This window comes from Peromyscus eremicus, chromosome 1, assembly GCF_949786415.1.
Source record: "Peromyscus eremicus chromosome 1, PerEre_H2_v1, whole genome shotgun sequence".
Lineage (NCBI taxonomy): Eukaryota > Metazoa > Chordata > Mammalia > Rodentia > Cricetidae > Peromyscus > Peromyscus eremicus.
In genome coordinates this window covers 51,040,527-51,162,422 of record NC_081416.1, presented here as the reverse complement: position 1 = coordinate 51,162,422, position 121,896 = coordinate 51,040,527, and the positions used below count along the sequence as shown (strand labels likewise).

At 51.5% G+C, this 121,896-nt stretch overlaps 1 pseudogene; it reads right to left on the bottom strand.

The window, feature by feature from the left end:
• Nucleotides 1-12,144: 12,144 nt before the first annotated feature.
• On the bottom strand, nt 12,145-88,385 carry LOC131900564 (large ribosomal subunit protein uL16-like; annotated as a pseudogene).
• Between the last annotated feature and the right edge of the window lie 33,511 nt (nt 88,386-121,896).

Below are 121,896 nucleotides of genomic sequence, written 5' to 3'. Positions count from 1 at the left end.
CTCAGGCAGGCGAAATTTCAAGGGGTAATTTGGTGAGAAAATTATTTTTAAAAAAATGCCTAGAAGTAAGTACTAGGAATAGCAGAAGCCCTCCGTGGGCCTCAGAGACAAGGACAACCTTGAGGACAGTGTCAACAACCTTATGGAGATCCTTGAAAGCCTCTAGATTACACTCTGGCCTGGTGCCACCCTGCTGGGACCCACCATCTCAAAGTCGCAAGGGAAAGAGACTCCAGGCCCTGTGCAGGCTCTCCACCTGCCTCCTGCCCCTTCCTCATGCCCATCTTCTGGAGACCAAACCCACAGAGCTTGTGGCTTCTGCTTCCCCTCCATATTCCATCAAGTTTCACATCTTCACTTAGCTTCTCAGGGAAGCCACTACTTTGCTCCAGCTTTCTGCTCTGAGTCTTCTATGTTCTCGTCCATCAGTAGCCCTGGTACCTGTTCCACATGCCTCTTCCAGGGTGGTGGCCCCAGGCCCCAGATCCTTACTCAGGACATTTCTATGTTTTACATAGATGCCACCTGCCCCTGGGGTGCTGAGGACGAAATGAACTAAGGAACAGAGGATGCTTAGCCTGGTGCTGGCATCTCTGCTCAGCAAATGTTACATCACTAGTTCCTCACTCCTCAGGAGGCAAGGGTAGGCAAAGGGAGCCATGTACATTCTCAGGGCTGTCTAGATAGAGTGCAGTTCAGTGGAGCGTGGAGAAAGGCTTCCTGGGTCTACCTTTGTGGTCCTGGGGACCTAGCTCCTCCCTACATTTCCAATCACGGCTTTCATTGCTTCTAGTTGCTTCTGGCTTGTGCCCCATGCTGGCCTTCCCAGCCCCATCCACGACTGTGGTCTATCCTCCCACTGGTCCTAAGGGCCTGGGTTAAGAGCCAAGGCCATTCAAATCTCTTTTAATCACAGCATTCCAATTACTTCCCCTCATTTAACCTCCTGAAGCACCACTTCTGGAAATTCAAACCCCTTGAGGGCAGAATTGACACCTTCCTCTCTAGTGTGCCCAACTTGTCTTCATGACCCTCTTTGACCCCAACCCACAGCCGGTTCTTGAGAAGTAACTAGCACTGTACCCAACAGAGGCATCCCTAGAGGTGATGTTACTAAGAGGCTCCTCCAGGGCATGATGGCCCTGCCGTCTCCTTATCAAGTATTGGAAGCTGCAGTCCCTCCCTGGTTCTAATCTATTCAGATCAGGATGTCACACTTTTTGGTGGGATAGATTCCAACTAGAGAGCAAAAATCCTGACTGTGTGAAAGCTCCACGGCTCCTGTCTTGCTCTCTGCTCCACGGGCATTAGAGGGTGAAATTCTTACAGCTCTGCTCAGTGAGAGGTTCGCTGGCCCTATCTTACAGATAAGGAAACTGAGGTGTGGAAAAGTACCAGTACCGAAATCTAGATCTAGCCGTACTCGGCATCTAGAGTCACAGTATCCTCAGGCTATGATACTATCTGGACTGTCCCCATTGGACTTCTAGGTACTGGAGGAAGAGGTGGGAGGCAGGGGTGAATCACCCCCCTATCCCGAAATTCCCAGGTCACGTGAACATAGGACTTTGAGAGCAAGGCTCTTTCTAAAGAATATTGAGAAAACAGAAGAGCTCCTCAGCAAACAACATCACAGGAAGCATGAAGACCACCCCCCTACCCCGAGACTGCCCGATCTAGAAGGCTTTCCCCGTCGGGTCCCACTGCTCCTTCCTGCTGCAAAGCTCCACTCCACACACCCACTGACACCAGGCCAGCCAGACACCAGAGCCCACAAATTCCCACGCCACCAGCCGCTCACACCCCCTCAGCCCTCACTTCCCACAGACACACTTGCAGGCACACGTGGCTCCACACATGTGTACTCTCTGAGCAGCTCTGTGGTGGGAACAGCCCTGCCCTGCTTTCCTCAACCACAACCTGCGAACCACCTCATGAAAACCACACCTTCACCCTTAGCTACACTGGTCCCCAACACATCATCTCTCCTGGGCTCCTGAGCAGCCAAGTGCTCCCCACCAAGAGTCAGCTCCCTGTCTTGGAAAGCGATGCACACGCAGACATGTCCCCATTCAACCCAGTTTCAAAGAGGTATCAGTAAGGAAAAAGAGAATCAAGATAAACATTTCTCAGCCCTGCCCGCTGGTAACCACATCCTCAGATGTCCTGGACTCCGCGGTTCTGAAAGATTTATCTTCCCCTGACCACACACTCATTGATACTTCCCCAAGTGCTAGTTGCCCAGTCTGCTGGAGTGTAATGTTAAGACATTCTGGTGAGAAATTGAACTCAGATGGAGTGCTGGCCCAACAGGTGATGAACGCAGACGTTCCCCGCTCTATACTGGACAGAGGGAGAAGACCAGGGGCAGAGTGGCTTGCAGAAGCAGGCCACACTGTTAGCTGCCGCAGGCTCACCTGGGAATCCTTCCTCTGGTCGATAACCTCTGGTCAGTAATGCCGGTTTCCCTGGCACCCCTCAAGCAGAGCAGCTGGGCATTGTGACTTACGGAGCAGCCAGGGAAGGAAAGGATGCCAGGAGCTGAGTAAAGCAACTTTTAGAGAAACACGAACAAAGAAAATGGGAGTAAGACTGAAGACTAGAGCTGAAAACCTCAGCTCCAAAGGGCGGCTTGCCCTCAATGTCTACTTCTGTTACTAGACCCCTGCCTCTGCTGAATGGGTCAAAATCACCTTGTCTGCACAATGACCAAGCTGGTGACCTGGCGAAGCTCCCTACTATTCTCAAACCCTGGGGACAGCACGGACAGCTCAGCTCTGCTTGGGGGGAACAGAGGCCAGCTCCTCCTCTCAGCATCTTCTGATCCACCCCACCTGCTGCCCAGTTCCACTGTGCAGAGTCCCAGGGTCCCAAGCAGATGGTAAGGGGTGGCTGCAAAGGACCCTGGGGCCCCAAACCATAAGGCTGAGCCACAGATCAGAACACACCGGCAGAAGTGTGGAGGGTGAGCTGAGGGGACCTAAGGGTTGAGTATTCACAGCAGAGAGGCCGAAGGCTTCCTCCTTAATGGATCTGTTCTACAGGGCGCTTTCCAGGCAGGAGGTGAAGTGCCAAGCACTTCCTCCTGGGAGGTAGAAAGGCACTGCAGGGAGCATGCGGATAGCCTGGACGCCCCTCATGCCAACCTGGGAACTGCCAAGAAAACACTCACCACACCAGGCTATGTCTAAGTGGCAGCTACTGAGGCAGGGTGAATCCCTCAGCATGGAAAAGTCAGCTCACCACACCTTTTATTTATGGCTCAACACCGCAGCCTGGACATGAGGCAAAAAAACTTTTGTGTCTCAGGGATCAAGCTTTTCCAATGAATTGTTGGCCATGGCAGACACTCTCAGGGATGCTAGAGAAAAAGGTAAAAAACAAAGCAATTTACAGCTTCCCTCACCTTCCCCATCTGGAAGGGGTGTTTAGCCAGAAGTGGACTCATATCAGGACAGATGTCTTGGGACTTCTCACCATATTTATCCAGCCTTGGAGTACCCCTTAAGGATGCTCATGGGCTCTTTTCCTCCTCCATGTGTCTAGGGCATCATTCACCGTATCCCATCCCCCGCCATACAGTCTCAACTTCCCCCACAGGACCACCTGCCCTGAGCCCACTTAGTAGACACCCTGACCCAGTTCACTTTCTTTAGGCCATGGCCTCCAGAATGCTGACATAACGCTCCCCACTCCCATTCTCAGAAACAAGGGAAATTCTCAAGAGAAAATACACTTTGAGTCTCCCTCCCACACAGGTACCCTAGATCTGTCAGCCACAGCACCTCCCAGACCTTCCCAGATAATGAGGTGTGTCTGCAGCCCAAGCAAAGGGCTTCCTCCCGTTTGGGCCACTCCTGCAGAACTCCGAAAACTGTCACGGCCACGTCCAGAACCGTCCTCAGGAGACCTGGGGCCTGGTTCCAGCTCAGCAGCTGACTCACAGTGTCAACAGACCCCACATCCCCCCACCAGGAGCATGTATACTCTGGCCTCTAATTCCCTATGACAAGCTCTTGGCCTTTGGTTCTCTTCCTTCACAAACACATTCCATGCCTCCATTTCTGACCACCCTTGTCTCTTGCCCTGGTCTCTTTACCTGATGAGAATCCCTGACCTTTGTATAGCCTTTCACTGCTTATTATAGAAGCCTCCATGTGCAACATCTCCTTTCATTCTCTGGGACCACTGGGACCACAGTGTAAAGTGGCTCTTAGAGGTAACAACACCTGCTCAAGGTCACACAGCCAAGACTGGAATTTGAGTCATCTGGCTCTAAATACAATGACTGATACTCCAGCTTTAGGGAACTCAGCTCAGTTCCCGCAGATGAGGCAGGCTTCTCCAATCACCCATGTTGGCGAAGAAACACCCTCCCCACGAAAAGCTCAGCCTTTTGCTTCTACCTCCATGCCTTCCCCCAAGAAACCCATAACATCCTGAAGTCTTCTCCAACATCCCAAGATTTCTCTAGGGGTCTGCAAACTCTGTGAAGTAGCATATAGCACTGGAAGGAGGGGAGGGAGGGAGGGAGGGAAGGAAGGAGAGAGAGAGAGAGAGAGAGAGAGAGAGAGAGAGAGAGAGAGAGAGAGAGAGAGAGAGAGGGTTTTCACCCCAAAGCTTCTCAGAAGACTGGTGAGGACAGATGCCATCCCGAAAAACTCCCAGTAGCCACAGAATCATCTTCCACACTGTCCTCAAAAGGTCCTCTGGACTACAAGGAGACAATTCCCAGAAACCCAGTAGCAGCCCCATCAACTCAATGAAAAGAAAGGGCCCAGCGATGACAGATAGATGGTGAGCCACATGGCCCCCTGACCTACAGACATGAACCCCTTCTCTGCACCCTGCTGATTCTCATACAGTCAGAAACAAGGACCACCAGTGAGAACGGCCTATTTCCCCATCTTCCCCAAAGTGAGAAGTTATCATGAGCCAGGTACAGGTTCATAACAAGGCAGAGCTCTACCTGGGGCAGCAATCAAGAATCTCATGGTAGACGAATCCCATGGTGTCTCTCTTTCTTGTCCATTATAAAGAACATCAACCTTCTTCCAGCCTTCTGCCCCCAGGCCAGCATACCCAACAGGCATTAAAGCTGAGCCCCATAACAGAGGCATTGCGCCTCCTGATCTCCCTGTAAAGGTGGGTATTTACCCTCCTATTTACCAGGGTCTGAGGGTCACCAAGTCTCCCCTCACAGTGCTAGTCATTCCAGGGCACCGCGCTAAGCCAAGGCCTTTTCTCACAGCTGGGCCAGAGCTACTAGTCATGCCCAGGACACTGATTCTTCAAGCCCCCAGGATCATCATTCCAAACCATGTCAAGCCCAAGGCCAGAACCATCCCAATATCCAAGCAATGGCAGCACTTCCTCATACCCATGCCCACCGCACCACCATGGCCCAGCACCAGCTGGCCACCCACCCCGCACCAGCTGCGTGCATTACCCTCCTGTACAGAGGGTGCACCCTCCTCACACCTGGGCGGCCACCGCCACACCAAGGCGGGGGTGAGTCTTCTGATACCCTCGCCGGGAAAAATCACGCTGCCCGTGCTGGATCCACGTTGCCCACGCCCGTGCCACGCGTGTCATCATCCCCACGCCGGTGGCCCAGGGCTCCACAGACCTCACACCTGCCACAGGCGCGCGTGGCAGCCGCACCTCCGCCCGCGGACCCGTCGAACCGGCCACCACGCGCAGTGGACATTGCCCAGCCCGCCACGCCGCTCGCACCGCGCCCGCGCCCGGGGCTTGGCCCGGGCCCCCTTACCTCCCGCCCGCCGCAGGGCTCGGCCCGCCGCGGCCGCTGCGACCGCCACCTCCATCCTGGGCTCCCCAAGGCCCCTATTCACTAACGCTGCTTCCGCAGGGCGCCGGCGCCGGCGCGAAGGCCGCCTCCGCCCCCCGGGGGACGCTGCGTCCTTTACGTAAACCCCACTCCGCCGCCAGCGGTGACCATGGCGACGGTCGTGGGGTGGCAGCGCCCCCTAGCGCCAGGGAGGGGAGCGGCCCGCAGGCTGGAGCTGGCGGAGCCTTTGCGGGAGCCCGGCTCCCCGCGCGTGGGGGCGGTGGGCGCGGGGCTGAGGCCTTCACGGGGGCTCCGTGGGCAGACGAGAGGGGTTGGACCGCGGGCACTGCACAGGGGCACGGGGGCTGCTTGGGTTCCCCCTCCTTCAGGCCCCGCGTGACAGGGTTTAGCGTGGGAGAGGAAAAATAGCAAGTAGGATCACCGGAGAACTGGTTCGTTCGGGGGGAGGAAAGGAGAGAGATGGGTTCCACCTCCTTCAAGGGACCTAGCAGCATCTTCAAGAGTTGGGACACATCTTTATCTATGTCCTCCCTTCTACCCATACTCCCACCCTCCTCAAAGCCCAGCGTCGTGCCTGACAGCCAAAGAGGAGTTTGATCAATTTGGATTTTCTGGTAAATCAAGAAAATCGCCCCTCCTGTTCTCCTTCACACACGCCCATTCATTCACGCTGCAAGTCGCTCAACACGCCTTTCTGAAAGCTGCTTTTTAGCAGGGGCACAGCTATGGTGTGCTGGGTTGAGTCTGAGGAGTGGGTGGGTGCCGGCCTGGGCCTGCCCTTAAGGATCTCGGGTAGCTGCGGGAGGCAGATGAGAGAATCGACGTTCCACGTGGGGACTAAGCTGACGGCTACGGCCGCACAGAGGGTCATGGGTATGAGTGGATCTAGAGGTCATGATGATGCAACCAGTCAGGTCTCAGAGGTCCAGCAGAAAGTCATGAGAGGTCAAAAGGGGAATAACAGAAAAGTCTCTGAAATGTTTCCTGGGCCCAGTCGTCATCTGGAGAAATCAGGGCGATTGACTTCTGTTCCGTAGGCGTTGAGGCCGCAGGTGGACATCTGGCTGAAAGTGAAACCCTGCATCCAGGACAGACTTCCCTTTGTTGCAGCGGTTCAGCACCTCCCCGGGTGATTCAGTATTATCTATGGTCATTTCAAAGACAAGCTCTGGCTTAGGTAAAGAAAATGGGAAGTGGGAACAAACACGAGGCACCTCAAAGAATTCAAGAAGAGGAGAGCTCCTGATGTCTCAGAAAATACAGGAATTGGGGGAGGCCTTGGTTGCAGGTCAAGGACCTTGTCTCTAGATTGTCATGAGTCATTCAAATCACACAGTCAGAGATAATATCTCTTGTTTCAAAGTTCCAGGCCCCTGGAAGAAAGAATTATATTGATCCTGTGGACCGTGGTGAATCACCTATGGCCAGGCAGAAAGTCCTTTGCATACCCTCCTCCTTACTCACAAGTTCCCGATGGAGAAAGCATGGCTGTGGGGCCACCCCAAGACGGTATACTACAGTCCACCCTTTAGCTGTCCAGCACACACGAATCCACACAAGTTCATTGCACACACACTCAAATACACATCATCCTTCCCATTCATGCAACTCTTGCCAAACCGGTTCTGAGAGCCTATAATGTGGGAGGCTAATATTACTGGGGATCCTCAAGGTGATGTCCTGTTCACTGAATGGCTGCTTCAGTGGTTCCCATGTAGGGCATCCCATTGCAGGATCAAAGGGTGCATCTACTGCTGCTAACGTAGCCTTTGAATCTATAGCCTCGGTGGTAGGTGACGTGGACCCCTCCATAGGGAAGCTTACTAGAAGTTCTGACCCTCAGACCCAAGATCTCAGCCTGACTACAAAACCCTCAAGGGATCTGTGTGCATGTGAAAGTTTGAGAAACTGTTATTGTGCAACTGGGGGAAAGAGGAAAGGGAAAGGTAAGAAAAGAAATGTTTTTAATTGTGATCATCCCCTTTAAAAAGAGTCTGGGAATGTTCTGTGCTTAGCGTACATGAGGTCCTGGGTGCAATTGCCAACCCCCAAACAGACAAAAGGTATTGGTTAATTATTTAGGATTCAACAATGTGAGTCAGAAACAAGGAAAAATAGGTAGAGGCTGCAGGCATTATTTTTGCAACTGGTTTTGAACTCCTGGAAGGAATTTATGACTTCCTTCCTCTGACTCCTTACCCCTCCTTGCCTCTTATCCATGTCTCATTGGGCTGACAGGCTGACCTAAGTCTTTATCCTTGAAGGGCTTCGGTGGTCCGCCACGGGGTCTCTGGAGTTTCCGTGTGTGTGTGTGTGTGTGTGTGTGTGTGTGTGTGTGTGTGTGTGTGTGTGCAGGCCGTAGGTTGATGTCCACCTTATCTATCTTATTCTTTGAGACAGTGTCTCTCACTGGTCCAGGAACGCTCAAACTCACTGATTGGCTAGACTGGCTGGCCCGTGAGTACCAGGAATCCTCCTGTCTCTGTCTCCCTGACACTGGAATTACAGGCCCCCCACCCCACCCCCACCCTGCCCACATGATCTCTCTATTTAGCCCTGGCTGTCTTGGAACTCACTATGTAGACCAAGTTGGCATCAAACTCACAGAGATCCTCCTGCCTCTACTTCCTGAGTGCTAAGATTAAAGGCATGCACCACCATGCCTGGCTTATCTCAGCTTTTTACTTGAGGGCTAGGAATCTAAACTCAGGCCCACATGCTTGTAAGAAGCACCTTGCCAAGTGTGCCATGCCCCCAGCCCTTCTACCCCTGCTCCTGAGATCCTTGACAAAGAACAGCCATGGAGGATGGCTAGCTCTGAACACATACTTTCTGGGGTTTGTCCTGGCATTGCTTCAATGCCATGCTTGGCTTTTCCTCAAAGTACCTTCCGGCCTGGTTCAGCCAGGTGTCACTGGAGACAGTCTGCAGGGTTGGGAATGGACGAGCTAAGGAGAACAAAATGAGGCCACCAGAACCAATGACAAGTTGTAGACTGGTCCTGGTCCAGCTGCCTAGCTGAGCTCCTTGAGCTCTGTGCCAAATCCTCATTCTGGCCTCAGTTTCCCTCTGGGTCCCAGTGGAGATAATAACATGGCTCCTCCTCCCAGGGGGCTGTGTGGATTAACTAATTAATGAGTGTGACATCGCCTGTTTCCACAAAGGGGCTGATTAAATGCTGGGTGTTGTTATTAGAAGCGATGGAGGGTGTGTGACAGGCAAAGTCGGCTGGAGACAGATCTGCTCCCCTTTGTGTGCTCCCCACCCCCTTCCTCCGTCTGCCCCACATTCCGCAAGCCGAACATCTTGCAAGACAAAACCAAGATGATTTTTTTGGCACCCCCCCGAAGACGGCGTATAACTTTTGCACATTTCCCCTGTGCTGGAATGTGACTCACGGCTGAGTTTCATAGTATAATTTGTCTCCAACAGCTGGCACAACTGTACCCTGCCCCAGACTCTCACAGCAGCTGTAGACAGGGATGGTTCAGCCAGTGACTGCAAAATTCCTGAGCTGGACACCACCCTTATGGTTTTGGTTTTTGTTTTTTTAACCATATTGCCCCTTGGAGGCCTAGACTGAGTGATCTCACCCACTACACACACACACACACACACACACACACACACACACACACACACACACACAGCCTAAGGGAGAAAGTGCCGCTAAGACACTCTTGACTTCTGCAAAGGGTTGGAAGAATTCAAAACACACAGGGTTTAGAAGTATAAAGTGTCTGTTCATGGCTGGGGGCAGAGGGAAATACCATGACTACATCTTAGCTTGGATGTAAGATATTGAGTTACTGGATGAAATCATAGGTCTGGGGCATGGTGACTTTGTGGTACCCAGTCCTGGAACCTTGTAGCTGGTGTGAGAACTTTTTTTTAAATTTTTTTTTATTTTATGTATGAGTGCTCTATGTGTATACCTGCATGCCAGAAGAGGACAACAGGTCCTGTTAAGGTGGTTGTGAGCCACCATGTGGTTGCTGGGTGAACTCAGGACCTCTGGAAGAGCAGTCAATGCTCTTAACCACTGAGCCATCTCTCCAGTCCTGGTGTGAGAACTTTGACCACCCTCAGAGGCTAGGTCTTCCTCCCTTGAGTATTACAAGGTACCAGCTCCTGCTCTGTATCCTGGCATCTCAGATGGGGGTAGGTGGGAAGGAACTACTTGGTTGCCACCAGGTAAATAAGTCTGTTGCTGGCATCCCAAGAGGGGAATGTTGTTTATCCAAATAGCACAGACTCAGCCAGCCTGGGGAGGCGAGAATAAAGCTCTGGAGGCTGAGCTGTCAGACTCCCACAGGGAGAGAGATTAGCCAGTTGCAAAGTCTAGGAAATGCATGTGAATTGGAGTTTGGGGCACCTGGAGCAAGCACCCTCTCTGGATCATCTTAGGCATCTCCAGTCAGGATTTCAGAACTTCCTGCCTCTGCAAACAGTTGCTGTCCCTGCAGTGCCAAACCTTTGCCCTCTCTGTCTTCCCTTGGCCTGCTGCTATGAAGTATCCCAGGGGCTAACTGGAAGTGGTGGGGCCTGGGCCACATGACTTCGCTGGCATCCAAAGGGCTGGAAGGTCAGCCATCATCAAAATGTGCTGAAGTCCTATGTAAGGGGTGGGTTCTTCTCTCCACCAGGAAGGAGCCACAAGCCCACATCTTTGACCTAAACTAACTTAGTTTACCAATAACAGCTCAACCTCTGTATGAGAGTGTCTTAGCAAGGGTGGCAACGGAAGAGACTATCCTGGTGGTAGTTTGCTTCTGGGAATAATAGAGGGGACCAAGCAACCTTAAGCCTCCCAGGGGAAGGACTAGGAAGTTTCTCCACTCTAGCCTCATCCCTGTTCATTTGGGCATCACCAGAACCTTCCCCCAAATGTCCAGAGGATTGGGAGATCCTCTCATCTCATTAAGACAGCCTATTTGTAAGTGTCTACTCCTTGGTGGGCATTGTAGTAACTAGGTTTTCTCTTTGGGGCACTGGGGAATGACAGGAGTGTAAACACAGATGTCTCAGGGGAAAGTCAGTGTGCTCACTGATAGTATGAGTCATCTGTACTCTCTGGACACCAAAAGCCAGAGTAGAGAGCTGGGAGACTTAAGGGTACCCTTCCATCTACCTGTTCACCCACTCATAATCTCACTCACCTACACATCTATTCATTTGCTCTCCACCCAATGTGTCACCCCACCCTCCCACCAATTCACCCATCCATAAACCCATCCATCTTCTTTGCATCCACAAGCCCCCCCATTTTTCCATCTATAATTTCTTCCTTCTTTCCTTCCACAAACCTATCCATTTATCCATCTACTCATCCATCTATTATCTGTTCTTCCTTCCATCCACCCATACATCCACCTTTCCATCTATTTTTCCTTCCATCCGTTAATTCTCACATTTATCCATCTATTTACCTCTTAAATATCATCTCTTCTTTATTTTTTTCTTCCAATGTTTTTTCTTTCTTTTGTGCGTGTGTGTGTGTGTGTGTGTGTGTGTGTGTGTGTGTGTGTGTGTACATGGTCATGCATACACCCTGCAGTGCAGATGTGGAGATCAGAGGACACTTTGTGCTCATTGGTTCTAACCTTCCACCATGTGAGTTCCAAAAATTGAACTCAAGCCATCAGGCCTGGCAGCAAGCACCCTTCCCCACCAAGCCATCTCTCTAGCCCCCTTCTAAATATCCTTGAAAAAGGCATTTCTGCCCATTTTTATCAGTTTCTCCCAACAGGGTGCCTTTGGCTGTCTTAAGAGCAGCTGTAGTGGCCCTCACCTCTCATCCATTTTCCAGCCAGCTGAGTGACCTTTTACAAATGGACATCAAATTACGTCAAGTCACTGTTTAAACCCCAGCTGTGGTTTCCCATTGCTCTTAAAATATAGACTCCATTTTTTTTCTTGGATATGACTCAAACACAGTAAACTCTGTACTTGGACCAATTTCTGTATATGTACTTAACCTACTACCACAACCAAGTGAAGATTCAGAACATTTCCAGTTCCTTATGTCCTTCACAGTCTGAATCTGCCTCCCTACAAGTACCCATTATTTGAACTTTTGTCCTGTAGACAAGTTTTGTCTGTCAGTTAACTTCCTACTAATACAATCACGTAGTAGGTATTTGTGATGGCTATTCTTGGTTGTCAACTTGACTACATCTGAAATTAACTAAAACCCACATGACTGGGCACACCTAGGAGGGATGTTTTTCTTTTTTCATTTTGGTCTTTTCTTTCTTTTTTTTTTTCAGACTAGATGTGAGATTTATTACTGAACCTGATTCGGTAGGGTACAGGAGAACATGTGTAAACCCTCAGGAATGCAGGGCCTGCCACTTGTCCAGGGGACTTCGATTTGGGAGATACTTGACCCCACAGCCATCAGGGATGAGATGCTTCTCAGCAACCATGTCTTCAAACTCATCTGCACTGAGCTCGGTGAAGCCCACATCTTTGAGGTGTGGATCCTCTGGTGGCCAGGGAACTAGAGCCTCAATCATCTTCCTAATTCTGCAGCATGGTGCGGATGGACAAGATGACCTGGCCAATGTGAACCCTGGCCATTGTGCCCTGAGGCTTCTCAAGACGGCACACATACCTGTCTGGAGCCTGTCAGCTCCAGCACAGGACAGCATCTTGTTGATTTGGATGACAAGAAAAGGGTGGAGCCTCACTCAAAATTGAAAGCCATCCTTGCCACAACTCTACCATGCATTTGTTGGCACAAATACCGGCAGCCTCCAGGCTTTGGAAGAGAGTTGCCCATATTCACCTGACAGCACAAAGTGGAATTCACCAACTTTTGCCTTCTTCTGCCCCAAATCAAAGATGCAGATCTTGGCATCAGGGACGTCTCAGCAGAAGCAAGATTTTCAGTACAGCTTGTTCTCACATTATTGGTAACACCAGGTAGAGGCTCGTTCTCACATTGTTGGTAATACCAGGTGGAGTGGTAGCCCACGATGACAATAGGATCTTTAGTGGCATGCCAGAAGAAGAGTCTTTTTTGGTTTTATGAGATAAGGATTCTCTGTGTAGCCCTGGCTATCTCGGAACTTGTTATGTAGACTAGGCTGGCCTCGAACTCAGAGATCCACCTGCCTCTGCCTCCCAAATGCTGGGATTAAAATGGGATTAAAGGTATGCACCATCACTGCCCGGGTTTTGTTTTGTTTTGAAGAATTTTTCTCTTTCTTTCCCTCTCCCTCCCCCCTCCCTCCCCCTCCCTCCCTCTCCCTCCCCCCTCCCTCCCCCTCCCTCCCTCTCCCTCCATCCCTCTCCTTTCCTATTTCCCCACCTCTCTTTCTTTCATTTGTTTGTTTGTTTTTCAAGACAGGGTTTCTCTGTGTAGCCTTGGCCATCCTGGGACTTGCTCTGTAGACCAGGCTAGCCTCGAACTCACAGAGATCTGCCTGCCTTTGCCTTTCGAGTGATGGGATTAGAGGCACGAGCCACCACCACTGGCAAGAGATTTTTTTCTTTCTTTTTTTTTTTTTTAAAGATTTATTTATTTATTATGTATACAGCATGTATCCCTGCAGGCCAGAAGAGGGCACCAGATCTCATTACAGATGGTTGTGAGCCACCATGTGGTTGCTGGGAATTGAACTCAGGACCTCTGGAAGAGCAGTCAGTGCTCTTAACCTCTGAGCCATCTCTCCAGCCCGAGATTTTTTTTCTTAATTAAATCATTTGAAGTGAAAGATCCACTTCTGTTCTAGATCTTCTGAGGTGGGAAGATACAATTTAATCAGGACCACACCTACTCACAGCCTATAAGTACATAGAAGAAGGAAGCTTGCTCCCTTTTCCTGCTTGTCTTGTTCTTGCTAGCAAGTTCATTCCTACACTGGCATTAGAGCCTACTCCTTCAGGATTCTTTGTATACTGAAGACCAACGGAGACACCTAGCCTCATGGACTGAACAACTACTGGATTCTTGTACCTTCCATTGTAGACAGCCATTGTTAGACTGTAGAAATAGTTTGTTCTCTTTCATTGCTATCCAGTTTTCATTAGATGTATATATATATATACATCCATATACATATATATATATACACATCTATCTATCTATATCTATCTATCTATCTATCTATCTATCTATCTATCTATCTATCTATATATAACTTGCTAGTGTGGTCTGCCGCTGATACATAATAAGGGTTTTTTCCACTTCAGAACTTTTATAAATAAATAGATCTTCTGTGCTTTAAATATTTGCATTCCACCAAAATTCCTTTGTTGGACTTTAACCCCCGAGATGATGGTATTAAGATGTGGGGCCTGAGAGACACAGTGGCGACAGGTATGAGAGATGGCTGCTGCAGACAATGGAGGATGCTGTTGCCAAGTAAGGCCAGCCTTGGGCCATCACCAGCCTACCTGGCCCTCTAGCCCTCAAGCAGCATGGAGGCACTCCCCCGTGGGGGGCATGAGAGCTCAACCACGCTGTCCCTGGGCTGCAAACATAATGGTCATGCCTGGGGTACCAGTGGGGTGCCCAGCACCAAGGGCAGGGGGAGTACAGCAACCTGAAGCTCTCAAGGGTCCTGTCCCAGACACTGCTGTCCAGCCGCATGATTACCCTGACTCTGAGCAACAAGATGTCTGAGATGAATGTCTTCTGGATTGGGTCTCCTCCAAGTGGCTCGTGCTGCCATTGGAGGCCATGTTGATGCCCATGATCTAGCGTAGATCATACTGAAGCTAGTGATCCACGCTGCTGCCAGAGACCATGTGGATGTCCATGATCCATGTGGCCTGCTTCTGGCTCCTATGGGCAAGGAAACTTTATTGATGACTGTGGACTGATAACTGAGGATAAGAGACATTGAAGGCTTCTGTGGGGCCATTCTCATTTGAACCATCACATTCCACTCCCTGGTTCTCATAGGCTTGTAGCCATATCATAATGAAAATACACTTATGCCAAGTGGTGGTGGCGCACGCCTTTAATCCCAGCACTCAGGAGGCAGAGGCAGGTGGATCTCTGTGAGTTCGAGGCCAGCCTGGTCTACAAATGAGTCCCAGGACAGGCTACAAAGCTACACAGGGAAAACCTATCTCAATTAAAAAAAAAAAAAAGAAAGAAAAAAGAAAATACTCTTAGTCCAACTTCAAAAGTCCCCATAGGCTTTCACAGTCTCAACACAGTATAAAAGTCCAAAGTTTCCTCTGAGACTCAAGGCATAATCTCTTAATATGTCATAATAATCTCTTAATTATGACAACCTGGAAAATTTTTTAAAAATTGCATACTTCTAACATACAATGGCACAGACTATACATTACTATTCCAAAAGGGAGGAATAGGGGCATAGTGAGGAAAAACTGGACCAAAGCCAGACCAAATCCCAGCAGAACAAGCTCCTAATCCTGTCGCTCTATGTCTGATGTCAAAGGGCTTAGAGGGCTCTGGCTTTCCCTAACTGCAGAGGAAGATTCCACAGTCCCTTTCCTCCTGTGTCCTTCATGACTCTTAAGCCAGAACCACAGGGCCAAAACAGCCAAGTTTTGCAGTCTGCTTGGCTGGAACCTGGCTACCTCCTTGATTTACATTTGCATAAAATTTCCTTTGCAGTTGCTTTTTAGACAGAGGGAAATTTCACAAGTTTCAGGATTAGCCGAGTGGGGTCTTGACATGAAGGCACCACTCCATTTATTCCATTTTTTTTTCTTGTTTCTTTGAGCACAAACCAAGGCTCCAACATTAAATTTCCTTGTGCTCTTTTTCTCTTCAAACTGTACATTTTGTATTTCTTTTTGCCCTGCTTGCTCTTTTTCACTGTAGATCAGCATTAAGAGTGATCCCTAATTACCACACGACCCAGTCAGTATTAGACTGTCTTAGAGTCACCCCTGCAGATGAAATTAGTCTAAACATCTTCAATTTAGCCTCAGGCAGACTCTTAGGCAAGGTCAAAAAACAGCCGTATTCTTTCCAAAAATATCACAAGAATGATCTCTTACCCAGCCGCTAAGCTTGCTCCCCTCGGTAAAGTCTTGAACTAGGCATCCGTAGTCCACACTGCTCACAGCACTCTCTTCTAAGCCCCTACTAGGATGGCCCATCAGGCCCCACTCACAGTGCTCAACCACTCCTCTAGTTCAAAGTCCCAAAGTCTCTGCATTCCTCCTAAACATGCACAGACAGGTGGGCCACAGCAATATGTCCCAGTCCCTGGTGTTAGGATCCTGCCCTCACTCCTCGGGGTCTTGTGTCTTACATCATCAGTGGGCACTGACAATCATGTACCCAACACACGGTCACGCAATCTGCGCCTTAAAAAGCCAGAGGTGGACCCCCACCCTCTCTCTCTGCTCTCTCTGTTTTCTCTCTGCTCCCACCATCTCTCCCTCCCCCCAGGCCTATCTCCCTTCTCTCTCCCCCTCTTTCCCTTCTAATAAAGCTCTCTGTAACTCTAGTAATCGTGGCTGTGGCTCGTGACTTTTCTTCCGGTAACCAGCACCACCAACCAGCACTGTTTATCTTTCGCCTGGTACTAACTAACTTCTGTCTTAGTTACATGTCTACTGTTGCGACAAAGCACCACAACCAAGGTAATTTATAAAAAAAAAAAAAAAAAAAAAAAAAAAAAAAAAAAAGCATTTAATTGGGGCCTCACAATTCCAGTGTGTAGTAGAGTCCATGACCACGATGGCAGGAAGTATGGCAATAGGCAGGCAGGTATGGGGATGGAGCTTTATGGAGCATGTAGCTGAGAGTTTACGTATGGAGATAACAACCATGAGGCAGAAAGCTAACTAGGAATGGTGTGGGCTTTTGAAAGCTCAAAGCCCACCCCCAGTAGCATGCCTCCTCCAACAAGGCCACACTTCCTAACCCTTCCCAGACAGTTCCACTAACTGGGGACAAAGACTTCAAACGTATGAGCCTACAGGAACCATTCCCACTCAAACCACCACAGTGAGCTAAAACCAGATTTCGTCTCTCTCTGCTTCCTGACAGTGGATGCAATGTGACTATGTGCCTCACGTTCCCATTGCCTTACAACCATAATGGACCATAATGGCTCCCCTGAAGCCAGGAGCCAAAATAAACCCTTTCTTCACTGACTTGCTTTTGTAATGTACTTTGTCACAAAAATGAGAAAGATGACTAATAGGCACCGTTTTAAAATGCAAGGCCAGCCTTTACCAGACTCTGAATCTATTGGCCCTTGATCTTACGCTTTCCTGAGTTTGGAACTATGAGAAACAAAGTTCAATTACATTATTAGAAACAAGTATTCTCAGTGCTGTACAAAGAAATACCCAAACAAAGTGAAAGTAATTTGGCAAGGCAATTTCTTTTCATAAAAAGTGTGAGCTACAACACAAATCGGACTAGCAAGCGCATCCTGGGAGCCATCATGGTCCAGGGTCTGGCCTCAGATTTCCTTTTCCTTTCCATCACCCAGGGTTAAGAAGCCTTTTAAAAACCATGCACAGGGCTGGAGAGATGGCTCAGAGGTTAAGAGCACTGGCTGTTCTTCCAGAGGTCCTGAGTTCAATTCCCAGCAACCACATGGTAGCTTACAACCATCTGTAATGAGATCTGGTGCCCTCTTCTGGCCTGCAGGGATACATGCAGGCAGAACATTGTATACACAATAAATAAATCTGAAAGGCACAAAGCTACACAGAGAAACCCTGTCTCGAAAAACCAAAAAAAACAAAAACAAAAACAAAACAAAACAAAAAAAACCATCCACATGGGCTGGTGAAATGGCTCAGAAGGGTGAAGGCACTTCCCACCAAGCCTGAGTTTCACTGCTGTGATCTACATGATGGAAGGAAAGAACGGATTTTTCTTTCTTTCTTTTTGTACATTGGTGTTTTGCCTGCACGTATGAGGGTGTCAGGTTCCCTGGAACTGGAGTTGCAGACAGTTGTGAGCTGTCATGTGGGTGCTGGGAATTGAACCCAGGGCCTCTGGAAGAGCAGCCAGTGCTTCTAACCTCTGAGCCATCTCTCCAGCCCAAGAACTGATTCTTGAAAGTTGTCCTTTGACATTCACTTGAGGGTGTGCATGCCCATGCATAGATACACATACACACACACACACACACACACACACACACACACACACAGAGAGAGAGAGAGAGAGAGAGAGAGAGAGAGAGGAGAGAGAGAGAGAGAGAGAGAGAGAGAGAGAGAGAGAGAGAGAGAGAGAGAGAAACACCCCATCCATCCATCCATGTATTCAACTCAGGATGAAATGGTGATCTTTTTTATGAGAGAAACCAGTGTTCTTATACAGACTCTGTGGCTCTTGTTCACTGACTTACAAACAATCACTCAATACCTAAGGAGGAGGATATTGTAAGAAAGTGGGTCAGTGAGTTGGTAAGGCCAACCTGTTGGAATTAGAGCTGGGATTCAAACCTGGGACTCTTGTTTATGAACTCAGTGTGTATTTGAGGTGGTCAGGGTAGCCAGTTTAGCCACTGCAAAAACAGGGCAGTGATGCAAGTCTGTAATTCCAGAATTGGAAAGCAGAGGCAAGAAAACCGGGCGCTCAAGGCCATCCACCACTACATAAAAAATTCAAGCCAGCTGAGCGGTGGCACACACCTTTAATTCCAGCACTAGGGAGACAGAGGCAGGCGGATCTCTGTGAGTTCAAGGCCAGCCTGTCTACATAGAGAATTTCAGGATAGCTGGTACTATACAGTGAAATCCTGTCTTGAGGAGAAAAAAAAGTTCAAACCAAGTCAAGGCTGGGCTACCTAAGATTCTGTCTCTTAAATAAAAAAAGTAAAAAAAGAGATTCAATTTGAATCTTAGCTCAACAGCAAACAATTGTTTAAAATATTAGCATGGTCCAAAGATTGCCAAGATATATTTATGCCAAAATATTATTTGTGGTCCAGATGAGGTTCCTCCCTTTTTTTATTACAAAAATTTTTTCATTCATTTTACACACCAATCAAAGATACCCCTCTTCCCTCCTCCCTGGCCCCCAGCCTCCCCCTGAAGTTCCCCTTTAACCCAGTTGGCTTTATTTCATCTGGGGGTTGGTGTAGAGCTTGACATGTAAGCTGGGGTTGACTTCTGCCCTGCTACCTTTCCAGGGCCCCACACTGTCCAGAATCCAGCCCGCTTGGCCCTGGACAGAGCAAGCCACCTCTGACCTGTTTGGCCTCCTTCCTCCTTGGCCTGTGCACAGATTCTAGCCTCTGTCTAGGTCGCCTGTTCGCAAATTTATCCACAGTGTCATCTGCGCTCCCGGCCAGATTTCAAGAAGGACACTTTATGTCTTTCCTCAGGTTCATCAGGAAATGGGAGTGAGAGCGCACCCCTAAAAACTGAAGCTTCCTGGTGTGCTGACCTTAGGCAGGGCCTGGCGTATTGAAGGGACAGGAGCATGCTTGAGGGCTCCAGGGTAATGCCCAAGTGAGAGCAAGCTTGTTCTTTGTCCTTTGAGCCAAACTCAGACTGGCTAGGGTCTGTGGGCTGGGGGGGCAACTTCTCCCCCATAGCAGTCTTCATGGCCTCAGCTCCACTCCAGGAGCAAGGGCCAGGCCTGACTTGTACTCTGTCCCCAGTGTTTGGTTGGTGACTGAAGTAGGGAATCAGTTAATACTTGTGTACTCTGTGGATGAGCCCTTATAAGAGTCATGAGCATCAATTCCTGAGTTGTATCGGCAAGGGAACAGAGGCACAGAGAGAGAAAGACACCTTAGGTTGCACAGCATGGTGGAGGCTGGCCGATGACCAAAACCAAAAGCCGGCTCCCACTACCGGGTTCCTTTCACTCAGTGCATCAGGTGTGCCCCTTCCCACAATGCCCTGCTCCGACCCATTCAAGATGAGCTCCCTCCACCAGGACCCCATTCCTGTTTCTCATCTCAGAGTTTCTTTTCCGGGAAAGGGTTGGCTCACAAAGAGGGAAGAGATGCAGGAAGTTACTCCAGCAGTTATCAGCCTCCTCTACCAAGCTGACTTCTGGGTAATGAGCCCTTGCCATGTTTGGTGTGGGAGCAAACGGCCATACCAATAATCACAGACTTTGCCCCTCTTTTCTGTCTCCCCATATATCTAAGAAAAGGATTAGCCCAGGCAGGCAGGTCTCCAACAGCAATTCAGAGCCAAGAGAATCCAGTTCTGAAGTCTTCTCCTGCTTCATTGTTGGGGACCCCCTTAGAAGCCCATTTCTCAATCTGGAAAGTGGGTTTACCAATACCAGCCTTTAGTGTCAGTGTGGTGTTTAGGTGTGGTCTTTGGTGCATGACAAGTACTCCATCATAGGCCTTGCCCTGAGTTTGGAAGCTCTCAACTGAACACGAGGATCGAACTTCCTGAACCATCATCCATCCCCTCTGAAATGGCAGCCGGAGGTGGCTTTTCATGTAACATAAAGGATGATGACTTTGGAATGGGTCCCAATGGGCCTGAAGCCTTTCACAAAGCTTTCCTGCCTTTGGGGATCAGAGTTAATAAGGGAAGCAAGCACACTTTTGAACCCCAGGACACAGGAGGCAGGTGTCCAGTGGGCCCCTCAGAATAGTCTATGGCTCCAGGAGACCTTGGGTTTAGCCTCAGATCTCTGACACCTGTTCCTTGGGAGAGCAGCTCCTCAGTGTCCATGGATGATGAGCTCCAAGACCATAGACCAAAATATCCAAAAATAATAACCTCACCAATGCTCAAGTGTCTGATACTGAACAGCTACTTTGCTCAGGGAGAAAGGGTGCTGGACAGTCAAGGGCCGCCAAAGCCACCCCAGCCAGTGGCTCTCGAGATCATTGTCTCATGCCAGAGAAAATTAAGGAAACATAGAGATGAAGTGAACAGAGTGAACATGGTTTTGTGAAGGAAAGTGAGAAACATCTTCAGAGAGTGGGCGGGGCCCCGAGGGAGGAACCATCATGTTGCACAGCCTGGCAGGATTTTATACATCTTCTGGGGGAAAGTGGGTGAGACTGAGATCATCTTTATTGAGATGGGTCTTTCTTTCTTTTTTCATCTTTCTTCTTTCTTTTTTAGCAAATCTCAGACTGAGCCAGCAAGAAAGCCACATGCGCTATGCATGTGCCCTTGGCCCAACCCCAACCCAAGAGTTATTTGTCCATTGGGGGAAGAGGCACCTGTACAACATGTTCTAGCTCATGGCCCATCATGCCTTGCCCTTACTGACTAAGGGAAGCGGGCTTCTATCTCAAGATGGTCTCTTTCTCTCTCCTCCTCCTCCCTCTCCTCCTCTCTCCCCTCTTCCTGCTTCCCATTTCCCCCCTCCTCCTCTGCTTCTTCCTTTTCCTCCTCCTCTTCCTCCTTTCTTTCCTCCTCTCCCTCCCCCTTCCCCCTCTTCCCTTCTTCTCCCTCTTCCTCCTCCTCCTCCTCTTTCCCCCCTCCTCTCCCTTTTGCTTCCTCCCTTCCCCCCTTCCCTCCTCCTCTTCTTCCTCTGCTTCTTTTTCTTCAGATACACATCCATTTTTGTTAAGTATATTCTCAGGGGTAGATGTTTGGGGTGTGTTGTGATCCATGTTCTCTGCTTTCCAAGGTGGTTTTCTCATTTTACTCCCACCAATTATGTAAGACAATCCTGGTCACTTCATATACTTGCCAGAAATCTTTTCAGTCTTAGCCAAACTTCCAGGCACCTTTTGGGGGATATGGCCCCAGCCTGCTCATTTTTCCATCCACTGAAACTGGTCACAGCTGATTGTCCTGGCCTGGCTTCCAACATGAAGGCACTTCTCTATGAGTGGAACAGTTCACTCCTCCTAAGGATGATCCCTGCCCATAAAGCCTGTGGAATGGCTTGCTAATGAGTGGCACCGAGTCCACTCATGTTAGTCTGTTTCTATTGTAAGTCACACAGAGCTGTAGACTGGAGGAGTTATAAAGAAAGGTGGCTTATGGGCTAGAGGGATGACATAGTAATTAAGAGCACTTCCTGCTCCTGCAGAAGATCCAGGTTCAGTTCCCAACACTCACGTGGCAGCTCACAACAGTCAGTAATTCCAGTTCCAGGGGATCGAATACAGACTTCTGGCCTCCTTGGGCACTACATGTACACGGTGCTCATGCTATATGCAGGCAAAATACTCAGACACAGAGAATTTTAAAAAAGAAAGAAAGGCAGGCAGGCAGGCAGACAGACAGACTTTGACTCACAGTTCTGAAAGTCTGTTCAAGGGCAAGTGTCTGCAACTGGCAATGGCCTTCTTGCTGGAGGCATCCTTAAGCAACACAGAATCTCACATGGTGAGACAAGAGGGAGGGAGGGAGGAGAGAGAGAGAGAGAGAGAGAGAGAGAGAGAGAGAGAGAGAGAGAGAGAGAGAGCATTCCTCTCTCTTTCTTCTTGTAAAGCTAGTAGGATTCAATCATGGGTCATCACCTAATGACCTCATCTAACTCTAATCTCCCAGGGGCCACATCTTTGGACACATGGTCAGACTTCAGACCCTGAAATCACAGGGGACACATTCAAATCATATCCGAACTGCAGCATTATTCAGTCAAAGCTTCTCTCCAGATCCTGCACCATCAAGGAGTTAGCGGCATAGATCAGGACTGCGGCGGGGACCCAGATTCTCCTCAGTGGGATAACCTGGAACCTGGGGCAATTGTGAGGCTGAAGTGTCAGTTGCTCCTCCTTTTCCTGCTTCCCACCTGTGTGCCTCATAGGCAGCCTCACTCAAAAGCATTTGGCTTCTACAACACAAAGGCTCTCAAGTGTATGCATATGCCCTGGTGATTAATACCATCTATTCCCTGAAAAGCATTCCAGAATTTGCAGTCATCATTTGTGCTGATTTCTAAGCCAACGAATATATCAAAATTCTGCCACTGGGCTGGTGAGACGGATCAGTGGGTAAGGGTGCTTGCCACCAGGGCTGATGACCCAAGTTCAATTCTGGGACCTCCAGAGTAAGAGAGAACATCAGCACTAACCTGGACACCAGTGCCAGGCCCTCTCTGCCCTCCCTTCTAAGATCCACGGGGTCCCAGGGATGCCCTCTGCAGAGAAATGACTTAGCCGTCTGTGGTAGGAGCTTCTGGGCACGGCTGGCCCTGTCTCTGTGCAAAGCGTCTACTGATCTGTCCAACAGCAGCCTACGGTATTCGCACTGAGCCAGAGACTGGGCAGTTTCATAGATGAATGGACAGGCTCAAGGATGGGAACATCCGAAGTCCACTTGGCCTGGATATGAAGTCACAGAGGTAGGGAAATACCTTACCCTCTGCCTCCCAGTTGGTTCAGTCTTGGATGGGAAGAGGATCTTCCCTGGAACCTCTCAAATGCAACATCTGGCTCCTCCTCCCCAGCAGCCGCTTTTCTCTGGCCAGTTCCAGACCTGGGTGGGAACAATTTTCTAGAAGTGTCTTACAGAGGGCTGGGCGGTGGTGGCGCACGCTTTTAATCCCAGCACTAGGGAGACAGAGGCAGGCGGATCTCTGTGAGTTCAAGGCCAGCCTGGTCTACAGAGGGAGTTCCAGGACAGGCTCCAAAGCTACACAGCAAAACCCTGTCTTGAAAAACAAAACAAAGCAAAACAAAACAAACAAACAAAGAAGTGTCTTACAGAGGCCAGAACAGAATTGGAAGTTATGGGTACAGCCATGTGGAGGTGAAGGTGGTGGGAGCTGGAGGAGGGGATGGCAACTGGGCATTCCAGACAGAAGAGGCTTCCGAACCAAGGCAAGGATGCTGGGTGGCAGTATAGAAGGAGACGGGCTGGCCAAGCCAAGCATGTGCTTTTTCCAGACTTCCCTGAGTGACAGGAGGGTACAAGGAGACCAGTCACAGAGTTGCAAATCCTCAGAGGAGAAGGGGAAGCTCCATTTAACAGATGGGCAATGGGGGACAGACAGACAACAGACTCCACACCCCACAGGCAAGTGAGCGGCTGACCACTTCATCTCAGCAAATTTCTCCCGGCTGATGGCTGATGCCGAGGCCAGTTCAGAAACGGGTCTCTTGAATTATACAAATGTGGGCCCTTGAGTGATGGTTTGCAGGCCGGTCATGCCTGGCTCCTATGTGGATGACAAATATTTCCTAATGCCCTCTTCACTGAGTGGAAATGAAATTCATAAATAATCTAACCTGTGTGCACATACGCTCTTAAACAAGTGAAAAAAAAAATCAATGTACTGTCTTAACTATACTGTGAAGGAAAAATGAAAAGCAATCCATAATAAAATAATACAGATTTCAGGATGCAGGGTGCAAACTGACTATAGCAGGGATTTCATGGCCCCACATTTGCTCCTAGAGATGTGACCGTGAGGGCCACAGCAGCCACAAAGGCAGTGGACACAGGTGGCTATGAGGCTGACTCAGACACCACGAGCCGCCCTGTTGCCAGTGACATGAATTAGGCACCAAGTCCTGGAAAGATGCCAAACAAAACAAAGGACAATCTTCTCTCCCATACACAATAGTCTCGTTCCCAGAAAATTCTGTGTATATAAGAAGCATGAAAGATTGCTCTGTGTTTATATATAAACAGGTCACACTCATGCACACACAGATGCACACAGCTATTGTGACCAAAAAGATGTCCTTGCAGATCTCCCAGAGTCCTCTGAGGAGCCGCCCGGCACTCATTCGGCACCATTGTTCTTCAAGCCACGTGTGTGATGACAGCGTAGCAGCCAACCTCGGGCGGCCAAGAAGGGGGTCAGAAGAACAGGTGAATGGGTCCCGGGGAATGGCGTCAGACCAGAGCTGACTGGAGGTTTGGGGCTGCGGAGACCTTCCCTGAGATGTGGTCAGCAAAACATGCTGAACAGGACAAGTACATGCTCTGGGATGGGTTTGAAAGCTGGGCCCTAATCCCCTTCCCCATCTTCATACCATCCACAAGTCAGTTATATGAATGCTGAATGGTCAATAAAAATGACGTTCATAACTCTTAGTCTCCAAGCACTGGGACCCGCAATTAAGGACTCATCAAAGGGCCTTCAACAAGACCTGGGAGTCAGGACCTGCATTCAACATCATTTATAATGGGGACATTAACAGACTGGGGATGTAGCTTTCTTTTTTTCTTTCTTAATTTTTTTTTGTTTGTTTTTTTTTGTTTTTTTGAGACAGGGTTTCTCTGTGTGGCTTTGCGCCTCTCCTGGAACTCACTTGGTAACCCAGGCTGGCCTCGAACTCACAGAGATCCGCCTGGCTCTGCCTCCCGAGTGCTGGGATTAAAGGCGTGTGCCACCACCGCCCAGCCTCTTAATTTTTTAAGACAGGCTTTCTTATGTAGCCTTGGTTGTCCTGGAACTCACTCTGTAGACCAGGTTGGCCTCGAACTCACAGATCTGCCTGCTTGTGTCTCCCGAGTGCTGGGATTAAAGGTGTGTGCCACCACAGCCAGGCAGAGGTAGAACTCTTGCTTAGAAAGTCCAAAGCCCTGTGTTCCATTACCACCACCACCACCACCACCAAGAGCAACAACATGGGGTGCCAGGTTAATTGAAGTCTAGAAAAATAATTCCATGCCTGAGGCCAAGCAGTTTATACTGGCAGAGCTGAGGATCAAACCCAGGGCTTTGAGTATACTAGGTGAGCTCTCTTACCAGTCAAGCTATATCCCCAACTGATAAATAAAATAATTTTTAAAGGGCTAGGGCTGTAGCTCAGTGGCACAGCACTTGCCTCGAATATAAAAGACCATGGGTTCCATCTCCTTCAACAAAAAATAAAATAAAATAAAGGACCTGGCATAGTAACAAAGCCTGTAGTCTTAGCTATCCAGCAGGCCAAGGCAGAAGGATTGTTTGAGTCTAAGTATTTGAGATCTTGTTTCAAAATACAATTAACAAACTTTTGTTATCCTGGAAATTAAACATGCAGATGAGCAAAAAAATACGGAAACAAAGCTGTCATTCGGCGCCCCTGGAGAGTCTTACTGTAAACATCTTATTGTCTGGCCTCCTTTTTATGAATGTGAATGTTTTAATCAACATGAGGGCCTACTGTCTGCTGTCAATAACAGCTCCAGCCTCTTCCTGCCAACCTAATGACTGTAACATGAATCTTAAAAGGTCTTATTAATAAGATCAAACCTGAAGCCAGGTATTGGGGTGAATGTTGGAAGATCAGAGAAGCAGAACAAGCCACAGCTAATCTGACCTGGCCAATTCCTCAGCTGATCCTGTTTCCTCAGACTGGAAGCCTCTGAGTCCTCATCCAATTGGATCTCAGCTGAACTGCTGCTAAAAGCCTAAAAGCTTAACCAGGCTCTAGTTTCTGGTCCTCACCCCTTATATACCTTTCTGCTTCCTGCCATCACTTCTTGGGATTAAAGGTGTTTGTCACCATGCCTGGCTGTTTCTAGTGTGGCTTTGCACTCACAGAGATCTGGGTGGATCTCTGCCTCCAGAAGGCTAGGATTAAAGGTGTATGTGCCACCATTTTCTGGCCTCTATATCTAGCAGCTGTTCTGTTCTCTGATCCCAGATAAGTTTATTAGGGTGCACAATATATTGGGGGACACAATATATCACCACAACATAACTACATCTTTCTTCTTTAAAAAAAAGTATCTATTGAGTGGTGGTGGCGCACACCTTTAATCCCAGCACATGGGAGGCAGAGGCAGGCGGATCTCAGTGAGTTCGAGGCCAGCCTGTCCTGCAAAGTGAGTTCCAGGACAGCTAAGACTGTTACACAGAAAAACCCTGTCTCCAAAAAAAAAAAAAAAAAAAAAAAAAAAAAAAAAAGGACTTATTTGATTAAAAAATTTTTATGTGTTTGTGTGTTTATTTCTCCATGTATGTGAGCCACATCTGCTCAGGTGCCATGGAGACCAGACAGATCCCTGGAGGCCAGACCGATCCCCTGGAGGCTACATGGAGCCCCTGAATCTGGAGTTGCCGACAGTTGGGAGACACCTGATGTGGGTGCTGGGAACTTTAACCCTGGTCTTCAGGCTTTGGGCTTGCTAAGAAAGCTCTCTTAAGAGCCAAGCCACGCCGGGCGGTGGTGGCGCTCGCCTTTAATCCCAGCACTTGGGAGGCAGAGCCAGGCGGATCTCTGTGAGTTCGAGGCCAGCCTGGGCTACCAAGTGAGTTCCAAGAAAGGCGCAAAGCTACACAGAGAAACCCTGTCTCGAAAAACCAAAAAAAAAAAAAAAAAAAAAAAAAAAAAAAAAAAGAGCCAAGCCACTTCCCTAACCCTCATCTGCGTCTTTCCACTCCACAGTCCACACTCAAGTTCTCTCATTGTCCCCAGTATCCCTCATGCTGATTGTTGGGAGTATGGGTCCTCTTGACACCACCAGGCCTCCAGCTAGGTGACCTCAAGTCTCAGCCTCACCAGCGTCTGTGTTATGAAGATCTGGAAGGACTAAGCTAGCTGTGTCATAGACTCTAGAATCACCTGGAAAATGGGCGTCTGGGCTTGCCTGTGAGGGATTATTGTGATTTTGTTAACTGATATGGAAAGAACCGGTTTGCAGTGGGCAGGACCATTCCCAGGCTGGGAACCTGGACTGCACGAATCAGGGGACTGAGCAATAGCATGCTCTCATCTCCATCTCTTACTGTGGACGTGACCAGCTGCTTCAAATTCTTCCTGCCTTGATTTCTCCGTCATGGAGGACTGTGAGCCAACTTGGAACTGTGAGCCAAGATCAACCTTTTCTCACGTAAGTTGCTTTTGTTAAGAGTATTTTACTGCCGGGCGGTGGTGGCGCACACCTTTAATCCCAGCACTCGGGAGGCAGAGCCAGGCGGATCTCTGTGAGTTCGAGGCCAGCCTGGGCTACCAAGTGAATTCCAGGAGAGGCGCAAAGCTACACAGAGAAACCCTGTCTCGAAAAACCAAACCAAAAAAAAAAGAGTATTTTAATCGAGGCTGGAGAGATGGCTCAGAGGTTAAGAGCACTGGCTGTTCTTCCAGAGGTCTTGAGTTCAATTCCCAGCAACCACATGGTGGCTCACAACCATCTACAATGAGATCTGGTGCCCTCTTCTGGCCTTCAGACAGAACACTCACTGTATACTAAATAAATAATTTTTTTTTTTTAAAAAAGAGTATTTTAATCAGTGACAGGAAATGAAACTAAGACCACCTCCCTTTGGGACTGACTTATCCTGGTGGCATCCTGTCATTTTGTTCCTTTCATTCCTTGTCTTCCTTGTCTTCTATATTTCCAGGCTCAAGCCAGGGCATCAGTCACTATGACAACGTATCTGACACAATTTAAGGGAGGAACAGTTGGTTTGGGCTCACGGTTCTGGAGGGTCCAGTTTATTGTGAGACAAAGCAGGTTCGTGGCATCTGGAGTGCGTGATGGTGACTGTTGACATGGGACAGACCAGGAAAGAGAGAGCCCGCCCCTAGTGGCTCACTTCTGTCAGCCAGGCCTCACCTCCTGAGGACTCCACAGCCTTCAAATAGAGCCACAAGCAGGGGCCTGACCGACCATTCAAAACGTAAGCCTGTAAGGAAACATTTTAGTTTCAGATACAGGCATAGGGCTGTTATTCCGGCTACTTGGGAGGCTGAGCAAGAGGAGCATGGGTTCAAGACCAGCCCGAGCAGCTTAACAAGCCCCTGACTCTAAATAAAATAGAAAATAGAGGTCTGTGAATGCAGCTCAGTGATAGAGTACAAGGGCCAGCTTCTATCCCCAGTACTGGGGAAAAATAACCCCACAAACTAAACACATATATACATAGCAATAGGATTGGTGGTTTCTCCCACCCACGTGTCACATTCCTGGGAGAGGCTGAGTTAGAGAGACAGTGTCATGCAGGACTGTGAGGCATGTCCCAGATGGGAGGCTCTTCAAACTTCTTGCTTGGGTTTTACAGTACAGGAACTGAGGACCCAAGAGCAGCCTCTGGGTCCTTCAATCCTTACCATTTAGCAAGAGTCTTTTTTCTCCATCCCAACCCCCACAGGGGACATCTGTACAGGTCCAAGATACATGAGAATATGAGTCTCATTTCAAGGAAACGGACTCCCAGAGCAAAGTGACCAGAGTTGGGACATTCTCTCTGTTTCCCCTGAGCCTCTCTCAGGGCTCTGCTAACCTTCTCCATCAGCAGAGCCCCCCCCCCACCTCTACCCCCGGCATACGGCTTTGGGGCTCTCTGGGCCTAGCCTAGAGGTCAGGCCCTGGGCACACTGCTCTCCAGAGAAAGCCCTGCGTCTATCCTTGCCTTTTAGAGACCAGCTTTGCACTGGCATGGGGTTGTGGACACAGATGTCAGGGTCCCCAGGGTCTGCCAGTTCAGCAGGGCTCAGGCTCCCCTTGGGAAGGAGGGGCCTTGCTACAGGCAGCAAGAGGACCCTGGACAGGAGGCTCTGGCCCACTTCCCAGCAGCATCTCCCTTTCACTTTGGAGTAAACTGAGTCTCAGAGTCTGGAAGGTAATTCCAGGACACACACATCAACCCAGGGAACTTGCTCCTCCTCTGCCCAGCCAATCTCAGGGAGGTCCCCATGGACCAACCAGTCCTCAGCCCAGTTCAAAGCTGCCTAACACAAAGGGGGCACTAGCTAAGGAGCTCGGCTCGCAATTTAGTCTGCTTCTGCCCTGTCATGCTATTCCTACACTCAGCTACTCCAAGGTTGCCAGATGTGAGCCAAGCATGGAGAAATGGTTCAGCCAGTAAAGTGTAAACTTAAGTCCCAGAACTTACTTAAAAAAGGCCAGACATGACAGTGCTTTCTTATAATCCCAACACTGGGGAGGTGGAGACAGGAAGGTCTCTGGGGCTGGATGGCCAGTCAGACAACCTGCTTGGTAAGTTCTGGGCCAGTGTCTCAAAGAAAAAAAAATGACAGCTGGTACCTGAGGAACAACACCTGAGGTTGTCCTCTGACCTCTACACGCAGGTTGCATGTGCGCTCTCTCTCTCGCTCTCTCTCTCTCTCTCTCTCTCTCTCTCTCTCTCTCTCTCACACACACACACACACACACACACACACACACACACACACACTAATAAAAGTGAGTAGTTATATCAGTTACTTTTCTGTTGCTGTGATAAAACAACTTGCTAAGTCAACGTATGAAAGAGTTTATTTGGATTATGGTTCCAGAGGAGTCCAAGTCCATGATAGCAAAGCAGAAGCACAGCAACAGAGTGCAGACATGGTGGCAGGAACAGAAAGCTGAGAGTTCAGACAGAACTGAAAACACAGAGAGAGCAAACTGTAAGTGTCGATAGGGTTTTCACTCGCAAGGCATCCCCGGTGATGCTGTGGTCCCTGCAACAAGGCTGCACCTCCTCTACCTCCCAAACAGTGCCACCAACTGGAGTATCCAAATGCCCAAGACCATGAAGGACCTTTCTCATTCAATCCACCACAGCAGTGGAGGCAGAATATTGGTCAGTAGATCTCTCTTTACTTCATCTCCTAAGAATGATAAGACCTGGGGCTGAAGAGATGGCTCAGAGGTTAAGAGCATTGGCTGTTCTTCCGGAGGTCCTGAGTTCAATCCCCAGCAACCACAGGGTGGCTCACAACCATCTGTAATGAGATCTGATGCCCTCTTCTGGCATAAAGGTGTACATCCATATAGAGCACTCATACATACATAAATATGTCTTCTAAAAAATGATAAGACCCTGGCTAGTTATTGAGAGAACTGTGGGGACGGAGTGCCTCTGGCTTCTCCGATGGTTACTGTGGACCACATCCTCTCTGTGCATCTTGTACAGAGATTTTTTTAATCTGCATAGCACAAGCATCTATTGTTATTATTGTCCCCTTCTACAGATAAAGAAACTGAGGCCCAGGGAAGTTTAGAGGCCTATCCAAGGCCACATAGAAGATGAGATGGAGTTAAGTTGTTTAATTTTGAAATATTGGGGTGCAGAATCTCTATACTTAGATTAAGACTTAGCCAGGGGCTAGAGAGATGGCTCAATGGTTAAGAGCACTGGCTGCTTTTCCAGAGGACCCGGGTTCAATTCCCAGCACCCACATGGCAGCTCACAACTGTCTGTAAGTTCAGATCTCCAGGATCTGACACCTTCACACTAACGTACACAAAATAAAGTTAAAATAATTTAGCCTGGGCGGTGGTAGCGCACACCTTTAATCCCAGCACTCGGGAGGCAGAGCCAGGCGGATCTCTGTGAGTTCGAGGCCAGCCTGGGCTACCAAGTGAGTTCCAGGAAAGGCGCAAAGCTACATAGAGAAACCCTGTCTTGGAAAAACAAAATCAAAAACTTGGCTGAGTATCTACCTCCAACCTACTCTAAGAATGTGTATTAGGTAGCTAATGCTGCAATGGTGCTGTGTAACCAACATCTCAAAGTTGAGTGCTTCAAAACAATGATCCAGTATTCTCGCCCTCTACAGCACAGTCTCGCTTGACTTTGTGACTCTGCTCCAGGAAGAGTGTGTCGGTCAATTTTTCATTTCTGTGAAAAATGCCTGAGAGATAGGTTTCAGGACAGAAGTTTCTTTGGCTCGTGGTCTCAGAGTTTGGCCCATGGTTGGCCGGATTTACTGCTTTGGGATCACAGTGAGAAAGAACAATATGGCCATAGGAGAGTGAGGAAGAAGCCACTGTTCACCTCTAGGAGACAGGAAGAGGCCACCAGAGGCAGGGCATCCCCCTTAGTTAGCCCACTCTGAAATGCCCTTCCAGATGCATCCAGAAGTGAGCTGGCTAATCTCCTCAGAGCTTCTCAGGTCACCACGGCATCCGGCACAGCACAGGATCCCGTCCCTTCCAGTGGTCCTGTGTCAGCCAATAGTGTGCACATGTACATGCACAAGCTTATTGGGGAGATTGACTCACATGACTCTGGAGGCCAGAGTCCCACTGTGTGGCCCCTGCAAGCTGCTGCCCCAGAGAAGCTGCTGGTGTGCTTTAGCCTGTGAGCAAAGGAACAAGAATCAGGAGTGTGGATATCCAAGAGGAGGACAAAATGTCAGCCTGGCTGAGGAGAGAGCTCCCCCTCCCCCGCCTTTCCTTCAGTCCAGGCCCTTGGAGTACTGGCTGTTGTCCACCCCCACGGGGAGAGTGGCATGATGGTCAATCTTGATTATCAATTGACTTAGAGTCACCATGGAGACAAGCCTCTGAGCGTGTCTGTGAGGGAGTTTCCAGATTAGGTTCATTGAGGTTGGAAGACACACCCTGAATGTGGACAGCATCATCCACCGGCTGGTGGCCTGGGCTGAATAGAAAGAGAACATGAGCTGAGCACCAGTGTCCATCTCCCTCTGTTTCCTGACTCTGGAGGCAATGTGACCAGCCCCTTCACACTCCTTCCTCCATGATTTCCCCACCACGGTGGTCTGTACCCTCAAACTGTGAGCCAGAATAAACTCTTCCTTTCTTTTTTTTTATGTGTGTGTGTGTGTGTGTGTGTGTGTGTGTGCTCTATCTGCATGTACCCCTTTATTCTAGAAGAGGGCATCAGATCTCTCTACAGATAGATGTGGGTAGATACAGATCTACCCACAGATAGATGGTTGTGAGCCACCTTATGGTTGCTGGGAATTGAACTTAGGCCTTCTGGAAGAGCAGCTAGTGCTCTTAATGGCTGAGCCGTCTCTCCAGCCCCAAACCCTTCCCTTCTGAAGTTGCTTTTGTTGGATATTTTGTCAAAGAAACAAGGAAAGTAACTACTATGGGTGGTCACCTAGAGAGTCCGATGCTAGTCTCTTCCAGAGGCACCCTTCCAGACACACCCATCAATTGTGTCTATCAGTTATCTGGGTATCCCTTAGCTCAGTCCAGTGCATACATACCATACAATGAACCATCCCAGGCACAGACTGATGGGTAGCAGCCATATGGGACCTGTTTAGCCTCTTTCCACCTCTCAGCTCACTGCTCGGTACAAATTGCACAATAAGGTCATAGCCAAGGGGTTGAGGGAACATCCAACCACTACAAAGCCTTGGCCAAGGGACTAGGTGTAATGGCACTCTAGGGCTGTGGAGAAATGGGATCAAGTCTGACAACTTCCACAGTAGGGATGTGTTTAGGGCTGTACAGCTCAGCCTGTGGCTGAACATCAGGCATGGAATCTCTAGAAGCTGAAGGAGTCTCGGGCCCCTTCGTGTGTGTGTGTGTGTGTGTGTGTGTGTGTGTGTGTGTGTGTGTGTGTTTAGGACAACCTCAGACATCATTCCTCAAGCACTATCTACCTTGGTTTATGGCAGTGTCTCTCAGTGTCCTGGAACTCACCGAGTAGGCTAGGCTACCTGGCCAGTGAGCCCCAGTGATCCACCTGTCTCTGCCTCACAAACTCTGACAGCACAGGTTTGTTCCACGCCTGCCTTTTAAAAAAAATGTGGGTTCTGGGGGTGAAACTCAGGCCCTCATGCTCACAAGGCAAGTGCTTTGTTGACTGAGCCGCATTCCCTGCTCCTGGACACCTTATAATGGGAGAAGCTCCCCGGATATTAAAAATCAAGGCATGCTAACGCCGTTTACAATAATTGCGGCATAGATTTAGATGTTTACATTTAGCAAATTAATGCTCTTAGCACACACGCAAATTGCCAAGCAATATAATTATGCTATTCACAAGAAAATTACAGGATTTTAAAAATTATTAATTACTGGTACACACTGGGCACTGGGGTCTAGCAACGGGTCATGGGTATGATGTTTTCTGATGAATGTCTTCATTTGTTCTGGCTGGGGTCCTCATCCCGGGGTGATGACCTCCTTTGGAAATGGTGTCCAAATTCTAACCCCAAAGCTTTCCTTATGTGCTAGACATTCTTGGGATGCTTTCTTAAAACCTTGGTGCCTGGGGTCACCCCCAGAGTCCTAACTTAATAGGGAGATTGTCCTTAACATAGTTCTCAGTGTCAATACTTTTTATTTTCTCCAAAACTCACAGGGTGATTTTGATGTTCCGTCAGTCAGAGTGGAGGACCCCTGGATCAGCAGATGGGTAGGTGTAAGCCAATCTGGGATAACAAAATGTAAGTCAAGACTCATTTATGGTTTCGGGGTGAACATCCTCCTCATTGTTGAAAGATAATCTTGGAAAGCAGCATCTCTCATTTGCGGGGACAGAATAAGGAAGCATTTTGCCTGGCTGCCCCTGGTGGCCACCTCACAGTCACCAAGGAAGCCATGGGATGTAAGGAAAGCAGAGAGACAGGGGAGCCTTGACCACATCACACCTGAAGTCTACCAACCTTCCGTATGTGAACCGACAAACTCTCCTCTTCCTGTACCTGTCAGTCTCTAATAAGGCACTTCCTGTACCTGCTGTTGTGAGGGTCAGGTGAGAGATTCCACGTGAAATGCTCAACATGGCACTTTATGGTGACAGATGTAAGCTCTGAGGACCGGGTAGGAAGGACAGGTGACTGAGGCTTCATTGTGCTAAAGAAGCCCCAGGGGTGTGCTGCATTGCCGAGCTTGGGCCTTTGGCCTGTGTATAGCAGGCACTTGATAATATCTGCCCAGTGGGATGGGTGCTTTATGCTTTCATTTCCCTTTGCCTAATGCTCTGATCTCTGCCAGATGCCAAGAAGGGGAATAATCTGATTATCTGATTAAAGTAATATGGCCCTCTCACTAGCCGCTCCAAGCTTAAGCCACCAGGGCAGATCTGTGTGGGTTAAGAGGCTTACCATCCAAGGAGTGAAGTAAGCAGGCAGGGAGAGCAATTCACTAAGCAAGTGCCTCCCAAGTGCTTACTCTGTGTCTGGGGACCTAAGTTCAATCCCTAGAACCCACATAAATATGGAAGGAGAGAACTGACTCTACAAAGTCCTCTGAGCTTCACATGCACACTGTAGCATGTTCTCTCTCTCTCTGTCTCTCTGTCTCTCTGTCTCTCTCTCTCTGTCTCTCTCTCTCTCTCTCTCTCTCTCACACACACACACACACACACACGCATGATTTTTTAAAAATTATTTTAATGTATATATAGTCTATGTGAATATATGCCACATGTGTGTGCTGGTGCCCAAAGAAGCCAGAAGAGGGCGTCTGATCTCCTGAAGCTGGAGTTACAGGCAGGAGCCAGCTGCCTGACATTAGTGCTGGGAACTGAACTTGGGTCCTTTGCAGTGCAAAGTGCTCCTAACCACTGAGTCATCTCTTCAGCCCCAGAAATGCAATTTTAAAAAGGGCACATCTTTTATGATTCCACAAGTCCATAGACACAGGAAGCAGATTTGAGTTGTAGGGCTAGGGATGGGTGGGAAGTGAGGAATGCCTGCTAATGGGTACAGGGTTTCTTGCGGGGTTGGGGGGGGGAAGAACATTTGTTCATCTGCTGGTAGTGTTTGCAAAACCTTGAAGTTTTGCTGAGCTGTGTCCACTTGTACATGTTACAGGCATGATTTCATCTATAAGGTAGTTGAGAAGACCTGGGTGGAGGCCACAAAGGCTTTGGAAGGGTAGTTTTTGAGACAAGTTCTCATATAGCCAAGGCTGGTCTTGAACTATGGCTCTTCCTGCTTCTGCTTCCTGAGTACTGGGATTGCAGACATACACCACTTTTTCCAGCTCCACAGGCTTCCCACTGAGCAGACCAGTGTTGTTTTCATTCTGGGCTCTGATCCTCATTAGAACAATCTAGGAAGCTTTTTGAAAGCCCAGACACAGAGAACCCAGGTAATAAGTCCAAAGTCCAGCCTGGCCTGGGAACCAGCACCCTCAGGGGCCTCTGAAACAGTCACCAAACAAGAAACCAACAGGACAATGTGGCTTGGCCAAGGAGGACTCTGAGACCCAGAGTTACGAGTAAGGTGCTTTGTGAGGCCCTGTTAGGCGGGTATTGATTCATGAACAAGAGCTTGGGCTCTGGAGCCCAGTGGTCCTGGGTTCAAATCTCCACTCTACATTCTACAAACCACACCTGGAACATGAGCTGCTTACTAAGCTCATAGTCTCTGCTCTGTGGGGAATGCGATGAGAAGCCATACATGAAGGGTTTCTCCCAGTGGCTGGTACACCACAAGTACCAGCCTCTGTAAGAACGAGTCTAGGGGTTTTCATCATGCCTGCTGAGGAGAATAGAATGTGACTTCAGACTCAATTTATTGGTCAAGTTAGGACTTTGAAAATCATATGAATTTTCCGATTCCCATAGGTGCCTTGTAGAACATCACTCCCATGGACTGTAAGGGTATCTTGCCCAAGCCCCTTTCCTATATGAATGTTTGTGGGGGCAAGAAGTAGAAATAGAATGGCCTGGCCTCTGCTGCACCTGGCAATGGATTCTTAGAACTGATAGTTATCCCCCATCTTCATCTACAGCACTACCAATAGGTCCAGGACGCGTTCAAGACACTTTTGCAGGCTGAGAGGTGCAGTCTCTGGTGAGACCACTAGGGGTCTCCACGCTCCACCAAATGGCTCCTTCCATGGTCCTAACAAGGGTTTGACTCCCAGCCGTCTTGGAGCACAGATAGCGACCAGAGTGGACCAGGGACTCCAGACCCTGGTCCCCCAGAGTGCCATCAGTCCTCTCTCCTATTCACAAGGGTCAGGTCACAGGTCATGATGAGGTCTAGCCTCTGAAGATGTCGAAGTTCAATGTAATGGTAAGATGTGTCAGGGAGTGGAGCGGAGGAGTCTCTACTGGTTGAATATCTACTAGGCACTAGGGACCAGTTGGTTTCCTTTCACTGTCAGAACCATAATCCTGCAGTTTAGACACTGAGCTCTGTCTTCTACACACCAGGGAGCAGCTGCTTGGGGAAGCATCGTGACAGGTTTGGTGGGGCTGGGATTCAGACGCCATTCTGCCCTGTTCCAAAGCCTATGTTCTTTCTGGGTCATCCTGCCACTCGGCATCACAGAGGACACTTTGGGTCCAGCTCCTGGAAAGACCAACTGTTCCCCACCTCCCACACTCAGTCACTCACAGACACCATCACACTTAGATACACACACACACACACACACACACACACACACACACACACCAGCCAGCTCAGCTCAGCTCAGTAGAACTCAGTCCTAGCCTCTCACACCAGGCTTTTGTGGAGCGGGTGAGCTATGAAGGGTTAGTATAGATGAGTTATTCTAATTTAACCATCTTCATGGCTTTTATTTTCTCCTCCTTGAGTGTACTCTGCACCGGGGGCCTGTCTTCCTGGTTCCTATGAGAACAGTGTTTTTTCTTGAATAGAGCTTGTTTATGGGTTTTGCCTGCTATTACAAAAGCAATCCCTGCTATTGGAGAAAACATAGAGACACCAAGAGAACAGAACCACCCCCGTCCCCACCCCCAGGGACAGCCCAGGCTAACACATGTGCACGGTCCTTCCCACCCTTTCCTCCTCTGCACACCCTCTGCTACCACAGGGCTCTGGAGTCCCTGTTCTGTTTAAGGTTGTTCTGGGTCATCATAGTGCATTATGACAGGGTCCTATGTACCCTTGGGCTTGCTCTCTTGGAGAGGGTACAGGATGATTTCACAGGCTCTGTTGTGGAACACTGTCCCCGGAGCACACTCATCAAAGCAGCTAGGACTGCTCACAAGAGACCTTCGGGACTTGCTCTGTTGAGACCAGGGAGCTGGCTCAGTGGGTAAAGCACTTTCTGCACAAGCGTGAGGTCCTGAGTTTGGGTCCCCAGCAGTCATATAAAAAGCCGGGTGTGGCTGCATGCATCTGGAACCACAGCCCTCGGAGGTAGAGACAGGAAGATTCCTAGCCTAGGCAACCAGTGAGCTCCAGTTTCAGTGAGAAACCCAGTCTCAAAAAATAAGGTGTGAAGAGTCTGGTAAGGTAGACAGCTCAGCGAGTACAGACATTTGCCACACAAGCCTAAGGACTTGAGTTCGAATCCCAGATACCACAGTGGAAGGAGAGAACCAACTCCTGAGAGCTGTCGTCTGTCCTCCACACGTCATAGTGTGCATACATACCACACCTGCACACACACTAATAATACATAAAGTTAAAAATAAGGTGGAGATACTGACTTCTGGTTTCCATATGCTTGCACACTGCCACACACACACACACACACACACACACACACACACACACACACAAAGGATTGGGCCTACAGACATTCCTTCATAGAAGAGGTGGGGAGGGTCACTAGACTCCACCTACTTGAGATTGCAGCTAAGCCTTCCCGAGCATCCCTACCCGCTGCATGCAATTCTGCCTGAGCTGCATGTGGTCTAGTAGGCTCATGTGGCAGAGGTTATGGAAGGGGGGGGAGGCAGTGTCTTACTTTGTGCTGATGAGACTTTTCAGTGATGTGACTGTTTGGGGGTGCCACCTACATTCCTACAAGTAAACCTTATAAGCTCCCCGTTGGAATCATTATATCAGTCAGTCACTGGTGACCTGTCTGGGGTGAGCAGCTGCTTGCTCACGTCCCTCTGGGAGAAGTTCATGCTGCAGGGTCATGTGCCTTAACCTCAAGGAGTCTGCTCTTTCATGCTGAGTGATGAATTGGGAAGGGAAGAAGGGAAGGGCCAGAGGCTATACACAGAGTTTTACCAGAATAATCTGGAGACCAGGACACAGGGCTGGGGAATCCTTAACTCAGCACAGACAAGCCCAGTATAAGAACCTGGGTATCTTGTCTCCTCACCAGATCCAGCTATGGACTCTGCAGGTATGTATGCTCAGACAGACCCTGCTGCCAGCCACAGCTTTGTAGCCATTGTCTTGCAATTATTATTATTATTATTATTATTATTATTATCATCGTTGTTGTTATTATTACTTTATATTTAAAAACACTGTGTGTGTGTGTGTGTGTGTGTACATGCACACCTGCGTGCACCTGCCACAGTGCATGTGTAGAAAGTCAGAGAACAACTTGTAGGGGCCAGCTTTCCCAGTGGATCCTGGGGATCCAATTAATGCCAGGGTTGGTGGCAAACACCTTTACCCTACTATGCCAACCTTACCGGCCTCACAGTTTTGGAGCTTTTAATCAGTTGCATGTGAGAGCCCTGCATTTCCTTTTGCATTGAGCTCTGCAAATTATGTAGCTGGCCTGTTCCTAATAATAATACCAATTACCGACAGAGCTTGCTGTACACTTGTCACCATGCATTTTTTTTCCCATATGGAATTCACCTGCCCCTCACAGCAGCCAGGTGTAAATTGCTTCTATTCATCTCAGCCAACCCACATGAGAAGGCGTGCCAGGCACCAGGTACTTCATGTATACTGGTGCCCCAAAGGCTCCCAGCAGGGTAAGAGGTGCCATGACCACCCCCGTTAGAGTCAGGAACTGAAGCCCAGGAGAAGTCACTCACCACAGTTTGCAGCTAGGGAGGGTTCCAGCTGCCATTTCAATCATCGCTTGTCACTCCTGTGCCTCCTATCACTGTGTGACAGCCAGCACAGGCCCTGCCTGGCTAGCCAGGGGCTGTCCCATGTGCTCTGCACCCCCACCTGCCCTGCCTCAGCCTCCATCCTGGCTGTGACGGGCACCCCACAGTGCCTGGGAGGGCACGTACCTCTGCCGATGCTGTCAGCTTCCATTACTGCTACCTCCTGATGTGACAGCCGCTGCACCAGGTCACCTCCCAGGCCCAGGTGTCCAATCTGCACCCCCGCCACCACCCTGCCCCTGCACAGAGCCTTGAGACCAGAAGGTGTCACTTTCCATCTTTTCCTCGTGGTGCTGAGCTCATGAGACTACAACTCCTGGGACCAGGTTCATCAGTGATGGTTACTGCTGAGATGACAGCCCCGGGGGAGTCAGGGTGGCTGAAAGCCAGTCCACAGGGATCCTCATGTGCTCAGGCTGGCTTGTGCAGATTCTTGTCTGAAAATGGGGAGAAGAGACTGGGCTCAGCAATTAAGAATTCGAGATCTGGGCATGCATAACCCTAAATTCAAATCCTAGGTCCAGCACCTAATAGTCATATGGTGCTGTCCCCTGGAGAAGACAAAAGAACAAAAAACACAGGCGCCTGGATGAGGACCTCAGCCCCGACAGAGAACCTCAAGTTCAAATGACAACTTGGGCACTTACTACAAGTGGGACATTGTACGAGTCTTCAACCATCCCAAGACTTACCCTCTGCCAACCTCCTAGGTCTCTGTGGGGACTGAGCAATCTTATGGCTGCGAAATCCTTCTTTGGTGCTCCATTATGACAAAATATGACTGCATAGGATAACTCCTATTGCCCCAGCAGATTAGGTGCCCTACTGGGAGGATTATAGACAGGGCAGACAGCTAAAGAGAAGGCCAAGTTCAAGGCCATGTTCCCACAGTCCCGGGAATTTGTAGCTGAGGCCTAGGGTGGCTGGACACCAGGCCCATGACTGAGGATCAGGAGCTAAGGCACCAGGAAGCTCTTGACAGGCATATAAAACAGTTTATTCAAAGCCATGGAGTAGGCCAAGCCCCACCCTCCCCCATCAGCCTAGGCTCTCTACCAGCCTCTCTACCCTCCTGGTGTGGGAGGGGTGGAGCTCTGGTGTCAGGCCTCTGTCCCCAACTCTTTGCAAGTCCCTTCTCCTCCATTGACCCAGCTCCCAGCCCTCCCCCCATCCACCACCCTCATGAGCCCCTGAGGAGCTGGCTAACACACTCATTGAGATGCTGCAGTAGAGGTGGGTCCTGGGAGGACTTTTCTAAGCAGCTCCAAAGGATGCGGGGTCACACTCTGAGTAGCCAGCATCCAAAAACACCACAAAAATGCAGGTCTTGAAAATTAATCCTAATTTGGGATGTTGGGTTCTTAGCCTGATCTGACTAGGGGTAGACTTTGATGGCCTGTCTGAGAGAAAATTACCCACAGAGGTCACAGGGAATCCTCACTAAAGGCTCAGGATTTGGTTTTACTCCTAACGGCAAAAAACAGGGTGAGGGTCCCATCAGCTTGGGTGACAAGTCACTGATTCCCAAACCTGACCCAGTACGCCACATGCCCCAGAACTACGTGAAGATTAAAATGTATAGACTTCGCGTCCCAGAAGACAGATAGTGTAGGACTCCCTTAGAGGAGGCAGAAAGTAGTCTCTTACAGACACTGAGACAGAAGGGTGGGGGCCAAAGGCAGGAAAGGGGATGGGAAGATGGGAGGCTCTGTGCAGCAGGTGCAGAGGTTCAGCTTTGCACTGTAGGAAAGCTCCAGAGACCTGATGCACAATTGAATCTGTTTACTACTGAACTGAACACAAAAACAAGGACCAGCCAGACAGCAAGTGCCACGGATTGTATGACTTCAGTTCAGTCCCAGGACCCACACGGAGGAAGGAGAGAACCAACTGCTAAAAGCTGCCCTCCAATCTTCATCCACACCACGGCATGCCTGTGCCCACATACACTCGGACACTCACCCACCCCATGCACAAATTAAATAAATGTGTAAAAAACAGCTGCTGGGTGTAGGAGCACCCGCCTTAACCCCAGCACTTGTGAGGCAGAGCTAGTGGATCTCGGTGAGTCTGAGGCCAGCCAGAGCAACACAGCGAGACCCTATCTCAAAACAAAACAAAAAGCAGTTAAAATTGAAGCTGGGGATACATCTCAGTTGGTAGAATGCTTGCCTATCGTGCACAAGGGCCTAGGTTCAATCCCCGGCATTACATAAATCAAGCGTGCTGCATATCTGGAGAAGCAAGAGGATCAGAAGTTCAAGGTCATCTTTGAATGCGTAAAAAAAGCCAGCCTGAGCAGATGAGACATAGTGGTGGTTCTGGTTTGCAGTTCTTGCACTTGGGAAGATCTCTTACTCAAGGCCAGTCTGGGCGACAGAGCAAGGCCTTGACTCTCAAGGAGGGAGGTGGGGCTAAGATGATAAATTTTACATTATGACTTTTTTGTGCACTTAAAACATTCTTTAAAAATCCTGCCCCTGGCACCTGAAAGCCTATTACACACATCTGAGAAATCTGATTTTTATTCGCCTGGTTGGGGGTGGGAGGTGGGGAGTCAGACACGACTTCTGTGCAGGGCCAGGCTCACATCAAGCAAAGGCTGTGCCATGAGAAGTCCTCCCCTCCCCCTCCCCTTCCAGCCTCCCTGCCTAGCGATCACAGAAGCCCTGTGCCCTCACCCTGCCTCTGCCAGCCGCCTTGGTGAACTTCTAAAGCACAAATCCCATGCAGGCACGCAGCCCTGCAGCTCCATGAAAACCGTACCAGCCTCCTGCTGTCCTTTGTAAAACAGAAGAAGCAACTTCAGCAGAGCCTGTGCAGGGAGGGATGGAAACCCGCTGGGCCAGGGAGCCTTGGGTATGGGCAGAGGTCCCACCAAAGTCCCAGCCCAGGAGATAGAACAGAACTGGGGTGAGAGATGCTTCCAAAGGAGACAGGTGTTTGGAGCTGAGCCTTGGAAAAGGAGGTAGTGTTGGCCAGAGCCCTGGGAGAGGCAAGAGGAGGTAGGACCCAGGGTAAGGGACAGAAGGGCAAGGACACCGGAGGTACACCTCACAGGTGATGAGCAGGAAAGCCGCAATGGAGAGGTCAGAGGGAGAGGGAGGGAGAGCATACAGAAGAGAAAAAGCCAGTTTGACTGGCTAGGGACGGGGAACTCGCAGGGCTGTCTGTCTTTCCACCCCCAAGGTGGCGTCAGGCCTGGAATCCGGTTGCAGGCTCCAGGTTGCCCTCATTGTTTTCCCTACTCCTGAGTGGGGGTTTTAGGGAAGGTGATCTTGTACCCAGGTACCCCCACACACACACACATCTAGTCTATCTCAGCCCACCTCCCAGGGCTCTGTTCCTCTCCTGCCAGCCTATGGATCATGCCTCCTCTCCACTATCCAGTCAGACTGTCTGTCTATAGGTTTACCTATAGACACTCATAATAGGTGTTTAGTAAAAGCTGGTGGGCCATAGCATGCATAGGTCTCAGAGGGCATCCCCTGCAGATCCTTGGACGCTGCCTCCACTAGGGCCTCTGGATCTCCCTAGGACATCAGAGATGAGTTCAAGGGTCACTGTAAGAGAGGCCCATCCTAAGGGAGGGGAGAACTGCAGTTACAGTCTCATCTCCAGTCACCCCCAAAGGAACACAGGGCCGAATACAAAGAGCTCCCAGGCAATCTCTGCAGCAGGTCCAGTCAGAAGCCCTCAGGCTGCATCACCCATTGTCAGCTTTGACAGCACAAAGGAACCCAAACCTGTTTCCATACCCAACAAGCATTTCAGAAAGTTCCCTTCCACCCAGAGGTATCAAACCTCTTTTACATCTACTGGCACACGCAGGGAGGCCTCTTCTCCCCACCCACATCCAAATACACAGCTTTCACCTAGGGTCCAGGCAGCATAGGAGCCAGAGCTCCTGGAGGACCTTGACTTCTTCCCAGAGGCCAGTGTCTTGCGGCCCCGACCACGGGGCCATCATGGTGTAGCTCATATGCAATGCTGCTGTTTTTCAGGATTAGGGAAAGCAGAGATATCCCTGTGAACACTGACAAAGAACTCACAGCAAATTGTTGTTGGCAGAAAGGTTAATTGGATACAGTTATAAGCTTGTTCCTGGGACAGGTATGTTAATAAGAGCCAAAACTTCTGAGAATGCCCAGAGCTGGAGGGAGAGATTAATATGCCAGAATCCAAGGTCGCAGTGAAACAGCACCCAGAGAGCTCTCAGCAACAACTCAGAAGCCCTGTCTCCTTCCTCCTCACTATCAGCTCCCTGTGGTCCCCAACAAGTCCCTGCCCCCTGCAGACCTGGGAAACACCATTGTGCAAGGCTGGTCTCCTGAGTCTCCCAATGGAAGCCTTGGTGTGGTGCTGTGGGGGATATCATCTCAGTTTGGGAGATTGAGGAAACTGAGGTTTGCTGAATGAGATGAAATTTGTCTCAGTTGGCAGTGAGTGATAGGCCCAGCCATGACCCTGACTTCAGACTCAGAGACATTCTAGTCTGGACCACAGGATGGTCAGGAAGACATTCTCTTGGTGTCCGCTAGGGGGCGCCCCACACCGGTTCTCCCTGTTGGTACCAATGCCTTTAGGACCCTCAGCCAGACTGGCTTTCAGTGGTCTCTAAGCTAGGTGGGTTGGGCACTGCCAGCCCTTGGGACCATGTCCAGAGGCACAGCAATCCTTCCCTTCAACTTCTGAGGGTCAAGGAAGGGGGCTCTGAAATCCACAGGAACCTGGGGGCCTATTATCCCTGTCCTCGGGTCTCTTGGAAACCCCAATGTGTTAGGTCAGAATGGAGTCAGCTATAAATGGCAGAAGCTCAGAAAAGACTGGTAACTTACTTGAGGTCACAGAGCAGGACTGTGGGGTTCTGACCTGCAGGGGCAGGAGGGTGCTGGTCCCCGGTCCTGCAAGCCACAGTGATGGCAGAGAATGAAGTCCTGCACAGGATGCTCCAGCTGTCTGTCAGAGATGACGGGCTGAGGGGCAAAGCAAGGGGCAAGCAGCTAGCAGGGTGAGCGTGGTAAGGGTCTCCCCGGTGTGGGAGCCGATCTCCGGGGGATCGGCATGGTGAGGGGGGCACAGGACTGTCTTGGAAAATCCCAGCTTTCCCAGGCAGGTGACAGAACCCGCTCTCCCAGCCAGGCCCAGCAACGTGGAGGCCAGAGCCACCTGACTCTAACTATAAATAGAGAGATGACGGAAGGCTCCGGAAGCCCAAGGGAGGCCCGAGAAAGGGAGTCGATTCTCCCTAGAGACTGAGGAAGACACACACGAGGCATCCTCCTGCAGTGGGCCTTCAAGGTCAGCTCGGAGTCCCGCAGAAGGCTGAGGAGGGGAGTCTTGGCAGGCACTGGCCCAGAGGGTGGGGCAGAGGTGCGCAGAGCTGTGGCAGACGGCAGGTCCCAAAGGCCAAGGGCTTTGGAGGCCGGAGGGGAGGCTCTGTGCTGCGTGCAGAGTCTGCTCATACAGCAGTCTGGCATCGTGTTGAACTGGACTAACGTCCAAGAACGAGAAAGGCGTAAGAACAAAGAGTGAGTGATTCAAGGCCGCTGGGGGCACGGTGCCAGGAAACACACAGCCAGCCTTCCCGTGGAACAGGAGCAGATTATGGGATTCCGGAGGTTGCCAGCTGTCTCCAAGCATGTTTCTCACTGAACTCCTGACGCCTGGCTGGGCACGAAGTCACCTGAAATGAAGACTGTATCTTCCAGATTTCCCTTTAAGATATCTACAGTTCTTCTGTGGGATAGAAAGCTCTTTTCATCTCTTCTTTGCTGGTTGTAATATGCACATGCTTATTGGAGCTGGGGCGGCCATTTGTGACCGTGTAGAAGCCACATGTAAGATGACTAAGAAACAAGTGGTAATGTAGGCACCACCGTGGGACTGCCATACCAGCCCCGGAGCAGATACCTCCACATTTGGTTTACTTGGGAGGAAAAAAGAAGCCCGCAGTATTCCCACTATTGTAGCTTTGGGGTTTTTCTTTCTCCTGTAGATGAACGTATCCTGAGTACACACAGGTTGTTCGTGAACCTCTCAAGAGCCCATATATATGGGGATTCTGTTCCTAGGCCATTTTACACCTAATAAACACCACAGACATGCTATGTGATTCCACACAAGAAATTAGCAGGCATTGATCCTTTCCAGAATCTTCTCTTGGGAAGTATCAGTGGAAGCCTGACCATGTGGCATGGTTGATGCGGAGAGAACTCTGTACCAGGGCAGTCTTCCCTCCAGGCAGTCTTGTCTTTCTACTCCAGAAGTTAGCACCCTGGGATCACCAGGGTTCCTGAAATTGTGTATTCCAGGCTAGCTGGCCATGAGCTGCCAGCTGATTCTCCTGTCTCTGCCATCTATCTCTGCTGGGATTACAGCGTTGAGCCACCACATCCAAGGTTTTACATAGATTCCCAAGGATTAAACTCAGTGTCATCAGTCCCTGACAGCAAGGGCATTCACTCCCTGAGCCATCTCCCTGCACCCCGTTGGTTCCTTCTGTTCCCCTCCCTGAGTGGGTGGGATTGAATGATCACCCTATGACAATACCAATCATGAAAGCCACCGTGTAATGAAGACCCCAGGGCACCCCTTGCAGTACCCAGATTTCCATGAGGGGACTGTGAACACGTCTCTTCCCCTTGGCTAGGATGGAAACCTAGATTCTGCCATTCACAGGAACAACTTTTCACTGTGTCACCCAGGGATGTGCTGTTCAAGGCCAGTGCATCAGTGATCCCTATGCATCAGGTTCACTGGAGAGTGAGCAAGAGAAGGAGCAGGAGGCAGCTGAGAAAACATTTCCCTGTGGCTTGGGCTGTCTCTCTCTTACATTTATTTGCCTTTGTTGAGGTCACAGGACCTTCAGGGAGGGCTAGGTAAGGGCATTCTCAGGGGGCTTCAGGGGCTGTGCAAGCCCCAGGCTCACACCTCCCTTCCCAACATCCATCCTCCAGTCGGCATTACATCCCAGGCCTGGGGGAACGAGTTACAGAGGTGAGGCAGAGGGAGCATGCATGCTGCAGGGTGAGCAAACACGGATTCAGACTGCCCGGATGGGAGCCCCACTCCCCCACCAGTTCTGAGAGCCCCGGTGCTCTGACCTGGCCGGACCTCCCAGTCACGGTGGCATCTCCTAAGGCACTGTGAGCAAGAGGTGACTCAACATGCGTCAGATTTTAGGACAGTTGCGTGGTGCCCGAAACCGGCCCACGACACATGAGCTGCCTGTACGTCATCAGCATCATGAGCACACCACTGCAGGGGAGTAACTTCACTGAAACTCAGAGCACCCACAAGCCTCTTCAAGAAGGACATGACCAGGAGGAGTGTGTGGCTTCTCACTTCCTACTTTGTGAAAGAACACTCTCCTGATGTATCACCTCCCACTCCCGAAAGGGGCTTGGTGACTCTAACTCAAGGGAGGTGTCTGCATCCTGCTCAGGGTCAGAGGTGGGCCAGGGCTTTGGGGCGTAGACTCTGCCCAGGCTGAATTTGACATCTGCCTAACATGTGCCGGTTCCTTTGGCTATGAGACAGGCTGGTGCAAGCGCCTGCCTGCAGGTTTAAACTTGACTCCATGGAGCTGGAGTCAGTCTGGAGTTGGTGGCAAGGGATACCTGGGGCCAGGGCAGTGCAGGGGCAGGAGCTTCCCAGGACTGGCCAATGGATGCCCCTGAAGGCTGGCACCCAGCCGTTCCCTACATGGGGGTGATGTGCCCCAGCTCCTGCCACCACTGAGTGTGGCTTTATCCCGGCACTGAATGAGAAGCTATTGCCCATGATAGTTCAGGATGGGAGAGCTGGTTCTACTGCCTATCTCTTTCCATCTGCCTCCTGCCCCAGCAGGGTGGCTCTACTGCCCAGTCCTGCCTATGAGGAACCAAGACCTGAGACCAGGTTGGGCCCGCCTGATCCCAGAATCCCTACCTGACCCCACCGTGCCTAGATGAAGCCACTGCCAATACCTGGGGTGCAGAGGCACACATTCACTCTGTCTTCCCAGTTCCCTCCAGCTGTGTCCTCTTTTTCACTTTTTACAAAGATTTGGTGACTTTGAATCCCCGTGAGTCACAGAAGCAACAAGTGAGGTGTCTCTAGAACTCTTGGAGCTGGGGGGCGGGGGGCGCCACAGCGGCAGCAGCGTGTGACTCTTCTGCAGCCAGGGAGCCTGCAGGCAGGGTGTGAAGGCAGCTGGAGGGCTTCCTGGAGTGGGCAGCTCTGAGCAGCCCCAGAAGAAGGTCAGCTCCCCCTAGGCGCGACAGGAAGGTCCTGCACCTGCCGAAAATGGAGGCCACATTTGCTGCCAGCTGGCTGGTGACCTGGGGCCGGGCAATTCTTCTGCCTCTGCCTGTGTGTCCCTGTGTAAAGCAGAGTCACTGCAGGACTGGAGATGTGACTCGGTTGGTAGAGTGCTTGCAGAGCCTTGGGTTCAATCCCCAACACCATATAAACTGGGTGTAGAGGTCCTGTAATCTTAGCACACAGGAGGTAGAGGCAGGAGGATCAGAAGTTCAAGCTGTATAGTGAGTGAAGACCAGGTTGGGCTGCATTAGATCCTGGAAAAAGAGAGAATCGGGGGGATTACTATAGGAGTAGGGCTTCGTGGATGAGCACTGGATGAGGAGTCTAGACCCCTAGGTCCTACTGCAGGGCTAACCTGGCATGGAGCTTGGATGGGCATCACGACCGGCCCCACCAGTGTTTGCCTGGTGCTCTATGCGTTATCTGTGATCTCTTACTGAAACCTCACAACCACTTTACTCGGCTGGTGCACTGTGTTCAGATGAAGAAACGTGTCCAGAGAGGTTGGCTGACCGGCCAGAGGCTCCACAGCGTGTAGTGTAGCCTCAAGTGGTAGTCCAGAGTCTGGGAGCATGGCGGGGATCCAGGATCCTGGGTCGCTCACACTCTGCCCCCTTCTCCCCTCCACCTTCTTTTTCTCCCAGGCTTCCAGTCACGGTCGCAGTGCCATTCTGTTCCCTGGTGCTTTGTGGCCCCAGCTGCCGTTTACGTCGGGGAGCGTCCCCCCTGGAACTCGGTGCCCTCACTGGCCTCTGCTGTACCCTGACCCATCCCCAGGCTGGTGAGAAGACCCTCTAAGAGGGGGTCTGGCTCTCTCTTCCCTAAGGACAGGGGACTGGAGAGGGAGGAGTTTCATCCCCTGTGCCCAGGCTCTGTTGGCTAAATTTAGGTGCTGGGATGCAGAAGGAAGATGGTAATTAAGGGGTGTTCTGTCACTTTCCTATTGCCTCTCACATCCCTTGAGCAGTCACATGCCACTTGCCACTCGGGAAAAGAGGGAGGAGGCTTGGGTGGCCCCGAAGAGAAGGAATGGACGAATGGACAGCTGGGTTTGGGGGCAGGGGTGTCCAGACCCGAGGGCTTCACACTCTGAGGCGCAGGGGCTGCCTGGGCTGTATAGTGTCCTGGGGCCCTGGGACCCCGCAGGAAAGGTTACAGAGCACAGTTTTCCACAACACACCCCAAGGGCTTCCTCCAATTAGCACTGTTCACAATCCCTAACTTAGTGCCATAACCCTCGAGAGCTCTACCCCAGGGAAAGGGGCCAGCTATCCATGGTGGGGAAACTGAGTTTCACAGGTGTGCACAGCTGAGGCCTGGGGAGACGTGTGTGGACCACACAAGCTGGTCAGACCTTAGCCACGGCCTCTTTGAGTCTGGCCCAAACATGGTCATATATCACTCTGTAAGAGAGACGCTAGCGGAAGTATTGTAGAAGAGAGGCGATAGCAGGACCCTGGAACACAGCAGCTACCTTGCGGGGTGGTGGTGGTGGTGGTTGTAAAGTAATTAAATTGATTAATTTATTCTATGTGGGGAGCATGTGCTGGAGGCTGACTCTGTGTATCTTCTTCAGTTGTTGCCTAAGTTTGTTTTAAGATTTATTTTTTAAATTTATTTTTATTTCTTTGTGTGTGTGTGTGAGAGAGAGAGAGAGACAGAGACAGAGACAGAGACAGAGACAGAGACAGACAGAGAGAACAGAGCAAGTACTCTTAACTGCTGAGCCATCTCTCCAGCTCCTCACCTGATTTTTTGGTGATGGAGCTCACTGATTGGCAAGACTCCTTGGCCAGCAAACCCCAGTGCCCTCCTGTCTGCCTCCACAGCACTAGGATCACAAATACACACCACAGCTTCCACATGGGTGGTAAGTTTCGAACTCAGGTCCTCATGCTTGTATGGCAAGCGCCTCTTGACTAAGCCATCTCCCCAGGTCCCTGTGGTTTCTAAAGCACGGTCTCAGGTATCCCAGGCTGGCCTCAAATTCCATATATAACTGAAGATGGCCCTGGATTCCTGACCCTCCTGCCTTCCACCTCCCAAGTTCAGGGGTTATAGGTTATATCACAATGCCTGATTCATGAGGTGGTGGGGATCAAACCCAGGGCTTTACGCGTGCTAGACAAGGACACCTATCAAGTCCCTCTGTAAAGCAGGTAAGTGTGGCTACCCAAAGGGCGCAGGCTGCCTGCAAAGCCAGCTGGAGGTATCCGTGCTGGGGTCTTCCTGCCTGCCGCTTTATCCCTGGCAGCATGAAATGCAGACCTGAATCACCCAATTAAAAAATGGGCAAGGATTTGAATACACATTTCTCCAAAGATCTGCAAATGGCCAATAAACACATGCAAAGCTACTTCGCTACACAACTCACCAGGGAAATGCAAATCAGAGCCACAATGAGAAGCCACTTCACACCCGCTAGGGTGGCTGGATTATAAAGCCAGGCAGGCAATAGCAAGTGCTGGCAAGTGTGGGAAGGGATTAGAACTTCTGTGCCCCGCGGTGGGAACGTAAGCGGCGGCATGGTTGCTTTGGAAAACCCACTCAGCAGCTCCTCAGACAATAAACCATAGAATTACCAGATGCCTCAATAATGTCACTCCCAGGTACATGCCCCAGGGAACTGAAAACAAGAGTTGCATGGGAGTGTTCTTAGGCATAAACTAAAATGGAAATGCTTTAAAGGTCTCTTATATGATGAATGGCTGTGGCCACACAGTGGAATATTATTCAGCAATGAAAAGGAGAGAAGCATTGATACACGCTACGAAATGAAAGAGCTTGGAAAACGTCGTGCCAAGCAAAAGAAAAGGCAAATGGCCACACGGCATGTGAGCCTCTGTACTGCCCAGGCAAATGTATGCAAGCAGGAAGCACACTTGAGAATTTTAGAAGACAAGGAACAACTGCTCATGGAGGGCAACAAGATTTAAACGGTATTAATGGTGATTAAAGCAAGGCTGGAAATATATTTTAAAAAATGAAGCGTACACGTTAGAAGGGTGAGCACTTAAAAAAATCTTAAATTTTATTTGTGTGTGTGTGTGTGTACGCGCACATGTGTGTGTGTGTGTGTGTGTGTGTGTGCAGGTGCCCGAGCAGATCAGAATGGGTAGTCAGATGCCTTGGAGCTGGAGTCACAGGCATTTGTGAGTTGCCCAATGTGGGTACTGGGATCCGAACCCGGGTCCTCCACAAGAGCTGTACACGCTCTAAATTACTGAGCCATCCCTCCAGCTTCTAGATGGGGCTTGGTAGAATGTAAATTACGTATCAATGAAGCTATTTTTTTTTTTAAATCCAGACCAGCGTCTGAAATTTTTGGGACTGCAGATGAAGACCCACATACCATATGCCTAAATATTCCCAAACCCAACAAGCTGTTAAATAAAATATGTTCTCTTCTCCTACCTCGACATACACACCTTCACAGTGGCAAAACAGGAGTGTGTGTAAGGCCTTGGTTTTTAAATGCTTGGAAACTGTTGTTTGGGTAGCCCACTGACAGGGACGGCTGTGTTTAGACAAGTGATAGTGTGATACATAATTCATAAATTTTTATTTTATTTCATAAAGTGTCCACATCTTCATTTCACCAAAAATGACTAATTTCAGTGATGGTAGTGATCAAAAGAAATAGAGTTTGCCAAAATATAAACTGAGGGGCTGGAGGAAGGGCTCAGTGCTGGGGTGCTTCCCTTGCATTCTGAAGGTTCTGGGTTCGATTTCTAATAACTACAAAAATAATCAAAGACAAATTAGAGTGAATGAAATTTTTAAAGACTTATTTAGTGAATGTATGTGTACCTGCAGGAGTTTATGTGTGCCATGTGTGTGTGGGTACCTGAGGAGACTAGAAAAGGGAGTCAGACTCCTTAGAACTAGAGTTCCAGGCTGTTGTGAGCCATCACATGGGTGCTGGGAACCAAACCCAGGTCCTCTGCAAAAAATGGTAAGTATTTTTTAATCACTGAGCCATCTCTCCAGCAAATGAAATTTTAAAGTATTGTCCCTCCAAAGATACTTTTTCTAACATTCAGAAATTATTCATTGAAACAAAGAGGTAAAATAGAAATTATAATTAATGTGATAGTTGAAATCCTCGTTTGAAGTCAAATCTGAATGAGTAGTTTTTTGAAATTTTACTAAAATCCTGTTAACCATTAAAAAAAAAAAAATGATTAGCAATTGTAGTGTTCGGCACCCAGAAGCAGTAAAAAAAAAAAAATCAGCATCGTATTTCATGCATATTATATCTAAATTTATATGTACAAATATAAGAGTAGTATGAATTGTTTAAACATTGCAAAAGGTCCCTCAGCCGCAGCGGGCATCATTGTGGATATTGCATCAATTCACAAGGATTTCTGGAACCAAGAGCTAGTGCACCAAGAAAAGCAGGGAAAGAGACCCCTCTGAGAAAAGACTTGGGTCTGCAAGAATGCACAGGGTTCTTGCTTTCTACAGAGGGCCAAACAGGTCCCCTTAATGTGTTAGCTTTCAGTTACTATAACAAAACACCAGAGACAATCAACTCAAGAAAAGACTTACTTTAGCTCACAGTTTTGGAGGCATCAAGTCGGGGTTGCCTTTGGCCCTGTGTCAAGGCAACACAGGGTAGAGTAGGCTGTTCACTTTATTGTGGCCAGAAGGAAAGAGAGATAAGAGGAGGCTGGATTTCCACTCTACCCTTCCAGGGCACACCCCCAATGTGTGCCTAAAACTACCATTAGGCCCCTTCCACCATCTAATCATGCCAAGTTGAGCACCAAGTCTTTTACACACAGCCCTTTGGTGCCCTGGACTTCGGGAGACATGAAGAACCAAACTACAGCCTTCTAAATAAGCACGTCTGCTGCTCAGGACACGCTCCCCCCTCCTATCCTCAGAAGCAGTCCCCTCTCAGGTCAGCAGTGACATAATCCATGAACAATGATGGCATTCTCTCTCAGATCACACTTTGTGTCCAGAACCCAGACAGGAGAAGAGGAGATGCTGTCTCCCTGACGGTGTTGGTAGTTAGAGCCCATGTCAAGAGCTTTATGGGGTTGGCTTTGAACTTGAGGGATGTCTTACCTCTTATTCCTGTCTCCCCGTGGTACTGAAGGAAACCTCAGACCTTCCATAGTCACTGCCCTATGAACATCTTCATGTGGCCAACATTTGATTTACAGAGTGGTTTGGTTTTTAGCTGCAGCCTCAGAGACTCAGAATCTCGGGTCAGGAGAAGCCGAGGGATGCTGTAATTCTAACCCCAGGTTACTTCTCTCTGCTGGAACACTGTCCACTCCTCCATGCCCTTGTATATAAAACCCAATACAGCTCATCAGGCCTAGGGCTGGCTTCTCACTTCCCACTAACTTCTCTCTCACCTGTCCCTCACGTTGAGCTAGCAAGGCCTACTCACAGACTGGTTCCTCTCCCTGAGACACCCTTTTGGCTTAAAATGCTTTTTAATAAGGTCTCATGTATCCCAGTCTGACCCTGAAATTTTATGCTGCCGAGGATGACCTTGAACTTCTGGTCCTCCTGCCTCTACCTCCTGAGTGCTGGGATACAGGAATGGGCATCAGGCCTGGCTGATGTGGTTCTGGGGACTGAACCTGGGACCTCACGCATGCTAGGCAAGCACTCTACTTACCAAGCCACACCCCAGCCTCCTCTCTGCTGTTTGCCTTTCTCCTCCATCAGCTTCACCTCTGGCTGTCCCTTGATACTCCATGTTGGGATTGGGCTCCTTCGCTCTGAGCAGTGTATGCCCACAGGAAGAGGGACTACTGGCCTGGTGGCTTTTTCCACCCCAGGACGCCCCCTGGCCATGTTGGTATGGCTGGCTGAGCAAGTGAGAGTCACATTCTAAAGGCTCAGGGTAGGGTTGGCCTTGACTTCCTCTTCACACTCTTCTCTCTGGTTAGTCTGTCTCAGGGGAATGAGCAGATATCCACCCAGAGGGCCACTGTAGGGACAGATGAGTGGGACTTTGTGGCATCCTGAGATCTCAGCCCATCCACAGGTATTGAGCGGTGCCGCCACTCAAGCACAGGCCTAAAGTGGCCTGGCACAATGGGAACATCCGTAGCGACACATTTGATCTCCAGTCAAAGAACACCTGAAAGCTGTGTTCTTCGCATGTAACAAGGGGTCTAAGAGGTAAAGGCCCAGGGCTAGTGTGCCAGTTTCAAGATGTCTCCAGCTTTCAAGGTTGACTTTCAGTCTTGCAGTAGCATAATGAATGGTTGCTTTACCTCCAGGCAACGTGTCCACAACACCTGGCCAAAAAAAAAAGGAGGTTAAGGTCAAAAGGAATTTACTTATCCCAGTGTGTCTCTTACTTTTCAACATACGTTTCTTCTGGAATTCCACCTGGTCAACTTCCAATCATGCCTATTGATCAGACATAGAGTAAAGAACAGGTAGGTAATAGAGGAAGGGAATTAACTGAGGCTATCCCAGTCCACCCAGAGCCATGGCAACCCTGTACAACCCTGTGTGATTAGCATGTGGTGTGGGAGGTATTGGGCAGGCTATGGGTAGTGGAGAGTTTACACCATCACCCAATGGAGGGGCACCTGCAGGCATTGCTCCCTCCAGGCCACTGTGCCCCACTCAGACCCACCTGTACACCTGGCACCAGGGTTCAATCCCGAATGCGGCAGAACATAAGTGGGACTGGAACCCGGGCCTTCTAAGGCCCCCAGCATGAGATGATGTCATGGTTGGCAAGCCCCCTTTAGTGCACTTTGGGGGTACAAGGATCTCTGTACCCAGAACTACAATGGGGAGGGAGACACTGGCCACAGTTGTCACCAACCCCCAGGGCACAGCCAGCTCGTCAGGGTGGCTAGCTGGCAGGCAGCTTATTACCCTTGACACCACTGTCTTCTGGGAAAGACAGCTCTGTAATCTGCTTGTCAGATGGAGAGAGGGGTCTGCCCCTTCCCCCACCCCCTGCTGAGGCCACAATTGACAGGAAGTGGCAGGGCAGCCAGTTGGAGCCATAGAGACCAGTTAGAGGGCAGATGGACAAATGATAAGAAGTATGGGAGCAGGGGTAGAGAAATCATACCAGGCATGCTGTATCATGGAGCCAGGTAAACTGAGGCAAGAAACCTATGTGCCCCCTGCTGCTAACCCAGGAGGGAAGGATGAGGTCATGGATATAAGGTCTCTAGTAGATGAGTCTCCAGGCTAGATGTCCCTGAGAGATCCTGGTGGGGACAGCCAGAGCAGAGGATGCCTCAAGGTGGATCTTGAAGGAGAGCAGAGAATTCTGGGAAAAGCATCTAGTCAGAAGCATGGGTGAGCAGTAGCAGTGAGACTCACCAGCAGGTCAAGGCCAGCCTGGAAACCTCATCAATAAGGACAGAAAGAAGCCCAGGTGGAGGAGACCTGTGGGCAGGTGACTTCCACAAAGCCTTCCCTCAACTATGGTGCCTGGTCCCATTCCTACCTCACAGGTGAAGGACCAGGGTCAGAAGTCACATTCGTAAGTGACAGAACAGGTATCCTAGCTCAGCTCAGCCTTTCTGCCTCCCTCACCACCAGCTGGCTTCTCTGCAGCTGCAGCAGGGTGAGGAGCAGGTGTGTGTGCGTGCGTGCGTGCGTGCGTGCGTGGTGTGTGTGTGTGTGTCTGTGTCTGTGCACACGCGTGCGTGCGTGCGTGCGTACGTGCGCTGGTTGAGTCCCTTGTGTGCCAGGTGAGGGAGCTTGGACTTGGAAGACGGGGAGCTATGGAAGATCTGAGCGAGAGGGAGGTGATGCACGACCAGGTTGTGTTGGAAAGAGTCTTTGGTTCTTTCTCCAGGTGGTTCCTCCAAGTCCTTAGCCCCTTGTTTGCTTCCTACCCAGGGCACGGAGTAATAGCTAAGTGTGTGGGGTCTGAAGTCCAGATCTTGGGTTCAAGTCCTCCCCTGCCATAGACCATTGTGCACCGTCAACTTCTCTGAGCCCCACCGGCAGAGTGGCGTATCACAGCCGTGGCGTTGGGATTGGTAGGATTAGGTGAATTTTGCCTTAAGACCTATCACAAGTCAGTGCTGTGGCCCGCCTCTTCAGGCTTAGCCTCTTGGGAGTCAGGAGGACCTGGAGCCCAGGAATTCTGAGCCAGCCTGGGCAACCCAGGAAAAAACAAACAGATCGGCTAACAGTGCCAGGCAGGGGCAAGCATTCACGAGGCTGGTTGCTCTCTCAGACCTCCAGCCCCATGTTGTGTCTTCACCTGCCAGCCTCCTGGATTGCCGCCATCTCTCCCTCACTCTCCTAGAAGCGACAGCAGACTGGGGCCCTTGTCCCTGGTTGCATTCCTGTCTTAGGGCTGCCGTAACTAATGACAACCTGGGCACCTTCAAACAATAACGGATTATCTCCCAGCTCTGAAATCTTCAATAAAGTCCTGGTAGGGCCTCCCTCCAGGCTGGTTCTGGGGGGGAACAACCCCTCCCTGCCCCTTCCTGGCCCTCCTTGCTGCTCCCCACCTGGAGCCTTGAGGCTTAGCCTGTGTCCTGCTGTCATGTGACATCCTCTTCTTGCATCAGTCTTTACTATTTTTCCTCCTAAGGATACCAGGCATATATTGGAATCAGGGCCACCCTACCTCAGCAGGCCTGCATGGTCAATGCCGATCTCCGAATGTGATCCTACTCGGAGGTAGTGGGGGAAGGCACTTCAGCATATCCTCTACAGGCAATTCAACCCCTGATAATCACCAAGCTCCCCCCACCCCAGATACACACACACACACACACACACACACACACACACACACACACACACACACACACCTGGCCAGAGAGGTGGGAGGAAGAAGAAGAAGCAGCAGGGCCAGGGAGGCGGCTCAGATGGCAAAGTCCCCTGCTGCCAAGCCTGGCAACCAGAGCCCCACACCCAGAAGCCAGGAGAAAGGAGGGAAGTGACTCCTACAAGTTGTCCTCTGACCTCCACACACGTGCCACACCGCGCCACCTCCACCACACGAAGTAAATACATAAAAAGATAATGAAATGTTGATTTTGAGAAAGAGTGAATGGGGCTCAGTGCTGGAGTATTTTCCGGGCATCCCCCAAACCCTCGGCTCAGTCCTTAGCACTGGTCAAAATGGAGTCATGTCATGTCCCGTCTTTGTGTTCCTGGGGCTGCATAGAGAACCTGTCCCCAGAGGGCTGGGGGATCGACTTTGTTTTTAGATTCTGTAAGTGGGGGCTGGAGACATGGCTCAGCAGTTTAGAGTACTTGCTGCTCTTCCAAAAGACCTGAGTTTGACTCCCAGCACCCACATGGCAGCTCACAACTGTCTAACTCCAATTCCAGGAGATCCAACACCCTCTTCTGGCATTTGTGGGTACCAGGAACACATGTGGTACATAAACATACACGCAGGTAAAACACCCATGCACACAAAATACAGAACTTTTTAAAGAAAAAAAAAAAACAAACTTTATATGTATGTATGTGCAGGTGTGCATGCATGTACATATGGTCAGAGGCCAGAGAAAGACATCAGGTGTCCTGCTCCATCCATTACCCTATGCCCTATACCCTTGGGTATCTCACTGAATTATCAGTCTCTGCCTCCCCATAGTGTACTCTACCACACGCAGCTTTTTATGTGGGTTCTGGGGATTCGAACACGGGTCTTTATGCTTGTAGAGCAAGAAGTCTTCTGCACTGAGCCATCTGGGAGATGGATTTTAATTTATAAAAATCTTATGGGATTTGCTCAGTCAGCTGGCTAGCCAAGTCACCCGTGACAAGAGTCCTTGGGGACCAGGTGGGCTGGGAAGCATTTCTACCCTCAGAGGTGCAGACCTGACTGCTGAGCCCAGAAAAGCTGACAGTGCTCAGTGCTCAGCACTGCTGCCACTCAGTATAGACGGGGATTCCCTGGGGAGATGTCACAGTAGCTGGGGGCGACTGACGTCTCTCTGCTAATCCAAAAGCCCAAGCTGTCTGTGTACCAGTCAGTGACTCACTGTGGGGAACAGAGGGGATCCTGAGGTTGTGAGAGAATTGGGGAGGGGGCAGCAGCTGATATTGGGGTACAGCTGGATAAGTGAGGAGGGCCAGCTGGGGGTCTGCAGGGCATTTCCCAGGCCCCTGGACACGTACCTATGAGGCTGGGACATTGAATGGCCAGCATGGCTGAGCTCAGTAGGCCTGGAAGAGGGGCGGAAGTAACAGCTGTAAAGGTCAGCGGCCCTTGGGGCCAGGAACATCCAAATGCAAATGTGGAATTTACCCTCCTGCAGTGCCCGCTGGCCAGCCAGCCTGCCTGCTGGCTTGCCTGTCTGTATGCCAACCAGCAGCCTGGGCCTGGCAGGCACAGCAGAAATCCTGGACCCTGCCAGGAGCTAGACAGCTCTAGGAATTCCCCCGAGTCCTGTGGTCCTGGGTGTGCAAGGGCTGGGTGGGATGTGGCCTTGGGGATGCCAGTTATCTGCCCCGGCATCCTCTCCCACCCTCAGCTCTCCTGGCTCCACCACTGAAGGGAGCAAGACCAGTTCTCTTTCCCACACATTCTGCTTCTCCCAGCTTCCTCCCAGGATCAAGGGCAGCCAGGGGGATCTTACTGACCTTTCCATGAACTTGGGACAAGGCAAGGCAGACTGATGGAGCCCTTCAATGTGCAGGAACTTTCTGCGAATCCCTCAGTAGCCCTGCCGTTATACCCCAGAAAAGGGTTTGGAGAAGAGAGTCCCTTGACAAGATGGTACCCCAAACAATGGCAGAGCTGGAGTTCAAACTGGTCCCTAACACGTACCTATAGGGGTCAGACCCCAGTCTTTGCTCAGTACCCTTCCTTCCCCAACCTTTGTGATCAGCCTAGCAAGCTCCAGGTGAAAGACAGTCCACCATTACTCACACCAGACACCAGGCAGGCTACATACACCTCCTCCTGTGTGTTAAAGGGCTGAGGACTCGTGTGTGCACACACACCCTTGACTGTGCAGTACTACGGTTCCATGGATTAAGCACGGTGACAAGGGCCTAGGACTACATTTACTCCTAGCTTTTGCCATGTGACCTCACCATGGGTCCCCAGGGTCAGGGGCTCTTCTGGGCCAAACTGTTTCAATTTCCCTGTGTGCTTATAACCCCTAGGACAGAGACCTGTCCCGGACACCTACAGCCAAGCTTGATACCATGTGGGTGTTCCATCCATCTTATTCTTGCCTGAGTGACAAACCTGCCATTCGGAGTCCCTGGGGATGCCGTCCACAGCTTCCTGAGAAGGCTTCCCAGGCCAGAACACGGCTAGTAGCTCAATCTTCATTTCCTCCCTCTGTCCACAGACCCATTCAGCCTCTGTGCGTGCCTTCTCTCTGGTTCTCTGGTTTTCTCTCTGCCATCCTGGGTGTGTCTCTGGATTCTAAATCTTTTTATTACCCCCTCATCCTCTTTTCTAAACGCTCTTTCTCATTTCTTGGGCTTTCCTGCTTTCTTTTTTAACTTCTGACGACACTTCTTTATTTATTTGCAGGGATGGAGCATGCGCCGTGGGACTGTGGAACTCAGAGGACAGTTTGCACCGTTCAGTTCTCTTCTTCTACCGTGTGGGCCCCAGGAATTGAACTCAGGTGGTCAGACTTGGCGGAAAGCTCCTTTGTCCAGTGAGCCGTCTTGCCAGCCCTCTGTGCTTTTCTTTTCTCTCCTCTTGGACCTTCTGTCTGTCTGGGTGGCTTGTCTTTCCCCTTTGTTCATCTCATAAGTCATCCCTCTCTCTCCCTCCCTCCTTCCTGACATCTGTGCTACTATTTGCCCCCCACCCCCCTAACTCCCACATGCTCCAGGGAGTCCTTTCCTACTGTCAGGTGATGTCACTGGTGTCTCCTGGACCATCCAAGCCTTTAATCCTATTGACATTCACTTAACGAGTTTCTCTCACTGTTGACAGAACCTCCTGCCCCACCCACGCTGGCCAGGATCAGAGTTCAGAGTTTCTGTAAAGCCATTTGGGTCCATAGAGTCACCTCCTGGGTGCAACCAGAAGAAATCCTAGCAGCTGGAGTCTCCTCGGTTTCCCTGGGGACCAGGTCAGCTCTAGAAGAAGCGTAGGTGTGTCTGGAAGGCACAGTGTCACAGGGTCTGAAATCAGAGAGCAGAGGGGCCACATCCTGGATCCCGGGCTAACTGTGGATAGACTCCCTGGGAGAGCACAGGGAATGGATGGTTCCAGAGAGGGAAGTCCTCAGGGAGAGGCTGAGGGAGTCAGGGCTTGGAAATGAACCCTGTGATTGCCAAGGGAGGGGATGTTGATCTGCCCATTTCCCACTGAGCCTGCCCTCTCTGTCCTGAAGACAGAGCTGAGATTCAGAGGGCTCATATCAGGGAGGGCTCCATGTCAGGCAAGGCTGTGGGGGACTGAATCTCTGTCCATCACTCCCTAGTGAGGAGCAATAACTCTGGGTGGGCCAGTGCCCTCAGCCTGGGGTGCCTTCAGAAACCTATCACCAGAAGGCCGCCTAAACAGGGTAAGAAAGAGCAACAGGGCTGCTTGGGTCAGACGATCTGGGTTGAAATCCCGCTCTGCTCTTTGAGGCCGTGGGGTCTTTGGAAAGCACCTAACTCCTCTTAGCCTCAGTTTCTTCCTGTATGGAATAGGCAATCGCCATCTACATCCAGTGGTCCTTCAGGAGAAATGAGTACCAAGTCACGTGTGCCACGTGCCTGGCACAATGTCCTTCAGCTCAACAGACAGCCGACTTTATAATTGCTGTCTTAAAGTTTCTTACCACACTGACACAGCCTTGTTCAAATATCAGATTGGCAAAGCTCACAGTTTGATAACATGCCTGCTGGCAAAGCCACAGGGGAGCAGGACAAGCAGACAAGCAGACAAGGCTGGGCTGGTACAGCTTGGGGACGCCACTGTGGAAGGCATTGTGACCCTCTCCACCCCGTCAGGACCTCAGATCCCCACACCTCCCCCAGGAGGGCCTCCCTTTGCAGGTTTGCAAGCAGCCACTGAAGCAGCACACGTGGGAGATTATTTATTGCAACATTCAAAGTAATTGCCAAAGGCTGGAAACAAGCTAAGTGTGCATCAGTAAGATCTGTTAACTAACGCGTGGTCCCTCCATATAAGGAAGTCCTGCAGAGCCATAAACTAGGGATGAGGGCACTGTTTCCAAAAAAACGCCTTAGCGGTAACCAAGACGCATCTGCCAGGGAAGAGAGGCAGGTAGGAGAAGGATGTGCACACAAGGTAAAAGACAGCAGGTCTGAACATCAATGAAGGTTATGGTTCATACACAATATGTTCCAGGAAATAAGGATGCCTCTCTTTGCAGAGGGGAAATGGGGGGCTGATAGGACTCTTGGCTGCCTGCTCTGTGTGTGTGTGTGTGTGTGTGTGTGTGTGTGTGTGTGTGTGTGTGTGTACTCTCCCATTCCACAGCACACATGTAGAGGTCAGAGGACAACTTACGGCAGTCAGTTCTTTCTACCTTGTGGGTCTCAGGAATCGAACTCAGGTCTTCAGATTCAGTGCAAGAGCCTTTATATGCTGAGCTACCTCCTAGCTCTGCTTTGGGGTTTTGTAGTCATTGTTTTAGAGAGGGTTTGTTTAGTTGGCTTGGAGATTTTTTTATGTTAGTTTGTTTGTCTGAGATAGGATCTCTTGCTATATTGCAGGCTGGCCTGGAACTCATGGCAATCCTCCTGCCTCCGCCTCCAGAGTGCTGCTATCACACACCAGCATCCCCAGCTTGTTTCTGTGGTTTTTTTTTCTTCTTTTTAAACTTGAATTTTGAACCTTGCACATGTGCTACTCATTCAAAATATAAACATTAATTAAGCTGGGCATGGTGGTGCATGCTTGGAATCCCAGAACTTAGAGAAAGAGGCAGGCGGACCAGGAATTCAAGGCCAGTTTGAGCTACAGCCTGCCTCAAAATTAAACCACACACACAACTTCTCATTATTTTATTGGTTTCATTTTCAGACCCTTCTGACTGAGACAAAATTTCAAATGTGTTTTGGGCTCCATAAAATTTTCCAGGGATGGAAATGGCTTCAGGGACCCTCCCGAGGCAAGGAGAGTTTGGGACGAGGCTACATCTGCACCTGCATAGCTGTTCGGGCTTCATTGCAGTTTTGAGCACCTCATTATCTTCCACTGAGACTGGCCAAGAAGGAGCTGCTGTGCATGAATGGACAGAGGGCAGTCTTGGGTAGAGCCCACCACTGTCACTCACTTGAGAAAAGGCTGAACAAATATTTTCTCAACAGCCATCGTCAAAGGCACAACTCCCCCAGGCACTCAGACCCTGCTGGGGGCCAAACTGTTCAAGAACCCCGCTGAGGGATGTTGTCCCTAGCATCCGGTACCTGCCATGCACCTGTGCCTCCTCTCACCTAAAAGCAGGAGTCACAGCAGGATGGCCATCTCATCTGCCTCCACTTCCCACCGGGGTGCTGTGCCCCTGACAGAATTGAATCCCCAAACCCCCTCTTAGGGTCTAGTCAGCCCTCAGCGGGTGTGGCAGCATCAAACACACCCATGCAGGGCAGAGGGAGCTCCGCTGCCAGGAGACGGTCTCCCTGGATTCTCGATCTTGGAGGTGGAGACGACGGCATGGAGGGGGCGGCAGGGCGCCACCTACCTTTCCAGCCTCTAGGAGGGCGGGTGCTGGGCTCCAGGAGATAGGGTGAGGGTTGTCCCCCACCGCAGGTCACAAGGGGCTGCCTGGCGAGCAGTGGTCTCTTTTTCAGGTCTTGCTATGAGTGTAGGACTCTAGCACAGAGACACCGAGGGCAGAAGGTTTCTTGGGATCCTGAAACCAAAAGGTCCTGTCTCAACTTCCCAAGTGGAGGAGAGGGACCCGGCACTGGTCACACTGATTGCTTATGAATCCATTAGGTACAGGACCTTTGGAACTTGGCATCAAAAAATCCTCAAGGGAGGCTGGGAGGACATCCCACCTCCAGAGACTGAGGCTCAGGGAGGTGGCTACTTTACATGTCCCTAAGCCACTGAACTGACCCCAAGGTCCTTTTCTCTCCACTATTCCCCTCATGTTCCTCGCCCTGTGCCTCATGAGTGCTCATGTATCTGAGCCTGATCAGTAACATGGGGCAATGGCCTTGAAGCTAGGTTTATGCCATGGAAAGAGCCTAAGCCAGCACACAGAGGAGGAATGGCTGAGAACACAAACGAAGATTCTGAAAAATGCATGGGACGGCCGCTGTCTCTCTAGAACATGAATATAAGGATGGGAGCAGAGCTGACTCAAGCAGAGGGGTCCTGCGGCAGGTGTCAGGAAGCCCTGTGAGGTTGAAGTTGAAAGAGAGGTTTCTGGGGCCAGGATGTTTGGATGAAAGCCCAGCTGCTCTGCTCACCAGCTGTGTGACCTGAGGCCACTTACTTAACCTTTTGGGGCCAGTTATTTCATCTATAGAATGGGGGTAATAATACACCAGTCCACAGAGCTGTTTGGAGGACTGAGTAAATTAAAATAAGCCCAGCACAGACCAGGGCAGCTGGGACAGAGCAAGCACTAAGGTTTGGCCATCTGTCATTTGCGATTATGACTGCTACCCTGGTCCTCTGTCTCGTATCCCAGTTCTAGGCCACTCAAATGTGTGGATCTATTTCCACTGACTGGAGCAGAAGCAAAGACACGAGGCCCAGTTGGGGAGAAGGGACGGTCCTCCCTAGACACTTAGGTGTTCCTGGCTCTGCTGACTTCAGAGCCCCATTGAGTGACCAAAGTCTGGCCGTGGTGATGGTGTCCCTGCCATACCCTATCTGTACATCAGCTTCAAGGATCACTGTACCTGTCTGACCCCCAAGGCCGGTCCCCCAAGACCTGGGCCAAAGGAAGAACGCTAGGAGAAATGATGTGTCTGGGAGGCACACCCAGGCAGCTCTAATGAGGCTTGCGAAGGCCAGAGACTGAGGGTGGACAGGAGGGCAGGGGTGAGGCAGCTTGACAGCTAAGTGGGAAAAGCTGCCACCGCCCGGCGGTTGCTCGGGTGAGCGAGCACACTCCCAGTCACTCGGCAGTAATAACCCTGATCCCCTCATTACCACTCCCAGAGCTGATGCGTGACTCAGGCGGGAGCTGCCAAGGGCCCCTGCCTTCTGAACCTGGTTCCACACACCCTCCCCTGCCCCACATCTGTGCAGCAGCTGGGCTCCAGGGCAGCCAGTACCTGGCAGGCTCTGGCACCATCTGCTTCCCCAGACTCGGGCTCCTCAGAGGGGGTGCTGGAATTGCTGGGGACCTGAAAGAGCAGGGCAGGGCTCGGGCTCACAAGGTCTAGGGTTTGGAGCTTCCATCCCTCACTCGGCTGTCTATAAAGAGGTGAGGGGCCAGGCTGGGGGCTCTTGATGGTTCTCCTAACACCTGAGCCTCAGTTTCTCTACCTGCACGGTAGGAAGCCTTCCTACCCAGTACCCTCATTCTTCTCTGACCAACCATAGCTAGCCAGGATCTGACAGGCTTGTGTGTGCGCATGCATGTGTGTCTGTGGGAGAGTGCACATGTGTGTGCAGATGCATGTATGCAATTCATGTGGAGATCAGAGGATAACTTTGGGTGTTGTTCCCCATGTGTCTTCCGTTTGTTTGTTTGTTTGAGACAGGGTCTCCCGTTGGCCTAGAACTGCATTATGTATGGAGGCTAGGCTAGCTGACCAGGGAGCTTCAGGTGTCCACCTCCTCCCATCGTCATTATGGGGATTACAAACAGACTGCTGGACCGGCTTTTTATGTGAGATCTGAGGATAGAGTTCTAGTTCTCACACTTGCAAGGCAAGTACTTTACCAACTAAGCCATTTATCCAGCCTGAGGGGGGTTCTTCTGAGGACATCTGAACTACAAGTTTAATGGGGTGTGGATGGGATGAAATGGAAGGGGGAGGGGCATAATTATTGCTTCCCAAGCCTTCTGTCCCATGCAGCCCCAGGCTGCCCATCAATTTGGGGACACTTGATTTACTTTGTCTTACCCATGCTAGGGCCAGAGATTTTTCTTCCATGGCTGAGAGGAGTTGTCAGGATCCTTGGTTACAATAATAACAGCAAGGCTTTCTGAACACCTTCCAAGCATCCTGAGAAGGCACAATGCCGGGGCTAAGTGGTGTAGCCACAATCCCGTAGGTTGGCATCATCACCTCCAGCTCAAAGATGACACACAATGTGTAAGACCACATGGTTAGCCAATAGTAACGTCAGGATGTGACCTAAGCTTTGTGTGACTCCAGAGCCTCTGCAGAGCCATGAAGCCACAGGTGGCTCCTGTGCACAGTCTGGAGCCATAGTGGCTTCCCTTCTAAAGGAGAAGCTCACCAAAGCTGGAGAGCCAGCTGCACCCTCATGTCCCCACCGTTTGGCACCTAGTAGACACGTGACCATTGGCTAATACATAATGGAGTCAGCCAGCAAGCTGCATCAGATAGAAGAGGCAGGGTCCCACGGGCAAATGGCTAATATATTATCTCTCATACTCTCATTTCAGGAAGTGAAAGTGACACTGAGACTCATCTGAGAGAGGCAAAGGACTGGCCCGGGGTCATCCATCAAATTGGTATCAGAGTCAAGACTGAGCCTATGGGATGGTAAGATGACTCACGGGGCGGGTAAAGGCACTTGCTGTCAAGCTATATGACCCAAGTTTGATCTTCAGGGCCCAGACAGTGGGAAGTGAAAACCAACTCCTGCTAATTGTCCTCTGACCTCCACATGCACACTATGGTGTGCGCCTCCCCTACCCAATGAATAAATAAATAAAATGTCATTAACATAATAAAAAAGACTGAGCCTGTGTGCAACAGGTTTTCCCCACAGAGAAAAACTGGAGGCCTTAGTTGCTGGCACTAGGGGCCCTTTCCTTTCCTGAGGGGGCATGCCATCCCTGCTCCTCACCTCAGGCTGAGGCTTGGGAAGAGAGCTAGGGTACAGCTCAGGCAGGTGCTCTCTGAGCACCTCACTTTATGGGAACATTGGGCTCCATAGGTCTCTGTTAGCTGGCTCCAGGGACAGGCTGTGTATGCAGTGAAGGGCCACCTCATCCTCTACTGTTGACACACCCGGCTCTTGTTCCAACAGTAAACACTGGGCCTGGAGAGATGGTCTTATTGGCTGGCAGTGTCCTATTCCAAGCTCCCCTCCTTGCTTAAACAGACTGCCCTGTTTGCCCTACCTGCCCAGCCCCCAAGGACCTCACTAATACCCAGGTCCCTGCCCTGTGGACAACTCATACCTCTTGTTCCAGTGGGATACCCCTTCATCACTGGGGAAACCTATGAAAGTTTTGAGACCAGCCCCAACCCCCTACTAAAGCATCATGTCAATGTTACAAATGAGGAAACAGAGACCCGAGGAGAGTGGGAACCAAGGCACACACAGATGGTCAGGCCAGCACCCAGACACTCACTGTGATACACAACCTCTGCAATTGGGCATATGGCTACTGCTTTTGCCCCAGTGAAGCCTGAGCCACCATATAAATGGTACCTCAAATCACCCCATGATGGTCTCCAAAGGCTCACAACACCCCTTATAAGCGCCTAGAGGCCAAGGTCTGAAATAATTCATTCTTGAGTGAGACACACACATAAACACCTGGGGTTCCCAGCCCAAGACCCCCCAGAGTGAAGCCCTGTTTAGATGTGGGAGATGAATGAATGAGTCAGTGAACTTAAACAGAATAGGTCCTCTCCATCCCTGGCCCAGCTTGGCTTCTCAAATCCCAGTCCCTGCTCCTCTAGGACTGGGGAGGGCTGGGAGAACTTTGGGTCCCTGTTCCAGCATCTCAAGAGGCTTATATTGACATATGTGATGTGTATGTGTGTGTATGTGGGGTACGTGTGTGTGAGTGTTTGTGTGTGTCTATGGGTGTGTGTGTATGTGGGGTGTGTGTGTGAGAGTGTTTGTGTGTGTCTATGTGTGTGTATATGTGGGGTGTATGTGCATGTGTGTGAGTATGTGTATATGGGGTTGTGTGAGTGAATGTGTGTGTATGTATGGTATGTGTGTATGTGTGTGTGTATGTATTTGGGGGGTGTGCATGTGTGTTTGTGTGTGTGTGTGTATATAGTGGGTGTGTGTGTGAGTATGTGTGTATGGTGGGGGGGTGTGTTTGTATGTGTGTGAATAAGTGTGTGTATGTATATGGGGTATGTGTGCATGTATGTTTGAGTGTGTATGTATATGTATGATGTGTGTGGGTGTATATTGTATGAGTATTTGTGTATATGTGATGTGTGTATGTGTGTAAGTGAGTGAGTGTGGGTATGTGTGAATGTGTGTATGTGGTGTATGAGTGTGTGTGTGTGTGTGTGTGTGTGTGTGTGTGTGTGTGTGGTACATGCAGGAGCATGCGCTTGCATGCATGCATGCATATGAGCTCTTAAGTGTTCCTGGAGAGGCTGGAGGTTGATGTCAGGAGTCTTCCTCAGTTGCTCTCTCCACCTGTCTCTGGAATAGGGGCTTTCAGTTGAACTCAGGGCCTGCTGATATGGCGAGTCTGTCCACTCAGCTTGCTCCAGGGAGACCCTGTCTCTATCTCCTGAGCCCTGATATTACAGACAGGCCACGATGCCCATCCAGCATTTATGTGGGTTCTAGAGACCCAAACTCCCATCTACATGCTTGTGTAGCAAGTATTTTAACCACTAAGGTATCTCTCCATCCTTCCCCCTTTAAAAACAGGGTCTCATGTATTCCAGGTTGGCCTCAAACTCACTATTTAACTGAGGATGACCTTGAACTTCTGATCCTCTGCTTCTACCTCCAGAGTGCTGGAATTACAATGGTTATGCACGACTGGGGCTAGAATCCAGGGCTTCATGCATGCTAAGCAAGCCCTCTACAAACTGAGCTTCATCCCCAGCCTCACAAAACATGGTCGCAAACAGGAAATGTGGTTTAATTATTAGAGTACTTGCTTAGCATACACTGAGCCCTAAGCTCAGACCCCAGTAGCACATAAACTAGGTTTAGTGGTGTGAATCTAAAATCCCAGCACTCTGGTCCTGTAGGCAGGAGGATCCAGAGTTCAAGGTCATCCCCAGCTACATGGTGAGTTGGATGCCAGCCTGAGCTACATGAGTCTCTGTCTAAAGAGTAAAAATGTCATGGTCTCCTTATTTCCATTCCTGAGCCCAGGCCAGCCCAGCCTTCTCTGGGCTGTTGTGGGTGATTCACTGCAGGCTGTAAACAACCCCCTGGAGCACCGGCTGTACCACCAAGGCCCTGGCACTCATCCTAGCCGTGCCGAGGGGAATCTAAAAGAAGACACTGTGCCCACGCACCCCCGATGGAAAAGAGAAGGTGGAAGAAAAGCAGGGGGAGGCTTCCAGATCTGTATCCCAACACGTGCACAGGAGCCATGATACAGCCCAGCTTTGCAGGGCCCAGCTGAACCCCAGGGTGGGGGGTGGTGCTCCAGCCAGGCTTCCTGGGAAAAGGGACCTGGAAGGAGAAGGTGGGATGGTCACTGGGGGTGGCAAAGCCGGTAGCATGTCTGAGCTCCTACTGTGTAACAGGCACCTGGGGAGACAGTAATGAAAGAAACTGAGACCCTAGGGCCCGTAGAGACGGCTCAGTGGGTAAATGGTGCTTACCAACAAGCCTGATGATCTGCGTTGGGTCCCCAGAATCCACAGAGTAGAAACTGACCCCTGCAAGTTGTACTCCAACCTGCATATGTGGTCTGTGGTACGTGCTTGTGTTTTTATGAATTGTCGGGGCACACACAATCACAGATGTAAACAAAATAAAAAGAAATCAAGACCCTGTGCCATGGAGAACAGAGAAGCAGGCTGTTAGGGGCGTGCAGGGAAGATGACTCCTTCACCACGGAAGAGCAGGACCTTGGAGACTTTCACATTCACTTGACAGGTGGAAGAAACTGAGGCACCGAGCAGACTGAAGATTTGCCTGGGGCCCCCCAAGGAGCTGTGATGGAGGAAGGTCCCAAAGCTACCCATGTAGGCTAAAGGTGAGTGTGGCCTCTCTGAGTCCCACACTCTTCACCACTGCCCGCAAGCAGCTTCACTAGGACGGCTCTGGGTGGGGAGGCCCTGGGCCGAGGCAGACTTCCTCCCTATACCATGTGTGAGGCGGGTTATAAGGGACTTAGTGAAATGGTAGAGGCTCATGGGTAAAGCCAGGCTCTGCAGTCACTGAGCAGTGGGTCCTCACAGCTGAGCCTCAACTACCCCTGTCCTAGTCAGGGTTTCTGTTGCTGTGATGATGAAACACCATGACTAAAAGCAAGTTGGGGAGGAAAGGGTTTGTTTGGCTTACACTTCCACACGGCTGCTCATCACTGAAGGAAGTCTGGACAGGAGCTCAAGCAGGGCTGGAACCTGGAGGCAGGAGCTGATGCAGAGGCCATGGAGGGGTGCTACCTACTGGCTTGCTTCCCCTGTCTTGCCCAGCCTGCTTTCTTATAGAACCCAGGACCACCAGCCCAGGGATGGCACCACTCACAATGGGCTGGGCCCTCCCTCATCAATCACTAATTAAGAAAACGCCTTACCGGCTTGCCTACAGCCTGATCCTATGGAGGCATTTTCTTAATTGAGGTTTCCTCCTCTCAGATGGCTTTAGCTTGTGTCAAGTTGACATAAAACTGGCCAGCACAATCCCTGTCTGTACCAGAGCAGCTGTCATTCTTAACTCCTGTCCATGCCCAAAATTGAAACTTTTACTCTCCCTAGAAATGACCAGCTGGGGCCTGATGGCCTGGTGTCCAAACATTCAAGCCTCAAACCCCCACTCCTCACCTTTGAAACCTTTTGCCACACAGTGCTTTATGCTCCTCCAGTGACTCAGTTTCCCCAGCTTCAACAGCCCTGACAGCTGTAGGCAGATCGCGACACTGACATTTCAGAGGCCCGAGCTCTTGCTAAGTCAACAGTAGACACAGATTACTTAGCCGCTGAAATTTGTGGCTGCCTCCTACATGGTGGTTTGATAAGCCTTTATTGTCACCTCCCTCTGATGATGCATCCCTGGAGCCTGTGGCAGCTTATTTACCCAGAGACAGGAGGCTGCTAGGTAGGGAAAGCTGGGTAATGATGGTACAGATCCCTGGTCCAGAACAATAGCCCAGATACATCACCTTGAACATCTTGCTTACCCTCTCTGGATACCCTGGAAATGGCCTTCCATGGCATGCCTTAGTTTCCCGGACCTGTGGACCACTCATGGATACAGTCTTAGGCCCAAAAACAAACCAGCATCCTCTCAGATCATTACACCAGTCCTCTGCTCTAAATCCTTGCCCTCAGTGATTTGCCAATCAAGGTCCCTGGACTCTTCCCTAGGATGTCTGGTATCCCATCCCAATGCAACCACTTCCTTCTCTGAGTTCCCACTACACCCGTCTAGCTAGACTCAAGCCACACACATCCTGGGCTACTATACGTGTCAGTGCTAGGCTGGGTCCTGTTTGGCCCTGGATACCTGGCACAGCAGGTAGCTGATCTCTATAGATGTTGCAGGATGTGATGTTGCACAGCTGTAATCCCAGCATCTAGGAGGTTTAGATGGGAGGATTGAAAGTTTTAAAGCTAAGGCTGGGATATGGTTCAGTTGGTACAATGCTTGTTTAATCTGCACCAACCGGTTCAGTCCTCAGCAGCACATAAACTGGGTGTGGCTCAAACCTGTAATCCCAAGAAGTTAATGGTCATATTCTACTACGTGGCCAGTTCAAGGCCAGCCTATGATACATAAGACCCTATCTCAAAGATAGAGGGGCTGGCAGAGAGGGAAAGAGGGAAAGAGGAAGGAAAAGGGGAAAAGGAAGAAGGGAAGGAGAAAAGATGGAGGAAGGAGGAAGGAAGGGAAGAAAAAAAGAAAAGTTCCTTCAAGAAAAGCCTGGCGTGCTGGAGAGATGACTCAGTGTTTTGGAGTGCTGATTGCTCTTCCAGAGGACCCGGGGTTCAATTCCCTGCACCCACAGTGCGGTTCATGGCTATCTGTGGCTCCAGTTTCAGGGGACCTGACACCCTCACACAGACATATATGCAGGCAGAACAATGCACATAAAAATAAATAAACAAATGATTTGTAAAAAAGAAAAGTAAAGTCTGGGAAACTTAGCAAGACCTTGCCTCCCAATAAAACATTTGAAACAGGCCTGGGGGGTTGGAGAGATGGCTCAGTGTTTAAATGAATTTGGTGATCTTGCAGAGGACCTGGGTCTAGTTTTCAGCATCACAGTATGGCACACAATGGTCTGTAGCTCCAGTTTAAGGGAATCTGGCGCCCTCTTCTGGCCTCCATGGGCACCAGGCATGCATGTGGTACATATACACACATGCAGGCAGAACACTTCCAAATTAATAAAAATGAATAAAATCTTAAAATAAATGAACGAATAAGGGTCTGGGGAAGAAGCTTAGTGGTAGTTGGCTTCTCTAGCATGTATGAGGCCCTGGGTTCATCCCCCTCCCCAGTACTGCAAAAAATAATAATAATTAACATACATAATTTAAAACAAACAAACAAACAAAACTACAGATGTCAGTTCATGACATACCAGATGATTCGTACCCTAGCAGGGAAGTGTACTAGGAATACCAGAGAAACTAGGGGAGACTTCCTGCAGGAGACAGAACCTCAACTGCCCTGGAGGATGGATGGAAGTTAGCCAGTCAGGGGGAGGCTGTTGGAAGGGAAGGGCTGGGAGGGGAAGATATGTGATGCAGTGTGGGCACAGCTTCCTGGGGACTTACTGTGGTTTGTAGAGCCCCCTCTCTGTTAAAATGTTGATTTTATTTTTAGTGTGTGTGTGTGTGTGTGTGTGTGTGTGTGTGTATGTGTGTAGGCAGGTGCCTGCAGAATACTGTAGAGGATGTTGGACTCTCCTGGAGCTAGAGTTACAAGCATTTGTGAGCTGTTGAATGTAGGCGCTGGGAACCAAACTTGGATCCTCTTCAAGAGCAGCGTCTGCTTACACTGAGCCATCGCTCCAGGCCCTCTTTGTCCCGCTGATTCTCTTCCATCCTGTGACTAAAGAGTTGATCCCCTCTCACTGGGTGAACATCTCAAACCTGAGGAATCCAGGGAACCCCCTCTCCCTCCGGAGGCTTGTGACTTGGCACATACCCCAGGATCAGCCAGTTACTTCTCTGCTCTGAGTTTTGGTTTGCCTAATCTGTTACAAGAGGCAGAGCATCACACACACACACACACACACACACACACACACACACACACACACACGTCTTAATATTGTGATTGACCCGAATGAGAGAAAATCAAGCAAGTATTTCTCTCCCAGCCTGGAGTTGCAGCCTGGGTTGGGCATGGGTCTGTAGCTGATTGATGTAGAGGAGGTCCTGAAAGTTAGCATCTGCCCATCAGAGCCCAGATGTGGACCCCTGGCTCATCTTCCTACTTGGGAGCCTTTCTCTAAGCCATGTTAGATAGGCATACTCTCGATGAGAAATGCCTTTCCAGCCCAGCATGTTCTTCCAAGAGTCCTCATCACTACCCATCCTGACCTGTCTATGGTCCACTCCATCTTTTCCACATCTCTGGTCTCCCCCTGAACAATGGGAGGGGGCTGAGGATGCAAAGTCTTGGGGAAACAGATGGGTAAAGGAGACACTAGGACTGGGTAAGCAATGTCATTCTTCTTCTGTCTTAGTCACTGTTCTACTGTTGTGAAGAGACACCATGACCAAGGTGACTCTCACAAAGAAAGCATTTAACTGGGGCCTTGCTTATAGTTTCAGAGGTTTAGTCCATCATCATTATGGTGGGGAGCATGATGGGATGCAGGCAGGTGATAGAACAGTAACAGAGCTCTATATACTGATTGGTAGGTAGAGAGAGAGAGACACTGGGCCTGGTATGGGCTTTTGAGACCTCAAAGCCCACCGCAGTGACACATTTCCTCCAACAAAGGCACATCTCCTAATCTTTATAATCCTTTGGAATAGTGCCACACTCTGGTGACTAAGCGTTCAAATATATATATGAGTCTATGGGGGCCATTCTTACTCAGTTTCCCCATCTGTAAACTGGGAATGGCAGTGATGGGGACTGAATTCAGGAATATGGGCTTTAAGGGAAGCTTCTCATTAAGCACTCTTCCCGACATCTAGAACATTGCCTGGCATACAGTAGGCTCTCAGTAAAAAGAGTGGTTATTGTCACCCTATCTTACTGTGCTTCTGGCTGGACACCATGAGTGAGGGCCGTAAATGACTTCTTTTATCTCAGTCATCTGAAGGAGGCCAAAGAGGTAGCCTAGGAATGATGGCTGCAGATCTGTAGGCTGGCCCCATGCCTTTCTGTTTGGTTTGCCTTGTGGTGTAAGCAGAGTGAGCACGGCTGGGTGATGCCCAAAGACACCCGTTTGTGGATTGATTGCTCCTAGACCCACGGCCATAGCCTTCTTGTGGAGGGGGGCAGAGAGAGGGGCCAGGGCACCTGATAACCAGCTCTCCATTAGACTGCCTGCTTGAAGGATGTGAGTGGCTGGAGCAGCCAGCCATTAGTGCAGGAGCTAGCCTCTACTGGGACTTGAGGCCAAGGCTTCCCGTGACTCTCTGGCTGGTCATTAAGAGGTGAGAAACAGGGCTAGGGCTCTGCAGAGCACTTTGTACCCACTTCACTCCAGCCTTACCACCACCTGGCACTTAGCAGCTCCTGCCCAGCCCTCTACTAGGCCTTTGGATGGGAAGGGAACATTGCGGCTGTCCTTTCAAGCCATGGAACCCATCCCGGCCCATTAGCACTTGCTCCCTGTAGGCCCCTGTGATGAGGTTTTATTGCTGCCTCCAGGTTTCAGGGGATAGAGAGTGAACTGCTGGAGCAAAAGGCCCTGCTCTGCGTGTGTGCTCAGCAGGTGTCTAGGCAGGACACAAGGCCCCTCTCATGGCTGTTCTTTCTGAAGTCTTTTTATGAGCAGAGAGCAAGACCACACCATCTCCTTCAATCCTCCTATCCTCTACACTCACACTTATGCATACACAGATACACCCATGCATACACATATATACATACATCACATGTTCACACACATATACACATATGTGCACACACATATTCATAAACACATGCATATACACCTATGTCCACGTACATACACATACACTTGAACACTGGACATGCCCTCATAGGAATAACTCTAGGCTCTTAAGAGAGAAAGCCACACCTATCCTGAACCCATGGAGGAAATGTCCAGGGGTGGGGAGGTGGAGGGCAGGGAGGCAAACAGGAAGGGCCAGGCTGGGGAGGAAGTCCAAGGGTGGGGCCTAGGGAAAGAGGCTTCACCTCCCTGGTCCTGTAAGCTCTGTTGAAAGTTGAAAGTGACCAGTGTGGCCCTGAACTTTGATTGTTCTGAGCTTACTAGTGGGTCTGTCCCCAGGGTCCACACATAATTGAGTGCTTTTCTTTCTTTTTTTGTTTTTTCAAGATAGAGTCTTTCTGTGTAACTCTGGCTGTTCTGGAACTTGCTCTCTAGACCAGGCTGGCCTTGAACTCAGAGATCCACCTGTCTCTGCCTCCCAGTGCTGGTATTAAAAGCATGTGCCACCACACCCAGCTACTAACAGAGCACTTTTCAACTCACATGGTGGAGTTGAGTACTGGGGTTCAGGGAGTCAAAGTCTTCCCTCAGTGGGGACACAGATGTGACACGATCCTCCTCATTCTCCTTGGCTTGCAGGGGCGAAGAACAAACCCACCCCACATGCCCCCTTCATTCTCCACCCACTGCACCTTCATCTGCTCTCCAGGCAACACGAATAAAACACCCACAACATGGTGCTGGCTTCTTTTCACAGACCATAAGGCACAGGGCATTAAAAAAAAAAAATAGTAAAAAGGCCCAGATTCCTTCCCACACTGGCTGCCTGACTACACGGCCCTTGCTAGTCACTAGGATTTAAAAGATAAGGACCCTCTTCTGGTGGAGTCACAGGAAGGAACATTTTAAAAATTTAAAATTGGGTCCTGGAGAGCTGGTTCAGTCACTAAAGTGCTTGCCATTCAAGTGCAAGGACCCAAGTTCAGTCCTCAGTAGCCACATCAAAATGCCTGATGTGGCAGAGAGCATTTGCAGTCCCAGTGTTGGGGAGGTGGAGGCCGGTGGATCCCGTGAGCTTGATCACTAGCTCGTTTAGCCTAATCAGCAAGTCCAGGTTCTCAGCAAACAAGGGGACAGCATCTGAAGAACGACACCTGATTTAATCTCTTCTTCCATTGCTACCCAACACAGTTAAAGTTCAGCAGAGTCGGGAGCTTGAGACCTGGAGGTGAGCAGCCTGGTCTTGTAGTGAGAGGGCCTGGAAGCTCGGGGCTGCAATCACTGCTCCCTTCATCCGTGCCCTCCCCATGCATGGCCTCCCCTCCCCTTCTCTTCCTCATTCAGAGGTTGACCCTGTTTCCCACTCCCTGAAGACAATCCAGCCAGAAGCACCCCCATGCTTGGATGGTGCATCCCCCTCACCAGTCTCTACACCCACCAGTATACCCCAACACACCCTGTCTATGACTATCTGTGTTCCCAGCCATTCAGACATGGAACCCAGAACTGCTGCTCTGTTCAAGGACATCCTCCAGCCCTTCCCACCCATCAATCTTCTCTCCCTGCACAAACCTGATGCCTTTTCTCCAAATCTCATGCAATCCCCTGGATCCTGGCTTGTCCTCTCCCAGCTACTGCTCATTTCCTTACCTCCTCTCCGAAAAACCTCCTGCTAGAGTTTCCTCTGTCAGAGATAGTCTCATGAAGATGGCTGAAGGTTCCCATGTGGCTTCACCAATGATCAGTTTGCCGGCTTCCTGCAACTGGATTTCTGGAAGCCTTTGAGAGTAGAGGCCTCCTGCTCCTAGGAACATGGCTTCTACTATGCTCCCAGGAGTCATCAGCTTCCCTTCCCTTCCCTTCCCTTCCCTTCCCTTCCCTTCCCTTCCCTTCCCTTCCCTTCCCTTCCCTTCCCTTCCCTTCCCTTCCCTTCCCTTCCCTTCCCTCCCCTCCTCTCCCCTTCCCTCCCCTCCCCTCCCCTCCCCTCCCCTCCCTTCCCTTCTTTCTCTACATCTCTGGTTGCTCCTTCCAACTTCTATGCAGGCTTTCTCTCTTCCCCCAGACAACACTGTGTACTCCAAGCTCAGCCTTTAATCTTGGTCTCTCTTCATTTACTCTACTGGCGAGCCCATGCGCTCTCCTGACTTTAAACAGTATCTATATGCTTATGACTCCAAATCCTCATCTCCAGCCTTGGACCTCAAGTATCCATTCATCTATATATGATCTCTCCCTGTACTAGGGAGCTCTGGCCCAACATGGGCAAAGCTGAGCTCAGTTCTCCCTTTTCAATTATTCCCATCATATACATCCTCCAGGGAACACACACACACACACACACACACACACACACACACACACACACATTGGTTCCTGGAGGACAAAAATCATCTTACATAGAGAAACGGTTTGTGTTTTCTCAAAGTACATGGACTTATGGTAACTTTGGAATTAAAATTCCATAGTGAGGAGCAACTGGGGAAAAGTCTAAAAAGTTTCCTGGGTGGTGGGCGATATGAGAAAGGATTGGAAGGGAGGGGAGCTGGCATGAGAACCTCCCGAGTCAGCCATTGGCAACCCTACCCTGCCATCACTCAGGCCAAACCCTGCTGGCTGCCTCACCGCCTCCTTCTTGTCACAACTCACAGCCAATCCATCAGGAAATCCTTTGGGTTCTGCCTTCAAAATAGATCCACAGTCCGCCTCCCCCATGTCATCCAACCACCGTCATTTCTCAACCGGATTATCACCACAGCATCCACCTTGCCTCCCTTTGCTTGCCCAGCTCCTCCACACAGCCACAGAGGCTCTCCCACCATGGAAGCCAGCTCCCATCTGTCCTTGTTCCTTACAAAGCACTCAGTGGCCCTCTGCCGCCCGAGGTCCTTGTTGTGACTTGCCCTTCCCACCTCATCTCCTTCCTCTCCTGCTCCAGTCCACCCGGGTCCCTGCCGTCCCTCTAGCCCCGGCTGTCACTCTCTCACCTTAGGGTCTTTGCCTGGTTACTCCCTATCCTCCGATACCTCTGTTACACACAGGGCCGAATCCCTCCCCTCCCTCAAGCCTAGTCACATCACCATTTTTCCACCTGGTGAATATTGCCATAGCCACCCCTTATTCCCACAATGCTCCTGTCTTCTAACTTATTCTGTATCCGATGCTTAGGGCTGATGACAGCATGCCAGGGCAGGCTATCAGCTTTCCAAGGGCAGAGATCTTTGTTTCAGAGCCCGCTGCATCCTCAGTATGAGAACTCAGAACATAGCAGGTGTGCCTGATGTGCCCTGACGCCCATCCCAGGCTCCTGTCATATCAAGTTTCTGACTCTTCCCACCCAGGCGCCATCACACCTTTGTACCCACTGTCTGAAGTGTGCTCCCCATAACCCTTTGGCAGGGTGTTTCTTAAAAAAAAAAAAAAAAAAAAAAAAAAAAAAAAAAAAAAAAAAAAAAAAAAAAAATCTCATGTAGCCCAGGCTGACCTTGAGCTCTTTTTTGTAGCTGAGGATGACCTTGAACACCTGATCCTCCTGCCTTCGCCTCCTGAGTGCTAGGATTACAGGTGTGCACTACCACATCTGGTTTATGCGGTCCTGGGAATTAAATGCAGGACTTCTACATGCTAAGCAAGAACTCTACCAGCTGAGCTATATCCTTCAGTCCCTCTGACACCCTGCAAAGGCCTGGTTAGGTGAAGAAGGGAATCTGAGCTTTTGCTCAAAAGCAAAGGGGATCCATGGAAAGGCTCTGAGCTGATGCTTTGATGCCATAGGTGAGCACACAGAAGCGGAAGCCAGGTTGGAGGCTGAGTGGAGACTGTGGAGCAAGCCTCACCTTGGAAGGGCAGTGGATGAGGGCAGGGGTTTAGGACTGGAGATGAGGACAGGGGAGAGGGTGGGAAGGAGGGCAGAGGATGAGGGAAGGGAATGAGGACAGGGCATGAGGACAGGGGGTGAGGACAGGGGTGAGGGTGGGAAGGAGGGCAGAGGATGAGGGAAGGGAATGAGGACAGGGAGGATGTGGAGAGAGGAGATGAGGGCATGGGAGGAGGGCAGAGGATGAGGTCAGGGGAGGAGGACAGGTGATGGGGACAGGGGATGAGGGAAGGGAATGAGGACAGGGAGGATGTGGAGAGAGGAGATAAGGGCATGGGAGGAGGGCAGAGAATGAGGCAATGGGAGGTTGTGGACTGAGGGTTACTATGTGGGGGGAAACTTATCACTTCTTAAATTTTGAATCTGAAGTGCCCCCCCACAGGCTCATATTAAAGTGGTTATCCCCCAGCTGATGATTTTATTTTGTGAAGTCTAGCTGGAAGAAGTAGGTCACTAAGGCTGGGACTTTAAAGTCCTGATCTGGTCCCTAGTTCTAGCTCTGCTTCCTGATCCAAGGCCATTGGAACAGTTTCTCACATTCCCACTGCTGCAGACGGAGACGTTCCACCACGGCTTCCCCGCCCTGATAGACTGAAACCCCCTAAAACCATGAGCCAAAATAAATCCTTCTTCCCGTGAGTCGTTTCTGTCCAGTATCTGATCAGAGTGACACAGAAGTAACACATACAGCAGCAGTAACATGTGCTCGTTAAAGAAAAAGAAGGCAAGAGGGACCTGGTCGATGTCAGGAGATGATCCGAGGGGACGCGGTGGTCCTCTGGAGGAGAGTCTCTCCTGCTGCGGTCCCCATCCTTCCTTTCACCAGGGGGTTTGGTACTCCAAGACCTGTGTGGATTGGGGTAGGAAGGCCCCAAGGGGCCAGATCATGGGCTTGGGATGGAAAAGAAGGTCTACACAAAGGAATTTTCTAGAAAACAGGCTCTAAGGGGCTAGGGACGTGGTTCAGTTGGCAAAGTGGCTTACTGTCACTATGTAAGTATGAGGACCCAAGGTTAGCCCCCTGGCACCTGTGTAAATAGCTTGACACAGCTGTGCACACTTGTAATCTCAGGGCTGGGAAGGCAAAAAAAGTGACCCCTAGGGTTTGCTGGCCAGAGAGCTCTAGGTTTAGTGAAAGACCCTGTCTCAAAAAATAAGGTAGAGAACAATTGAGGAAGACATTGACTGCTGGTCTCCTTGTGCACACACACATGTACATATATCTGCATACACAGAGACCCAGAGAAAAAAAGAAAGAAAAAAAAAACCCTGTAAGCCCATGCTCCAGGATTTATAAGGGTGCTCACTGATGAAAAGTCCTCATGGCCTTGTTTGACCAGAAAGACAAATATGTCAGGGAGTGACCTTGAGGACACTGTGTGGACAGCTCAGCTCAGCCCAGGGAGTGGCAAGCAGGAGCGAACAAAGGTGTGTCCTAGGCAGACACTGACCCTGGGACTATGTCACCAGCAGAACCAGGGCTCCTCGGGACCACACCTTTTCACATCTTTACACTGAAGGAGAGACACTGAGGCCCCAGTGAGAGTGGTGAGGTGCCACAGGGTCTGGCTGATTTTCTCAGGGAGTGGAGAAGCCGAGGTTTCAGAGCTAGAAGGACTTACCTGGTCTGATGGGGACAGACTAATAATATCACCAATACATTTATTTAGCTCTCCTCTTTAGAGCTCAGAGAAGTGTATGTCCATGATCTCATCTATCCCTCTGTAGTAGATGGCAGGGCTACTTTGTGCAGCTGTTATGAAAACGTCCTGGCCCCCATGACCTTTCTTTTCCTCTCTAGTCCCATTTATGTTCCCTTTCTTCCTCAAACCCACTTAATTCAGCAAAGATTTATGAGACTCATGCTTGATGCCACACAGTGGGCATTTGGGAAGCTTCTGTATTTCCCCAGGGCTAAGGTCGTTGTATTGTCAAGTTCAAGAGGACTTGACTCACACTTGCAATTGTGCATGCTGTACTGTTCACTGCAGGGCTTGGTCTTATGTCAGCTGCATACCATCACCTAAAGTCTGGCATTCCGGTGGCTAGTGGATGGAAAGGCATACACCGGGCAGGGCTATCATACTGAATATACTTAAACACCCCTCTATCACTGACTTGATTCCATTGCATGCCTGGCACCCAGAGGTAGCTCAGAGTTAGACTTCTTCATAGCCAATGTTTAGCATAAAGTAGCTACTCAACCCATGTTTGTTGGATAAATCAGTAAAAATATGAAGGAAAGAAGATGGAGATGGACAGTAATAAGTAATTCTTCCGTTTAAAGAGTTCCCACTGCCAGGTGTAGTGGTGCCTGCCTGTAACCCCAGGCTTAGAGGTCAGGGGTGGATGGACTGGGAGAGGGAGGCAGGATTCAAGGTCAGCCTGGGCTACATGGTGAGACCCTGTCTCAAGAAATAAAATAAAAGAAGGATCTCCAGTGCATTGGCAGTTTAGAAAGATACTAAATAAGCCGAGTAGTGGTGGCTCACGACTTTAATCACAGCACTCCAGAGATGGGGCAGATCTCTGTGAGCCCCAACCTGGTCTATAGAGCGAGTTCCAGGACAGCCAGAGCTACACAGAGAAACCCTGTTTCGAAAAGAAAAGAAAAGAAAAGAAAAGAAAAGAAAAGAAAAGAAAAGAAAAGAAAAAGATGTTAAATATTATTAAGTGATTCCATCGAAGAATCACTTTGGGCTTCAGAAGAGAATTCAGACTCTCCTAAGACAAGCAGGGACAGCTTCCTGGAAGAAATGGATTGTCAGATGGGCCTCAGAGGGTGAGGACTCATAGGTGGAAACTCAGAGTGTTTAGCTAAAGGGTGAGCCAGCAAGGGTGCTGGAGAAGACACCCCTTAGGGCAAAGCTGCTCATAACTAATGCCACTGGTAGCAGGGAGCTATTGGAGATCCCCAGGAGTTGGGAGGGAAGGGGCCTGATCAGACCTTGGTCAGAAAGTCACAATGAAGAAGGACACTGGAGGGAGGGAGAGAAGAAGGCAAGGGACTGGTCAGGAGCCATGGCTGAGGCACAGGGTGAGAGGCTGTGAGTGTGACTTAGGGAGGTGGCTGCAGAGTCAGAAGAGACAGGGTGTGAGAAGCTCTGCAGAGCAAAGAGGCTGATTGGATAAGGGGAAGAGTTCCAGGAGGATCTGGGAAACAGATCTGGGGCTTGGGAGAGTTAATGAGGCCTTCTGGGGTGGGCGGCCCTGTGATCTAATGGGGGCTGCTTCCCTGGGGAAGGGAATTAGCTCACTCCACCTGGGTGGAGATGCTTCATTAAGAATGCAGATGCCAGGCTCCGGAGGGAGGTCAGGGCTCCAGAGACAGGGCTGGAAGCTGGGCTGAAGCAGGAGCTGAGGCTGTGGGAGTGAATGAGATCACAAGAAGAGACACGTGGAAGATGAAGGCTGAGGACAGAGCCTTGGGGGCCACCCACAGTTGGGAGGGACAGGAGCAGGAAGTCAGGGGACCTAGGAGAAATTAGAGCAGCCAAAATGTGGGAGATAGAACCTTTTCTTTTTCCTCCTCCCACACTACTGGGGGCCTGTGCTCCCCCTCACCTCTGTGGGCAGGACCACAGGTGGCTGAGGGGCTGCCCCTGGTACCTGCCCAGTTTCACCTCCAAGGCTTTCAGAGCCACAGGCAGCACAGCCCACTCAGGTGACTGGCTCCCTTGCCCCTCCTTCTGGCTGTGACCTTGCAGAGCAGCGGGGGAGGGGGAAACACGGACCATCGAGGCTCAGTCTCCTCACCTTCCTAAGGGGATTATCACAAGACGATTTCTATGTTGGTTGCTGTGACTATTAAGTGGGATAATGCGTGTTATGCATTTGGCACTCGCCAGGCAAGCCCTCAGAGCTCAATAAATGCTGGCAGCTGCTATTATGATTATTACAGTGCCGGGACTGGGTTCTGGCGCTGGGTCTGGCACAGCTAAGGTGCCCAGCAGCCTCTCTGGAGGTCTTGGTGAAGGAGGGGACCAGGTGATTTGCACCCCCCCCCCCCATCCTGGGATGCTGGAACTCGTCCTAAGCCCAAAGCTAGGGAGGGTGGTTGCAGGACACTAGGTGTCTCCTCACGGATAATCCTACGACCTGAAGGACCCTCACACCCACTGCGGTCTTCAGCTTCAGTGAGAGCTGGGGTGGACCTTGGGCAGTGGTTTGAGCACTTTGCAGCGTCTGGTGCTTATTGGCTCTGTGGATGGGTCTCCTCCTCCAGGGAGAGCACTGTCCTGTTCTCTAGTCCGCGGCAATTTGTCAGCTCACGAGGGCGCCGCCACGCCCCCTCTGCGCACGCGCACACCGTCCTCGCCAGTCTGCTGTAAGGACCCTGACTCTACTCTCGCGCTCCAGCACCGATTTGGTGTTGACACAGAGGGACGCTCCTTTCTGGGCTCCAGTTGAGAGGTGGCAGGCAATCCAGGGCCCCAAGCTGGGCGATTACAGGTTCTCCACTATTAGGAGCAAAGGCACCTGGTCTCCCTCCCCAACCCCCGAACCTCCAATTTTGGATCAAAACTCAGCCGAGGAGCTCCTTGGAGACTGGGAGCTGCCCACTACTGGAGCACAGAGATCTTGGGATGGGAATGGTAAAGTGGTTGCTTAGCTGGTTCCATCCCCAGCACTACGTAAACTGGGCTTACTGGTGCCTTTTACCTTGGCCTTGAATGATAGAGGCAGAAAGATCAGAAGTTCGCGGTTATCCGTGACTGCATAGCCTGTTGGAGACCAACCTGGGATACACTAAGTCCTTCCTTGAAGGGACAGGTGTGTGTTGGGAGGGGGGGAGACACTGGGTAATATGTTCTAGTTTCTGTCCTCTCACACACAGAACTCTGAATCTGGAACTCAGAGCCTCAGTTTCCCCTCCTCAGTATCAAGCTAAGATACCTCATTAACCAGACCCTGAAAACAGGTCCAGAGACCCCATGGGCCCTCTGGCCTGTCTTTCCTCAGGGGGTAGATGCAGAGGTATGGTCCTTTGAAGTCTAGGGGCCACTAATCCCTCATCCCATCTTATCCAGACTCCAGGAAGCTCCCTGAGAGGAGGAGGACTGGATTCTCTATCAACTCGGCTGGGGCTGGGGTCCTAAAGCAGTCTAGGTAGGAGTTTGATCCTGGGAGGCCCCTGTTAACTAGGCCATCACTGGGGATGGGCAGTGGAGGCTGGAGCTGACCAGCTTGGTTCTCTGGGGGAGGTAGTGGCAAGAGCTAGGGCTTTGAACAAACCACAGACAGTTTCTGCAATATCAAAAAGAGCTCTTAGAGACTAATCACATAGGGGGAATGGGGCAGCTGGCGCAAGAGCCTCTGCTTGCTTCCCATCAATGGAGGATCAAAAAGCATTTGGTCAAAGAACCTTTAAATACCTTGAAAGGCAGGTGAAGCCGGTTCAATGGGTTCCAAGAAGGATTAAAACACCAGTCGGAGCTGCAGACAGGCTGGCTCCAGCCACAGCAGTGCTGAAGGGAGAGGCCACAAAGGCTAGAGGGGAACGCTTTAGGAATAGATCCCCCCAGCCCACCTCTCTCATGACCCAGAGTCATCACAGGGAGGGCCAGGAGTGCAAAGAACTGGGCTGAGACTGTTGGAAGCCACCTTGTAGAAGAGAAGCTTCAGGACAAGGGAGCTTTTCCTGGAAACTTCAGGCCACACACTTACTGATAAGCAAAATGTTGTATCTATGTCTGCATTTTTTTCTAGGGGAATGAGATCCCCAGGACTCGAGACACTACCAAGATGGTAAAACAGCATCCCTATGGCACAGAATGGTAAGCAGATTCTCGGAAGAATTGAGGGTCTTACCCCAGCTCCCTGAGCTTGGCATCAGCAAGCTGAGGAGTTTCCAAGGGGCCTCAGTCAGTCTCAGGGGTCTGGAGCAGCCCAAGAGTCAACAGTCAACGAAGAGGCCTGAGATCAAGCTTCCCTTGAAGGCTGTAGCTGTCCCTGGAGGAGCTGACTAGAAGAAGGCCACCTGTTTTCAGCTTGGGGGCTTTGGGGGCCGATGCTACAAAAGCTGAGTGAAGTATGGATGGCTATCAGGAGGAACATGGAGGAAACAGAGACAGCAGCACAAGATAGCTTGGCAGGTAAAGGCACCTGCCACCAAACCCTATGATCTGAACTTGGTCCTGGGAACTCATACAGTGGAAGGAGAGAACTGATTCCCACAAGCCATGGCATGTGCATGCTCACACACACACACACACACACACACACACACACACACACACACACACAAGATATAAATAAATGTTTAAAATTTTTTAAAAAGGGAGAGAATCAAGATGGAGAGAAACACATGGAAGGACAGGTGATCTGGAGGCGGGGCTTCTAGTAAGAGAATGCATGCTTCTCGACCTGCAGCAGCCTGGGGGATTCTTGAGTGCCTGTAGATATAGAGAGATCAGCCTGGGTCAGGATTCTTGATGCTTTGGGGTCACGTCTGGGGAGCTAGGAAAAACATCTTGCCGTATCTTGCCAACATATTTTGACATCTCTGCAGTACTATTTTTAGCCCTGGTGGGGAAACCAAGGCCCAGAGATAACCATCTAGACTAAGAGCTAGAGAAACAAGGCAGGAACAGAGCACAGGACTAGAATTATGCTCTTGATGTTGTGGCATAAACCCCATCTTTTTAGGACTAGGCCTCCAAAGCAGGAGTACCACAGGGCTGGGCATGGGTAGGAAATCCAAAAGCACTGATTGCATCTCCTTGTGATGAGACAGCCATGGTGATAGCTGCCACTGCCTTCTTGGTCCTTGCTGTCCTGTCCTTTTAGGATGATGGCATCTGTTTATTGTTCTTTTGAGACAGTATCTTTTATAGCTCAGGCTAATCTTGAACTCCTGATCTTCCTTCCTCAACCTTCCAAGTACTAGATTTACAGGCATGCAGCACCACACTGGCTGATCTGTTAATCCTGTGCTTTTATCCACTCCAGACTCCGGACCTCTGCAGAAGAGGAAGGGGCTGGCTGGGGGGTGGGGACAGGGTTGTGGGACAAGTGCTTTAGGCTGGCCTAGTATACTGTGTAGGCTCTGATGTGTCACTGCTGGATCAGGCCAATGCTCAGTCTGAGTCTGTTGCCACATGGATGGTGACAAGGAGAGAGGTGTATTTGTTCTGCCACACGCACACACAAACAGCTTCCTCAGCATTTTTATTAATAATTCATCCTGTAGTCTGGTGGGTGGGGGTGAGGGGACAGGAGCTGTAGGGAAACAGCAGTATGGAGATCATGTCAGGGAAGAAGCTGGCGGACCCAGGAGCCCTGCCTCCATGCCGTGGCCTAGCAACACAGCCAGGTGGCCTCGGGGGCCCTGTTTGGGAGAGTAGAGGCCTGGCATCTGCTCCAGAGGGACAAAATGTCCCTCCCTGCTCCTACTCTCAGCCTGCAGCTGGCCCAGGACACCTGATTTCAATGACTGCGCCAGATGGGAAACAGGCCTGAGGGGTCCAAGGCATGCAGCAAGCCAGTCCTTGGGGAATTAGGTTCCTGCCACGTCATGGAACCCAGGACACAGGGGCCCACCCAGCGGTAGCGTCATGGAAGGAAAGGGCCTCTCCTGAAGTCCCCCCTCCAGAGGCGCAGGACCTCTTCTAAGAAGAGTCAGAGCCTGAGAGCAGGGTGGGGGTAATTCACAGTCTTCTGGGTTCTTTGTCCAAGGACCTGAGTTCTCCTGCAGACTCCATTTCCTGCCTCTGCCTAGTCCTTTTGAGTGCTTAGAAGGCAGGAACTCCCAGCTGGCTGGGCTCTCAGGATGCTCCAGCAGAAGAGAGTAGCCTTCAAATGTAGCAAAATGGTTTGAGGTTAGACTTCTGAAATGATTTCTTCAACAAGCAAAACATGAGAATGGAGAATATACAGCGTCTCTCTTAAAGATAAAAAAAAAAAAAGGAATCAATATCAAGAATAAATCAGATGCTTCAGGTATCATTAATGGTATCACATTTAATCTTACGGTAATCAAAGAAATAAGTATTGTTACCCTCATTATATAGAAAGAACAAACCAAGCCCCCGAGACATGTGTCTGTGCAGGTTAACTACAGCTGTGAATGGCAGAGCCACATGAATGTGTATTTTGTCCTCTTTCCAATGCTGCTGCTTTCCCTGAACAAAGTGCCTGAAACCCACAGAAAAGGGGTTTTCAAAGTCTCAGGGGGCTGAAGATTTAGCTCAATGGTAGAGTACTTCCCTAGCAAGCATAAGGCCCTGGACTCAGTCCCCGGTACTCAAAAAATAAAAATAAAAAAGAAATAAATCAAAACCCACAATGCCCCGGAGCCTTGTTTTGCACAAAGCGATCTCTTGAGGTTTTATCTAGCATGTCTGGGGGACTGTCCATCTCCACTGTTTAGAATAGTGGCTATCTCGTGCCTGCTGAGAGAGAATGAGGTGAGTTTTATTTGTAAGCCCTGAGTTGGAAGCAAATGGAAGGATCTTTTCATGGATCTCAGAATGGCAGGCAAAAATCTGGGAATTAAACGAAGGACTTCTCCAGGTCCCCTAACAGAACCCTGGGTTGTGAGCTCTCAGAGTTTATGGCTCCCTGGGTCTCCTCTAGGGGCTTGACTTTCATCATTTGTCACCTGAGGAGGTGGCTTCGGTCATCTCTCTGATGTCCTCTTCATCAGCTTTGAGAAACTGGGAGCTTCCAGACACGCAGTAAAAAAAAACCTGTCAAGTTACAACGGCAAGGGATTATGCTGTTCCCCTCTCCACTCTCTCTGGAGGGTGGGAGAATCTGGAGTAGGAAGATTTCTGAAGAGGAGCCCTTCCTGTATACCCATTGATGGCTGGGGTAGGGGACAGTGCACTCTTCACTCTTTAGAAGGCACTGAGAGAAGAAGATGGATCTGGAAGGTGGTACAAGTGAAGGCTGGAGACCCGAGAACCCCAGCCTACTGGCTTGGCTTCCCAGGATTCTCAGAGACACCCCCACCACACACACACACACACACACACACACACACACACACACACACAGGCTGTGGCTGGCTCCCGGGTTCTTGGCTGCATGTGAGTGAGGATGGCTGCAGGATGTGGAACAAAACAGCCCTTGACCACAGGGTGAGGGCTGAGATTTCTGGCCACTGGGGAATTACAGGCCCTAACCTACACATGCCTTCCATTTGCTCCCCTTCCATTTTTAATTAGAATATTCAGTCCCAGGAAATCTGTTTTCCACCGGAACAGTCTTAGAGAAGGTTTGCTGGGGGAATTTCCTTATCTATTTCTCAGCCGGAAAAGCTGTGGGTGGAGGTGAATGTGTGGTGTGTGTGTGTGTGTGTGTGTGTGTGTGTGTGTACACGCGCGTGCGCACGCACACATACACGAGCACAGTGAGGGACACTTGGAACAAATATTTGTCCCCATGGGTGCTGGCTGTACCACGTAGGAGGTGGAGGTATGGTAGGGCATGAGCCACACACACAATATGAAGCCAGCTAGGTGGCTTTCTGGGAGCAGAAACCTTCAGTGTTGGAAAGGCTGGTTCACTTGTCAATTGCATGGGAGGAAGATGCTGACGTTTGTAATCCAACAATTACGCTGTCTTACCCACCCCTTTCAGGGCAGGGTAGGGGCCAGACACGCACTGCGGGAAAGGTCTGTGACGCTTTGTGAGCTAGGCTGTTTGTATTCTTGTGTGTACTGAGGGCAGAGAAGTGAGTCCCTGTGAAGATGTGTGTAAGGAGGCCTGGTACCTGATCCCCATGGTTCGGTCCTGGGCCTTCAAAGTTCTTGAGACATGATTCTGTCTCTTCCCCGCCCCAGAATCAAATAGTCCCGATTCTGTAGAGAAAAACAGAGGCTGTCAGATCTGGAAAACGTTAAACAGATACAGGGAGCAGATAGCAGAGAGTGCCCCAAGAGATCCTCAAGGTTGGCAGAAGGGGATATCACTTCTATCAGGGGCACACTGGGTCAAGGGAAAGAGGAGGACCGGGAGAACGGGGTCAAGAGAGGAATGAATAGGGGCTAACAGCTGCTTTCTTTTTTCACAGAGCTGGAATAGGTGGGAAAGGTTGCCATACGTAGTACCCCACGGAAGAAGGAGATTCTAGTCCTATCTGTTCCTGCAGCGCGTCAGCTCTGAGAAAGACAAGACTGTCAGACCGAGGCCCAGAACTGGCAACATACTCCACTCCTGGTTTTGATACCCACCAACCCTTCTTCCCTGGTCCTCCACTGTTCCGAGTCCGGAGCTAACGCCCTCGAGCGGCCACCGAGCGGAAAACCCGGGGCGGATCTCCACGCCTTTCGGAACGGAGTCAGAGGGCACCTCGGAGGAGATGGCCAGCTGGGCGACCCGGTGGCGTGCGAGTCCATCGCCACCCGTGGCTCACGGGCCGAGTGGGTCACGTCTTCTATAGTCTGGACGACCCTAGCCGTGGAGCTCCGCGGCCCTTCCAGGCAGGGGCCTCGTGAGCGTTTGCGGTGTGCGGGGCGGCGGCCGTGCCCTCGGGGCGGCTCCGGGCGGCGGCGGCCAGTCCAGGGCTGCAGTGCAGCGCGTGGCCGGTAGTGGGCGCAGCAGTGACAGTGGCCGTGGCGCTCGGCGGCGGGCGGGCGGCGCCGGCGGTGCCCCGGGCGCACACACACACATACACACACTCACACACGCACGCACGCACACACATACATACATACACACACACACACACACTCTCCGCCTCGTACACACTCACACACGCTCCGGCGCGCACACGCGGCGCGCAGGCCAGAGGGAGGAGGCTCCGCGCGGCTCGGCGGCGGCGGCAGCGTGCTCCGCGGGCGGCCGGGAGGGCTGGCGGGCGGCCCCCGCTCCCCGGCTCAGCGGCTCGGTGCAGCCCGCGCGGCCCCCGCCCTCGGACCCGCCCCCGGGGGTCGCCCGGCCCCATGCCCTGCAGCGGCGGCAGAGCAGCGCGCGGCCGCAGGCGGCTCTGAGGAGCCCGGAGGGAGCCGGCGACGAGGGGACCATGTACCGGGACCCGGAGGCGGCCAGCCCAGGTAAGCGCGGCCCCGCGCGGGCTGGGGCGCCCCGCACCGGCGGGCAGGATGGCTGCAGCGCCTGGTCGCCGTCTCGGAGCCCCAGCCTAGGGCTGCTGTCGGCTGGAGCCGCACGAATTGTACCCCTTCCTACCAGGGTCATCCCAGCCCCGGGGGCGTGGGTTCCAAAGGCAGAGACTCAGACTTAGACCCCGCAGTCGGGACGTTGCTAGGCTGGATGCCCGGGGCCGGGTTCGCAGTGTCCCCACAAGGACCTCCCCCCCACCCCCCAGCAGCCCAAGGACAACGTGTGTGGTGGAGCGAGGAGCTGCTGTCCCCGTGGGAGCGGGGCAGTGCCTTCAGAGGTACCCCCTGTTCCCCAACACCGGTGCCCTGGGGATGTCAATGTTGGGGAACCTCGGGGCAAGGAGGATCCTGGCAGCTTTGGGCCAAGATTGTGGGCACAGAGGAGCGGAGTGTCATCTGTGGTGCCAACTGTGAATTGAGAGGGCTCCAGGGGGCAAGTGGGAATCTGGTGCAGCGGCGGGGGATAGAGGCTTCTGGGGGGTGGGGAACCGCAAGAGCGGTGAAGGGGAGGCAGGGGTACCTGAAGAGAAATCTCAGCGGCTGATGACAATGGGGGTGGCCGGGCAATGTTCTCCTGGGCTTGGGGAGGGGGACGCAAAGAACACCAAACTCACTCCAGTCCTACCAGGGAGGGTGGGGAAGGGGGCCGCACCCCTTTGCCTTTCTAAAAGGGAGTGGCCTGGGAGCCCACTGTCGGCTTTAGCATCCTTCTAGCATCCTTAGAGCCCAAGCCAGGAATCTCTCCTCCTTCCTCGGGAAATTGCTCTGCCATTTCCTCCTTGGCTCCTGACGCCTCCCCCACGCAGTGCCCACCTGTAGACAGGTCCCCCGCAGCTCCTGTCCACGCTCAGTTCCAGCTCCCACCTGGGATACTCCTTCAGACCCAGCAGAACCCCCCTACCCCCACTTCTCCCAGTTCAGCCCCTTGGCCTCCAGGGTTTCTGTTTCTGGGCTAGGCTAAGAGTGGGGCTCCAGCCTAAGACCTGCTCCTACAAGAGTCTCTGGATTCCCTGCTGTGGGCCCTGGGGGAGGCATGTGCTGTGAGAAAAACCAGCCCTGAAACCCTCCACAGAAGGGGACGCAAGCCCCGAAGCTGTGCACAGCATGCTGGTGGACACTGGCTTTGACCATTTGTGTCCAATCCACACTCGCTGTTTTCTCTCGAGGGCCACTCCAAGTCCACTGAGATTGACCTACTGGGTGGCAGACGTTGTACTCACTCGGGACTTGGGTCTGAGCCTCAGTCTCCTCTGGAGCTTCATGTCCTTCTCTGAATGTCCTCTAGGTGTGGGCTGAAGGGACATTACCTTTGAGGGCCCTTCCCCTCATCTGTCTGAACCCAGGTCACCTAGCCTGACATTGTTCCCCTGGGAAAGCCCGCTTCCTACACTTGCACCAAAGGCAGGGGCATCTTTTTGCTTGGTTCACGCTCAGCAACCAAGTTCAGAGCCCAGGTCAGGATGAGAGTGGAAGGGAGTGCAGGGGAGGCAGTCTCCATTGCTGTTAGGCCACTGGCCTGGGACCATGCTTCCACCCACCCACTCTTATCCTCTGATACTTTGGCACCGTGACATTACCACTCCTCCAAGCACCTCTGCCCTCTCCACGGAGGCCAACTTGATGTGCTTGGCATCTTCTGGGCAAAGGGCCTGGATTCCACAGCTGTTCCTGACAGGCTGGCAGCCTCTGAACCTTTCCCTTCCTGCTTACCTATCTTGCCCCTGGAAAACTCCAGGGTCCACCAATGCCTGTGGCAAGGTTGGCTCTGACTGTGAAGGAAGCTGGTGAGGTTTTCTTCTCTCTTGTGTGGGCACTGGGCTGGTGGAAACAAAAATAGGTTGTAGCGAGCGGGTAAGGTATGTTTGGATCCTGCTCCGTCGGGATCTCTGGGAGCCTTTTGTGATCCTTAGTGTCACTGCCCACTTCCTAGAATCCCTCTAGCTCCATGTCACTCCCATCCCTAGCAGCTTACTCAAAGTCCCCCAGGCTCTGCTACCCACAGCTAAGGCCCTGTGTCCCCCATTTCTAACCACCCACAACTCCCCTTTGCCTGGCACCAGGTAGGAGTGAGATATGCAAATGAACTCCTGTGTGACTCAGACCAGTCCCTCATCTCCCCTCGGGTCCCACGGGAGCCAGTACCTCTTACAGCCTGGTCTCCTCATCCACCCTTCTCAGGAACACCTGTGGCCCACGGTTGCCCGATTAAAAACTAAATAAATAAAAGATACCTTAGGCCCTCCTGCTCATCAAGCCCCGGGCCAGCTCCAGAGGGTTCCTATGGTATGCTCTCTCCCTTTGCTCGCTCACTCTGCAGGTCCCCATAGGGCTCATCCTAAGACCAAGACTTCACCTGATGAGTGCTCTTCCCTTCCCACCTGGTCCCTGGCCCCCGGGCACTGTTACTCCTGTTATTATAAAGAAAGGGGCCATGGAAGAGAACAGGAGGCAGATGGAGAATGCAGACCTGTTCCTTCCCATGCACACCCATGAGAGCCTACTCCAGCCTGCCCAGCCACCTCTACCCTGTACCTTCAGCCTCCTCTGTCCTCTCTCTCCCATCCTTTATCCTCTGCATCCCAAAGCTGGCCTCGCCTGCCTCCTTAGTCTGTCTCTCTGACGGCCTGTCCCCAGGCTGGGCAGGGCCTCAGCAGGCCTGCAGGGGTCAGCGTTGCAGTGGGCAGGCGGGACAGGCAGGACAGCCGCGGGAAGGAGGAGGGAGGGAGAAGTGACCTTGCGGTGAGCTAGTGAACAAGGCCAAAGAGAAGGGCTGGGAAGGAGAGGTCAGGTCCTGAGGGCTTCCTACTTGGTCAGCAGGCTCCTGGGACTTGGTTAGTCCCACTGGACAGCAGTGTCTGAAGCCTCCGTCTGTCCCACCTGTTAGTGGGCTCTGTTCCCTACAGACACTCCATCAGGCAGGTCATTCCTTAGGGGCAAAGGGGCCAGAGTTATATGTATCATATAGGGCAGAGGGCCTTGGCATGGCAAGGTAATTGTCTAAATCTCCCATCTACTCCCTGGGCACAACTTCAGGGCAGAGTCTGATGAAGGGGTTGGTGTGAAGCTGGAGTCAGGGCTGAAAGAACAGGTTAAGTTTATGGTATGAAGACCATAGACGGGGCCAGGGCCAAGGCTGGGTGATGTGGAAATCCAACAAAGACAGACCATCTCACAATTTCCCTGACAACTGCTCTCCAAAGGACATTCCTCGTCTAGCTAACCCCATCTGCACAAAAGGCTCCGTTTGCTGCTAGGCCTGTGTCCTGCGCTTGGGGCAGAGGGTAGTACCTCAGAACACTGGTCCCTCCAACGGGTATGGCAGGGATGGGGTCTGAGGATGAGTAAGTCTAACAGTGGGTTAGGGGAGGATGACCTTTGGGTATAGGGGCCCCTCTAAGCTATAGAGTTGAGGAGACAGACCTCTCACTGACTCTGGTCTGTGCTGTTCTGTGGCCTTGTAGGGACAGCTTGACCATCAGGCTAGGTGTTTATGAACCCAAGGATGGAGAAAGGAGATGGTCCTGCAGCCTCTCCTTGATGGTAGGGGTGCCAGAGAAGGTTGGATCGTGGTGATAGGCCACCTTGTGGTAGGTGGTGGGGAGGGGCAGGGGGAAAACTAGAAGGCAGAGGACCAGGTGGTCATCAAGCAAGCAAAGACGGGTCTTTGGGCAGCTGGTCCTGGGCCTAGTTGACCCACAGGCTCCAAGGGCAACAGAGCAAGGGCCCTCCAGGCCTAATATTGAAGCATGCCATGGGGGAAGGGCAAAGGAGGAGCATGTGGTCCCCTCCTCTCCACCCCCACTCTCCACCCACCCCTCTATTCTCTCAGGGACTTTGAATTCTTATTGAATCTGATGGACCGTTTTCAATAACTGCTTCCCCCAGGGGAGTGAGGCCCAGAACAGCAGGGAGTAGCTGCTGAGGGGACCATGTGCTGGCTGGGAGGCTTAGTCCTGAGTGGAGGAGGAGGAGTTGGTTCCGTGGGCTCCTAGGAGACACCAGATATCCCAGGTGGGCACAGACATCTCTATGTGTAGTCCCCATTCCACGGTCAGTGCCCACAGGTGGCACTCGTGGCCAATGAGGTCAGCTTTCTCTATCAGGGCAGTCACTGCTCTGGCCAGGTGCCGGAGCCAGCCTGTGCCAGGCTAAGCCTGGGTACCCTTCTACCTTGCCAGGGAACCCCAGCCAGTGGTGCCAAGCGAATTGCGCCAGTTCCATGGACATGGAGGTGCTGACCTTCAGGCAGCAGGGGGTAGCCCTGCTGGTCTCTGTCCAATTTGCCTCTGGAGGGCCAAGCTTTGTCTCACCCAGCAGAATTCCCTGAGGGTTAGAACAGAGTTGGCAGACAGAGTGGAACCTGTGGAAGGGACTGGAGAGAGCCCAGCATCTATTCCTGCATTCTGACCCGTTGGTAGGAAGGTGGGCTGGCTCATCGGCTCCTCTCGAAGGCTTGGCAGCTTCTACCTGCAAGGGGCCCTTGGGAAAGGTGTGTCACCCTGGGTGGTTGGGCCTGAAACTGAGTTATAGGGTGGGCTGGGATGTTTGGGAAACTGGTATGTCCACGTGATAGAGCATGTGGGGCTTGAGTGAGGGGGAAGGGGAAGACAGGGTGGTGGGAGAAGCCTGGTGGCTGTGTGTACCTACGTGTGTGCGTGTGCGGGCGGCAGCTGGCTGGCCGTGATAGCTGCGCTCATCCGAGTGCCGAGTGCCCTGCCCGCTGTAAACAGCAGCTAATGAGTGTATTCATAGCAAGGTGCATTGAGGTGCATGGGGAGCTGTGACGGAAAGCTTTGGGGAGGGCACCTCCCCCGGCCCTGTACTCAGCCTGTCAGGGCTCTCTAGGGATCCTGCCTGCCCCCTGCCACACCCTCAACCTGCCAACTTGGCTACCTCTGAGGCTTCCATCTTCAGGGAGCAGGGCCTCACCTAGCAGTAAGCATGCATGGGTGTGGACATGGGATGGTTGTGGGTGTATTCTGTATACAGATACAAGATTACCATGATGCTGGGTGGCTCTGTGTGTGTAGCTGGGTTAAACTGAACTCATCTGTGTGTTAGTGACTCTGATTCTATGCATGTGTGTTTGCACCCCTCCCCAAGACCCGAAGAGAAGGACTGTCCCCTGAATCAGTAGTTACCCTGATAGTGACAGAACCAAACGTACTGTCAGAACAGTGTTATGCTTCTGGCCCTGCTCCTTCCAGTGTCCTTGGAGCTTGGGAGGATGAGGGCTTCTGGGGCTGTTGATGGAGAGAAAGGGGTGACCCTGTTCTTCCCAGTGGAGGAGGCAGGAGGGAGGGTCTGAGTCTCGGCTTCAATAAGCTTCCATAGCTACTGTTTGCATCAGCAAAAAAGGGGCCTCGGGTTTGCGCACCTCCAGGAACCCCAGAAAAAAGGAGAAGAAGGGTGCCAATGAGTCTGTTCTAACTGGTTGGTGGTGTGTGCGCCTGCTTCCTGCCAGGGCTGGGTAAGTGAGAAAGGGGTGCCTGCGTGAAGCCCCAAACAGGGGAGTAGAGGAGAGAGCTGTGTGGCTAATGTGTCCAATTAAATTACTTCAAACCCTGCCGCGGCAGCTGCTCCCGGTGGGGCTCTGGGTACAAATTGGATCCGTCTCATTACTATGGGATAGTGTCAGCAGGGCCAGAGAGCTGTGGCTGACTTGGCCAGCCCAGAGCAGGCCCTCTCGTGCTCTGCCCAATCTGAGTACACCAGAGCCCCCTAGAGGAGTTGCTCATCAAAACATCCCATGGGGTCTCTAGGCCCAGTGAGATATTAGGGTTCCCTGTCTTCCCCATGCCTGATCCTATGTGTAACAGACCCAGGACCCCTCTGAGACTCTGGTTTCTTCCCCTAGGAATGGAGTAGGTTGTGCTCTGCAGGGTGTGTAGCTTAAGGAATTCCTTCTCGGCTCACCCAACACCTCCCCACCACTAATATTAGCAGAAGCACTATAGTAGCAACCTCTTATTTGCAGAGCACTCAGTATATGCTGGGCATCTTACACGTGTGCTACCAGGGATGCCTTGCTAAAGCCAGGGCCCTAGACCCATCTGCTGTCCTTGTGAGCTCCTGTAGAGGTAATTGTTGCTGTCTCGCTCTTCCCCTGCTGCCTTAGTTTCCTCCTCTGTGAAATGGGCATGAGGATGCTTCTTCATTTCTGGGTGACTGGAGGATGAGGCAAAAAGAAGCAGTCATCCCAGAGCTTCGCACATAGTAAACACTCGTGGTATGGAAGGGCAGCTGTTATCAACATTACCCCGTTCTGAGAGATTGATGTGTGGGACGGGGGTTCCGGAAGCTCCGGGAAGGACGTGTATGCCACTTCCTCAGTGGAAGACTTTGGGGAGGATTTCACCGAGGCCATGGTAATCAGTAGCTGTCAGGATAACACAGATTGGTGGGGTGCTGGCTGTGTGATGGATGCTCTTCTAAGCACGTAACGTGTCCGTCGTCGTCAGTACACCCTGGCAGGGACTTGCAATTAGAAGTCAGTTCGGGATTCCAGCCGTGCTGCGGGATCCAAGAGCTTTGGGTGTAGAGCTTTGGGTCTTGAAGGCCAAAGAAGAGCTTGCCGTAGAAAGAAGCACAGGCCAGGCATTTGGCAATTGGGAGCAAGCACACGCGAAAGTTCAGGGGCCTGAGAGGTCTTGGCCAGTCGAGGAGTGCCTGAACTTGGCTGGAAGGGAGATTCTGGGGAGCGGTAGTCCAGAGTGAGTCTTGGGAAGGTAAACTGGGCCAGATTAGGAAAGGCCTGGCTTCAGAGATTATAGAATGGGGCTATTGACAGGTGGAGCAACAGGGTCTCGTGCATTCCAGGCTGGCCTGGAACTTCTACCATAGCCAGAGAGGACCTTGGGCTTCTGTTGTGCCTTTACCTCCCACGTGCTGGGATTATAGGTTTATACCACCACATTTAGGTTATGAAATGCCAAGGATTGAACCCAGGGCCCTGTGCATGCTAGCCCAAAATTCTGCCAACCGAGCTACGTCCCCAGTTTTGTTTTGCTTTCGTAAGGTAATGGAAGCCTTTTGAACAGATCACTGTAAAGAACTATAATGGTGTGGCAGTTTGGGAGATGGGAAGCTTGGCAGCAAGCTGGCAATGGAGTTAGAGTCTCACCAGGGAACATACCTGCCCAGCTCTGTCTCAGGCTTCCTGCCTCATTCTCTCACCCGAACAGGGTTGAGCCCAAGGCCTTAATTTTTCAGGATTCCGCTGACCTGGGTCCTGGCCTTAGCAAACCGGTGGTGGGAAGTGGGCAGTCAGATGGTAGCCAGTGTGGATGGGCATCAGTAAAGACCCTGAGAGGACCTTCTAGCACTGGGGCCATTAGTAAAGTCCTCTCAGAGATGGGTGGGGAGCCAAGGTGAGGGGTTCCAGGGCCCCAGGGACATAGGCAATACTGCTAATGATTAGTTCTGCACCCCACCCCTCACTTTGGGCATCAGGGTAAGGCCATAGCAGGAACCACGGAACTCACACTCATGCTGCCAGGTCTGGGCTCCAGAGTCTCAACAGAGCTAAACTGTCTCCATGACAACCGAGCAAGCTACTCCACCCCATGCCCATGGCCCCTGGTACAGGGGCCCATTTCCAACAGGGTCTGGATAGATCTTCCTATTTCCCTTGAGAACAGTCATCCCAGGGCAAACAGCTTTACGCTGAGGTGCTGGTAGCACACATACATGTGTTGGCATTTGAGTCTGTGTGCCCATTCATGCATATGAGTGTGTGTGTGTGTGTGTGTGAGTGTGTATGTGTGTGTGTGAGACCTTATTTTCTAGGTTGTGTAGGTGAGGAAACTGAGGACCAGAGAGCTAGAGGATCTTGGCTGGGTTATTCCACAAATCAGGATAAAGAATTTGAGTCATTCTTAGTCCATAGGCTGGGTGGTAACCACTGAGCTATGCTGCCTAGCACTTCCCTTGTCCTACTAGGATCCCAGCCAGCCTGTCTCTCAGTCCACTTCTCAGAAGGGAGTGCTTAGAGTTGGCTTGGCTGCAGAGTCGGACTCAGAGGGTGTCCCAGCGCTTTCCTTAGTGCTTAGGGCTGTCCTCTGCAAACCCTTCATTCTCCAGTCCCTGTGAATGGCGTAGAGGTCCCTTTCTGTACTGTTTTCACTCTTCTCCAGGCAAAGCGGAGGGATCCTCTGGCCAGAGGATCTGGGGAAAAGGGGAGGAGCCCCTCACTTACTGCTTGGCACCTGCCAGCCTGGGAGGAGCCCAGTGAATTGTCTGTGTGGCCCTCCCCAACCTCATTCCTCCCTCTCCAGCCCCCGCCTGGTTGGGGAGGTGCGAAGGGAGCGATTTCACAGCCTGTCAGCTGAGGCCTAAAAATACCCAGAACTCTGAGATGTTTGGGCAGGGGGAGGAGAGCGTAGGGACCAGGGATGGGGTGGAGGGGTGCAGTTAAAACTCAGCCAGAGGGGCCCTGGTGGTACTATCACCCTGCTTGGGAGTAAGGGCTAGCCCCTCTGTTCCCATGTCCCCCGTCTGTCTCATTTGTGGAAATGACCAAGGGGGGCTGGCATCCTTAGGGTTGTGAGAGCTGAGCTATGACAGCCAGAACCGAGGGAAGACTTGGTCTTTGGTAGGAATCATAGACCCTAAGCCCCCCGGAGCCTCATGCTGATGCCTCTTCCTCCCTTCCCACCCCCAAGTTGGCTGGCATCTTCAGGCCGTGGGAGCCAGGCTGTGCCTGAGCCTGCTTCCTTCCTGGAGAAGGTGCCTGCTTCTGCTAGAGGAGAGGCGTGAGGAAGGCAGTGGGGATGGGGTGCCAGCAGGTGTGTGGTGTGACGTGCCAGCCACCCAGGCACTAGAAGGAAGCAGAGGAGAGAGGGTGTGGTGGCCCACGTCACTACCACGTGGCTATGCACTGCAGCATGGCACAAGGTCTCCACAAACCAACCAGAACCCAGAAGGGTGTGTGTGTGTGTGTGTGCGTGTGTGTGTGTGTGTGTGTGTGTGTGTGTGCCTAAGCACATACCAGAGTTGGCCTCTTCTTGGTACTGGAATACTTGTGGGCATATGTGACCCAGTATGGCTATTCCAGGTAGATACTGATTAAGAACTGATGATCAGGTAAAGAAGGATAAGTCACATGCAGGGAAATGATCAAGAGAATGCAGAGTGGCAGGCAGACCCCTGGGGCTCTGGATCAAAAACAATCAGATTCTGGGCTGGGGGGATGGCTCAGTTGGTAAAGTGCTTGCCTTGAAAGCAAAGGACCTGAGTTCAATCCCCAAAATACACATTTAAAAACAAAATCCTGACGCAGTGGTACACCCTTGTAATCTTAGCAGTGGGCAGGAAGAGACAGGAGGATTCCTGAGCTTGCCAGCCAGCCAGTCCAGCCACCTTGGTGAGCTCTAGGCCAGTGAGAGATCCTGTTTAAAAAAAAAAAAAAGACAAAACAAACCAAGGTAGAGCTGGCGTGATGGCTCCACGGGAAAGGGCACCTGCCACCAAGCATAACCCTGTGCTCAACCCTGGGACTCACATGATGGCAGGGAAGAAAAGCTACTGCAAGCTGTCCTCGGACCTCCACATGCTCGTTATGGTGCCTGCATGCCCCTCAAACAAAATAAATAATAATAAAGATGTAAAAAGCAAAAACAAACAAAACAGGGTGGACAGTTCCTGAGGAACATGATCCATGGTTGTCCTCTGGCCTCCACAAGCTTATGCACACACACACACACACACACACACGCACACACTGCACTGGCACACACATGCTCCTGCACAGGTAGACACACAAGTGATGGGTTCAGACCCCAGACCAGCTGTGTACTGATTCTCTTTGTGACCTTGGGTAGCTTAACCTTGCAGTGCCTCCTTTCCTGTTTGTGAAATGGAGATAACGGTGCTGCCTCTGGGGATCTTGGGATGTAAACCACCTAGAACTGTGTCTCTCGGCAGGTCGGCACCATGCGTGCATGAGCCGTCATTGGTATCTGGTCCCTACTCTTAGACATTACAGGTGAGAGCACCAAGCCCCAGAGAAGGCAAATGACCTACCTGAAGTCCCACAGTAAGTGGCTGAGCTAAGACTAGAACCTAGGCTGTATACAGTGCCTAGAAATGGGACTTACTGAATGTGGGATCTCGTAAGAGTGCTCCCATGCCAGGCGGCAATGCACACCTTTAATCCCAGCACTCAGAGGCAGAGCCAGGCAGATCTCTGTGAGTTCAAGGCCAGCCTGGTCTACAGAGCGAGATCCAGGACAGGCACCAAAACTACGCAGAGAAACTGTCCTAAAAAACAAACAAACAAACAAACAAACAAGAGTGTTCCCTTTCATGCAGCAAGAAAAACTGCAGCCCCATTGACATTTTGGGCCTAAATTTTCAGAGCTGGGAACTCAGATAATGCCATAGTGAAGTGATCTTCTCAATGGTGGGCCTCAACATGGCTGGCTGGCCGCCAGGTTAGAACCATTTCACTGGCTAGTTCTTCTGACTCTGTTTCTTCACTATAATAGGGTGGTAGGGTTGTCATGGGGATCAAATGGAATCCCACACATCATGTGTTAAGCAGGTGACGCACTGTGCCTAGTAAGTACTCAATAATGTTAGCTGCCATGGTCACCTTTGCAGAGCCCTCCTACCCAGCACCCCGCCCCTTTTTTTTTTTTTTTTTTTTTGCTTCTCTTTCAACCCCTGACCACACTTGCTCCCTTCCATGTGGTACACATCAAGGTCTGACTTGCTGGCAGCCAAGATCAACATTCATCTGCTGTTGCTGCCCAGCAGAGAATGGGACCCCCTACTGGGACTTAGCCCCTGAGTCCTCTGTGTCTGGCTTCCTCACTCACTCATGGGCTGTATGACCTTGGCCAATCACTACTTCTTTGTGTGTTGATCCCCCTGCTGAGACACAGACAGGCTGCAGCTCACAGCCCCCACACGCACCAGTTATGTTACTGTGACCCAGGAGGGTCCCCTGGCTCAGTCCACTCAAAGAGGTTACAGGTTGACATGGAGGAAAGTCAGCTGACTGTCCCCAGAATGTGGAACATCTGGGGCACGAGCTAGCTGGGTGATCATCGTGCCGGCCCGCACCTGTGGCTGTGTAGGAAGGCATGCAGGCCCGGCTGGCTGGGTGCTGACATTGGGGAGGCTCAAGGACGATGATGTAGAAATAGCCCTTCTTGGGGCTCTGGGAGCTGCCACTCCAAGTCATTCCCCCCCCCCCGATTCTCCACTCCTCCCTGGGGTTTCTTCCAGTGATTCCTCCTCCCTCCCTGTCCTTCCTGTCTCTGTCTCCCTCTTGGAGTCTCCTAGTAGCTCCCTCTCTGCCATCCTCTTTTGTAATTTTGGCCATCTTATGGGGTGCCTTCTCTCTCCTCTCTGAAGAACGGAGGTCTGTCTGTCTCCGTGTCAATTCCTTGGAATTCCTTCCTTCCTTCCTTCCTTTATCCCATTCCTTCCTGACTTCCTTGTAGCTATGTTTTCCCAGGTATTCTGGCCCCTTCTGCTGCCCAGACCTCTATTACTCTGCATGGGTGTGTCTAGGCTGCTTCTAGCTCCTGGTCTCCCGGCTCACTCCCACTCAGCCCCACCCCCACCCCGCCAGCATCTTCCCTTCCCTTCTCCATGTCCTTGAGACTCCTTGATCCTCCACTGCCCCCACTGCCCTGACCGGCCCTGACCCAGGAAGTGTTTGTGACTAGAGCTGCCACTCACTGCCTCCACACACCCTCATCCCTGCGGGTTGAGAAAGGGGTCAGTCCGGGGGCCCTGGGACTGGCAGCCTGGCTTCCTAATTAGCAGGAGGTAATTGCCTGGAAGAAAAAAACCATTTAGAATGAGACTCCAAGACTCCAACTTAAAGCTGAGCCAGCTGGTGGCCTCTAGGGAGCAGGAAGAAGGGAAGCAGCCCGGGTCAGGGCCTCAGAAAGCCTTGTAGCCCCGAGGATTTTCCAGCCTTGTGTACCCAGGACCCCAGCCTTGAACAAGTGGGAAATATGCACTATGCTGGCAGGCCCAGCGCCTTCAACTGAGTTCTGACTCAAAATGAGACTTAGGGCAAGCCATTTATTCCTCTGAGCCTTAGTATCGACTCCTGTGAGGTCATTCCTGCCTGCCCTCACCCCTCAGTATCACCAGGCTCAGTTCAGCCGGCGGCTATGACAACACTTAGTAAGGCTACGCGTACTGCCGAGTGCTAGGTGCCACCGTCTCATCCATGTGGCTCTCAACTGAGAGGGGAGGGTGATGGGAGGAGAGAATGGTCTTGCAGATACCCGAGGGATGGTGCGGCCTCGGGAACACTGGAAGATAGCTGAAGTTTAAGGGTGAAAGGTAGGGTCTCCCATGCCAATCTTCATCACTCTGAGGGCTCCCTCCAGCTCTCTGATCCTCACTTTCTTCATTCGTAAGAGGCTGAATATGGTGCTTCCTCCGGTGGGTGTTTGTAAGGCTGAAGGAGATCATGTTGAGCATCATCTTAGCGTGGCGCTTAGTAGGTAACAAGTGCTTAATGATGGCTCTACTATAATTAAAGTAAATTAGCTTCACTCCTTCCCCGAATGCCGAGAATCTGTGGTTCAGGATTGTCTTTGGTGTTTTTTATGTTTGTTCGTCCTGAGGTAGGGTTTCAGGTATCCCAAACTGGCCTCCTGATCCGCCTGCCTCCGCATCCTGAGTGCGAGATTACAGGTGTGCACCATTATTCCCAGTGCTGGGAATCAAACCTAGGACCTAGTACATATTAGGTAAGCACTCTACCTGCTGAGCCCTGTCGCTAGCCCCTGATCCCTGCTTTTTGTTTTGGGTGACTGGGGGGGGGGGCTGTTTCTTCAGCCAGTCAGGCTAACGTAGATCTGTAGCATCACCAAGCACAACTGCTTCACTGAGAGCCTCTCCCCTGTAGAGTAGGCCTGTCTCATGGGTATGGCCTCCTCTCCAAGCGCCTCACATTTTTTTTCTAGGGAAGAGCTATGAGAAGGTTCTCATTTGGGTGGCTGTTGGGGATGGAGCCTCTGCCCCGGAGGGAAGCAAATCATAGGGAGGAAAGGGTGGTGTTTGTCAAGTCAACACCGCCCACCACCTGGACGAGGAATCAGCATTTCGCTTGGTGCAGTCTGGTCATCTGTTCAGTCTGCACTGTGACCCGAGCAGCCAGGCGCCCAACCAGGCTAGGACAAGGACGGACGAGTTGGAGCGTGCATGTGTTGGGCAATGATGTAAGCTCAGAGTGCCAGATTGCCCTAGGAGCAGTGAGGGGGCGGCGGGGGCCAGGCCTTCTGCTGCTCCTTCCCGGCGCACCCTGCACCACCACTGGGGACCTTCTGTGCTCCCGCTCTGGGTGCAGTTCCCAGCCTGCCACCAGGAGGCAGTGTGGCAGACTGCCTAGAGGGAAGAGGGTGTGGTATTTACTTGAGCGGAGAGACTTGTGACTCGCTGGGACCCCACCGTCTAAAGAAAAGGAGCTCTGGAGGTCTTCTGGTGGCTTCAGCTGGGGCTTGGTCAGGAAGGGACAGGCCGAGGAAGAGAGAGATGTATAATTACTGCGCTATAATTGTGAGAAGGTTCCCGTCTCGAGTCCTTCTCTATGGGGGCAGTGAGGAGGCCACAGTTCTGGGACTGAGGACTGTTCAGCACCAAGGACAGGGATAGCCGGGCCCACATCTGTTTCAGCACCACGGGCAGCACTGAAGCGCTCCGCCGCTCCGTCCTCCTAATCACTAACCCTGTGACAGCTGTCTTGTAATATAGTGAGATAGCAGACAGGAGGGACACCCTAAGTCCTAGACACAAGGCTGAGGACAGAGAGCGGAGTGAGCAGCCCAAGGTCACACAACTGATGAGCGGCAGAGCTGGATTCAGATCCCTACCAGTGTCTCTCCATCCTTCTTGCCCACATCTGGAGTCCCTCTCCAGTTACCTCTTACCTTCTTAAACATCTCTGGAAGCTGCTTCACATAATCTTGCATCTTCAAGAGCCCTTGAGCTGGCAAAGATTAAGTGTACTCCCCTCCCCCACCCCAAGCCCTGGCTGAGTACTTGAAATCCAGGATGGATGAGTCCTCACTCATGTGGCCTTTGTGACTCCGAGCCTCAGGTGGGAGGAAGTCAGAGAAGGACAGGTGCCCTTCCTGGCCCACAAGGAAGCCTGTAGCCTGGGGAGGTGGAGTTGAGTCATCAGTATGAGGAGCTGTGCAGTGCTCTGAGATCCTCCAATGAGATACAACACAGCGTTCCAACCCCAGCTTCTGTGCTGCCGTGTATTATTAATAACAATAAGATGCTGATTTAGGCCAAGGCACAACAATGCATTATTCATAGGAGTAACTAGTGGTCAAGGCTTGTACTTAATCATCACACATCTCTGATCCTGCCCCTGCTCCACACTCCTGCCGAAGAGGCCCTTCATGTGAGCTCCTCCTTTCTTGGGCTCCTGCTGCTCTGATGGATGCGATCGTTTTCATGGCTGCCCAGGCAGCTCATCAGCTTTGGGAACAAGGTGGGCAGGGAGAGCAGCAGGTTCCTGGATAACTTGGCTACATACCCTGCATGGAGCTGCCACTTGAACCTGTCCATCCTGAACGGCCTTGATCCTGATGACTTCTGGCCTTAGCAGATCTTTGTAGTCTACAGATAGCCTGTCTCCCCTCCTTTTGAAGCTGAAGACCAGCACTCAAAGCTATCCCAGGCCAGGAACCGTGGGACGGGAGAGTGGCTGTGATGTAGGGAGGAGGTGACTGGGCAGAAGATGCCCTCATGACCTCCATTAAGTGTGATAATGGATGTGAAACCTTCGGTAAACTGTCCAGCATTTCACAAACTGTTCCGCACAGTACAAATGTGAGCCATTATTCCCTAGGCCATGATGATGTCTGCTGGAAGAGAGAGCAGAAACAGGGAAGGCGTGGATAAGACCCTGTCGCTTGCCAGGCCTCACCCCCCGATGAGGAGTCTGAGTGCTTGTGGATCCTGACATGTCCCTGTCCAATTCTTGCTGGACCTGCTTTTGGCCCATCCGGGTAATCCTTCATTCGCTGTTTACTCACTTGGCATCTCCTCTGAATTCTAAACTGTCTGCATGCAGCCGGCCGGCCTCTGCGGCCCCTGCCAGCATGCTCTCTCTGGCTCACTCACACATTATCTGCTTTTATTACCGTCAAGGTTGAGGAAGCTTGCTTGTGTTAAGACCCTATTTTCAGCTACTTGTAACTTTCCAAAACGCTTCCCCTCGGGCCTCCTCTTGTTCTTGCCCCAGGTGAGGCCCAAGGTATTGTGGGCTCCTCCACTGCTTTCTGAAGGACATTCCAAGACAATGTCCAGAGGGCATGGGAGAGGGCCAAGACCCAGCTTTCCTTTGCAAGGCATGCTGGGCTCTCTCCCCTCCTCTTTCCTCTTCTCTTCTCCCACCCATCTCATTTTCTCTTTGCCTTGCAAGAAGAGAAGCTGCCAGGCTCCAAGGTGGGTGGCCTGGAAGGAGGAGTTTCGGAGTGAAGAGAGGACAGAAAATTCTACTGACTGCCAAGCAGCAGAGCTTTGCCTGCCTGCTTGGGTTCAGGTTTTGGCTCGGTGGTTCTGTCTTCCTTTCTCACCACTTCCTGGCTTCCTGGTGTGTACCGGGCTGGAGAAAGAAGGGAGATGGCTCAAATGTAACGTTCCCATGTCCACATTACCTACCCCAGGCTGGTAGGCTCTGTTCACTTGTCAATGCCCCCCCCCCCGCAATGTCAACATGCACTTGGAGGGGGCTTCTGTAGAAAGCCGTGACTCCAGCTTTCACTGCCTTCCACCTTGGACGTCATCCTGGGGGCTGAGGGAAGCGCTGCACAGTGCAGGTGGGAGGAGACAGGCTCGGGATGGGAAGGTGCTGGCAGAGTAGACCCAACCACCCTACAGTACTCCTCCCTCTCCCTCTCTCTCTCTCTCTCTCTCTCTCTGTGTGTGTGTGTGTGTGTGTGTGTGTGTGTGTAGAATAGTGGCTGTACCCTAATCAGTACCAATGATGGAGTCTTGGGCACATCCTCAGACTACTCTCTGTTCTTTCCACTCCCAGCTAGCCCAGTTCCAACACCTGCCCCCCCCCAGCTTCTTCTGGGACTCTTAAGCAGGCTGAGCCTCTACCAACTGAGGGTGCTTTATCAGGCTAGCATCTGGGGGAAGATCCCTAGGCAACATATGCCAGAGGAGTGTCTGAAGTGCTGGGAAAATTCAGCCCTGGCTCCTTCTGGGCAGTTCTTGAAGAAGAGCCCTGTCTTAGTTTAGGGTTTCTATTGTTGTGACCAAGAGCAACTCAGGGAGGAAAGGGTTTATTTTATCTCACAGTTCCATATCACAGTTCATCATTGAAAGAAGTCAGGGCAGGAACTAAAGACAAGAACCCGGGGGCAGAAGTCATGGAGGGATATCACTTACTGGCTTGCTCCTCACTTAGGTTCCCACTTCTTAATGATTCTAGCTGTGTCAAGTTGGAAAGAAAGGAAGGAAGGAAGGAAGGAAGGAAGGAAGGAAGGAAGGAAGGAAGAAAGAAAGAAAGAAAGAAAGAAAGAAAGAAAGAAAGAAAGAAGAAAAGAAAGAAAGAAAGAAAGAAAGAAAGAAAGAAAGAAAGAAAGAAAGCAAGCAAGCCAGACAAAGACTAGCTAGGACAAGCCCTTTCACTGACTTCTTTATCTAGTGTTCACTCAGTCTTTCTTTTCCCTCTAGCCATTGAGTGATTTAAGACACAGCACTCCTAGAGGACAGCAGAGGAGAGCCATGGGACATAGGTCCTGAAGACCTCAAGTCCCATCCTAGTTTTACCTCTTTCTTGCTGTGTGCTCCTGGGCAGGCTCTGAATCCTTCTGACCCTCAGTGTCCTTCACTGTAAAATGGGCATAAGAGACTTACTTTCATTTGAGTGTGGTGGCCTCACAACTTTAGTCGCAGCGCTCAGGAAGCAGAAGCAGGCGATCTCTGTGAGTTCGAGGGCAGCCTGGTCTACATAGTGCGTTCTAATACTAGGGATACCTAGTGAGACCCTGTATCACCTCCCCTTCTCCCCCCAAAAGAAATTTACTTTCAAAGAAGTGCTGAGGGCTATGAACCTGACTTGGTGCTATCAATGACTATGGGTAAAAGTACTTGGTAAGGAGATCAATGACATACAGGTTGGGGACACTAGAAGGAGCCTCCAGGAAAGGGGACAGTCCAGGTTGAAAGTGATGGAAAGGCATAGGCAGTATCCATGTCACCATCCATGAGTACAAATGTGAGTGAATTTTGGGGGGACAAGCCTGTGTATAGATTTCTAGCGGACCCAATGGCCTCCCTATGGTATGATCTGGGCTACATGAGCCAGGAAGACAGAGCATTACCCCCCTGGCCCTGGTTGAGGGAACTGATCTATGCCTAAGAAAAGAGAATGATACAGAAGGTCAGTTAGTTCAAGCTTGGAGGAAGAAGACACTGCTGTGTTCTTGGGGAGGGCTTCCTGAAGGAAGTGGGATATCCTGGAACTGGATGATTTCATGCATTTATTTAGCAATTGTCTCTTGCAGTCTCTCTATGGATGTTTGACTGTAAAGATCATGGATCTGGGGTCTCAGCCCTCCAGGTACTCCAACGTGGAAAGGATATAGACGCTAATTATGAATCCCAAATGGTGAACTGTCATACTTCTGGTACCTAGATAGGCCTATCGAAGACAATGAAGACCATCTTTGGTCAAGTGCCTTGAAGAAAAGACTGTAAGGAACAGCCATCCAGTCAACTTGACACAAACCTAGACAAATCTAGGAAGAGGTCATCTTACTTGAGAAAATGCCTCCGTCCGGATTGCCTGTAGGCAAGTCGATAGAGCATTTTCTTGATTAATGATTGATGTGTGAGGGCCCCGTCCACTGTGGGTGGTACCACCCCTGGACAGATGGTCCTTGGTGTAAAGGAAAACAAACTGAGCAAGCCAGGAGGAGGAAGCCTGTCAGCAGCGTTCCTCCATGGCTTATGCTTCAGTTTCTGCCTCCAGGTTTCTGCCCTGCTTGAGTTCTTGCCCTGACTACTCTCACTGATGGAGTGGTACCTGAAAGTGTAAGATGAAATCAACCTTTTCCTCCCCAAGCTGCTTTTGGTCATAGTCTTTATCACAGCAATGGAAACCTAACTAAGACACCATGCAAAGCCTCCTAGGCATAAAACGCCTAGCCTGGGTGTACGTGGGAAGGAATGAAATAGGTGTGGCTAGGCGGTACCATAGAACATGTCTTGTGACATGGTTCCACCCAGGGGGAGGCCACGCTCAAGAGCCTTTGGTTATCCGGACCTCTGCTTCTTCCCCCGTCAGCGGGGAGTACTCAATAGCTCAAGGCTCTAGAGATGATACACAGAAACTACCTGGTGTGGTATCTTCGACACCAGGTGTCCCCAGTGGATGTTGACTGTCATTTAGTCCTGTCAGCACTACACCGGGAGGTCATCAACTGGAAGAGAGGGCACTGAGACCCACCCTGGGCCTTGCTTGGGTTATACACATGGCCAGTGATGGGGCTGGGGCTTGAACCCAGGTCATGAGCTTCCAAAAAGCCTGCAGTGCCTACTCTGCTCCACCTCGAAAGGAAAGAGGATGCAATATGTGAGTAGACAAATGATGTCTAACTCAGGAGCAAGCATTTCAAGCCAGAGGAAGCACCCAAAAGCCCAGGCTTCGTGAGTGATGGAGTGGACTGCACATCTGCTCATGGCCCTGGCCATGGGCATGCATGCATATGTGTGCGTGAGCATGAATATCTGTGTTAGGGATGAGTCTCTGTGGCGGGTGTCCATGAGAGGGCTGCAGAGTCTCTATCTGTGTTCTTTGTACATATACCTGCCCTCCCCCTGCCAGGCAGCCAGTGAGCTTGCCCTCAGAAGTCCATTGCTTCTCAAGCAGCTTCCCCAGGGCATCCAGCAGCCCGCGGCCCTGTTTGATTCTGTTCATCCATAAATCATGGCTTGCTGAGGAGATGAGAGGCGGTGGAAGCAAAGCCTTACCAGCCTGAACCGGTCTACAGTTCACACCTGAGGCCTAGCCTGGCTTCCAGCTGTTGCCCCTACCCCACACCCCCATGTCCCAGCTCTTCCCCTTCCATCCAGAAACAGTCACTGATGCCTGCCATAGTTAAGCTTCTAGAGGGCTACTTCCTCAGGTAGGGGTGGATAAACATGCATAGAACCCAGTAAAATGTTGACCCTTGGCCTCTGCTGTCCCGGGGAGAAATGAGAGTGGACCAGTTTGGTGTTTCATTCACTTCTCAGTGAGCCCAGCTCCTTGCTCCAGATATCTCTGGTCCAGGGCACAATGCAGTAATATTATGATAATAGCTAGCGTTTATTGCTTACTCTGGGTCAGGCACTGTGCTAAGCACATTATATGTGCTAATTCCTCTTAGTCTCCCAGTAGTCCAAGGAAAACGGTGCTATTATTAGTCCTCGCTTACAGGTAGAGAAACCAAGGCATGCAGGGATTAAGTCACATGGCTCGGTAGAGTCTGAGCCAGAATTTGAGCCCAGAAGTCTGGTTGTAGAGCCACAGCACTTAACCACTACACTCTAAAGGCACAGTGCAATGCTGAAGTGTAAGACATCGCTTCTCATTTGACAGATTAAGGGAGGCTTCATGGAGGGGTTTTCATCAGGGTCTTGACAACTCAAGGGTCTGCAGGGCAAAGTTTGTCATGGGGAAGGAATAAACAGGGTCCTGGTTCAGAATGTGCATGCATGCCTCTGTGTGTGTGTGTGTGTGTGTGTGTGTGTGTGTGTGTGTGTGTGTGTGTGTGTAAAAGAGAGAGGCTCTGAGACTGTCATTAACGCCTCTCCCATCTCTTCTCTTCTATCTTGTTTGGGTGACAAATGAGATAACATATGCAGGCATTGAACATTCAACAAATATTTACTGAGCACGTCTTTGTGTGTCACCAAGGATACTGGAGTGAGTGAAGCGTTGACAGCCTGTGTCTTCACAGGTCCTGAAGTGTGGTACACAGTGGGTGCTTAATAAATGGCAGCCTCCCTGGGCTATTCTTACTCCCAGAGGCCTGGGAGTCTTTCTCTTTCATTCTTCCACCAAGTATTTATTGTGCACTTACTATATACCAGGTTCCAGCATCCATGATGGAATAGTGTTACCTAAGGAATTGATCTCTGCCCCCATGGCACTGACCTGCCAGAGAGTTCTATGTATTGGCATTGGGCCCCCTTCAGAAATGGGCCACCTCCTTGGTTCTCCTTTTTTTGAGGTTTGCTTGAGGGTGGTATGGGCAGGAGGACAGGACTCAGTTTGATCATGAATGCTGAGTTCCCATGTGGTGACATGCCCAGCACAGGCCTGGGCAGAGGGGGCAGCAGTATGCCTGAGCTCACCCCTCCCTTCCTGGACACCCCCTACAATTGGTCCAGCAGGCTGCTTCTGCTTAGTTCCTGGTTTGCCCTGCCTCCCACATCTCCCAATGTCATCTGTCTGCCCTTGTCTGTGTCTCATCCCTGGGGACCCAGGATGTCTCTTCTGCCCAAGGAGAGGTCGTGGAACTCCGCCCTGGGCAAAGGCTGACTAGGGCTGCAACATTTCCTTTCCTCAAATGTTAATGTGCTGACGATAAGGGGACTTGAAACCATGTATGTCATCTGAGGAAGGGATAGAAGAGCTGGGGCGGCTTTGCCTGGAGAAGACTTGAAGGGGACATGAGAACTGTCGGCAGGGATTCAGAGGCCTGTCATGTGGCAGAGCTGCCCGAGGGCAGGCCGAGGACTGCGGCTGTGAGTTCCAGGGAGAGAGATTGGACTCAGCACAAGCTACAGCAGTCTCCTCAATGGTGTCTGCAGGAGAGCTAGCCTCCTGCAGGAACAGCTCCTTGTCACCACCAGGGCTGTCCAGAGGGGATCATGCATCATGGGGCCTGACTCTGTGACTTCCAAGGTCCCTTGCAGCCCAGGGACACAATGACTCCATCCTCCAGGAATGGCTCCTTCTGGCTGGCAGGCGAGAACACGTTTGTGCCCCTTGATGGTAACAGCACTTGAGGGCATGCTGGCCAAGGACATCTTGTCACTTTTGTTCCCAACATCAGTGCGATTTGTAATGGCAAGCATTTGTTTCACCCTGCCTTCAAGGGCTGTGCAAAGGATGCTGAGGGGGCTGAGGGATCTTGTGGGGGAGGAGTCAGCTCCTTGAAAGATAATAGCATCCACACTGCAGGAGACCCTAGAGCCATCGTTCCAGAAGGATTCAACTTTGCTCAGCATCTCCTTCTTCAAATGTAATTTTCTTCAAAAGCCTGAGATGTGAAGCCAAGGGAAATGATGCTGATTTGATTGGAGAGGGCTTCAGCCTTCTCTACTCAGAATCTACCTCTGCAGCCCCCAAGAGAGTCCAGGGAACCCTAGGTGTTCCAAAGAGTACACTTTGAGAACCACCAACCAATATCCAAGGCAAAGAATATGGACCCTGAGACAGACTGCCTGGACTTGAACTTCAGTTCTCATCCATTGCTGGGTGACTGAACATGGTATCGCAGCCCCTTAAGCCTCAGTTACCCTATCTGTGAAATGAAACTAACTTATATTCCTTAGCTCACGGTTGTCATGAGGATGAAGTTGTCCCTGTAGGTGAAATACCTGGAACTCCTGGCTCATCCTCTGAGCTAGGAAGGGTCAATTCTTTCACGTATTCGACAACGATGTCCCAGACATCAAGGGCTTGTCCGTGGCCATAGGGCAGGACCAGCTCAGAGCTCATAGTTGCTGCACAGAAAGCTGACAGGAATTGGGCTCAGGGGTTTCCTGTGATTAGGAGTGATCACCTGGCTGCCAGGTAGTGGGCTTGTGAAGGCTGTGTAAGGGTGGCGTTTCCTGGGAGGTCTAGGATGTTGATTTGGCCCAAAGAGCCTTCTAGAAAGAATGGGTAATAAATAGGGTCCTCAGGGTGCTGCAGTGATGGTGGGAGGGAGTTTAGGGGCCCTGAGAGCTGAGAATGACCACCCAGCTCTCCTCTATGAGGCATCTATGCAGGAGAGACCCAGAGGAGAAGAGAGGCAGAAGCTAAAACCACAGGAACCAGGGCCAGACAGATACCGTCAACTCTTAATTACCACAATCACTGGCACCGAGAAGCCCATGCGGGCTCCTCTGTAAATAATCTGCATCTTCTTGATTTAGGACACATCCCAGTGCACACATATTTAGAGCTCATATATGCTCCTTGTTGCTTTTTCTCCGCTCACTCCCCCACATGGTCATTTTTGGTCCAGGTTTTGTGTTCTGTACATTTGTTTTGGGCTAATGTTTACAACCCCCTGTGAGGAAGACAGGGGAGGCTGTTAAATCTGCATTTCCAGGGGAGAGAAATGAGTGCTCATATGACTTATTCAGAGCCACAGAGTTAGGAAACAGGATCTGTGCAGAAACCTGGGGCTTTCTTCCTACAGTGGGTCTCCACCCCTAAAACATGAGACCATAGAATGCTTACAATGGAAGCTTCAGGTAGCTCTTGTGAGCTTCTGGGACCTTACAAATAATGCTGAGGAGGCTGGAGCCAACAGGGATGGAGAAGGCTGGAAGCAAGCCAAGGGGCTTAGGCTGGAGCTGACAGAAGAGGGCTTCCAGCACAAGCAAAGTTGAGTTAATGTGGGCAGAAGATCCCAGAGATTCCCTTTTGATTACACATGTCATTGTTGAGTCTTGGCCAAGCCCTTAAGAGAGTCTGAAGGTGCTTAGAAGGCAGATGGCCTTTGGGCCTGTTTGCTGTGCAGAACTGAGGGTGGCATGTGGAAGCACAGGAAGGCCACACAGAAGCAGCGCTCTTCTAGAGTCGTCGATGGACCTAAGGGGCATCAGTGTGTCCTCCCTCTTTGAAAGGAGTAATGTTTGGAGAATGACAGAGTGTCTCAGCAGCGTGTTTCTTCCATTTGTACTGATGAAGAAGCCGAGGCAGTGAGCAGGGAGGACTTCCCAGGTTCAGGCAGAAAAAGCAGAGCTGGTAGTGAAAAGTGCCAGAAAAAAAAGGGGAGGAAGGGGGTGCTTGTTCTGGCGCCTCTGGGATGGAGAGTGGCCCTGGTCCATAATGCTCTGACTGTGCGTGTCCTCCTCAGGGGCGCCCACCCGCGATGTCCTGCTGGTCTCTGCCATCATCACCGTCAGCCTTAGCGTCACTATCGTCCTCTGCGGCCTGTGCCACTGGTGTCAGCGCAAACTGGTGAGGCTCTTGTGGGACCCTTTGGGGCTGGGCCTGACCCTGCACCTTGCCGTTCTGCAACCGCTGACTTCTGAATTCTGTGGAGTGCCTAAGCAGATGACCTGTCCGCCGACAGTCAGGGAGGGACAAGTGCACAGAACTTCGCACCACGAGCTTACACATCCTCACCCCCTTCCTTTGCTTGGGTCTTGGTCCTATACATCTTTTTACACCCGGAGGCACACACATGGGGACACATTCGTAGAGCTCTACACTGGCGGGCGGATGTGCTCACATGCTCCACCTCACGCATAAAGAACTGCAGATACACACGCACAGACTGAGAATCGAGGCCCTTGGAACCCCCTGCTCGTCTCACTCCCCTTTTCCCTCCCCACGCCCCCAGAGGGCGTGGCCAATCCACATAGCCTTCTGACCAATCAGAAGGCGCCGCCCGCCCCGCCCCACCCCCCAGCCGCCTGCACATCCATCCTGATTCTCCTGGTTTGTACAAGCACAAACGGCTTCTTTTCATTTTTAACGAGGGCTGGGGAATTAACGAGCGGGATTAGGCTATCAATAAGTAACGAGACTGTCAGAAGGGACATTCATCACCCGAGGGCGCCGGGAGGGAGAGCTGTGAGCCACCGGTTCCGCCAGCACTCTGCAGCTAGGCAAGTGCTGCTGTTCCCGCAGGACCCCCTTTCCGGGCCCTTCAGCTTGAGTCCTACCTCCCACCCTGCCCACTCGTGCAGTGAGACTTGTAAGGGATACAGGGAGTGATCTCAATAGAGGTCCAGAGATGTCCCGTGTGCAGGCAGGGATCAGACACCCCTCGACCCCTCATGCCCACGCCCACCCCGCCTCAGAATGGGATGATTGGGGCAGCATACTCAGAGGACCATAAGGACAAGCTGAAAGCTGAGTCATAGGCCCTGAGTGGGTAGAGGCTGCATGCCCCACTCCCATGTAGGAAGAGAAGGGGCAGTACCTTAGGAAAGTGTTTGAGGTCTGGTGAAGAATCTATAGGGAGAACCTAAGAAGCTGATAACCCAGCATGGCTCCTTCAAGAAGGCAAATTTGTTTACTGGGTGAGCCTCTCCACCCTAGGGTATTGATTGGCAGCTCCCACCCCTGTGGAGGAACCACAAGCTCAGCTCCCTATGTGAGTGTGACCCATCCCCTGCTGTGGGCAGGAATGTAAGCTAGCTGCCCTCCACTGTCCCTTGGTCCACTGTATCTGCCTCAAAATTTCAAGGGAGGTACTCTAGGGAGCTGGGCTTCATGCCCTGAGTACCAGTGTCTTCCGAGACCATGGAAGTGGCTGCTCTGCATACACCGAAGCCTGGTGTGTGCCTTGTTGGCTTGTAGGACCAGTTAGACTGTTCCTGCCTGTCAGTGTTTGAAGGCAGAGGAAGAAGGTTGTATGAGCTAGTGACGTGTGTGTGTGTGTGTGTGTGTGTGTGTGTGTGTGTACGTGTACATACTGCTGAGCAGTGGGATGTGTATCATTTTCTCAGATCCTTGTGTAGCTGAGGTCTGCCCCATGTCCTAGTCTTCCCTGCAGGTGCACTATGCTACTCTGAGTGTGTTTGTGTGTGTGTGTGTGTGTGTGTGTGTGTGTGTGTGTGTGTGTGAAGACACCCTTTCCAAGACCAGAGTACAAACGGCCTCATCCCACCAGCACTCATCTCTGATGGGAACAGAGTATGAGACAGGCTTGTTTGTAGTTGGGGACTTCTGAGTGCACTGGGCATTTGGGAGGTTCTGAACCAGCAATCTCTCTGGCCTCCAGCCAGGAACCTTCCCAGGGTTCCAGACCACAGTTTGTCTCCCTGGACTTGCTCTTCACAGAACATTGCTTTCTCACACCCACCCACCCCCCACACCACCCCAAGCTCCTGACACTATGGATCCCAGATGACAGGACCCTCTTTACCCAGGCTATTTCCTTGGTCTTTAGAAAGAGCTTAAAATGCTATCCTCACAGACAGCAGCTGGGCTCTCCTTGCCTTCCTGTGCCCTCAGCCCCAGTGACATGATACCTTGACAGCCTAGATCCCATTTCCAAACATTAATAACTTCCCTAATCTTCAGCTGGCTTTTTCCAAATCATCCTGGCAAGTCCCCTCCCTGACAAGTAGGCTAGTGCCATTGAGTTCCTCTCAAGCCACCCAATATCTCTGGAACCTCACCTAGGTTTTCTGTTAATTTGGGTTGTCCTGTGAAATCCTCGCTGCCCGGCCCAATCCTGCTCTGGGTCCTGTACCACACAGCAGCACCCTGGCTCCTGCTGCAGTTAGTGACTGCAGCCAGGAGGAAAGGTTCCCTGAGCTGCAGAAGGGAGGCAATGGGAAGCTCTCCCCAGTGCCCTGGGCCATCAAGATCACCAACCCCAGCCCTGCCTGGCCTTGAGGAAGGGGCAGCTGGACATTCTTGGAAGAGGGTGCTAGCCAGGGCAAGCTCTCTTGCAAATACCTGAAAGAAAGAGGAGGAGGTGGATGGCGTTCCAAGGTTTCCCTCAGAAGGGCCCTGTACTGCCCAGATGCTGGGGAATAGTGGGGCTCTGGCTCCTGCCTAAGGTCCTTCCGAAAACAGCCCTTGGTGACCACAGCATGGCCCCACCCCGGTGGTCTCATTCAATGTTGGGAATTGTTTGAGATTTGAACCCCTAAGTAATGAATAATGAGAAGGACCAGAGAAATATGCAGGAGGGTGGCTCTGTGGGCCTGAAGGACCTGGCATCTCTGTATTTGAGTTTGATGATTTGAGCTCAGGTAAACAGCTTGAGGCCCGAGCCCCAGTGTGGATGGGGAAATAAGACGGCACTTCCAGTTGGTACTGTGAACTACCTGTAGGTGCCAGGTGCCACTCTAGGCGCTAGAGAGTGAGCAGCCTTGCCTTTGTGTGGCTTTGTGCCAGGATAGAGGAGCTGACATAAACAGAGAAAGTGATGCTGTCTGGTACCAGGAACCCCTTCTCCATTAGACCCACCTGGTGACATCAGACTATTCCAGGAGGGAGGAAAGACAGGTCAGAGAGGGTAGAAGGCTTGGCTAGGGTGATATGGGGCACTGGTGGCCCTGCCAGGGCCAAATCAAGGTGCCCTGAGATATAGAGGTGCTGCAGGTAAAATAGAGGGAGAGCTCTGCACTCCACACATTCCTGGGAGCTTTGCTGCAGTTTCCCCCAGATTCCCGTGGCCAGGAAGGGGCTGCAGCTGGTGGGGGCATGTGGGAACACGGCTGTGGCAGCTTTTATTCTCTGTTTAGAAGGATGGAATAATTGACTGTTATGGCTGCGGTGTTGGTGCACATGAGGGAATGTTGAAGCATGCATGCGCATGCTTGCATACATGTGTGTCTGTGTGGCTGGGTTTGTCTGTCCCCACTCAGCTAGGCCAGGGCCAGTTAATACTCAATGGTAAAGGGGTCTACAGGGCAGACCTGGCCCCTGTTCAGCCTGCATCTTCAAACTGCCTGCACCAACCTGGTGCCTGGCCCAGGCCTGAGGCCCATGGGGTGTTCGCGAGGATGCTTGGTGGCAGCCAGGAATGTTAATGGGGCCGGGCTCTGCAGGAGCTAAATTTAGAAACCCAAACTGAGAAGGTGAATGGTGCTCACCTTCCCAGCAGCAGGCCTGGTCCTTGCTATTCTTCCTCGCCCTGGTGGACCCAGGATGCCCATCCCAGCCCTGCTTCTTTTCTGCTCACATTGGGCTAAGCAACTCTGGGGCCTGCCCAGGGGTCAGGCAGCTTTGGAGCCCCCAGGGTCAGGATGTACTCTCTCTTCCCAAAATTATCTCTTACAAAAGCCTTCTCCCTGCCTCCTAGCCCTAGGGCATGAGGACCCCAGCGAGCCCCCAGGCAATGTCCAGCTACCCTGGCAGGTCCAGACACGTGGCCTCCTCCCCACCCCCGCCACTCACGTCATTGGCCACCGCCAACCTTGCCCTGCAGGATGCCGCCCCCACCATCTGGGGGTGGTGACGTGGACACTGTGACGTGGCCAGGCGCCTGAGAGCCGTCTGTCCACGGCAGAGGGAACTGTGTTTCTGGGAGCTGGGCCAGAGGCCCAGGAGACAGGCAGACAGAATGGCCTGATACCTGAGGGTCAGGCATGAAGGATCGCTTGTGGGCAGAGGCAGGTCCTAGATCCCCCAGGGTGCCCAGCCATGGGACAGCTACCCCACAATGACAACAATCCCTCACACTGACTCTGGACTTTGTTGATAATCTAAATTTTAGTCTCTCTCCTTTCCTCTGGAGCCCCTGTTCTGGGGAGATGGGGAATGTCCAGATCTCCCCACAAGAAGTAACCCTGATATTGTCTCCACAGGGCAAACGCTACAAGAACTCCTTGGAGACGGTGGGCACGCCAGACTCGGGGCGTGGGCGCAGTGAGAAGAAAGCCATCAAGTAGGTGCCAGGCTGCCAGTTTGGGGGTACACAGATAGCCCAAATGGGAGAAGCCCCTCCTCCCAGTACTCAGACCTGGCCACACACATATCTAGTATCTCCCTCACTCCCTGAGGCCACGACCATGCCCACCTTCTTGGTCTCAGAACCATGAATAGCCCCAGGGCCCCCTTTTTTCTGCTTGTGCCCCAGACCCTGAGATTCTGAAGACTGCAGCCTGCTTAAGGCTGCCTCTCACCCACAGCCCTGTATGTGCCATACTGATTCTTTCATCCAGCTCTTAATGTCACACACACTGTCCCCAACCCCGCTCCCCAAGGCAGGCCCATGGACCTTTCAGTCTCCTCCCTGAGACCCTACTTATGGGCTTGGAACCCCCTCCTCAATAAGCCGGGTTTCTTTTCTCACTCTCCACACATGCTCCCAGGGCAACCTGGGAAGGGTGGCAGACAAATCATAAGGACCCCCGCTGGCCTCAGTGCTGAGCCCCGGGGGAATCAGGCCCATAGGGAGAGGCTCTGCCCTCCTAATGCATCTTGTCCCCCTCAGGTCCTACTGGTTGTACCTTGCCTAGGGTTCCCCACTAAGATCTAAGAGCCTAGTCTATAGACCAAGACCACCTTGGCCAGCTCTCTGCTGAGAGTCACTGGGAAACAATACAGAACTCCCTGCTCAGGCTCTGAGAATGGAGCTCTCTCCACCTTGCGCTCCATGAAGACCAGGCCTTCATAGGGAGTTCTGTCCAGCCCATCTGGATGGGATCAAGCCTGCTGGCCAAGGGGCTTTGCCTGGAAGCTGAGCCCCCAGCCCTTCCCATACCCCTCCCCTGTCAATTCAAGGCCCTTCCCCTGCACCCCTGCACACCCTTGCCCCCTGCATCTATCATTCTTCCCCTCACTCCCTGTCCCTTCCTGAGGGCTTCCTCCCTGCCCCTCCTTTTTTTTTTAATCTCTTGCTCTGACCCTGTTTGGGGCTTTCATAGACGTTGTGGTGGGGGTTGTCTGAGGTGGGGGATGAATAGAAGGGTGGGCCAACTAGGGCTTGGGTGGGTGGAAAGCTCAGGAGGAGACGGCGGGGAGTCTTTGAAGCTGAGTTTGGTTGCACACTCTCGTCATCAAAGACAGGACCTGGTGGGACTCGGGGGCTATTGCAGAACACGAGCTCGGAGCTTCCTGAGGGTAGGGGTTGAGGAGGGTCACGTGAGGGGGAGCAGGAGGCCACCTCCAGTCCGGGCTATTTGAAGCCCCCAGTGAAGACAGATGACCATAACCTTCCCAGACAGGGGTGCTCACGACAGGGCAGGCATTCTAGAAAGGAGGATGTCAGTGCAGGAAGCAGGTTGCAGCCAGGGTCCAGAGGGCTCTCCAAGGCACAGGGACACCCTGTAGACACAGTGTCCACAGCCTGAGCCTGCTTCCACCTCATGTGCTACCGGACGCCCTGCCCCTGACGTAGACACCTCTGCTCACATCTGTGCTCCGCTAGTCCCTGTCCTGGGCAGTTTATTTACTACACAGCTCCCCACTGGCTTAGGACCTCCTCCAAAGGAATCGTGCTGTCCAGGGTTCTGGGACACTGTGTTCCTCAGAGAACGTGTGTCTTAGAAATGATTAACATATCCAGGATTTCACAGCCAACCAAGTCTGGGAAACACTGCACACTCCATCTCCCTTTGGGTGACAGTGATGGCCATTGACGCATTTAAGACTCTGATAAGTTCTGCAGTAGAGGAACCAGTTTCTCCAGCCTTCTTTTATGAGGGAATCTTCTTTTCCAGTACCATGGTAGAAATGCCAGTGGCCCCAGAACTCAGGGTGTGTGGCGGGGGGACAGCTTGGCAATGATGCTGGGTGGATCTTTTCCCTCTAGGACCTAGATTGGATGGAGACCTGGAGGGGCATGAGGTGGGAGACTGTCAACCTGATGCATTCCTTCAACACCTGATGCAGGGAATCTCCATCCAAGCAAGGTCTTGCTGGGGAGTGGAGCCAAAGGAGTATCTCTGATGGCCATGAGATCTTTCATAGAGAGAGAATTTTCTACTGGAGACTATCCTGCCTCCCTCCCCCTACCCAGTGCTCCCCCTGTCTCTGTGAGCTGGCTCAGCCTGGGCTTGCACTTTGTGCATAGACTCCCCTGTGAGACATTTCCAAAGTGTATTTAGACAGTCAGTAACTATCGCCAGTGATAGCTAAGGGCGCCATCTCCTCTGGGCCCATGGTGGCAGCCTAGCTTCTCATTTTTTTTCTTCTCCATCCCTGAGTCTCAGATGGAGCACCAAGGTCAAGATCTAACTCTCAGGGACATGAGAAGCAGCTCCCCTGAGAACAGCTGATTCTTAGGGGAGAATGCCCCCATGATGCTGGGCCTCTATCTGTGCCTCCCCTCACCCAAGCGTGAACACAGGCCAGACTCTTCCCCTAGATCTTTACTCTAGCAACATCCCAGTCACTCATTCATGGCTCCCTTCTAGAATGGTCCAGTGGCCTGGGAACTACCTCTCTCTCTCTCTCTCTCAGTGCCTATCTCTGTCACTTTGGGAGCCCAGGAAACAAGCTGTCCATAGTTTCTGAAACCTCCAGGCCATGACCTGCAGGAGCCCAGGATTCTGCCACCTACCCCCTACCCTATATCCCTACACAGAAATTTCTGCATCCTTTATGCTCTCAGCATGTCAGCTGAGGACAAATCACCCAGAAGGAGGAGTGCTGGACCAGGGTGAGGGTCCCTTCTAAATCCAGCAGCTCCGCCTTAGGAACAGGAGAACAAGAAACCTTCCCAGCCAGCCAGGCCAAGTGTATACTGTGGGCCCAAGGCTGGGCAGGTCCCATTGGCCCCACTGGCAGAAGAGCAAACTCCCTCCACACAGGCTCCAGCACAAAGCATCTTGATGACCCTGGATGATACTTCCCTTGTCTGGAAGCCTCACCCAACCAGTCCAATCACCGGTCTCACAGAAACCCTACATTCCAACCTCACCAGAGGAAGAGGCCGGGGGACATGTTAAGCCGCTGGAGAAAAGCTGGAAGAGGGAGAAAAGCCAGTCTTCTCCTTTGAGGGAAACTGAGGCCAGAGAGAGACAGGGCCAGCTACCAGCAACAGGACTTGCCCTACTTTCCAGCACCACCTAACATTAAACTAGTACCTTCCCCTTCTCCCAGAGTTCCCCTGGACCACTCAGGCCCTGCCTCCCACCCCGCTCCCATCCCAACCCCCTCCTCTCTCATGGTCTTTCTCTCTCCCACCAGCTTCCTAGGCACGAGGCCCTCCCGTCTGCCTGCCTGCAGCCTGTCTCCTTCCTGTGCGGCTTCCCCGGCCAGCCTTTCAGTGCATGTGTGCTTGTAAGAATGTGTGCGCCTACATGGATGTGTGAGCGAGCGCAAGGATGCCCGGCCAGGCTGCGGTGCCCATCCACCCTCCTGCCTTTCTTCCTCTGCAGGAGCAGACCCTCTGTGTGCCCCCAGGGGGCCCCCGCGTCCCCTCTGGTCCCTTCTGCCCCTGCAGGACTTGCTGTTCTGGTCTCTTCTTCTATCTCCCTGTTTTCTCCCCTCTCTCTCTGCCCCTCCAGCGACCTAGACAGAGACTTTTGGAATAACAATGAAAGCACAGTGCAGCAGAAATGGAGTTCCTATCCTCCCAAGGAGTTTATTCTAAACATTTCACCCTACGCCCCTTATGGCGACCCTCGACTGTCCCTCAAGTGAGTGACTTTACCTGGTTTGATCATATGTACTGAGTATCCGCGCACGCCCCACCCTTCCCTTCTCCTGCCCCACCCCCCACTTCCTCCCCTGCTCCTCTCCCTCCACTTCCCCTCCATTCACCCCATGGGCAGGCTGGCCATGGAGACGAGCAACCCCTCCTGCCCCCCTCATCTGCCTGCCCCTCTCCTGTCACCTCCCCCAGGGCCAGCCATGCAGGAGAGCCCCCTCCGCAGCCACACCTGGTCCCCAGCCACGCCCCCTGGCTCCCCACCCTCCGTGCAGTCAGGATGGGGTTGCCCGTTTTGGTCCCTCCCTCTCGGTTGTGGCTCGCTTTTTCCTCCCCCCCGCTGTGTGCTGCTGCGGCCGTGGCTGCTGGTGGTCGGTGGTCGGTGGTCGGTGGTTCGTGGCGGTGGTGGCGGTGATGGTGGTGGTGGTGGTGATGAACTCTGACTAACACGGCTTTCTCTCTCTCCCTGCCTGGGGGCCTCCTGGCCTGGACAGCCCGCTCTTCCTCCGTCGTTAACCCTTCGTTGTCCTGTGGGATAGAGTTGGAGGTGGCTGCCCTCCCCCAACCCCCACCGCTCCTGCCCTAGGCGGTGGGGAGGGGCCCCCCTCCATTGTCGTGGTGCGTTGTTCTCTGACCCCAGCCCGCCCGGCCCCCCTCTCTCCTCTGCAGGCTCCACTGTTAACCCATTTGCAGTGCTGATGTCTCTCTTTCTCTCTGTCTGTCTCTTGTCCGTCTGTTTCTCTCCTCCTCTCTCACTGTCTCTTTCTTCCTTTTATCTGTCGATGTTTTTCCTCTTCTTCCCCCCTCCCACCCCCACGTGTGGCCTGCCCTCTCTCCCCCACCGCCACCCCCGGTGCGCCTCTGGCCTGGCCTGGCTGCCTCCTACACGCCTCCAGTGGCACCCTCCTGTCAGGCGCCAAAGTGGCCACTGCGGCGGCGGGGCTGGCGGTGGAGCGGGAAGGCCGGCTGGGGGAGAAGCCGGCGCCGGTGCCACCACCCGGAGAGGACGCCTTGAGAAGCGGCGGGGCTGCCCCCAGCGAGCCGGGCAGCAGTGGCAAGGCGGGGAGAGGTCGCTGGCGGATGGTGCAGAGCCACCTGGCCGCAGGGAAGCTCAACTTGTCCAAGTGAGTGATGGCACCCCATGGCGGCCAGAGCCGTGAGCTCAGGCCTGCCCCCACCAGGGTGGACAGCGGGACCCCTGGCATGCCCGCTGCTGCCCCCAGAGGTGCCGTCCTCGGCCCCTGGTTCATTCCATCCCTTCACGAGACTCTTTCATCGTCCTCGCCATCAGGCACAACCAACTCAGCCACATGCTCTCGCATTCAGGCCTCTGGCAGCCTCCCATTAATGTCTTCCTTCGCCAGTGACCAGGTCATTCCATTCTCTGTCCCCAGAGCAGCTTCACTCCAGTCCTTGGGCCATCCCATCCTCTTTGACTGGCCACCCCATCTCAGCCATCAGGTCACCCCTCTGTGGGCAGCAGGCCCTTGGTTGTCCCACTGTGGGACCATCCCATTCCTGGGGAGCAGGCCCATTCTCTGCCTGTGTTTACACCACTTATCAGCCAGTGGGCCTTTCCTCTTTGGGCCAGCTGATGGCTCTAGACCCAGCCTTGAGCCATTCCATTTCGAATGAGTTCATCTGCTTGTTCACCTTGCTTGTACCATGACACCATCTGCCACAGGGTTTCTATGAGCAGCCACGAGGCTGGCGCAAACGTTCATCTCATTGAAGCCATCCCCACCGGCTGGCCCTATCTTGGTCAGTGAGCTATCCCACTGTTAGGAGTTCTTGAGGGTCGGGACTGTTGAGCCTCAGCAAGCAGCTCCTTTCAAATGTCAAAGGGTGGTCAGAAGAGCCTGTCCCTTTTTAATGGCTTCCTGGGCTTGCCAAGCAGTCGTGGAGGGTTAACACAAGCATGATCTGTCTTCCCACTAAGGCTGCCTTATTCTCCTCTTGGCTTTCTGAACTTCCAGACTCCCACAGTAGAGCCCTTCCAATTCCCAGGTCCTCTGAACGATGAGCACCTCACAAATTTGAATGTGGGTTCCACTTTGAGCTGTTGATACGATCTCATTTCCAGCCAATGAAAGAGCCTCCCCTTAGAAGGCCGACAGCCTCGATGCCTTCTTCGTGCTGGGCTAGCCAACTCAATTCAAGGGCCTCTTGGCTCTCTTCAGAAGACCCCACACACACACATCGAACCACAGAGGGCTACCAAGCTGAGGCCTCATTTGCTCGGGAATGTCCCTAGAGATGGATGCCTCACGCCCCATCAGAGAACCACATTCCCCCCGCCCCCCAGGCTGCTCC